The sequence below is a fragment of the Pristiophorus japonicus genome, chromosome 24 (genome assembly GCF_044704955.1).
Source record: "Pristiophorus japonicus isolate sPriJap1 chromosome 24, sPriJap1.hap1, whole genome shotgun sequence".
In the NCBI taxonomy this organism is placed as follows: domain Eukaryota; kingdom Metazoa; phylum Chordata; class Chondrichthyes; family Pristiophoridae; genus Pristiophorus; species Pristiophorus japonicus.
The window spans coordinates 5,605,461-5,723,700 of record NC_092000.1 but is presented as its reverse complement, the minus strand read 5'-3'; the positions used below and the strand labels follow the sequence as shown (position 1 = coordinate 5,723,700).

The following is a 118,240-nucleotide window of genomic DNA, read 5'->3' as shown; positions in this document are numbered from 1 at the left end:
CATCACCCCCTGTGCTCTCTGCCCCGTGTCCTAACTCACACCGTGTCCCGCTCACCCATCACCCCCTGTGCTCTCTGCCCCGTGTCCTAACTCACACCGTGTCCCGCTCACCCATCACCCTCTGTACTCTCTGCCCCGTGTCCTAACTCACACCGAGCCCGCTCACCCATCACCCACTGTGCTCGCTGCCCCGTGTCCTAACTCGCACCAAGACCCGCTCACCCATCACCCACTGTGCTCGCTGCCCCGTGTCCTAACTCGCACCGTGTCCCGCTCACCCATCACCCCCTGTGCTCACTGCCACGTGTCCTAATTCGCACCGAGTCCCACTCACCCATTACCCTCTGTGCTCACTGCCCCGTGTCCTAACTCGCACCGAGTCCCGCTCACCCATCACCCCCTGTGCTCACTGCCCCGTGTCCTAACTCACACCGAGTCCCGCTCACCCATCAGCCCCTGTGCTCTCTGCCCCGTGTCCTAACTCGCACCGAGTCCCATTCACCCATCACCCCCTGTACTCACTGCCCCGTGTCCTAACTCATACCAAGTCCCACTCACCCATTACCCCCTGTGCTCACTGCCCCAGGTCCTAACTCACACCGTGTCCCGCTCACCCATCACCCTCTGTGCTCACTGCGCCGTGTCCTAACTCGCACCGAGCCCGCTCACCTGCTGTGCTCACTGCCCCGTGTCCGAACTCGCACCGAGTCCCGCTCACCTGCTGTGCTCACTGCCCCGTGTTCTAACTCACACCAAGTCCCACTCACCCATTACCCCCTGTGCTCACTGCCCCATGTCGAAACTCGCACCGAGTCCCGCTCACCCATCACCCTCTGTGCTCTCTGCCCCGTGTCCTAACTCGCACCAAGTCCCGCTCACCCATCACCCCATGTGTTCACTGCACCCGTGTCCTAACTCGCACCAAGTCCCGCTCACCCATCACCCACTGTGCTCGCTGCCCCGTGTCCTAACTCACACCGTGTCCCGCTCACCCATCACCCCCTGTGCTCGCTGCCCCGTGTCCTAACGCACACCATGTCCCGCTCACCCATCACCCGCTGTGCTCACTGCCCCGTGTCCTAACTCGCACCGAGTCCCACTCACCCATTACCCCCTGTGCTCACTGCCCCGTGTCCTAACTCGCACCGTGTCCCGCTCACCCATCACCCCCTGTGCTCACTGCTCCGTGTCCTAACTCACACCAAGTCCCACTCACCCATCACCCCCTGTGCTCACTGCCCCGTGTCCTAACTCGCACCGAGCCCGCTCACCCATCACCCGCTGTGCTCACTGCCACGTGTCCTAACACGCACCAAGTCGCGCTCACCCATCACCCCCTGTGCTCGCTGCCCCGTGTCCTAACTCGCACCGTGTCCCGCTCACCCATCACTCTCTGTGCTCACTGCCCCGTGTCCTAAATCGCACCGAGTCCCGCTCACCTGCTGTGCTCACTGCCCCGTGTCCTAACTCACACCAAGTCCCACTCAGCCATTACCCCCTGTGCTCACTGCCCCGTGTCCTAACTCGCAACGAGTCCCGCTCACCCATCAACCCCTGTGCTCTCTGCCCCGTGTCCTAACTCGCACCGAGTCCCACTCACCCATTACCCCCTGTGCTCACTGCCCCGTGTCCTAACTCGCACCGAGTCCCACTCACCCATCAAACCCTGTGCTCTCTGCCCCGTGTCCTAACTCACACCGTGTCCCGCTCACCCATCACCCTCTGTGCTCACTGCCCCGTGTCCTAACTCGCACCGAGCCCGCTCACCTGCTGTGCTCACTGCCCCGTGTTCTAACTCACACCAAGTCCCACTCACCCATTACCCCCTGTGCTCACTGCCCCGTGTCGAAACTCGCACCGAGTCCCGCTCACCCATCACCCCATGTACCCCGTGTCCTAACTCGCACCGAGTCCCGCTCACCCATCACCCTCTGTGCTCTCTGCCCCGTGTCCTAACTCGCACCAAGTCCCGCTCACCCATCACCCCATGTGTTCACTGCACCCGTGTCCTAACTCGCACCAAGTCCCGCTCACCCATCACCCACTGTGCTCACTGCCCCGTGTCCTAACTCGCACCAAGTCCCGTTCACCCATCACCCCCTGTGCTCATTGCCCCGTGTCCTAACTCGCACCGAGTCCCGCTCACCCATCACCCACTGTGCTCGCTGCCCCGTGTCCTAACTCGCACCGAGCCCGCTCACCTGCTGTGCTCACTGCCCCGTGTTCTAACTCACACCAAGTCCCACTCACCCATTACCCCCTGTGCTCACTGCCCCGTGTCGAAACTCGCACCGAGTCCCGCTCACCCATCACCCCATGTACCCCGTGTCCTAACTCGCACCGAGTCCCGCTCACCCATCACCCTCTGTGCTCTCTGCCCCGTGTCCTAACTCGCACCAAGTCCCGCTCACCCATCACCCCATGTGTTCACTGCACCCGTGTCCTAACTCGCACCAAGTCCCGCTCACCCATCACCCACTGTGCTCACTGCCCCGTGTCCTAACTCGCACCAAGTCCCGCTCACCCATCACCCCCTGTGCTCATTGCCCCGTGTCCTAACTCGCACCGAGTCCCGCTCACCCATCACCCACTGTGCTCGCTGCCCCGTGTCCTAACTCACACCGTGTCCCGCTCACCCATCACCCCCTGTGCTCGCTGCCCCGTGTCCTAACTCGCACCGTGTCCCGTTCACCCATCACTCTCTGTGCTCACTGCCCCGTGTCCTAAATCGCACCGAGTCCCGCTCACCTGCTGTGCTCACTGCCCCGTGTCCTAACTCACACCAAGTCCCACTCAGCCATTACCCCCTGTGCTCACTGCCCCGTGTCCTAACTCGCACCGAGTCCCACTCACCCATTACCCCCTGTGCTCACTGCCCCGTGTCCTAACTCGCAACGAGTCCCGCTCACCCATCAACCCCTGTGCTCTCTGCCCCGTGTCCTAACTCGCACCGAGTCCCACTCACCCATTACCCCCTGTGCTCACTGCCCCGTGTCCTAACTCGCACCGAGTCCCACTCACCCATCAACCCCTGTGCTCTCTGCCCCGTGTCCTAACTCACACCGTGTCCCGCTCACCCATCACCTCCTGTGCTCACTGCCACGTGTCCTAATTCGCACCGAGTCCCACTCACCCATTACCCTCTGTGCTCACTGCCCCGTGTCCTAACTCGCACCGAGTCCCGCTCACCCATCACCCCCTGTGCTCACTGCCCCGTGTCCTAACTCACACCGAGTCCCGCTCACCCATCACCCCCTGTGCTCTCTGCCCCGTGTCCTAACTCGCACCGAGTCCCACTCACCCATCACCCCCTGTACTCACTGCCCCGTGTCCTAACTCACACCAAGTCCCACTCACCCATTACCCCCTGTGCTCACTGCCCCAGGTCCTAACTCACACCGTGTCCCGCTCACCCATCACCCTCTGTGCTCACTGCGCCGTGTCCTAACTCGCACCGAGTCCCGCTCACCTGCTGTGCTCACTGCCCCGTGTCCTAACTCACACCAAGTCCCACTCACCCATTACCCCCTGTGCTCACTGCCCCGTGTCCGAACTCGCACCGAGTCCCGCTCACCCATTACCCCCTTTGCTCACTGCCCCGTGTCCGAACTCGCACCAAGTCCCACTCACCCATTACCCCCTGTGCTCACTGCCCCGTGTACTAACTCGCATCGTGTCCCGCTCACCCATCACCCCCTGTGCTCACTGCCCCCGTGCCCTAACTCACACCGTGTCCCGCTCACCCATCACAATCTGTGCTCACTGCCCCGTGTCCTAACTCGCACCGCGTCCCGCTCACCTGCTGTGCTCACTGCCCCGTGTCCTAACTCACACCAAGTCCCACTCACCCAATACCCCCTGTGCTCACTGCCTCGTGTCCTAACTCGCACCGAGTCCCACTCACCCATTACCCCCTGTGCCCCGTGTCCTAACTCGCACCGCGTCCCGCTCACCTGCTGTGCTCACTGCCCCGTGTCCTAACTCACACCAAGTCCCACTCACCCATTACCCCCTGTGCTCACTGCCCCGTGTCCTAACTCACACCCAGTCCCGCTCACCCATCACCCCCTGTGCTCACTGCCCCGTGTCCTAACTCGCACCGAGCCCGCTCACCCATCACCCGCTGTGCTCACTGCCACGTGTCCTAACACGCACCAAGTCGCGCTCACCCATCACCCCTGTGCTCGCTGCCCCGTGTCCTAACTCGCACCGTGTCCCGCTCACCCATCACTCTCTGTGCTCACTACCCCGTGTCCTAAATCGCACCGAGTCCCGCTCACCTGCTGTGCTCACTGCCCCGTGTCCTAACTCACACCAAGTCCCACTCAGCCATTACCCCCTGTGCTCACTGCCCCGTGTCCTAACTCGCACCGAGTCCCACTCACCCATTACCCCCTGTGCTCACTGCCCCGTGTCCTAACTCGCACCGTGTCCCGCTCACCTATCACCCCCTGTGCTCACTGCTCCGTGTCCTAACTCGCACCGTGTCCCACTCACCCATCACCCCCTGTGCTCACTGCCCCGTGTCCTAACTCGCACCGAGCCCGCTCACCCATCACCCGCTGTGCTCACTGCCACGTGTCCTAACACGCACCAAGTCGCGCTCACCCATCACCCCCTGTGCTCGCTGCCCCGTGTCCTAACTCGCACCGTGTCCCGCTCACCCATCACTCTCTGTGCTCACTGCCCCGTGTCCTAAATCGCACCGAGTCCCGCTCACCTGCTGTGCTCACTGCCCCGTGTCCTAACTCACACCAAGTCCCACTCAGCCATTACCCCCTGTGCTCACTGCCCCGTGTCCTAACTCGCAACGAGTCCCGCTCACCCATCAACCCCTGTGCTCTCTGCCCCGTGTCCTAACTCGCACCAAGTCCCACTCACCCATTACCCCCTGTGCTCACTGCCCCGTGTCCTAACTCGCACCGAGTCCCACTCACCCATCACCCTCTGTGCTCACTGCCCCGTGTCCTAACTCGCACCGAGCCCGCTCACCTGCTGTGCTCACTGCCCCGTGTTCTAACTCACACCAAGTCCCGCTCACCCATCACCCACTGTGCTCGCTGCCCCGTGTCCTAACTCACACCGTGTCCCGCTCACCCATCACCCCCTGTGCTCGCTGCCCCGTGTCCTAACTCGCACCGTGTCCCGTTCACCCATCACTCTCTGTGCTCACTGCCCCGTGTCCTAAATCGCACCGCGTCCCGCTCACCTGCTGTGCTCACTGCCCCGTGTCCTAACTCACACCAAGTCCCACTCAGCCATTACCCCCTGTGCTCACTGCCCCGTGTCCTAACTCGCACCGAGTCCCACTCACCCATTACCCTCTGTGCTCACTGCCCCGTGTCCTAACTCGCACCGAGTCCCGCTCACCCATCACCCCCTGTGCTCACTGCCCCGTGTCCTAACTCACACCGAGTCCCGCTCACCCATCACCCCCTGTGCTCTCTGCCCCGTGTCCTAACTCGCACCGAGTCCCACTCACCCATCACCCCCTGTACTCACTGCCCCGTGTCCTAACTCACACCAAGTCCCACTCACCCATTACCCCCTGTGCTCACTGCCCCAGGTCCTAACTCACACCGTGTCCCGCTCACCCATCACCCTCTGTGCTCACTGCGCCGTGTCCTAACTCGCACCGAGTCCCGCTCACCTGCTGTGCTCACTGCCCCGTGTCCTAACTCACACCAAGTCCCACTCACCCATTACCCCCTGTGCTCACTGCCCCGTGTCCGAACTCGCACCGAGTCCCGCTCACCCATTACCCCCTTTGCTCACTGCCCCGTGTCCGAACTCGCACCAAGTCCCACTCACCCATTACCCCCTGTGCTCACTGCCCCATGTACTAACTCGCATCGTGTCCCGCTCACCCATCACCCCCTGTGCTCACTGCCCCCGTGCCCTAACTCACACCGTGTCCCGCTCACCCATCACAATCTGTGCTCACTGCCCCGTGTCCTAACTCGCACCGCGTCCCGCTCACCTGCTGTGCTCACTGCCCCGTGTCCTAACTCACACCAAGTCCCACTCACCCAATACCCCCTGTGCTCACTGCCTCGTGTCCTAACTCGCACCGAGTCCCACTCACCCATTACCCCCTGTGCCCCGTGTCCTAACTCGCACCGCGTCCCGCTCACCTGCTGTGCTCACTGCCCCGTGTCCTAACTCACACCAAGTCCCACTCACCCATTACCCCCTGTGCTCACTGCCCCGTGTCCTAACTCACACCCAGTCCCGCTCACCCATCACCCCCTGTGCTCACTGCCCCGTGTCCTAACTCGCACCGAGCCCGCTCACCCATCACCCGCTGTGCTCACTGCCACGTGTCCTAACACGCACCAAGTCGCGCTCACCCATCACCCCCTGTGCTCGCTGCCCCGTGTCCTAACTCGCACCGTGTCCCGCTCACCCATCACTCTCTGTGCTCACTACCCCGTGTCCTAAATCGCACCGAGTCCCGCTCACCTGCTGTGCTCACTGCCCCGTGTCCTAACTCACACCAAGTCCCACTCAGCCATTACCCCCTGTGCTCACTGCCCCGTGTCCTAACTCGCACCGAGTCCCACTCACCCATTACCCCCTGTGCTCACTGCCCCGTGTCCTAACTCGCACCGAGTCCCACTCACCCATCACCCCCTGTGCTCACTGCCCCGTGTCCTAACTCACACCAAGTCCCACTCACCCATTACCCCCTGTGCTCACTGCCCCGTGTCCGAACTCGCACCGAGTCCCGCTCACCCATCACCCCCTGTGCCCCGTGTCCTAACTCGCACTGAGTCCCACTCACCCATTACCCCCTGTGCTCACTGCCCCAGGTCCTAACTCGCACCGTGTCCCACTCACCCATCACCCCCTGTGCTCACTGCCCCCGTGTCGTAACTCACACCGTGTCCCGCTCACCCATCACCCCCTGTGCTCAATGCCCCGTGTCCTAACTCGCACCAAGTCCCGCTCACCCATCACCCCCTGTGCTTGCTGCCCCGTGTCCTAACTCGCACCGTGTCCCGCTCACCCATCACCCCCTGTGCTCAATGCCCCGTGTCCTAACTCGCACCGAGTCCCACTCACCCATTACCCCCTGTGCTCGCTGCCCCGTGTCCTAACTCGCACCGAGTCCCACTCACCCATTACCCCCTGTGCTCACTGCCCCGTGTCCTAACTCGCACCAAGTCCCGCTCACCCATCACCCCCTGTGCTCGCTGCCCCGTGTCCTAACTCGCACCGTGTCCTGCTCACCCATTACCCCCTGTGCTCACTGCCCCAGGTCCTAACTCGCACCGTGTCCTGCTCACCCATCACCCTCTGTGCTCACTGCCCCCGTGTCGTAACTCACACCGTGTCCCGCTCACCCATCACCTTCTGTGCTCACTGCCCCGTGTCCTAACTCGCACCGAGTCCCGCTCACCTGCTGTGCTCACTGCTCCGTGTCCTAACTCACACAAGTCCCACTCAGCCATTACCCCCTGTGCTCACTGCCCCGTGTCCTAACTCGCACCGAGTCCCACTCACCCATTACCCCCTGTGCTCACTGCCCAGTGTCCTAACTCACACCAAGTCCCACTCACCCATTACCCCCTGTGCTCACTGCCCCGTGTCCTAACTCGCACCGAGTCCCACTCACCCATTACCCCCTGTGCTCACTGCCCCGTGTCCTAACTCGCACCGAGTCCCGCTCACCCATCACCCCCTGTGCTCTCTGCCCCGTGTCCTAACTCGCACCGAGTCCCACTCACCCATCAACCCCTGTGCTCTCTGCCCCGTGTCCTAACTCACACCGTGTCCCGCTCACCCATCACCCTCTGTGCTCACTGCCCCCGTGTCCTAACTCACACCGTGTCCCGCTCACCCATCACCCTCTGTGCTCACTGCCCCGTGTCCTAACTCGTACCGAGTCCCGCTCACACATCACCCGCTTTGCTCTCTGCCCCGTGTCCAAACTCACACCGTGTCCCGCTCACCCATCACCCGCTGTGTTCACTGCACCGTGTCCTAACTCGCACCGAGTCCCACTCACCCATTACCCCCTGTGCTCACTTCCCCGTGTCCTAACTCGCACCGAGTCCTGCTCACCCATCACCCGCTTTGCTCTCTGCCCCGTGTCCAAACTCACACCGTGTCCCGCTCACCCATCACCCGCTGTGTTCACTGCACCGTGTCCTAACTCGCACCGAGTCCCACTCACCCATTACCCCCTGTGCTCACTTCCCCGTGTCCTAACTCGCACCGAGTCCTGCTCACCCATCACCCGCTTTGCTCTCTGCCCCGTGTCCAAACTCACACCGTGTCCCGCTCACCCATCACCCCCTGTGCTCTCTGCCCCGTGTCCTAACTCACACCGTGTCCCGCTCACCCATCACCCCCTGTGCTCTCTGCCCCGTGTCCTAACTCACACCGTGTCCCGCTCACCCATCACCCTCTGTACTCTCTGCCCCGTGTCCTAACTCACACCGAGCCCGCTCACCCATCACCCACTGTGCTCGCTGCCCCGTGTCCTAACTCGCACCAAGACCCGCTCACCCATCACCCACTGTGCTCGCTGCCCCGTGTCCTAACTCACACCGTGTCCCGCTCACCCATCACCCCCTGTGCTCACTGCCACGTGTCCTAATTCGCACCGAGTCCCACTCACCCATTACCCTCTGTGCTCACTGCCCCGTGTCCTAACTCGCACCGAGTCCCGCTCACCCATCACCCCCTGTGCTCACTGCCCCGTGTCCTAACTCACACCGAGTCCCGCTCACCCATCAGCCCCTGTGCTCTCTGCCCCGTGTCCTAACTCGCACCGAGTCCCATTCACCCATCACCCCCTGTACTCACTGCCCCGTGTCCTAACTCATACCAAGTCCCACTCACCCATTACCCCCTGTGCTCACTGCCCCAGGTCCTAACTCACACCGTGTCCCGCTCACCCATCACCCTCTGTGCTCACTGCGCCGTGTCCTAACTCGCACCGAGCCCGCTCACCTGCTGTGCTCACTGCCCCGTGTCCGAACTCGCACCGAGTCCCGCTCACCTGCTGTGCTCACTGCCCCGTGTCCTAACGCACACCATGTCCCGCTCACCCATCACCCGCTGTGCTCACTGCCCCGTGTCCTAACTCGCACCGAGTCCCACTCACCCATTACCCCCTGTGCTCACTGCCCCGTGTCCTAACTCGCACCGTGTCCCGCTCACCCATCACCCCCTGTGCTCACTGCTCCGTGTCCTAACTCACACCAAGTCCCACTCACCCATCACCCCCTGTGCTCACTGCCCCGTGTCCTAACTCGCACCGAGCCCGCTCACCCATCACCCGCTGTGCTCACTGCCACGTGTCCTAACACGCACCAAGTCGCGCTCACCCATCACCCCCTGTGCTCGCTGCCCCGTGTCCTAACTCGCACCGTGTCCCGCTCACCCATCACTCTCTGTGCTCACTGCCCCGTGTCCTAAATCGCACCGAGTCCCGCTCACCTGCTGTGCTCACTGCCCCGTGTCCTAACTCACACCAAGTCCCACTCAGCCATTACCCCCTGTGCTCACTGCCCCGTGTCCTAACTCGCAACGAGTCCCGCTCACCCATCAACCCCTGTGCTCTCTGCCCCGTGTCCTAACTCGCACCGAGTCCCACTCACCCATTACCCCCTGTGCTCACTGCCCCGTGTCCTAACTCGCACCGAGTCCCACTCACCCATCAAACCCTGTGCTCTCTGCCCCGTGTCCTAACTCACACCGTGTCCCGCTCACCCATCACCCTCTGTGCTCACTGCCCCGTGTGCTAACTCGCACCGAGCCCGCTCACCTGCTGTGCTCACTGCCCCGTGTTCTAACTCACACCAAGTCCCACTCACCCATTACCCCCTGTGCTCACTGCCCCGTGTCGAAACTCGCACCGAGTCCCGCTCACCCATCACCCCATGTACCCCGTGTCCTAACTCGCACCGAGTCCCGCTCACCCATCACCCTCTGTGCTCTCTGCCCCGTGTCCTAACTCGCACCAAGTCCCGCTCACCCATCACCCCATGTGTTCACTGCACCCGTGTCCTAACTCGCACCAAGTCCCGCTCACCCATCACCCACTGTGCTCACTGCCCCGTGTCCTAACTCGCACCAAGTCCCGTTCACCCATCACCCCCTGTGCTCATTGCCCCGTGTCCTAACTCGCACCGAGTCCCGCTCACCCATCACCCACTGTGCTCGCTGCCCCGTGTCCTAACTCGCACCGAGCCCGCTCACCTGCTGTGCTCACTGCCCCGTGTTCTAACTCACACCAAGTCCCACTCACCCATTACCCCCTGTGCTCACTGCCCCGTGTCGAAACTCGCACCGAGTCCCGCTCACCCATCACCCCATGTACCCCGTGTCCTAACTCGCACCGAGTCCCGCTCACCCATCACCCTCTGTGCTCTCTGCCCCGTGTCCTAACTCGCACCAAGTCCCGCTCACCCATCACCCCATGTGTTCACTGCACCCGTGTCCTAACTCGCACCAAGTCCCGCTCACCCATCACCCACTGTGCTCACTGCCCCGTGTCCTAACTCGCACCAAGTCCCGCTCACCCATCACCCCCTGTGCTCATTGCCCCGTGTCCTAACTCGCACCGAGTCCCGCTCACCCATCACCCACTGTGCTCGCTGCCCCGTGTCCTAACTCACACCGTGTCCCGCTCACCCATCACCCCCTGTGCTCGCTGCCCCGTGTCCTAACTCGCACCGTGTCCCGTTCACCCATCACTCTCTGTGCTCACTGCCCCGTGTCCTAAATCGCACCGAGTCCCGCTCACCTGCTGTGCTCACTGCCCCGTGTCCTAACTCACACCAAGTCCCACTCAGCCATTACCCCCTGTGCTCACTGCCCCGTGTCCTAACTCGCACCGAGTCCCACTCACCCATTACCCCCTGTGCTCACTGCCCCGTGTCCTAACTCGCAACGAGTCCCGCTCACCCATCAACCCCTGTGCTCTCTGCCCCGTGTCCTAACTCGCACCGAGTCCCACTCACCCATTACCCCCTGTGCTCACTGCCCCGTGTCCTAACTCGCACCGAGTCCCACTCACCCATCAACCCCTGTGCTCTCTGCCCCGTGTCCTAACTCACACCGTGTCCCGCTCACCCATCACCTCCTGTGCTCACTGCCACGTGTCCTAATTCGCACCGAGTCCCACTCACCCATTACCCTCTGTGCTCACTGCCCCGTGTCCTAACTCGCACCGAGTCCCGCTCACCCATCACCCCCTGTGCTCACTGCCCCGTGTCCTAACTCACACCGAGTCCCGCTCACCCATCACCCCCTGTGCTCTCTGCCCCGTGTCCTAACTCGCACCGAGTCCCACTCACCCATCACCCCCTGTACTCACTGCCCCGTGTCCTAACTCACACCAAGTCCCACTCACCCATTACCCCCTGTGCTCACTGCCCCAGGTCCTAACTCACACCGTGTCCCGCTCACCCATCACCCTCTGTGCTCACTGCGCCGTGTCCTAACTCGCACCGAGTCCCGCTCACCTGCTGTGCTCACTGCCCCGTGTCCTAACTCACACCAAGTCCCACTCACCCATTACCCCCTGTGCTCACTGCCCCGTGTCCGAACTCGCACCGAGTCCCGCTCACCCATTACCCCCTTTGCTCACTGCCCCGTGTCCGAACTCGCAACAAGTCCCACTCACCCATTACCCCCTGTGCTCACTGCCCCGTGTACTAACTCGCATCGTGTCCCGCTCACCCATCACCCCCTGTGCTCACTGCCCCCGTGCCCTAACTCACACCGTGTCCCGCTCACCCATCACAATCTGTGCTCACTGCCCCGTGTCCTAACTCGCACCGCGTCCCGCTCACCTGCTGTGCTCACTGCCCCGTGTCCTAACTCACACCAAGTCCCACTCACCCAATACCCCCTGTGCTCACTGCCTCGTGTCCTAACTCGCACCGAGTCCCACTCACCCATTACCCCCTGTGCCCCGTGTCCTAACTCGCACCGCGTCCCGCTCACCTGCTGTGCTCACTGCCCCGTGTCCTAACTCACACCAAGTCCCACTCACCCATTACCCCCTGTGCTCACTGCCCCGTGTCCTAACTCACACCCAGTCCCGCTCACCCATCACCCCCTGTGCTCACTGCCCCGTGTCCTAACTCGCACCGAGCCCGCTCACCCATCACCCGCTGTGCTCACTGCCACGTGTCCTAACACGCACCAAGTCGCGCTCACCCATCACCCCTGTGCTCGCTGCCCCGTGTCCTAACTCGCACCGTGTCCCGCTCACCCATCACTCTCTGTGCTCACTACCCCGTGTCCTAAATCGCACCGAGTCCCGCTCACCTGCTGTGCTCACTGCCCCGTGTCCTAACTCGCACCGTGTCCCGTTCACCCATCACTCTCTGTGCTCACTGCCCCGTGTCCTAAATCGCACCGAGTCCCGCTCACCTGCTGTGCTCACTGCCCCGTGTCCTAACTCGCACCGAGTCCCACTCACCCATTACCCCCTGTGCTCACTGCCCCGTGTCCTAACTCGCACCGTGTCCCGCTCACCTATCACCCCCTGTGCTCACTGCTCCGTGTCCTAACTCGCACCGTGTCCCACTCACCCATCACCCCCTGTGCTCACTGCCCCGTGTCCTAACTCGCACCGAGCCCGCTCACCCATCACCCGCTGTGCTCACTGCCACGTGTCCTAACACGCACCAAGTCGCGCTCACCCATCACCCCCTGTGCTCGCTGCCCCGTGTCCTAACTCGCACCGTGTCCCGTTCACCCATCACTCTCTGTGCTCACTGCCCCGTGTCCTAAATCGCACCGAGTCCCGCTCACCTGCTGTGCTCACTGCCCCGTGTCCTAACTCACACCAAGTCCCACTCAGCCATTACCCTCTGTGCTCACTGCCCCGTGTCCTAACTCGCACCGAGTCCCGCTCACCCATCACCCCCTGTGCTCACTGCCCCGTGTCCTAACTCACACCGAGTCCCGCTCACCCATCACCCCCTGTGCTCTCTGCCCCGTGTCCTAACTCGCACCGAGTCCCACTCACCCATCACCCCCTGTACTCACTGCCCCGTGTCCTAACTCACACCAAGTCCCACTCACCCATTACCCCCTGTGCTCACTGCCCCAGGTCCTAACTCACACCGTGTCCCGCTCACCCATCACCCTCTGTGCTCACTGCGCCGTGTCCTAACTCGCACCGAGTCCCGCTCACCTGCTGTGCTCACTGCCCCGTGTCCTAACTCACACCAAGTCCCACTCACCCATTACCCCCTGTGCTCACTGCCCCGTGTCCGAACTCGCACCGAGTCCCGCTCACCCATTACCCCCTTTGCTCACTGCCCCGTGTCCGAACTCGCACCAAGTCCCACTCACCCATTACCCCCTGTGCTCACTGCCCCATGTACTAACTCGCATCGTGTCCCGCTCACCCATCACCCCCTGTGCTCACTGCCCCCGTGCCCTAACTCACACCGTGTCCCGCTCACCCATCACAATCTGTGCTCACTGCCCCGTGTCCTAACTCGCACCGCGTCCCGCTCACCTGCTGTGCTCACTGCCCCGTGTCCTAACTCACACCAAGTCCCACTCACCCAATACCCCCTGTGCTCACTGCCTCGTGTCCTAACTCGCACCGAGTCCCACTCACCCATTACCCCCTGTGCCCCGTGTCCTAACTCGCACCGCGTCCCGCTCACCTGCTGTGCTCACTGCCCCGTGTCCTAACTCACACCAAGTCCCACTCACCCATTACCCCCTGTGCTCACTGCCCCGTGTCCTAACTCACACCCAGTCCCGCTCACCCATCACCCCCTGTGCTCACTGCCCCGTGTCCTAACTCGCACCGAGCCCGCTCACCCATCACCCGCTGTGCTCACTGCCACGTGTCCTAACACGCACCAAGTCGCGCTCACCCATCACCCCCTGTGCTCGCTGCCCCGTGTCCTAACTCGCACCGTGTCCCGCTCACCCATCACTCTCTGTGCTCACTACCCCGTGTCCTAAATCGCACCGAGTCCCGCTCACCTGCTGTGCTCACTGCCCCGTGTCCTAACTCACACCAAGTCCCACTCAGCCATTACCCCCTGTGCTCACTGCCCCGTGTCCTAACTCGCACCGAGTCCCACTCACCCATTACCCCCTGTGCTCACTGCCCCGTGTCCTAACTCGCACCGAGTCCCACTCACCCATCACCCCCTGTGCTCACTGCCCCGTGTCCTAACTCACACCAAGTCCCACTCACCCATTACCCCCTGTGCTCACTGCCCCGTGTCCGAACTCGCACCGAGTCCCGCTCACCCATCACCCCCTGTGCCCCGTGTCCTAACTCGCACTGAGTCCCACTCACCCATTACCCCCTGTGCTCACTGCCCCAGGTCCTAACTCGCACCGTGTCCCACTCACCCATCACCCCCTGTGCTCACTGCCCCCGTGTCGTAACTCACACCGTGTCCCGCTCACCCATCACCCCCTGTGCTCAATGCCCCGTGTCCTAACTCGCACCAAGTCCCGCTCACCCATCACCCCCTGTGCTTGCTGCCCCGTGTCCTAACTCGCACCGTGTCCCGCTCACCCATCACCCCCTGTGCTCAATGCCCCGTGTCCTAACTCGCACCGAGTCCCACTCACCCATTACCCCCTGTGCTCGCTGCCCCGTGTCCTAACTCGCACCGAGTCCCACTCACCCATTACCCCCTGTGCTCACTGCCCCGTGTCCTAACTCGCACCAAGTCCCGCTCACCCATCACCCCCTGTGCTCGCTGCCCCGTGTCCTAACTCGCACCGTGTCCTGCTCACCCATTACCCCCTGTGCTCACTGCCCCAGGTCCTAACTCGCACCGTGTCCTGCTCACCCATCACCCTCTGTGCTCACTGCCCCCGTGTCGTAACTCACACCGTGTCCCGCTCACCCATCACCTTCTGTGCTCACTGCCCCGTGTCCTAACTCGCACCGAGTCCCGCTCACCTGCTGTGCTCACTGCTCCGTGTCCTAACTCACACCAAGTCCCACTCAGCCATTACCCCCTGTGCTCACTGCCCCGTGTCCTAACTCGCACCGAGTCCCACTCACCCATTACCCCCTGTGCTCACTGCCCAGTGTCCTAACTCACACCAAGTCCCACTCACCCATTACCCCCTGTGCTCACTGCCCCGTGTCCTAACTCGCACCGAGTCCCACTCACCCATTACCCCCTGTGCTCACTGCCCCGTGTCCTAACTCGCACCGAGTCCCGCTCACCCATCACCCCCTGTGCTCTCTGCCCCGTGTCCTAACTCGCACCGAGTCCCACTCACCCATCAACCCCTGTGCTCTCTGCCCCGTGTCCTAACTCACACCGTGTCCCGCTCACCCATCACCCTCTGTGCTCACTGCCCCCGTGTCCTAACTCACACCGTGTCCCGCTCACCCATCACCCTCTGTGCTCACTGCCCCGTGTCCTAACTCGTACCGAGTCCCGCTCACCCATCACCCGCTTTGCTCTCTGCCCCGTGTCCAAACTCACACCGTGTCCCGCTCACCCATCACCCGCTGTGTTCACTGCACCGTGTCCTAACTCGCACCGAGTCCCACTCACCCATTACCCCCTGTGCTCACTTCCCCGTGTCCTAACTCGCACCGAGTCCTGCTCACCCATCACCCGCTTTGCTCTCTGCCCCGTGTCCAAACTCACACCGTGTCCCGCTCACCCATCACCCGCTGTGTTCACTGCACCGTGTCCTAACTCGCACCGAGTCCCACTCACCCATTACCCCCTGTGCTCACTTCCCCGTGTCCTAACTCGCACCGAGTCCTGCTCACCCATCACCCGCTTTGCTCTCTGCCCCGTGTCCAAACTCACACCGTGTCCCGCTCACCCATCACCCCCTGTGCTCTCTGCCCCGTGTCCTAACTCACACCGTGTCCCGCTCACCCATCACCCCCTGTGCTCTCTGCCCCGTGTCCTAACTCACACCGTGTCCCGCTCACCCATCACCCTCTGTACTCTCTGCCCCGTGTCCTAACTCACACCGAGCCCGCTCACCCATCACCCACTGTGCTCGCTGCCCCGTGTCCTAACTCGCACCAAGACCCGCTCACCCATCACCCACTGTGCTCGCTGCCCCGTGTCCTAACTCGCATCGTGTCCCGCTCACCCATCACCCCCTGTGCTCACTGCCACGTGTCCTAATTCGCACCGAGTCCCACTCACCCATTACCCTCTGTGCTCACTGCCCCGTGTCCTAACTCGCACCGAGTCCCGCTCACCCATCACCCTCTGTGCTCACTGCCCCGTGTCCTAACTCACACCGAGTCCCGCTCACCCATCAGCCCCTGTGCTCTCTGCCCCGTGTCCTAACTCGCACCGAGTCCCATTCACCCATCACCCCCTGTACTCACTGCCCCGTGTCCTAACTCATACCAAGTCCCACTCACCCATTACCCCCTGTGCTCACTGCCCCAGGTCCTAACTCACACCGTGTCCCGCTCACCCATCACCCTCTGTGCTCACTGCGCCGTGTCCTAACTCGCACCGAGCCCGCTCACCTGCTGTGCTCACTGCCCCGTGTCCGAACTCGCACCGAGTCCCGCTCACCTGCTGTGCTCACTGCCCCGTGTCCTAACGCACACCATGTCCCGCTCACCCATCACCCGCTGTGCTCACTGCCCCGTGTCCTAACTCGCACCGAGTCCCACTCACCCATTACCCCCTGTGCTCACTGCCCCGTGTCCTAACTCGCACCGTGTCCCGCTCACCCATCACCCCCTGTGCTCACTGCTCCGTGTCCTAACTCACACCAAGTCCCACTCACCCATCACCCCCTGTGCTCACTGCCCCGTGTCCTAACTCGCACCGAGCCCGCTCACCCATCACCCGCTGTGCTCACTGCCACGTGTCCTAACACGCACCAAGTCGCGCTCACCCATCACCCCCTGTGCTCGCTGCCCCGTGTCCTAACTCGCACCGTGTCCCGCTCACCCATCACTCTCTGTGCTCACTGCCCCGTGTCCTAAATCGCACCGAGTCCCGCTCACCTGCTGTGCTCACTGCCCCGTGTCCTAACTCACACCAAGTCCCACTCAGCCATTACCCCCTGTGCTCACTGCCCCGTGTCCTAACTCGCAACGAGTCCCGCTCACCCATCAACCCCTGTGCTCTCTGCCCCGTGTCCTAACTCGCACCGAGTCCCACTCACCCATTACCCCCTGTGCTCACTGCCCCGTGTCCTAACTCGCACCGAGTCCCACTCACCCATCAAACCCTGTGCTCTCTGCCCCGTGTCCTAACTCACACCGTGTCCCGCTCACCCATCACCCTCTGTGCTCACTGCCCCGTGTCCTAACTCGCACCGAGCCCGCTCACCTGCTGTGCTCACTGCCCCGTGTTCTAACTCACACCAAGTCCCACTCACCCATTACCCCCTGTGCTCACTGCCCCGTGTCGAAACTCGCACCGAGTCCCGCTCACCCATCACCCCATGTACCCCGTGTCCTAACTCGCACCGAGTCCCGCTCACCCATCACCCTCTGTGCTCTCTGCCCCGTGTCCTAACTCGCACCAAGTCCCGCTCACCCATCACCCCATGTGTTCACTGCACCCGTGTCCTAACTCGCACCAAGTCCCGCTCACCCATCACCCACTGTGCTCACTGCCCCGTGTCCTAACTCGCACCAAGTCCCGTTCACCCATCACCCCCTGTGCTCATTGCCCCGTGTCCTAACTCGCACCGAGTCCCGCTCACCCATCACCCACTGTGCTCGCTGCCCCGTGTCCTAACTCGCACCGAGCCCGCTCACCTGCTGTGCTCACTGCCCCGTGTTCTAACTCACACCAAGTCCCACTCACCCATTATCCCTGTGCTCACTGCCCCGTGTCGAAACTCGCACCGAGTCCCGCTCACCCATCACCCCATGTATCCCGTGTCCTAACTCGCACCGAGTCCCGCTCACCCATCACCCTCTGTGCTCTCTGCCCCGTGTCCTAACTCGCACCAAGTCCCGCTCACCCATCACCCCATGTGTTCACTGCACCCGTGTCCTAACTCGCACCAAGTCCCGCTCACCCATCACCCACTGTGCTCACTGCCCCGTGTCCTAACTCGCACCAAGTCCCGCTCACCCATCACCCCCTGTGCTCATTGCCCCGTGTCCTAACTCGCACCGAGTCCCGCTCACCCATCACCCACTGTGCTCGCTGCCCCGTGTCCTAACTCACACCGTGTCCCGCTCACCCATCACCCCCTGTGCTCGCTGCCCCGTGTCCTAACTCGCACCGTGTCCCGTTCACCCATCACTCTCTGTGCTCACTGCCCCGTGTCCTAACTCGCAACGAGTCCCGCTCACCTGCTGTGCTCACTGCCCCGTGTCCTAACTCACACCAAGTCCCACTCAGCCATTACCCCCTGTGCTCACTGCCCCGTGTCCTAACTCGCACCGAGTCCCACTCACCCATTACCCCCTGTGCTCACTGCCCCGTGTCCTAACTCGCAACGAGTCCCGCTCACCCATCAACCCCTGTGCTCTCTGCCCCGTGTCCTAACTCGCACCGAGTCCCACTCACCCATTACCCCCTGTGCTCACTGCCCCGTGTCCTAACTCGCACCGAGTCCCACTCACCCATCAACCCCTGTGCTCTCTGCCCCGTGTCCTAACTCACACCGTGTCCCGCTCACCCATCACCTCCTGTGCTCACTGCCACGTGTCCTAATTCGCACCGAGTCCCACTCACCCATTACCCTCTGTGCTCACTGCCCCGTGTCCTAACTCGCACCGAGTCCCGCTCACCCATCACCCCCTGTGCTCACTGCCCCGTGTCCTAACTCACACCGAGTCCCGCTCACCCATCACCCCCTGTGCTCTCTGCCCCGTGTCCTAACTCGCACCGAGTCCCACTCACCCATCACCCCCTGTACTCACTGCCCCGTGTCCTAACTCACACCAAGTCCCACTCACCCATTACCCCCTGTGCTCACTGCCCCAGGTCCTAACTCACACCGTGTCCCGCTCACCCATCACCCTCTGTGCTCACTGCGCCGTGTCCTAACTCGCACCGAGTCCCGCTCACCTGCTGTGCTCACTGCCCCGTGTCCTAACTCACACCAAGTCCCACTCACCCATTACCCCCTGTGCTCACTGCCCCGTGTCCGAACTCGCACCGAGTCCCGCTCACCCATTACCCCCTTTGCTCACTGCCCCGTGTCCGAACTCGCAACAAGTCCCACTCACCCATTACCCCCTGTGCTCACTGCCCCGTGTACTAACTCGCATCGTGTCCCGCTCACCCATCACCCCCTGTGCTCACTGCCCCCGTGCCCTAACTCACACCGTGTCCCGCTCACCCATCACAATCTGTGCTCACTGCCCCGTGTCCTAACTCGCACCGCGTCCCGCTCACCTGCTGTGCTCACTGCCCCGTGTCCTAACTCACACCAAGTCCCACTCACCCAATACCCCCTGTGCTCACTGCCTCGTGTCCTAACTCGCACCGAGTCCCACTCACCCATTACCCCCTGTGCCCCGTGTCCTAACTCGCACCGCGTCCCGCTCACCTGCTGTGCTCACTGCCCCGTGTCCTAACTCACACCAAGTCCCACTCACCCATTACCCCCTGTGCTCACTGCCACGTGTCCTAACACGCACCAAGTCGCGCTCACCCATCACCCCCTGTGCTCGCTGCCCCGTGTCCTAACTCGCACCGTGTCCCGCTCACCCATCACTCTCTGTGCTCACTACCCCGTGTCCTAAATCGCACCGAGTCCCGCTCACCTGCTGTGCTCACTGCCTCGTGTCCTAACTTACACCAAGTCCCACTCAGCCATTACCCCCTGTGCTCACTGCCCCGTGTCCTAACTCGCACCGAGTCCCACTCACCCATTACCCCCTGTGCTCACTGCCCCGTGTCCTAACTCGCACCGTGTCCCGCTCACCTATCACCCCCTGTGCTCACTGCTCCGTGTCCTAACTCGCACCGTGTCCCACTCACCCATCACCCCCTGTGCTCACTGCCCCGTGTCCTAACTCGCACCGAGCCCGCTCACCCATCACCCGCTGTGCTCACTGCCACGTGTCCTAACACGCACCAAGTCGCGCTCACCCATCACCCCCTGTGCTCGCTGCCCCGTGTCCTAACTCGCACCGTGTCCCGCTCACCCATCACTCTCTGTGCTCACTGCCCCGTGTCCTAAATCGCACCGAGTCCCGCTCACCTGCTGTGCTCACTGCCCCGTGTCCTAACTCACACCAAGTCCCACTCAGCCATTACCCCCTGTGCTCACTGCCCCGTGTCCTAACTCGCAACGAGTCCCGCTCACCCATCAACCCCTGTGCTCTCTGCCCCGTGTCCTAACTCGCACCGAGTCCCACTCACCCATTACCCCCTGTGCTCACTGCCCCGTGTCCTAACTCGCACCGAGTCCCACTCACCCATCACCCTCTGTGCTCACTGCCCCGTGTCCTAACTCGCACCGAGCCCGCTCACCTGCTGTGCTCACTGCCCCGTGTTCTAACTCACACCAAGTCCCGCTCACCCATCACCCACTGTGCTCGCTGCCCCGTGTCCTAACTCACACCGTGTCCCGCTCACCCATCACCCCCTGTGCTCGCTGCCCCGTGTCCTAACTCGCACCGTGTCCCGTTCACCCATCACTCTCTGTGCTCACTGCCCCGTGTCCTAAATCGCACCGAGTCCCGCTCACCTGCTGTGCTCACTGCCCCGTGTCCTAACTCACACCAAGTCCCACTCAGCCATTACCCCCTGTGCTCACTGCCCCGTGTCCTAACTCGCACCGAGTCCCACTCACCCATTACCCTCTGTGCTCACTGCCCCGTGTCCTAACTCGCACCGAGTCCCGCTCACCCATCACCCCCTGTGCTCACTGCCCCGTGTCCTAACTCACACCGAGTCCCGCTCACCCATCACCCCCTGTGCTCTCTGCCCCGTGTCCTAACTCGCACCGAGTCCCACTCACCCATCACCCCCTGTACTCACTGCCCCGTGTCCTAACTCACACCAAGTCCCACTCACCCATTACCCCCTGTGCTCACTGCCCCAGGTCCTAACTCACACCGTGTCCCGCTCACCCATCACCCTCTGTGCTCACTGCGCCGTGTCCTAACTCGCACCGAGTCCCGCTCACCTGCTGTGCTCACTGCCCCGTGTCCTAACTCACACCAAGTCCCACTCACCCATTACCCCCTGTGCTCACTGCCCCATGTCCGAACTCGCACCGAGTCCCGCTCACCCATTACCCCCTTTGCTCACTGCCCCGTGTCCGAACTCGCACCAAGTCCCACTCACCCATTACCCCCTGTGCTCACTGCCCCATGTACTAACTCGCATCGTGTCCCGCTCACCCATCACCCCCTGTGCTCACTGCCCCCGTGCCCTAACTCACACCGTGTCCCGCTCACCCATCACAATCTGTGCTCACTGCCCCGTGTCCTAACTCGCACCGCGTCCCGCTCACCTGCTGTGCTCACTGCCCCGTGTCCTAACTCACACCAAGTCCCACTCACCCAATACCCCCTGTGCTCACTGCCTCGTGTCCTAACTCGCACCGAGTCCCACTCACCCATTACCCCCTGTGCTCCGTGTCCTAACTCGCACCGCGTCCCGCTCACCTGCTGTGCTCACTGCCCCGTGTCCTAACTCACACCAAGTCCCACTCACCCATTACCCCCTGTGCTCACTGCCCCGTGTCCTAACTCACACCCAGTCCCGCTCACCCATCACCCCCTGTGCTCACTGCCCCGTGTCCTAACTCGCACCGAGCCCGCTCACCCATCACCCGCTGTGCTCACTGCCACGTGTCCTAACACGCACCAAGTCGCGCTCACCCATCACCCCCTGTGCTCGCTGCCCCGTGTCCTAACTCGCACCGTGTCCCGCTCACCCATCACTCTCTGTGCTCACTACCCCGTGTCCTAAATCGCACCGAGTCCCGCTCACCTGCTGTGCTCACTGCCCCGTGTCCTAACTCACACCAAGTCCCACTCAGCCATTACCCCCTGTGCTCACTGCCCCGTGTCCTAACTCGCACCGAGTCCCACTCACCCATTACCCCCTGTGCTCACTGCCCCGTGTCCTAACTCGCACCGTGTCCCGCTCACCTATCACCCCCTGTGCTCACTGCTCCGTGTCCTAACTCGCACCGTGTCCCACTCACCCATCACCCCCTGTGCTCACTGCCCCGTGTCCTAACTCGCACCGAGCCCGCTCACCCATCACCCGCTGTGCTCACTGCCACGTGTCCTAACACGCACCAAGTCGCGCTCACCCATCACCCCCTGTGCTCGCTGCCCCGTGTCCTAACTCGCACCGTGTCCCGCTCACCCATCACTCTCTGTGCTCACTGCCCCGTGTCCTAAATCGCACCGAGTCCCGCTCACCTGCTGTGCTCACTGCCCCGTGTCCTAACTCACACCAAGTCCCACTCACCCATTACCCCCTGTGCTCACTGCCCCGTGTCCTAACTCGCAACGAGTCCCGCTCACCCATCAACCCCTGTGCTCTCTGCCCCGTGTCCTAACTCGCACCGAGTCCCACTCACCCATTACCCCCTGTGCTCACTGCCCCGTGTCCTAACTCGCACCGAGTCCCACTCACCCATCACCCTCTGTGCTCACTGCCCCGTGTCCTAACTCGCACCGAGCCCGCTCACCTGCTGTGCTCACTGCCCCGTGTTCTAACTCACACCAAGTCCCGCTCACCCATCACCCACTGTGCTCGCTGCCCCGTGTCCTAACTCACACCGTGTCCCGCTCACCCATCACCCCCTGTGCTCGCTGCCCCGTGTCCTAACTCGCACCGTGTCCCGTTCACCCATCACTCTCTGTGCTCACTGCCCCGTGTCCTAAATCGCACCGAGTCCCGCTCACCTGCTGTGCTCACTGCCCCGTGTCCTAACTCACACCAAGTCCCACTCAGCCATTACCCCCTGTGCTCACTGCCCCGTGTCCTAACTCGCACCGAGTCCCACTCACCCATTACCCCCTGTGCTCACTGCCCCGTGTCCTAACTCGCAACGAGTCCCGCTCACCCATCAACCCCTGTGCTCTCTGCCCCGTGTGCTAACTCGCACCGAGTCCCACTCACCCATTACCCCCTGTGCTCACTGCCCCGTGTCCTAACTCGCACCGAGTCCCACTCACCCATCAACCCCTGTGCTCTCTGCCCCGTGTCCTAACTCACACCGTGTCCCGCTCACCCATCACCCTCTGTGCTCTCTGCCCCGTGTCCTAACTCGCACCGAGCCCGCTCACCTGCTGTGCTCACTGCCCCGTGTCCTAACTCGCACCGAGTCCCGCTCACCTGCTGTGCTCACTGCCCCGTGTTCTAACTCACACCAAGTCCCACTCACCCATTACCCCCTGTGCTCACTGCCCCGTGTCGAAACTCGCACCGAGTCCCGCTCACCCATCACCCCATGTACCCCGTGTCCTAACTCGCACCGAGTCCCGCTCACCCATCACCCCATGTGTTCACTGCACCCGTGTCCTAACTCGCACCAAGTCCCGCTCACCCATCACCCACTGTGCTCACTGCCCCGTGTCCTAACTCGCACCAAGTCCCGCTCACCCATCACCCCATGTGTTCACTGCACCCGTGTCCTAACTCGCACCAAGTCCCGCTCACCCATCACCCACTGTGCTCACTGCCCCGTGTCCTAACTCGCACCAAGTCCCGCTCACCCATCACCCGCTGTGCTCATTGCCCCGTGTCCTAACTCGCACCGAGTCCCGCTCACCCATCACCCACTGTGCTCGCTGCCCCGTGTCCTAACTCACACCGTGTCCCGCTCACCCATCACCACCTGTGCTCGCTGCCCCGTGTCCTAACGCACACCGTGTCCCGCTCACCCATCACCCGCTGTGCTCACTGCCCCGTGTTCTAACTCGCACCGAGTCCCACTCACCCATTACCCCCTGTGCTCACTGCCCCGTGTCCTAACTCGCACCGTGTCCCGCTCACCCATCACCCCCTGTGCTCACTGCTCCGTGTCCTAACTCGCACCGAGTCCCGCTCACCCGCTGTGCTCACTGCCCCGTGTCCTAACTCACAGCAAGTCCCACTCACCCATTACCCCCTGTGCTCACTGCCCCGTGTCCTAGCTCGCACGGAGTCCCGCTCACCCATCACCCGCTGTGCCCCGTGACCTAACTCGCACCGAGTCCTGCTCACCCATCACCCGCTGTGTTCACTGCCCCGTGTCCTAACTCGCACCGAGTCCCGCTCACCTGCTGTGCTCACTGCCCCGTGTCCTAACTCACACCAAGTCCCACTCACCCATTAGCCCCTGTGCTCACTGCCCCGTGTCCGAATTCGCACCGAGTCCCGCTCACCCATCACCCCCTGTGCCCCGTGTCCTAACTCGCACCGAGTCCCACTCACCCATTACCCCCTGTGCTCACTGCCCCAGGTCCTAACTCGCACCAAGTCCCGCTCACCCATCACCCCCTGTGCTCGCTGCCCCGTGTCCTAACTCGCACCAAGTCCCGCTCACCCATCACCCCCTGTGCTCGCTGCCCCGTGTCCTAACTCGCACAGTGTCCCGCTCACCCATCACCCTCTGTGCTCTCTGCCCCGTGTCCTAACTCGCACCGAGTCCCGCTCACCTGCTGTGCTCACTGCCCCTGTGTCCTAACTCACACCAAGTCCCACTCACCCATTACCCCCTGTGCTCACTGCCCCGTGTCCTAACTCGCACCGAGTCCCGCTCACCCATCACCCCCTGTGCTCTCTGCCCCGTGTCCTAACTCGCACCGAGTGCCACTCACCCATCAACCCCTGTGCTCTCTGCCCCGTGTCCTAACTCACACCGTGTCCCGCTCACCCATCACCCTCTGTGCTCACTGCCCCCGTGTCCTAACTCGCACCGAGTCCCACTCACCCATTACCCCCTGTGCTCACTGCCCCGTGTCCTAACTCGCACCGAGTCCCGCTCACCCATCACCCCATGTACCCCGTGTCCTAACTCGCACCGAGTCCCGCTCACCCATCACCCCCTGTGCTCGCTGCCCCGTGTCCTAACTCACACCGTGTCCCGCTCACCCATCACCCCCTGTGCTCACTGCCCCGTGTCCTAACTCGCACCGAGTCCCACTCACCCATTACCCCCTGTGCTCACTGCCCCGTGTCCTAACTCGCACCATGTCCCGCTCACCCATCACCCCCTGTGCTCACTGCTCTGTGTCCTAACTCGCACCGAGTCCCGCTCACCCATCACCCCCTGTGCTCTCTGCCCCGTGTCCTAACTCACAGCAAGTCCCACTCACCCATTACCCCCTGTGCTCACTGCCCCGTGTCCTAACTCGCACGGAGTCCCGCTCACCCATCACCCGCTGTGCCCCGTGACCTAACTCGCACCGAGTCCCGCTCACCCATCACCCGCTGTGCTCACTGCCCCGTGTCCTAACTCGCACCGAGTCCCGCTCACCTGCTGTGCTCACTGCCCCGTGTCCTAACTCACACCAAGTCCCACTCACCCATTACATAGAAACATAGAAACATAGAAAATAGGTGCAGGTGTAGGCCATTCGGCCCTTCTAGCCTGCACCGCCATTCAATGAGTTCATGGCTGAACATGCAACTTCAGTACCCCATTCCTGCTTTCTCACCATACCCCTTGATTCCCCTAGTAGTAAGGACTTCATCTAACTCCTTTTTGAATATATTTAGTGAATTGGCATCAACAACTTTCTGTGGTAGAGAATTCCACAGGTTCACCACTCTCTGGGTGAAGAAATTCCTCCTCATCTCGGTCCTAAATGGCTTCCCCCTTATCCTTAGACTGTGTCCCCTGGTTCTGGACTTCCCCAACATTGGGAACATTCTTCCTGCATCTAACCTGTCTAACCCCGTCAGAATTTTAAACGTTTCTATGAGGTCCCCTCTCATTCTTCTGAACTCCAGTGAATACAAGCCCAGTTGATCCAGTCTTTCTTGATAGGTCAGTCCCGCCATCCCGGGAATCAGTCTGGTGAACCTTCGCTGCACTCCCTCAATAGCAAGAATATCCTTCCTCAGGTTAGGAGACCAAAACTGTACACAATACTCCAGGTGTGGCCTCACCAAGGCCCTGTACAATTGTAGCAACACCTCCCTGCCCTTGTACTCAAATCCCCTCGCTATGAAGGCCAACATGCCATTTGCTTTCTTAACCGCCTGCTGTACCTGCATGCCAACCTTCAATGACTGATGTACCATGACACCCAGGTCTCGTTACACCTCCCCTTTTCCTAATCTGTCACCATTCAGATAATAGTCTGTCTCTCTGTTTTTACCACCAAAGTGGATAACCTCACATTTATCCACATTATACTTCATCTGCCATGCATTTGCCCACTCACCTAACCTATCCAAGTCGCTCTGCAGCCTCATAGAATCCTCCTTGCAGCTCACACTGCCACCCAACTTAGTGTCATCCGCAAATTTGGAGATTCTACATTTAATCCCCTCGTCTAAATCATTAATGTACAGTGTAAACAGCTGGGGCCCCAGCACAGAACCTTGCGGTACCCCACTAGTCACTGCCTGTGCTCACTGTGCTCACTGCCCCGTGTCCGAATTCGCACCGAGTCCCGCTCACCAATCACCCCCTGTGCCCCGTGTCCTAACTCGCACCGAGTCCCACTCACCCATTACCCCCTGTGCTCACTGCCCCAGGTCCTAACTCGCACCAAGTCCCGCTCACCCATCACCCCCTGTGCTCGCTGCCCCGTGTCCTAACTCGCACCAAGTCCCGCTCACCCATCACCCCCTGTGCTCGCTGCCCCGTGTCCTAACTCGCACCAAGTCCCGCTCACCCATCACCCCCTGTGCTCGCTGCCCCGTGTCCTAACTCGCACAGTGTCCCGCTCACCCATCACCCTCTGTGCTCTCTGCCCCGTGTCCTAACTCGCACCAAGTCCCGCTCACCCATCACCCCCTGTGCTCGCTGCCCCGTGTCCTAACTCACACCGTGTCCCGCTCACCCATCACCCCCTGTGCTCACTGCCCCGTGTCCTAACTCGCACCGAGTCCCACTCACCCATTACCCCCTGTGCTCACTGCCCCGTGTCCTAACTCGCACCGTGTCCCGCTCACCCATCACCCCCTGTGCTCACTGCTCCGTGTCCTAACTCGCACCGAGTCCCGCTCACCCATCACCCCCTGTGCTCTCTGCCCCATGTCCTAACTCACAGCAAGTCCCACTCACCCATTACCCCCTGTGCTCACTGCCCCGTGTCCTAACTCGCACGGAGTCCCGCTCACCTATCACCCGCTGTAACCCGTGACCTAACTCGCACCGAGTCCCGCTCACCCATCACCCGCTGTGCTCACTGCCCCGTGTCCTAACTCGCACCGAGTCCCGCTCACCTGCAGTGCTCACTGCCCCGTGTCCTAACTCACACCAAGTCCCACTCACCCATTACATAGAAACATAGAAACATAGAAAATAGGTGCAGGTGTAGGCCATTCGGCCCTTCTAGCCTGCACCGCCATTCAATGAGTTCGTGGCTGAACATGCAACTTCAGTACCCCATTCCTGCTTTCTCACCATACCCCTTGATCCCCCTAGTAGTAAGGACTTCATCTAACTCCTTTTTGAATATATTTAGTGAATTGGCCTCAACAACTTTCTGTGGTAGAGAATTCCACAGGTTCACCACTCTCTGGGTGAAGAAATTCCTCCTCATCTCGGTCCTAAATGGCTTCCCCCTTATCCTTAGACTGTGTCCCCTGGTTCTGGACTTCCCCAACATTGGGAACATTCTTCCTGCATCTAACCTGTCTAACCCCGTCAGAATTTTAAACGTTTCTATGAGGTCCCCTCTCATTCTTCTGAACTCCAGTGAATACAAGCCCAGTTGATCCAGTCTTTCTTGATAGGTCAGTCCCGCCATCCCGGGAATCAGTCTGGTGAACCTTCGCTGCACTCCCTCAATAGCAAGAATATCCTTCCTCAGGTTAGGAGACCAAAACTGTACACAATACTCCAGGTGTGGCCTCACCAAGGCCCTGTACAATTGTAGCAACACCTCCCTGCCCTTGTACTCAAATCCCCTCGCTATGAAGGCCAACATGCCATTTGCTTTCTTAACCGCCTGCTGTACCTGCATGCCAACCTTCAATGACTGATGTACCATGACACCCAGGTCTCTTTGCACCTGCCCTTTTCCTAATCTGTCACCATTCAGATAATAGTCTGTCTCTCTGTTTTTACCACCAAAGTGGATAACCTCACATTTATCCACATTATACTTCATCTGCCATGCATTTGCCCACTCACCTAACCTATCCAAGTCGCTCTGCAGCCTCATAGAATCCTCCTTGCAGCTCACACTGCCACCCAACTTAGTGTCATCCGCAAATTTGGAGATACTACATTTAATCCCCTCGTCTAAATCATTAATGTACAGTGTAAACAGCTGGGGCCCCAGCACAGAACCTTGCGGTACCCCACTAGTCACTGCCTGTACTCACTGTGCTCACTGCCCCGTGTCCGAATTCGCACCGAGTCCCGCTCACCCATCACCCCCTGTGCCCCGTGTCCTAACTCGCACCGAGTCCCACTCACCCATTACCCCCTGTGCTCACTGCCCCAGGTCCTAACTCGCACCAAGTCCCGCTCACCCATCACCCCCTGTGCTCGCTGCCCCGTGTCCTAACTCGCACCAAGTCCCGCTCACCCATCACCCCCTGTGCTCGCTGCCCCGTGTCCTAACTCGCACCGTGTCCCATTCACCCATTACCCCCTGTGCTCACTGCCCGGGTCCTAACTCGCACCGTGTCCCGCTCACCCATCACCCCCTGTGCTCAATGCCCCATGTCCTAACTCGCACCGTGTCCCATTCACCCATTACCCCCTGTGCTCACTGCCCGGGTCCTAACTCGCACCGTGTCCCGCTCACCCATCACCCCCTGTGCTCACTGCCCCGTGTCCTAACTCGCACTGAGTCCCGCTCACCCGCTGTGCTCACTGCCCCGTGTCCTAACTCACACCAAGTCCCACTCACCCATTACCCCCTGTGCTCACTGCCCCCTGTCGTAACTCACACCAAGTCCCACTCACCCATTACCCCCTGTGCTCACTGCCCCGTGTCCTAACTCGCACCGAGTCCTGCTCACCCATCAACCCCTGTGCCCCGTATCATAACTCGCACCGAGTCCCGATCACCCATCACCCCCTGTGCTCGCTGCCCCGTGTCCTAACTCGCACCGAGTCCCGCTCACCCATCACCCCCTGTTCTCTCTGCCCCGTGTCCTAACTCACACCGTGTCCCGCTCACCCATCACCCTCTGTGCTCACTGCCCCGTGTCCTAACTCACACCAAGTCCTACTCACCCATTACCCCCTGTGCTCACTGCCCCGTGTCCTAACTCGCACCAAGTCCCGCTCACCCATCACCCCCTGTTCTCGCTGCCCCGTGTCCTAACTCACACCGAGTCCCACTCACCCATCATCCCCTGTGCTCACTGCCCCGTGTCCTAACTCGCACCGAGTCCCACTCACCCATTACCCCCTGTGCTCACTGCCCCGTGTCCTAACTCGCACCGAGTCCCGCTCACCCGCTGTGCTCACTGCCCGTGTCCTAACTCACACCAAGTCCCACTCACCCATTACCCCCTGTGCTCACTGCCCCTTGTCCTAACTCGCACCGAATCCCACTCACCCATTACCCCCTGTGCTCACTGCCCCGTGTCCTAACTCGCACCGTGTCCCACTCACCCATCACCCTCTGTGCTCACTGCCCCGTGTCCTAACTCACACCAAGTCCCACTCACCCTTTACCCCCTGTGCTCACTGCCCCGTGTCCTAACTCGCACCAAGTCCCGCTCACCCATCACCCCCTGTGCCCCGTGTTCTAACTCGCATGAGTCCCGCTCACCCATCACCCTCTGTGCTCGCTGACTACATTGGTACCCGGTTAAGCAATGCCTCAATTTCAAAATTTTCATCCTTGTTTACAAATCCCTCCATGGCCCTCGCCCCTCCCTATCTCTGTAATCTCCTCCAGCCCCACAACCTCCTCGAGATGTCTGCGCTCCTCTAATTCTGCCCTCCTGAGCATCCCTGATTATAATCGCTCCACCATCGATGGCCGTGCCTTCAGCTGCCTGGGCCCCAAGCTCTGGAACTCCATCCCTAAACCTCTCTACCTCTCTTTCCTCCTTCAAGACGCTCCTTAAAACCTACCTCTCTGACCAATTTTGATCACCTGACCTAATTTCTACTTTTGCGGCTCGGTGTCAAATTCTTATCTCATAACACTCCTGTGAAGCGCCTTGGGATGTTTCACTACGTTAAAGGTGCTATATAAATACAAGTTGTTCTTGTTGTTGTACAGTTTCATCGACCTATTGAGGAGCTCACTCTTGGGGCACAGTTGATGCTACAAATAGATGGCTTTGAAGCGCACTGGAATGTCCTGAGGTCGTGTAAGGCGCTATAGAAATGCAAGTCCTTTATTTGTTTATATTCTAAGCACTACTTTTATCGTCTACCGGGGTGAGTGGGAATAACCACATCAACTGCACTGAGATTAAAAATATAAGTCGTTCAAACTTCAAGAGGTGGTAGAGTTTTGCATCTCCTTATGCTGATGATTCCTACATATCATCAATATCTATGTATGATTTGTTGATATTAAACCTAAATATTTTTCGGTAATTGGCAAAAGAACCAGAGGGGGCGATGAGGAGAATGTTTTTACGCAGCGAGTTGTTGTGATCGGGAACGCGCTGCCTGAAAGGGCGGTGGGAGCAGATTCAATAGTAACTTTCAAACCGGGAATTGGATAAATACTTGAAAAGGAAAAATGTGCGGGGCTGTGGGGAAAGAGCGGGGGGGGGGGAGTGGGACTGATTGGATCGCTCCGTCACAGAGCCGGCACAGGAACGATGGGCCGAATGGCCTTGCTCTGTGCCGTAGCATTCTATGACTTAAACAATATTTAAGTATAATCCCATTCGGTAAATACATGGGAATTTCAAATTTAAACATCGTAAACCCATATTAAATAAATCATTGAGCCAAATCATAGTGAATTAACAGGGCAAGCTGCACATTAAGATGATGGAGTTTATTAGTGGCCATGTAGCCATGACTGTGTCCAAGTAGTTTCTTTTTATTCATTCACGGGATGTGTGCATCACTGCCAAGGCCGGCATTTATTGCCCATCCCTAATTGCCCCTTGAGAAGGTGGTGGTGAGCCGCCTTCTTGAACCGCTGCAGTCCGTGTGGTGAAGGTGCTCCCACAGTGCTGTTAGGGAGGGAGTTCCAGGATTGTGACCCAGCGACGATGAAGGAACGGCCGATATATTTCCCAGTCAGGGTGGTGTGTGTGACTGGGAGGGGAACGTGGAGGCGGTGGAGTTCCCATGCGCCTGCTGCCCTTGTCCTTCTCGGGGGTAGAGGTCGTGGGTTTGGGAGGTGCTGCCGAAGAAGCCTTGGCGAGTTGCTGCAGTGCGTCTTGTAGATGGTCCTTGTTTGAGGGGCTGTCCTTCATCATTGATCGTCTCTCTATGGGTTAGTCTTCAGTGGTTGAAACCCAGCTGTGCTCAGAGAGGTTTTGTTGGCTTGTTCAACCTCCTGATGTGGGAGATGCAAATGAAAGGGTTAGAATTAAACCTGCCTGTATTTCACCCCCCAACGACAGACCTCAGCGCAAACTCACAAAAGCACCCACTGCTGCACCAGGATGGCATTGCCACACCATTTGTTGGCCCACGGCCTCTCTGGATGCCAATTGGCGCGGAGGAAGCAGCAACTACGACGAGAAATACTACCAGCGCTGCCTCCGCAAGATCCTGCAAATCCCCCGGGAGGACAGACGCACCAACGTTAGCGTCCTCGACCAGGCCAACATCCCCAGCATCGAAGCACTGACCACACTCGACCAGCTCCGCTGGGTGGGCCACATTGTTGGCATGCCCAAATTCATTTCATATTGGACCCTTATAGCCAATAGACAGAGGAGAATCCTGAGCCCGGGCTGGATCGGAGGACAGAGATACAATCCCAGTCCTCTTCAGTCCCTGTATCCTTATCTTCACATCAAGGTATATCAGTGAAGACTCGCCTGTGGCATTCATTCCAAAGAATGTCTATTGCCAAACTTTTGGAGACTCAATCTCCTGTTTGGCTCGGAGATGTGGATCATGTTCAGCCATGAACTCATTGAATGGCGGTGCAGGCTCAAGGGGCCGAATGGCCTACTCCAGCACCTATTTTCTATGTTTCTATGTCTATGTACAGCAGACACCTCAAATCGCTGGAGAAATACTACCAGCACTGCCTCCGCAAGATCCTGCAAATCCCCTAGGAGGACAGGTGCACCAACGTTAGCGTCCTCGACCAGGCCAACATCCCCAGCATTGAAGCACTGACCACACTCGATCAGCTCCGCTGGGCGGGCCACATTGTTGGCATGACCGACACGAGACTCCCAAAGCAAGCACTCTACTCGGAACTCCTACACGGCAAGCGAGCCCCAGGTGGGCAGAGGAAGCGTTACAGGGACACCCTCAAAGCCTCCCTGATAAAGTGCAACATCCCCACCAACACCTGGGAGTCCCTGGCCAAAGACCAGTCTGCCCTAAGTGGAGGAAGTGCATCCGGGAGGGCGCTGAGCACCTCGAGTCTCATCGCCAAGAGCATGCAGAAACCAAGCGCAGGCAGCGGAAGGAGCGTGCGGCAAACCAGTCCCACCCTCCCTTTCCCTCAACCACTGTCTGTCCCACCTGTGACAGGGACTGTGGCTCTCGTATTGGACTGTACAGTCATCTGAGCACTCACTTTTACAGTGGAAGCAAGTCTTCCTCGATTTCGAGGGACTGACTGGAGACTCAATCCAGTTGCTGTCACAGTGAATTGTTTTGGGATTCACTTCTGGACTGAGGAGTGAGATGGTGGAAAGGAAAGAAGCTCAACATCGAGGGGTGGTCTATAAATAAGTTTGATTTGTCACGCCACTGAGTACAGGATGCAAGCACTTGCACCGATCTCACTCATTTCCTGACGTTGATACGGTTAAAACCCAATCCAGTGGTGGAAAGAGGGCTAATCAATGAAGGATTGGGGTAGAGGTGGTTAAAAGTGCAAAGAAAGAGTGTCATAGGCTGAGCGACAAGATAGAAACATAGAAACATAGAAACATAGAAAATAGGTGCAGGAGTAGGCCATTCGGCCCTTCTAGCCTGCACCGCCATTCAATGAGTTCATGGCTGAACATGAAACTTCAGTACCCCCTTCCTGCTTTCTCGCCATAACCCTTGATCCCCCGAGTAGTAAGGACTTCATCTAACTCCCTTTTGAATATATTTAGTGAATTGGCCTCAACTACTTTCTGTGGTAGAGAATTCCACAGGTTCACCACTCTCTGGGTGAAGAAGTTTCTCCTCATCTCGGTCCTAAATGGCTTACCCCTTATCCTCAGACTGTGACCCCTGGTTCTGGACTTCCCCAACATTGGGAACATTCTTCCTGCATCTAACATGTCTAAACCCGTCAGAATTTAAAACGTTTCCATGAGGTCCCCTCTCATTCTTCTGAACTCCAGTGAATACAAGCCCAGTTGATCCAGTCTTTCTTGATAGGTCAGTCCCACCATCCTGGGAATCAGTCTGGTGAATCTTCGCTGCACTCCCTCAATAGCAAGAATGTCCTTCCTCAGGTTAGGAGACCAAAACTGTACACAATACTCCAGGTGTGGCCTCACCAAGGCCCTGTACAACTGTAGCAACACCTCCCTGCCCCTGTACTCAAATCCCCTCGCTATGAAGGCCAACATGCCATTTTCTTTCTTAACCGCCTGCTGTACCTGCATGCCAACCTTCAATGACTGATGTACCATGACACCCAGGTCTCGTTGCACCTTTCCTTTTCCTAATCTGTCACCATTCAGATAATAGTCTGTCTCTCTGTTTTTACCACCAAAGTGGATAACCTCACATTTACACACATTATACTTCATCTGCCATGCATTTTCCCACTCACCTAACCTATCCAAGTCACTCTGCAGCCTAATAGCATCCTCCTCGCAGCTCACACTGCCACCCAACTTAGTGTCATCCGCAAATTTGGAGATACTGCATTTAATCCCCTCGTCTAAATCATTAATGTACAATGTAAACAACATTTGGGGAGATTCTGAGGTGTCCTGGGATCATATGAAAAGGAAGAGGAACAGGAGTAAGCCTGTGTCACATTCCCTAATGTGCAAGTTTAATAAAACGAAGGTTCACCAGACTGATTCCTGGGATGGGGGGATTGTCCTATGAGGAGAGATTGAGTAGACTAGGCCTGTATTCTCTAGAGGTGATCTCATTGAAACATACAAATTCTTACAGGGCTTGACAGGGTAGATGCAGGGAGGATGTTTCCCCCCGGGCTGGTGAGTCTAGAACCAGGGGTCACAGTCTCAGAATAAGGGGTCAGCCATTTAGGACTGAGATGAGGAGAAATTTCTTCACTCAGAGGGTGGTGAATCTTTGGAATTCTCTGCCTCAGAGGGCTGTGGAGGCTCAGTCTTTGAGTATATTCAGGACAGCGATTGATGGATTTTTGGATATTAAGGGAATCAAGGATCATGGGGATAGTGCAGGAAAGTGGAGTTGAGGTTGAAGATCAGCCATGATCTCAGTGAATGGCGGAGCAGGCTCGAGGGGCCAAATGGCCGACTCCTAATTCTTATGTTCTTAAATGGGTTAATGAGATCACTGAAGAGGTACAGAGAGAAATTGGACACTTGTGGGTTAAGTCAGGAAGCATAAAAAAAAGCGCTGGCCGGGATTTATATCCCAAGATACCAGAGGCCCAAGCAATGTTAATGGCTTGTCCTCCAACCCTTCATAAAACGATCTTTTGGAACAGAGGAGGCTGAGGGGAGAGTGATTGAGGTGTATAAAATTATGAGGGGCCTCGATAGAGTGGATAGGAATGTCCTGTTTCTCTTGGCAGATGGGTCAACAACCAGGGGGCATAGATTTAAAGTAATTGGGGGGAGGATTAGAGGGGATTTGAGGGGAAATGACTTCACCCAGAGGGTGGTGGGGGTCTGGAACTCACTGCCTGAAAGGTTGGTAGAGGCAGAAACCCTCACCACATTTAAAAAATACTCGGATGTGCACTTGAAGTGCCGTAACCTGCAGGGTTACGGACCCAGAGCTAGCAAGTAGGATTAGGCTGGATAGCTCTTGGTCGGCCGGTGCAGATACGATGGGTCGAAATGGCCTCCTTCCGTGCTGTAAATGTCTATGATTCTATGACAAATCCCGGAGATTACCCAATGGAAGCACTGTTACCTTAAAGGCCTCCCAGTTCTTGATTTCGGTGAAGAGCCTTTCCCCTGGACAGGCGGTAGATCGGTGTTGTCGATGCCCGTGGATCTTGTAATCACTGACTAATCTCTGGCCAGTCACAGCACAATTCATGAGGTTTTCTCTCACGAGCTCCAGCGCAGTCTGGTCCGGGAGCTCTGAGGTGTAGTTGCCGATAAAACTCACGCCATACCCTTTGGAGTTTTGCGCCTTGGTGTGGGACCCTTGCCACAACCATCCACGGCCTTCGTACAGGTACCCATCGGAGCCAGCCACAAAGCTACAAAGACCATTCCGCAAATTAGCACAGCAAGTAATGACTTCATGAGTCACAACATGTTACATAAGAACATAAAAACAGAAGAAATAGGAGTAGGAGTCGGCCATTCGGCCCCTCGAGCCTGCTCCGCCATGCAATGAGATTACGGCTGATCTTCGACCTCAACTCCACTTTCCCGCCCGATCCCCATATCCCTCGATTCCCTTTATATTCAAAAACCTATCGATCTCTGTCTTGAATATACTCAACGACTGAGCCTCCACAGCCCTCTGGGGCAGAGAATTCCAAAGATTCACCACCCTCTGAGTGAAGAAGTTTCTCCTCATCTCAGTCCTAAATGGCTGACCCCTTATCCTGAGACTGTGACCCCTGGTTCTAGACTCCCCAGCCACATTGGCCTTATAAGAAGCCTTACTGCGATTATATCGGGCTCTGGTAAAACCACACCTGGAGTACTGAGCACAGCTCTGGTCTCCTTACCTAAGGAAGGATATACTTGCCATAGAGGGAGTACAACGAAGGTTCACCAGACTGATTCATAGAAACATAGAAACATAGAAAATAGGTGCAGGAGTAGGCCATTCGGCCCTTCGAGCCTGCACCGCCATTCAATGAGTTCATGGCTGAACATGCAACTTCAGCACCCCATTCCTGCTTTCTTGCCATACCCCTTGATCCCCCTAGTAGTAAGGACTATATCTAACTCCTTTTTGAATATATTTAGTGAATTGGCCTCAACAACTTTCTGTGGCAGAGAATTCCACAGGTTCACCACTCTCTGAATGAAGAAGTTTCTCCTCATCTAAGTCCTAAATGGCTTACCCCTTATCCTTAGACTGTGACCCCTGGTTCTGGACTTCCCCAACATTGGGAACATTCTTCCTGCATCTAACCTGTCTAAATCCGGCAGAATTTTAAATGTTTCTATGAGATCCCCTCTCATTCTTCTGAACTCCAGTGAATACAAGCCCAGTTGATCCAGTCTTTCTTGATATGTCAGTCCCGCCATCCCGGAAATCAGTCTGGTGAATCTTCGCTGCACTCCCTCAATAGCAAGAATGTCCTTCCTCAAGTTAGGAGACCAAAACTGCACACAATACTCCAGGTGTGGCCTCACCAAGGCCCTGTACAACTGTAGTAACACCTCCCTGCTCCTGTACTTAAATCCCCTCGCTATGAAGGCCAACATGCCATTTGGGATTTCCTGGGATGGGGGGGGATTGTCCCATGAAGAGAGATTGAGTAGACTAGGCCTGTATTCTCTAGAGTTTAGAAGAATGAAAGGTGATCTCATTGAAGCATGCAAAATTCTCACAGGGCTTGACAGGGTAGCTGCAGAGAGGATGTTTCCCCGGGCTGGGGAGTCTAGAACCAGGGGTCACAGTCTCAGGATAAGGGATGAAAAGATTCATAACCCTCTGAGTGAAGAAATTCCTCCTCATCTCTGTCTTCAATGGCTACACCGTATCTTGAGACTGTGACCCCTGAGATGTGGACACTCCAGCCCGGGGAGTCAACCTCTCAGCATCTACCCTGTCAATCCCCCTCAGAATCTTATATGTTTCAATGAGATCACCTCTCATTCTTCTAAACTCCAGAGGGTATGCTGATGGGGTGAGATGAAGAGGGTAGGGAGGAGGCTGTTATGGAGTATAAACACCGGCACGGAGCAATGGGCCGAATGGCCTCCTTCCATGCTGTAAATCTCCATGATTTCTATTACTATTTCCTGCATTTGTTACCCTCACTCCCCACCTCAGATCAGCCATAGAAACATAGAAACATAGAAAATAGGTGCAGGAGTAGGCCATTCGGCCCTTCGAGCCTGCACCGCCATTCAATATGATCATGGCTGATCATTCCCTCAGTACCCCATTCCTGCTTTCTCTCCATACCCCTTGATCCCTTTAGCCGTAAGGGCCACATCTAACTCTCTTTTGAATATATCTAACGAACTGGCCTCAACAACTTTCTTTGGTAGAGAATTCCACAGGTTCACAATTCTCTGGGTGAAGAAGTTTCTCCTCATCTCGGTCCTAAATGGCTTACTCCTTATCCTTAGACTGTGACCCCTGGTTCTGGACTTCCCCAACATCGGGAACATTCTTCCTGCATCTAACCTGTCCAGTCCCGTCAGAATTTTATATGTTTCTATGAGATCTCCTCTCATTCTTCTAAATTCCAGTGAATACAGGCCTAGTCGATCCAGTCTTTCTTCAAATGTCAGTCCTGCCATCCCGGGAATCAGTCTGGTGAACCTTCGCTGCACTCCCTCAATAGCAAGAACATCCTTCCTCAGATTAGGAGACCAAAACTGAACACAATATTCCAGGTGAGGCCTCATCAAGGCCCTGTACAACTGCAGCAAGACCTCCCTGCTCCTATACTCTTATTGAATGGCGGAGCAGGCTCGAGGGGCCAAATGGCCTATTGCTTATGTTGTTGTGTTCTCCTTAGAAACGCTGGATACCGGAAGCATCGCTTTACTTTTAATGGGATTTACATTTTGAAAGGTACGCGTGCCAAAGTGTTTTTTTTGCCCGTATTTTTTTTCCGCGTTTTTTTTTCCAAGTGGTTTTTCTCCCCGTATTTTTTTCCCCAAATTTATTTTCCCGCGTTTGTTTTTTTAATGCATTTTTTCCCCGTGTTTTTTTTTTCCCACATTTTTATTTTGAGGTTTTTTTTTCCCCCGTGGTTTATTTCCGCTTTTATTTCCCCCTCCCACCCAGATGTGGGAGGAGGCTGGCGTGGAGCATAAACACCGGCGTGGAACGGTTCCCCGTGCTGTACGCTCGGTGTCATTCCTCAGGACGTGACACGAAGCAGGGTCCTTACTTGTACGCGATGTCGTTCCACCGCCGCACGTCCTGGTGGAAGCGTTGCATGCTCCTCATGTCCGCCGCGCAGTCCCGGAAGTTGTTGCAGGGTCGGCTTGGCTCGTAGGTGTGGTGGATGTAGACAAAGCGGAGGGGCAGTGCCAGGCGGACGGGCGTCCCTCTGTAGGGCTTGGCACCCCACATACATCGAGGGATGATAGCAGGGCACTCTGCAACACATAAATACACCCTCACACCGCGTGGCAAAGCAAGAACACTACACGGACCGACCGTGCTCCCTGTTAAGCCACGCCTTGATTTCAAAATTCTCATCCTTGTTTTCAAATCCCTCCATGGCCCTCGCCCCCTCCCTATCTCTGTAACCTCCTCCGGCCCCACAACCCCCCCGAGATCTCTGCGCTCCTCCAATTCTGCCCTCCTGAGCATCCCTGATTATAATCGCTCCACCATCGGTGGCCGTGCCTTCTGTTGCCTGGGCCCCAAGCTCTGGAACTCCCTCCCTAAACCTCTCCGCCTCTCTACCTCTCTCTCCTCCTTTAAGACCTACCTCTTTGACGCAGCTTTTGGTCACCTGCGCTAATTTCAACTTATACGGTTGGTGTACAAAGAAAGAACTTGCATTTCTATAGCGCCTTTCACAACCTCAGGATGTCTCAAAACGCTTTACAGCCAATTAAATACTTTGTGAAGTGGAGTCACTGTGGGAAACGCAGCAGCCAATTTGCACACAGCAAACAACAATGCGACAATGGCCCAGATCATCTGTTTTAGTGATGTTGGTTGAGGGATAAATATCAACCAAGGAACTGGGGAGAACTCCCCTGCTCTAATATTGCCTGAAATGAGCTTCACATATCCACAGCATAACGAAGACCGCCTATTTCCACCTTCGTAACATAGGCTGTCTCCGCCCCTGCCTCAGCTCATCCGCTGCTGAAGCCCTCATCCATGCCTTTGTTGCCTCTAGACTTGTGTATTCCACACACTCCTGGCTGGCCACCTACGTAAACCACAGGGGATCCAAAACTCGGCGGCCCATGTCCTAACTCGCACTGAGTCCCGCTCACCTATCACCCCCTGTGCTCGCTGCCCCGTGTCCGAACTCGCACCGAGTCCCGCTCACCCATCACCCCCTGTGCTCGCTGCCCCGTGTCCTAACTCGCACCGAGTCCCGCTCACCCATCACCCCCTGTGCTTGCTGCCCCGTGTCCTAACTCGCACCAAGTCCCGCTCACCCATCACCCCCTGTGCTCACTGCCCCGTGTCCGAACTCGCACCGAATCCCACTCACCCATCACCCCCTGTGCTCACTGCCCCATGTCCCAACTCGCACTAAGTCCCGCTCACCCATCACCCCCTGTGTTCGCTGCCCCATGTCCTAACTCGCACCAAGTCCCGCTCACCCATCACCCCCTGTGCTCGCTGCCCCGTGTCCTAACTCGCACCAAGTCCCGCTCACCCATCACCCCCTGTGCTCGCTGCCCTGTGTCCTAACTCGCACCAAGTCTCGCTCACTCATCACCCCCTGTGCTCGCTGCCCTGTGTCCTAACTCGCACCAAGTCTCGCTCACCCATAACCCCCTGTGCTCGCTGCCCCGTGTCCTAACTCACACCGAGTCCCGCTCACCCATCACCCCCTGTGCTCGCTGCCCCGTGTCCTAACTCGCACCGTGTCCCACTCACCCATCACCCCCTGTGCTCGCTGCCCTGTGTCCTAACTCGCACCAAGTCTCGCTCACTCATCACCCCCTGTGCTCGCTGCCCTGTGTCCTAACTCGCACCAAGTCTCGCTCACCCATAACCCCCTGTGCTCGCTGCCCTGTGTCCTAACTCGCACCAAGTCTCGCTCACCCATCACCCCCTGTGCTCGCTGCCCTGTGTCCTAACTCGCACCAAGTCCTGCTCACCCATCACCCCCTGTGCTCGCTGACCTGCATTGGCTCCCCGTTAAGCAATGCCTCGATTTCAAAATTCTCCTCCTTGTTTTCAAATCCCTCCATGGCCCTCGCACCCTCCCTATCTCTGTATTCTCCTCCAGCCCCACAACCCCCCCCCCCCCCCCGAGATGTCTGCGCTCCTCTAATTCTACCCTCCTGAGCATCCCTGATTATAATCGCTCCACCATCGGTGGCCGTGCCTTCAGCTGCCTGGGCCCCAAGCTCTGGAACTCCCTCCCTAAACCTCTCCGCCTCTCTCTCCTCCTTCAAGACGCCCCTTAAAACCTACCTCTTTGACCAAGCTTTTGCTCACCTGTGCTAATTTCTACTTGTGCGGCTCGGTGTCAAATTTCTTTTGCATAATACTCCTGTGAAACACCTTGGGATGTTTCGCTATGTTAAAGGCGCTAAATAAATACAAGTTGTTGTTGTTGTTGTTGTGTAGTTGCAGGCTTTGGTCACTTGGTGGCACTTTGGAGCCAGTTTCTAAGCTTTGTCAATTCCTCTGCAATTTCACACATGAATAAAACTTGTATTGTGTAACTGATCGTGGTCAATGCTCCAGCAAATGGGAGCATTTTGAATAAATTCTTAATTTCAAAATTCTCACCATTATTTTCAGATCCCTCTGTGTCAAATGTATCTGTTTTGACTCGTAACCCTGCTGTGAAGCGCCTCAGGATGTTTTACTATGTTGAAGGCGCTATGTGAATGAACATTACTGCAGTTGATGTTGGCAAGCGATATTTCAGCTTGTTTTTCCTTGAACAGAATGGACCAGGTACAGTAGACACCTCAAGTCGCTGGAGAAATACCACCAGCGCTGTCTCCGCAAGATCCTACAAATCCCCTGGGAGGACAGACGCACCAACATTAGCGTCCTCGACCAGGCCAAGATCCCCAGCATCGAAACACTGACCACACTCGATCAGCTCCGCTGGGCAGGGCCACATTGTACGCATGCCCCCAGACACGAGACTCCCCAAAGCAAGCGCTCTACTCGGAACTCCCGCACGGCAAGCGAGCCCCAGGTGGGCAGAGGAAACGTTACAGGGGACACCCTCAAAGCCCTCCCTGATAAAGTGCAACATCCCCCACCGACACCTGGGAGTCCCTGGGCCCAAAGACCAGTCCGCCCTAAGTGGAGGAAGTGCATCCGGGAGGGCGCTGAGCACCTCGAGTCTCGTCACCGAGAGCGTGCAGAAACCAAGCGCAGGCAGCGGAAGGAGCGTGCGGCAAACCAGTCCCACCCTCCCCTTTCCCTCAACGACTATCTGCCCCACCTGTGACAGGGACTGTGGCTCTCGTATTGGACTGTTCAGTCACCTGAGAACTCACTTTAAGAGTGGAAGCAAGTCTTCCTCGATTCCGAGGGACTACCCGTGATGATGATGATGTACTGAAGATATAACAAGGTTGAAGATGCTATATAAATGAACGTTGTTGTTGCTGTCTCGATATTTCAGCTTGGTTTTTTTTATTGTTGAAGGGGGCGTGCCAGTCATTTCAATGAGTTGACTTACCGAGATAGCGGTGGTGAAACTGTTTAACCCCTTGCTGGGATATCTTTCTGAAGGCGTTGTAGTTGAGATGTTGGAGCGCTGAATTATTCATGATGTGGCTGTACAGGTAGAGCGCGCTTAGAACCTGATCGGTAAACTCGCCGCGGTCAACCTTCGCTGCAAAGTTCCTGCGGCGCGCACTGGCCTTTAGCCCGGCTTGGCCCCCGCGAGCTTCGCCGTAGTAATCTCTCAACACCGCGCTGAGCTTAGGCAGAGGCGCCCGCAGTCCCGCGAAGAAGTCGCCCAGGATGAAGCCGTCCATGCCCCCGTTGATCACAGCGTCCGTGGCCAGGGACGGCAGGCCCGCGCCGGTGAACACCCGAGGGGAGGTCACGCTGTCCCAGCAACCCCCGGGGCCCAGCGGCGCTCGGCTCCTGTTCAAGTGATGGGCCGCGAAGGCCCGCCCCAGGTCCCCGGCTAAGGTCAGGGGGTAAAGGTTATCCAGCGGGGCCAGGAGGTCCCCCGCGGCGTCCGACCAGCGGCCGGCCGCCTTCCTCCTCAGCGCCGCTTCGATTCCCGCCAGCAGGCGGCTGACGGCAACCGTGGTTCCATCGGGCATGAGCACCACCCCGCGCTCGACCGAGGGGCCCACTTCGTGGTTCATCACCTCGTCCATGAAGGAGCGCTGGGCCTCGGACAGGAGTTGCGGCCAGGCAGGAGGGGCAGGGGTTTCCCCGGGGAGTCGGTGAGGGTACTGCCGGTCAGGTGTCTGTGGGCCTCGGAGGATAGCCGTGATGTTAAGAACAGAGTATGCAGGAGCACGACCTTCCAACTCCTCGATTATGCTCAAGACATTGTTCAGGTGATAGTCTGGCATTGCTGGAAAGAAGATCAAACAAATAAAGACTGTCAGAAAGACACAGAAGTTACTCAACTTGGACTTCCAGAAGGCGTTTGACAAGGTGCCACATAAGAGGTTACTGCACAACATAAAAGTTCACGGGGTTGGGGGTAATATATTAGCATGGATAGAGGATTGGCTAACTAACAGAGAACAGAGAGCCGGGATAAATGGTTCATTCTCTGGTTGGCAACCAGTAACTAGTGGGGTGCCGCAGGGATCGGTGCTGGGACCCCAACTATTTACAATCTATATTAACGACTTGGAAGAAGGGACTGAGTGTAACGTAGCCAAGTTTGCTGACGATACAAAGATGGGAGGAAAAGCAATGTGTGAGGAGGACACAAAAAATCTGCAAAAGGACATAGACTGGCTAAGTGAGCGGGCAAAAATTTGGCAGATGGAGTATAATGTTGGAAAGTGTGAGGTCATGCACTTTGGCAGAAAAAAATCAAAGAGCAAGTTATTATTTAAATGGAGAAAGATTGCAAAGTGCCGCAGTACAGCGGGACCTGGGGGTACTTGTGCATGAAACACAAAAGGTTAGTATGCAGGTACAGTAAGTGATCAGGAAGGCCAATGGTATCTTGGCCTTTATTGCAAAGGCATGAATATAAAAGCAGGGAAGTCTTGCTACAGTTATACGGGGTATTGGTGAGGCCACACTTGGAATACTGCGTGCAGTTTTGGTTTCCATATTTACGAAAGGATAAACTTGCTTTGGAGGCTGTTCAGAGAAGGTTCACTCGGTTGAATCCAAGATGAGGGAGTTGACTTTTGAGGAAAGGTTGAGTAGGTTGGGCCTCTACTCATTGGAATTCAGAAGAATGAGAGATGATCTTATCGAAACGTGTGGTGGATGTAGAGAGGATGTTTCCACTGATGGGGGAGACTAGAACCAGAGGGCATGATCTTAGAATAAGGGGCCGCCCATTTAAAACTGAGATGAGGAGAAATTTCTTTGTGGGTTGGAAATCTGTGGAAATCACTGCATCAGAGAGCTGTGGAAGCCGGGACATTGAATAAATTTAAGACAGAAATAGACAGTTTCTTAAATGATAAGGGAATAAAGGCGTTATGGGAGCGGGCGGGGAAGTGGAGTTGAGTCCATGATCAGATCAGCCATGATCTTATTAAATGGCGGAGCAGGCTCGAGGGGCCGTATGGCCTACTCCTGCTCCTATTTCTTATGTTCTTAATGTGTTGTCACTGGTACAAGCATGACAGGATAGCCTCTTCTCAGTGATACAGTTAATCGGAGGTGTCCTGGCACGCTGACTCTGCATATTGCTGACAATTGTCTGTTTAAACTCAAGCATCAGCCCCCTTTTAAGGGACACAATCAATAAAGACTGACACTTAACAAAAGAGTTTAAAGGAAACTTAACAAATTAAAGACTTGCATTTATATAGCGCCTTTCACGATCACTGGATGTCTCAAAGCGTTTTACAGGCAATTAATTACTTTTGGAGTGTAGTCACTGTTGTAATGTGGGAAACGCAGCAGCCAATTTGCGCACAGCAAGCTCCCACACACAGCAATGTGATAATGACCAGATAATCTGTGTTTGTTATGTTGATTGAGGGATAAATATTTGGCCCAGGACACCGGGGATAACTTCCCTGCTCTTCTTCGAAATAGTGCCATGGGATCTTTTACATCCACCTGAGAGAGCAGACGGGGCCTCGGTTTAAGGTCTCATCCGAAAGACAGCACCTCCGACAGTGCGGCGCTCCCTCAGTACCGCCCCTCCAACAGTGCGGCACTCCCTCAGTACTGCTCCTGCGACAGTGCAGCACTCCCTCAGCACTGCCCCTCCGACAGTACGGCACTCCCTCAGCACTGCCCCTCCAACAGTGCGGCACTCCCTCAGCACTGCCCCTCCGAAAGTGCGGTGCTCCCTCAGCACAGCCCCTCCGAAAGTGCGGTGCTCCCTCAGCACAGCCCCTCCGACAGTGCGGCGCTCCCTCAGCACTGCCCCTCCGACAGTGCGGCATTCCCTCAGTACTGCCCCTCCGACAGTGCAGCGCTCCCTCAGCACTGCCCCTCCCACAGTGCGGCGCTCCCTCAGTACTGCCCCTCCGACAGTGCGGCACTCCCTCAGTACTGCGCCTCCGACAGTGCGGCGCTCCCTCAGCACTGCCCCTCCGACAGTGCGGCGCTCCCTCAGTACTGCCCCTCCGACAGTGCAGCACTCCCTCAGTACTGGATTATGTGCTCAAATTTACATCCACCTGAGAGAGCAGACGGGGCCTCGGTTTAAGGTCTCATCCGAAAGACAGCACCTCCGACAGTGCGGCGCTCCCTCAGTACCGCCCCTCCGACAGTGCGGCGCTCCCTCAGTACTGCGCCTCCGACAGTGCGGCGCTACCTCAGTACTGCCCCTCCGACAGTGCGGCGCTCCCTCAGTACTGCCCCTCCGACAGTGCGGCGCTCCCTCAGTACTGCCCCTCCGACAGTGCGGCACTCCCTCAGTACTGCGCCTCCGACAGTGCGGCGCTCCCTCAGCACTGCCCCTCCGACAGTGCGGCGCTCCCTCAGTACTGCCCCTCCGACAGTGCGGCACTCCCTCAGTACTGGATTATGTGCTCAAATTTACATCCACCTGAGAGAGCAGACGGGGCCTCGGTTTAAGGTCTCATCCGAAAGACAGCACCTCTGACAGTGCGGCGCTCCCTCAGTACCGCCCCTCCAACAGTGCGGCGCTCCCTCAGTACTGCGCCTCCGACAGTGCGGCGCTCCCTCAGTACTGCCCCTCCGACAGTGCGGCGCTCCCTCAGTACTGCCCCTCCGACAGTGCGGCGCTCCCTCAGTACTGCCTCTCCGACAGTGCGGCGCTCCCTCAGTACTGCCCCTCCGACAGTGCGGCGCTCCCTCAGTACTGCCCCTCCGACAGTGCGGCGCTCCCTCAGTACTGCGCCTCCGACAGTGCGGCGCTCCCTCAGCACTGCCCCTCCGACAGTGCGGCACTCCCTCAGTACTGCCCTTCCGACAGTGCGGCACTCCCTCAGTACTGGATTATGTGCTTAAATCCCCGGAGTGGGACTTGAACCCACAACCTTCTGACTCAGATGCGAGAGTGCTGCCCACTGAGCCACGGCTGACACCCCATTAAAATTAAATTTCAATACCCAGGGGTGATGATTCAGGGCCAAGCTGTGCCAAATCTCCACACTCGCTAATATGATTAACTCCCTCCGCTAAACTCTCCATGCCACAAGAACCCGTCAGATCCACACAATATAACCCTCTGCAAATAATGGACTAAATCTAGCCGCACAAATGCAAACGGAACATACAATAAAGAAGAACGTAAGTTGATCTGTGTCTCGAGTGTGAAGCTCCCCCTCTGGGTTCAGGTGGCCTTGAGAAACTGCAAGGTCTTCACTCCCACAGGTACTGATACTCAGAGTCTTCTGACATGCTGGTTTCGTGGCATGTACTGCCGCTTGAGAAGTGGTCCTTCCTCACCTCTGATCTCCAAACACTTCCTCCCTGTTGCAATCTTGCTAGAATTGGCATCTTGTTTTACTGATACCACTGTAGTCCTTCCACTGTCCACTGTCCTTCCTGAGTTCCTAATGTAGCTCCCTCCTCTATCTCTCTTCACCATATTGAAATCAAGACTCATTTCACCCCTTCTCTTACTCTAATGTATTCTTTCCCAGGACCTCAAATCTATCCCAGGTGTCAGCCTCTTAACTCTGAGTCAGAAGTTTGTGGGTTCCAGTCCCACTCCAGGGACTTGAGCACAAAAATCCAGGCTGATATTCCCAGTGCGTACTGAGGGAGCGCCGCACTGTCGGAGGGGCAGTACTGAGGGAGCGCCGCACTGTCGGAGGGGCAGTACTGAGGGAGTGCCGCACTGTCGGAGGGGCAGTACTGAGGGAGCGCCGCACTGTCGGAGGGGCAGTACTGAGGGAGCGCCGCACTGTCGGAGGGGCAGTACTGAGGGAGTGCCGCACTGTCAGAGGGGCAGTACTGAGGGAGTGCTGCACTGTCAGAGGGGCAGTACTGAGGGAGTGCCGCACTGTCAGAGGGGCAGTACTGAGGGAGTGCCGCACTGTCTGAGGGGCAGTACTGAGGGAGTGCTGCACTGTCAGAGGGGCAGTACTGAGGGAGCCCCGCACTGTTGGAGGGGCAGTACTGAGGGAGCGCCGCACTGTCAGAGGGGCAGTACTGAGGGAGCGCCGCACTGTCGGAGGGGCAGTACTGAGGGAGCGCCGCACTGTCGGAGGGGCAGTACTGAGGGAGTGCCGCACTGTCGGAGGGGCAGTACTGAGGGAGCGCCGCACTGTCAGAGGGGCAGTACTGAGGGAGCGCCGCACTGTCGGAGGGGCAGTACTGAGGGAGCCCCGCACTGTCGGAGGGGCAGTACTGAGGGAGCCCCGCACTGTCGGAGGGGCAGTACTGAGGGAGCCCCGCACTGTCGGAGGGGCAGTACTGAGGGAGCGCCGCACTGTCGGAGGGGCAGTACCGAGGGAGCGCCGCACTGTCAAAGGAGCAGTACCGAGGGAGCGCCGCACTGTCGGAGGGGCAGTACTGAGAGAGTGCCTCACTGTTCGAGGTGCTGTCTTTCGGATGAGATGTTAAACTGAGGCCCCGTCTGCTCTCTCAGGTGGACGTAAAGGATCCTATGGCATTATTTCGAAGAAGAGCAGGGGAGTTATCCCCGGTGTCCTGGGGCCAATATTTATCCCTCAATCAACATCACAAAAACAGATTATCTGGTCATTATCACATTGCTGTATGTGGGAGCTTGCTGTGCGTAAATTGGCTGCCACATTTCCTACATTACAACAGTGCTTCATTGGTTGTAAAGAGCGCAGGGATGTTATGAGATTGTTAAAGGCGCTATATAAATGCAAGTCTTCCTTTAATAAATGACTAGTCCATCTGCATTTGATGGTCTTGGTGGTGGAATGCAAAGACATTGGGAGAACTTCTGCTCTGCTTTTCTTCAAAAAAGTGCAGTGGGATCTTTTATATCCACCCGAAAAGCCGTTGTTTTAATGGCTCAATTCTTCTCCGAATATGTACATAATGCACAGAATAATTTATTCAAGAGTACGTTCCAAGGCAGTTGGTCCTCACAGGGTAAAGAACATAAGAATTAGGAGCAGGAATAGGCCATACGGCCCCTCGAGCCTGCTCCGCCATTCAATAAGATCACCGACCTCAACTCCACTTTCCCGCCCGATCCCCATATCTCTCGATTCCGCTAGACTCCAAAAACCTATCGATCTCAGCCTTGAGTATATTCAGAGACTGAGCCTCCACAGCCCTCTGGGGTAGAGAATTCCAAAGATTCACCACCCTCTGAGTGAAGAACTTCCACCTCAGCTCAGTCCTAAATGGCCGACCCCTTATCCTGAGACTGTGACCCCTGGTTCTAGACTCCCCAGCCCGGGGGGGAAACATCCTCCCTGCATCTACCCTGTCAATCCCCCTCAGAATCTTGAATGTTTCAATGAGATCACCTCTCATTCTTCTAAACTCCAGAGAGTATCGGCCCATTCTGCACAATCTCTCACATAAGACAACCGTCTTATCCTAGGAATCAATCTAATGAACCTTTGTTGCATTGTCTCCAAAGCAATTATATCCTTCCTTAGATAAGGAGACCCAAACTGTGCTCAGTACTCCAGGTGTGGTCTCACCAGGGCCCTGTACAGTTGTAGCAAGACTTCCTTACTCTGATACTCTAACCCCCCAGCAATAAAGGACAACGTGCCATTTGCCTTCCCTATTGCTTGCTGTACCCGCACGCTAACTGTGTCACTTGCACGAGGACATCCAGATCTCTCTGAACACCAACATTTAAAAGTTGCTTGCGATAATGTCAGCCTGCTCGGGCTGCAGCCTCGTGTGTGACCGATATTGACTCAGGCCCTCAGTGGGTCACTGTCACTGGATGTACTGCCGATCTAATGCGCGGCTTGTATCGAGACTCGTTTGAAAAGCAATCGTGTGACGCCAGAAGGACTTTGTGCTCACCTCCAGCAGACCCGCAGAGTGGGTAGAAAACCCAGAGGAGGAGAAAGTAGCGGAAAGTTCCACCTTCACTAAACATCTTAAGAGTACAATGAAACGAGCAGAAAACTCCGCTCCCCTTATCGTTCGGTTTGATCTGAAAACTGATGTAACTTTGCCTTGAACTTTACGCTCTCTAACCAACAAGTCATTGATTGATCAGATTGTAGTGCAATGTTAGCCGCCCCTGATTGGTAAACTCTGCCTGAAATGTCCAACCCTTTTGACAAAAGTTTTAAGCGTAGTTGAATTTTTTTTTTTTTGGCCCCATTTGCAAAGATCCAATGTCCACTCGGGCACTATCACGACTCATCATACACGACCACGTACACCCTGCCGACAGAGAAGACGGGCATCCCTTGGCATTGGTTCTTGTAGACCTCCGCGATCACCAATCAAAATGCAGGATTTTTGCTGCAGTTGAGTCAGCGAATCGGAACCAGCCAATCACGTGCCTCTGCAATAACCCCTCTTTCGCACAGCTCAAGTTGTTAATAACCACTTGACTGACACAAATGGTCAACGTTTTGTTCTTTGTTTTTAAATCCTTCCACTGTCTCGCCCCCCCGCCCCCCCCCAACTCTCCTATCTCATAACCTCCTCCAGCCTTACAACCCCCCGAGATCTCTGCGCTCCTCCAATTTTGACCTCCTACATATCCCCCAATTTCCATCGCTCCACCAGCGGCGGCTGTGCCTTCAGCTGCCTGGGCCCCAAGCTCTGGAATTCCCTCCCTAAACCTCTCCACCTCTCTCTGCTCCTTTAAGACGCTCCTTAAAACCTACGTCTTTGTCCAAGCTTTTGGTCACCAGTCCTAATATGTCCTTATGTGGCTCGGTGTCAAATTTTGTCCGCTAACGCTCCCGTGAAGCACCTTGGGACGTTTTGCTACGTTAAAGGTGCTATATAAATACAAGCAAGCGCTCTACTCGGAACTCCTTCACAGCAAACGAGCCAAAGGTGGGCAGAGGAAACGTTACAGGGACACCCTCAAAGCCTCCCTGATAAAATGCAACATCCCCACCGACACCTGGGAGTCCCTGGACAAAGGCCATCCTAAGTGGAGGAAGTGCATCCGGGAGGGCGCTGAGCACCTCGAGTCTATCGCCGAGAGCGTGCAGAAACCAAGCACAGGCAGCGGAAGGAGCGTGCGGCAAACCAGTCCCACCCTCCCCTTCCCTCAACGACTATCTGTCCCACCTGTGACAGGGACTGTGGTTCTCGTATTGGACTGTTCAGCCACCTAAGGATTCATTTTAAGAGTGGAAGCAAGTCTTCCTCGATTCCTCGAGGGACTGCCTCTGCTGATGATAAATGCAAGCTATTGTGACATGTGGGTGGTGATTGGGAACATTGCAGAACCACGCTGTGGCCACCGGGTGGCTCTGCAGGACAAGTCCAAGTTTCTCAAACTCCGCAAAGTTTTCAGTAACTTTCAGTTGTAACTTCTCCTCAGCTCAGCCCTAAATGGCCGACCCCTTATTCTGAGACTGTGACCCCTGGTTCTAGACTCCCCAGCCCGGGGGAAACGTTCTCTCAGCATCTACCCTGTCAAGTCAAACAAAATGTAGGTAAAGTCACAAAGCAGTGACAGCCATGATGGTGAGCACCAGGCAGTCACAACCTGGCAATAGAGCGAGAGGAATTCTCCAGGCAACACATGCACACTTCCAGCAAGCACGGCTGGATAGGGTTTATTCCTCAACGGGGGGGCGGGGGACTGACAGATTAACCAAGCTGTCCTGTCCGATATTATTAACCGAGCACAGACCAACACACTGGTTCGGCCTCAGCAACAATAAATTGTATTTATATAGTGCCTTTAACATTGTGAAACGTCGCTAGATACTTCACAGGAGTATTATGAGACAAAAAATGTTGCCACCAAGCCAGGAGATTTTAGGGCAGATGACCAAAAAGCTCGGTCAAAGAGGTAGGTTTTAAGGAGTGTCTTGAAGGAGGAGAGAGAGGAGGAGAGGTTTAGGGAGGGAGTTCCAGAGCTTGGGGCCCAGGCAACAGAAGGCACGGCCACCGATGGTGAAGCGATTATAATCAGGGATGCTCAAGAGGGCAGAATTAGAGGAGCGCAGACATCTCGGGGCTGGGGTGAGGTTGTGGGGCTAGAGAGATTACAGAGATAGTGGAAGGATTTGAAAAAATGTTTTTTTATCAGTTTCCTTCTTGTGTTGCTGGGTTAATAATATCAGACAGGACAGCTGTCAGCTCCCCATCCCCCAGTTGAGGAATAAACCCTCTCCAGCCGTGCTTGCTGGAAGTGTGCATGTCTTGCCTGGAGAATTCCCCTCGCTCTATTGCCAGTGCGGGCAGGCACAGCAGGAGGGGCGAAGGAGCGGCGAGGGAAGTGACCGGGGCCCAGAAGAGGCGAGGGCCATGGGGCAGCACGGGCCCAGCCCACACTGCGATAAGTGTGCGCACTAGGTCCGTGCAGCAGAGCTGGTCTCCAGTGAGTCTTGGTTAACCCTTGCCACTGGACCAAGACCTAGCTCTGTCAAGCCCGTGTGGTGGCTGGTGTGCAACGGCCACCCCACGTTAAAAAAATCCACCCACAGGCATCTTCCGCCCTTCAGGATGTAGTTCGGGATCCGGAATATTAGGTCCTTCACTGAAACGCCTGTGAACTCATCCCTTTTTGGCGTGGAAGCAAGTCATCCTCGATACGAGGGACCGCCTATGATGATGATTGCCAGGTTGTGACTTCCTGGTGCTCACCACCATGGCTGTCACGGCTTTGTGACTTGCCCTACATTTTGTTTGACTTGACAGGGTAGATGCTGCAATGATGCTCAAGTTATTGCATTGGCGGGCGCCTTCCTGAAAACCAAAATGTGGGGTGTGGTGGGGGGGGGGGGGGTAGAGGGGTGCAGATGTGCTGGCACTGGCTCACCATTTCTGCAGCAACGAGAATGGGGAGAGAGATAGAGAGGTGCTGTTGGTGGGGCAGCCTTTGGGACAACCTGTGTGCCTGCAGGTAAGGTGGAGGGCCCGCGGCGCCTGCTGGGAGTTGTAGTTCTGCCTGCAGTGACAGCGGGAGCTGCGCGCGCAGCGGCAGGCACTTGGGGTGGGCGCGCGGGGTGGCTGCCGGGAGTAGTAGTTCCCCGGGGGGGGGGTGGAACTGAGTGGCGGCGGCAGCCGGGGAAACTACAACACCCACAATGCAAAGCGCGGGCGAGGACGGGGGACGCAGGCGCAGTGGAGCGTTGGCAGCCCTTGGAAACGGAGCGGTCGGTAAGGTGCTCGCCGCGGACTGTCATATTCCTCATATTCGTCTTATTGTTGTGTTCGTGCCCCATATATCGGACCGAACCCGGAGGGGCAGTGCTGAGGGAGTGCTGCACTGTCGGAGGGGCAGTGCTGAGGGAGTGCCGCACTGTCGGAGGGGCAGTGCTGAGGGAGCGCCGCACTGTCGGAGGGGCAGTGCTGAGGGAGTGCTGCACTGTCGGAGGGGCAGTGCTGAGGGAGCGCCGCACTGTCGGAGGGGCAGTACTGAGGGAGCGCTGCACTGTCGGAGGCAGAAAGAAAGACTTGCATTTATATAGCGCCTTTCACGACCACCGGACGTCCCAAGCCGCTTTACAGCCAATGAAGTACTTTTGGAGTGTAGGCACTGTTGTAATGTGGGAAACGCGGCGGCCCAATTTGTGCACAGCAAGCTCCCACACACAGCAACGTGATAATGACCAGATAATCTGTCTGTGTGATGTTGATTGAGGGATAAATATTGGCCTCAGGACACCGGGGATAACTCCCCTGCTCTTCTTCGAAATATTGGTCTTGGGATCTTTTACATCCACCTGAGAGAGCAGTTGGGCCTCGGTTTAAAATCTCATCCGAAAGATGGACCCTCCGACAGTGCGGCACTCCCTCAGCACTGCCCCTCCGACAGTGCGGCGCTCCCTCAGCGCTGCCCCTCCGACAGAGCGGCGCTCCCTCAGCGCTGCCCCTCCGACAGTGCGGCGCTCCCTCAGTACTGCCCCTCCGACAGTGCGGCGCTCCCTCAGCACTGCCCCTCCGACAGTGCGGCGCTCCCTCAGCGCTGCCCCTCCGACAGTGCGGCGCTCCCTCAGCGCTGCCCCTCCGACAGTGCGGCGCTCCCTCAGCGCTGCCCCTCCGACAGTGCGGCGCTCCCTCAGTACTGCACTGGAGTGTCAGCCTCGATTTTTTTTTGTGCTGGACTTCCTGGGTGGCCCTTAAAGATCCCAGGGCTGCTGTTTCAAAGAAGGGATGATCGCCTGTGTCCTGATCAATATTTATCCCGCAACCAAACAGATGATCTGGTCATTATTGCTGTGAGCGGGAGCTTGCTGTGCGCAAATTGGCCGCCGCCTTTCCCACATTACAACAGTGACTACAGTTCGAAAGTACTTCATTGGCTGTAAAGCGCAATGGGACGTCCGGTGGATGTGAAAGGCGCTATATAAATGCAAGTCTTTAATTCGTTAAGTTTTTTTTTTCCGTGGCCGGTGCCTTAGGGTTTCAATAAGTTATTTTGTTAACTAAGACAATGTAAAGCCATCTTGGAGCCCACTCTCCTGCTCGCTAGTCCTTCAATCCGTACCCTTGGGAGTAGGCATGGGCTTTTGTTTCAGCTTTGGTACCTGTTTTGGATTCTCTGAAAGCTAACAGCTGCACGTGTTTACATGGCTTTTGATTTCCGTCTCATCGCCTTTTGATGTCACTTCTCTCTTACATTGTTGCTAATCTTAGTGTCTGAGGGAGCTGTGATTAATTGACGCTGTTTCTATTCACAACCAGCGCGAGCTGTTTTGCTGAGCTCTGAGTTCTATATTGCTGCTGCACAAGACTGTCGGGCTCTGCTTCCCGCAACGCTGAAATACTGCACCCATCTCTGGGGACAGTTTGTCCTTCCCCAGACAACGTACGGAGGAAGCCTGTCATCAAAGTGTAGTAACACTCGCCTCTCATCTTCACTCACTCACTCTCTCCCCACATCTCATCATTTCTCGTTTTCATCCATGCCATTCCTCTTCAGACTTTTCTTCTCAGCCCTCCTATTCTGCGAATGTATAATCCTCTGCCCACTTTATCCTTCCTGCATTATGTCCCAAAGCAAGATTCATTGCACAGTATTCTGCTTTAACTCATTCTTCACCACGACCGGCAAGGTTTTAGAAAAGCTAGATTTAAGTGCTGCTACTTTGTTTCCTCAGCTTCTCTCCTGCACACCCGACTAACCGGTGTGTCGCCAGAACTCTGCATCCTCATCTGGGTTCTCCATAAAGTCTTTCGCTTCAGCCAGGACTGATTATCGTCCAATAAGAAACAAAGACTTGCATTTCTATAGCGCCTTTCACGACCACCGGACGTCCCAAAGCGCTTTACAGCCACTGGAGAACTTTTTGGAGTGTAGTCACTGTTGTAATGTAGGAAATGGGGCAGACAATTTGTGCACAGCAAGCGTCCACAAACAGCAATGTGATAAATAACCAGATAATCTGTTTTTGTGATGTTGACTGAGGGATAAATATTGGCCAGGACACCGGGATAACTCCTGAGCTGTTCTTTGAAATAATGCCATGGGATTTTTGATGTCCACCTGAGAACTGACGGGATCTCGGTTTAACGTCTCATCCAAAAGACGGCACCTTTGACAGTGCGGCGCTCCCTCAGTACTGCCCCTCCGACAGTGCGGCGCTCCCTCAGTACTGCCCCTCCGACAGTGCGGCGCTCCCTCAGTACTGCCCCTCCGACAGTGCGGCGCTCCCTCAGTACTGCCCCTCCGACAGTGAGGCGCTCCCTCAGCGCTGCCCCTCCGACAGTGCGGCGCTCCCTCAGCGCTGCCCCTCCGACAGTGCGGCACTCCCTCAGCGCTGCCCCTCCGACAGTGCGGCGCTCCCTCAGCGCTGCCCCTCCGACAGTGCGGCGCTCCCTCAGCGCTGCCCCTCCGACAGTGCGGCGCTCCCTCAGCACTGCCCCTCCGACAGTGCGGCGCTCCCTCAGCACTGCACTGGGAGTGAAAGCCTGGATTGTGCTGAAAGTCTCTGGAGTGGGACTTAAACCCGCAACCATCTGACTCGGAGTCGAGTATGCTGCCCCCTGAGCCTGGAGTTGCATTGTTATAAGTTTCGATCCTGTTTTATCTTTTCAATTGGAGAACAAAGTTGTGTGGGGGTCTGGTGAGATTGGGAGGGGTGTTGACTGCCCTTGCTGCTGTCGTTGAGAAATACCTTTGTCGCCTTTCTGTTTCTAAACATGTGCGATGTGGCAGCGATCGTGTTGTAACTGTGTTGTAACATTGTGAAAATGACAACGGTGGTTACTTTTACTGGGAGCGCTTGCGCCAGATTCCTGGAACTGAAAAGGTCCCCTCCCCCAGCACTAACAGTGCTCACCTTGACCAGCTCAAAAGAACTCTGCGCAGTGGAGATTATGTTCATCGTAATCTCATCCCCCTGGTTAAGCTCTCTTGAGCTTTGCCCTAGTGTGTCACTCTGAAGCCTTTGATGTGTTGCTTTTGTCATCCATTCCTCCTGTGTATTGTTCAGCCTATAACGTTTCACTTATTTATTCACGGGATGTGGGCATCATCGGCAAGGCCAGTATTTATTGCCCATCCCCCTAATCGCCCTCGAAGGTGGTCGTGAGCCACTGTTCTATGTGGTGGTTTTGGTACAAGCGAGCGGCTTGATGTGCTAGTTCAGAGGGCAGTTAAGAGTCAACAACAATAATTGTATTTATGTAGCACCTTTGACGTCGTAAAACGTCGCAAGACGCTTCACAACGAGTGTTATAAGACACTGAGCCAGACAAGAAATTAGAGCAGGCGACCAAAAGCTTGGTCAAAGAGGTAGGTTTTAAGGAGCGTCTTGAAGGAGGAGAGATTTAGGGAGCAATTTCCAGAGCTTGAGTTCCAGAATCAACCACATTGCTGTGGGTCTGGAGTCACATATCGGCCAGACCGGGTAAGGGCGGCAGATTTCCTTCCCTGAAGGACATGAGTGAACCAGATAGGTTTTTACAACAATCCGGTAGTTTCATGCTCACCATTACTGATGCGAGCTTATTATTCCAGATTTATTTAATAAGCAGAATTTAAATTCCCCAGCTGCCGTGGTGGGATTTGAACTCGGGTCTGCGGATCATTGGTCCAGGCCTCTGGGTTACTGCGACTGTGCCTCTGAGATGAGTTTCATTAGCACACTGAGCAGTCCATCAGCACAGAGCTTGGTAAGGATTGTCGTGATACCTCCACCCCACCCGAAATCATGTGATTCACCAGACTGATTCCCGGGATGGCAGGACCGACATATGAAGAAAGACTGGATCGACTAGACTTGCATTCATTTAGAAGAATGAGAGGGGATCTCATAGAAGCATAGAAAATTCTGACGGGATTGGACAGGTTGGATGCAGGAAGAATGTTCCCGATGTTGGGGAAGTCCAGAACCAGGGGTCACAGTCTAAGGATAAGGGGTAAGCCATTTAGGACCGAGATGAGGAGAAACTTCTTCACTCAGAGAATTCCACAGGTTCACAATTCTCGACCACAGAAAGTTGTTGAGGCCAGTTCGTTAGATATATACAAAGGGGAGTTAGATGTGGCCCTTACGGCTAAAGGGATCAGGGGGTATGGAGAGAAAGCAGGAATGGGGTACTAAGGTGAATGATCAGCCATGATCATATTGAATGGTGGTGCAGGCTCGAAGGGCCGAATGGCCTACTCCTGCACCTATTTTCTATGTTTCTGTCTCCTGGACTAGTTTCGATCGCCAAATTCGCCTGGGTCTTTTTTATCATGGTGTTTTTGGCCTCTCCCAGGAGATCGCATGGTTTCAGGTGGGGTGGAGAGTGTATGTATCGTGATACACAAGATAACACAGTTGTATGGGACAGTCTTTACCTGTCTGGCATTGTTCTGTGCTCGCCGACCTACTCTGGCTCCCAGTTAAGCAACGCCTCGATTTCAAAATTCTCATCCTTATTTTCAGATCCTTCCATGGCCCTCGCCCCCCTATCTCTGTAATCTCCTCCAGCCCCACAATTCCCCGCGATGTCTGCGCTCCTCCTGAGCATCCCTGATTCTAATCGCTCAACCATCAATGGCCGTGTCTTCAGCTGCCTCGGCCCCAAGAGCATAAGAGCATAGAACAGGCCATCTAGCCCCTCAAGCCTGCTCCGCCATTCAATAAGATCATGGCTCATCTGGCCGTGGACTCAGCTCCACTTACCCGCCCGCTCCCCGTAACCCTTACTTCTCTTATTGGTTAAAAATCTATCTATCTGTGACTTGAATACATTCAATGAGCTAGCCTCAACTGCTTCCTTGGGCAGAGAATTCCACAGATTCACAATCCTCTGGGAGAAGAAATTCCTTCTCAACTCTGATTTAAATTGGCTCCCCCGTATTTTGAGGCTGTGCCCCCTAGTTCTAGTCACCCCGACCAGTGGAAACAACCTCTCTGCCTCTATCTTGTCTATCCCTTTCATTATTTTAAATGTTTCTATAAGATCACCCCTCATCCTTCTGAACTCCAACGAGTAAAGACCCAGTCTACTCAATCAATCATCATAAGGTAACCCCCTCATCTCCGGAATCAGCCTAGTGAATCGTCTCTGTACCCCCTCCAAAGCTAGTATATCCTTCCTTAAGTAAGGTGACCAAAACTGCAGGCAGTACTCCAGGTGCGGTCTCACCAATACCCTATACAGTTGCAGCAGGACCTCCCTGCTTTTGTACTCCATCTCTCTCGCAATGAAGGCCAACATTCCATTCGCCTTCCTGATTACCTGCTGCACCTGCAAACTAACTTTTTGGGATTCATGCACAAGGACCCCCAGGTCCCTCTGCACCGCAGCATGTTGTAATTTCTCTCCATTCAAATAATATTCCCTTTTACTGTTTTTTTTCCCAAGGTGGATGACCTCACACTTTCCGACATTGTATTCCATCTGCCAAACCTTAGCCCATTTGCTCAACCTATCTAAATCTCTTTGCAGTCTTTCTGTGTCCGCTACACAACCCGCTTTCCCACTAATCTTTGTGTCATCTGCAAATTTTGTTACACTACACTCTGTACCCTCTTCCAGGTCATCTATGTATATTGTAAACAGTTATGGTCCCAGCACCGATCCCTGTGGCACACCACTAACCACCGATTTCCAACCCGAAAAGGACCCATTTATCCCGACTCTCTGCTTTCTGTTAGCCAGCCAATTCTCGATCCATGCTAATACATTTCCTCTGACTCCGCGTACCTTTATCTTCTGCAGTAACCTTTTATGTGGCACCTTATCGAATGCCTTTTGGAAATCTAAATACACCACATCCATCGGTACACCTCTATCCACCAAGCTCGTTTTATCCTCAAAGAATTCCAGTAAATTAGTTAAACATGATTTCCCCTTCATGAATCCATGCTGAGTCTGCTTGATTGCACTATTCCTATCCAGATGTCCCGCTATTTCTTCCTTAATGATAGCTTCAAGCATTTGGCCCACTACAGATGTTAAACTAACCGGCCTATAGTTACCTGCCTTTTATCTGCCCCCTTTTTTAAACAGAGGTGTTACATTAGCTGCTTTCCAATCCGCTGGTACCTCCCCAGAGTCCAGAGAATTTTGGTCGATTATAACGAATGCATCTGCTATAACTTCCGCCATCTCTTTTAATACCCTGGGATGCATTTCATCAGGACCAGGGGACTTGTCTACCTTGAGTCCCATTAGCCTGTCCAGCACTACCCGCCTAGTGATAGTGATTGTCTCAAGGTCCTCCCTTCCCACATTCCTGTGACCAGCAATTTTTGGCATGGTTTTTGTGTCTTCCACTGTGAAGATCGAAGCAAAATAATTGTTTAAGGTCTCAGCCATTTCCACATTTCCCATTATTAAATCCCCCTTCTCATCTTCTAAGGGACCAACATTTACTTTAGTCACTCTTTTCCGTTTTATATATCTAAAAGCTTTTACTATCCGTTTTTATGTTTTGCACAAGTTTACCTTCGTAATCTATCTTTCCTTTCTTTATTGCTTTCTTAGTCATTCTTTGCTGTCGTTTAAAATTTTCCCAATCTTCTATTTTCCCACTAACCTTGGCCTCCTTATACGCATTGGTTTTTAATTTGATACTCTCCTTTATTTCCTTGGTTATCCCTTCTCTTACCGCCCTTTTTCACTGGAATATATTTTTGTTGAGCACTATGAAAGAGCTCCTTAAAAGTCCTCCACTGTTCCTCAATTGTGCCACCGTTTAGTCTGTGTTTCCAGTCTACTTTAGCCAACTCTGCCCTCATCCCTCTGTAGTCCCCTTTGTTTAAGCATAGTACGCTCGTTTGAGACACTACTTCCTCACCCTCAATCTGTATTACAAATTCAACCATACTGTGATCACTCATTCCGAGAGGATCTTTTACTAGGAGATCGTTTATTATTCCTGTCTCATTACACAGGACCAGATGTAAGATAGCTTGCTCCCTTGTAGGTTCTGTAACATACTGTTCTAAGAAACAATCCCGTATGCATTCTATGAATTCCTCCTCCAAGCTACCTCATGCGATTTGATTTGACCAATCGATATGTAGGTTAAAATCCCCCATGATTACTGCCGTTCCTTTTTCACATGCCTCCATTATTCCCTTGATTATTGCCCGCCCCACCGTGAAGTTATTATTTGGGGGCCTATAAACTATGCCCACCAGTGACTTTTTCCCCTTACTATCTCTAATTTCCACCCACAATGATTCAACATTTTGTTCATTAGAGCCAATATCGTCTCTCACAACTGCCCTGATATCATCCTTTATTAACAGAGCTACTCCACCTCCTTTCCCTTCTTGTCTATCTTTCCAAATCGTCAGATACCCCTGTATGTTTAATTCCCAGTCTTGGCCACCCCGCAACCACGTTTCTGTAATGGCCACCAAATCATACCCATTTGATCTGGAACTCCCTGCATAAACCTCTCTACCTCTCTTTCCTCCTTCAATACGCTCCTTAAAACCTACCTCTCTGACCCAGCTTTTGGTCACCTGCCCTAATTTCTACTTGTGCGGCTCGGTGTCAAATTTCTATGGCACAGTGCTGCTGTGAAGCACCTTGGGACGTTTCACCACGTGAAAGGCGCTATATAAATACAAGTTGTTGTAGTATCATCCTGCAGAAAGCAGCTCATTTATAAAAGGAGAAAGTGTAGCGACAGGATCCTTTTGGATTAGTTTCTGCCTTCTGCTTTAAGTACATCCCTGTGAATGTAGGGTTGGGGGGTGGGGGGGGTGCTAGCGGAGAACTTTGTCTCTGCTTTGCTGAAAGGGCCTGCAGTGAGTTCAGCACTTGTTTGGAAATGGAACAGCGCCCCACTGGAACGCTGCCTGTGATCTGTTCCGCAGAGCCACAATGAAGTGTCTTTGTGCAGGGACGAATCCGATCCAGGCAGCAAAGTTGCTGCGTGCAGATGGGGAGGTGAGATTGCCTTGCTCTCTCGCTCTTGCTCTCTCTCCGAGCTTGCCCCCGTAGCTTCAGCCAGCCAGCAGCCCCCGTCAAAAGTAACCACTTGCCGGACAAACCGCTTCAGTCCGCAGTTTGGGCACTGCAAGGGGGGTGAAGGAATTCCTCGTGCACCGACACAGAATTGACATTTCTGGTGAGTCGCTAGTGTCTCTTGAGTCAGCTCGCAAACTTCAAGGCGCCGTTTCCAGAACGGTGAGCCGAATGTGTGGGGCATGTTTAAGGTGTGCTGACTGTTTATTGTCTCAATGTAAACGTGCAATGATGACAGCAGAAATAGAGCTGCTGTCATTACGCTGAGCGCTGAGCCAATTCCCCGAGACCTTGTCCTGCCATTCTCCGGTTTAAGACGAAAGGGGAGGATTGGCCTCCCATTTCAGTCTGCGCACTGCAAGAAAAAAATATCTTTACATCTTGACAGAAGACTCCCCAGAGCTGTAACAATGGGGCATTTTATTCCTCGAGTGATTTATTTTTGTGTGCGAGCGTCGCTTGTTTTCAGAATGGTGCGCTTACACAGACAGCCTCAGTTGTCAGGTCTGCCGGGGTGCTTTTGATTGGTGCTGCTTAGATCAGGAGACTGAACGGTGCCAACAGACTCGGCTGAGTGGGTGGGAACTCAGCGTTAGCACGCTTCTGAGCATATGGCAGGAGTGGGGAATGAATCGTGACACTGGGAGTCAGAGGCATCTTGAGCCGCTGAAGGGTACCAGGGATGCAGGACTTCCATTTACGTGGAGAGACTAGAGAAATTGGGGTTTGTGCCCCTTATTTCCTACATCACCATAGGCAGTCCCTCGGAATCGAGGAAGACTTGCCTCCACTCCCAAAGTGAGTTCTTTGATGGCTGAACAGTCCGATACGAGAGCCACAGACCCTGTCACAGGTGGGACAGACATTCATTAAAGGAAGGGGACGGTGGGACTGGTTTGCCGCGCCCTCCTTCCGCTGCCTGCGCTTGGCCTCTTTGCGTTGAAACTCGAGGCGCTCAACGCCCTCCCGGATGCACTTTCTCCGGCGGTCTTCGGCCAGGGTCTCCCAGGTGTCAGTGGTGATGTCGCACTTTACCAGGGAGGCTTTGAGGGTGTCCTAATAACATTTCCACTGTCCTCCTTTTGGCTCGTTTATGATGAAGGAGCTCCGTCCGCATAAGGCATTTCTCGTGTTGCCCCTTATTGCCTACATCGTCATAGGCAGTCCTTCGGAATCGAGGAAGACTTGCTTCCACTCTAAAAGTGAGTTCTCAGGTGACTGAACAGTCCAATACGGAAATTACAGTCCCTGTCACAGGTGGGACAGATAGTCGTTGAGGGAAAGGGTGGGTGGGACAGGTTTGCCGCACGCTCCTTCCGCTGCCTGCGCTTGGTTTCTGCATGCTCTCGGCGATGAGACTCGAGGTGCTCAGCGCCCTCCTGGATGCACTTCCTCCACTTAGGGCAGACTGGTCTTTGGGCCAGGGACTCCCAGGTGTCGGTGGGAACAACCGTGACTATACTTCAAAAGTGCTTCACTGGCTGTAAAGTGCTTTGAGACGTCCGGTGGTCGTGAAAGGCGCTATATCAATCCAAGTTGTTCTTTCTTAGAGCGGAGAAGGTTAAGGGGAGATTTAATAGAAGGGTTTTGATTAGAGTAAATAGGGAGAAAGTTTCCACTGCCGGGGGCGTCGGTAACCAGAGGACACAGATTTAAGATAATTAGCAAAAGAACGAGAGGGGGAGATGAGGAGAATGTTTTTACGCAGCGAGTTGTTGTGATCGGGAACGCGCTGCCTGAGAGGGCGGTGGGAGCAGATTTAATAGTAACTTTCAAAGGGAATTGGATAAATACTTGAAGGGGAAACATTTTTGCAGAGCTGTGGGGAAAGAGCAGGGGGGAGTGGGACTAATCGGATCGCTCTTTCAGAAAGTTGACACAGGCACGATGGGCCGAATAGCCTCCTATGTGACGGGTACAATAATTTCCACATTCTAGTCATTTAATTCTTTTTAAAAGTTAGATCGAGTTCTGAATGCTGAGATCAAGCAGAGAGCGATGCTGTTATAGGTTCCTATGATGGAGTTTGTTCTTTTAAACATTTTGAACGTTCGATGTGAATACTTGGGTTGTGAAATTCTCGCCTGTATAGTTGCAGGATAAGACATCAGTGTTGTCACTCGGTTTGCAGTGAAGCATGTTGAGCTGTGTAACATCAGGGTAAAACATTGCCCCCGGTGTTACTGGTACTGGCAGGAACGGTTTGACGGAGATGAGCTAAGAGCGTCATCAAACCAAGACTGCATTGAAGGCCGATAAATCCCCAGGGCCTGATGGACTGCATCCCAGAGTACTTAAGGAGGTGGCCTTGGAAATAGCGGATGCATTGACAATCGTTTTCCAACATTCCATTGACTCTGGATCAGTTCCTATGGAGTGGAGGGTAGCCAATGTAACCCCACTTCTTAAAAAAGGAGGGAGAGAGAAAACAGGGAATTATAGACCGGTCAGCCTGACATCAGTAGTGGGTAAAATGATGGAATCAATTATTAAGGATGTCATAGCAGCGCATTTGGAAAGAGGTGACATGATAGGTCCAAGTCAGCATGGATTTGTGAAAGGGAAATCATGCTTGACAAATCTTCTGGAATTTTTTGAGGATGTTTCCAGTAGAGTGGACAAGAGAGAACCAGTTGATGTGGTGTATTTGGACTTTCAGAAGGCTTTCGACAAGGTCCCACACAAGAGATTAATGTGCAAAGTTAAAGCACATGGGATTGGGGGTAGTGTGCTGACGTGGATTGAGAACTGGTTGTCAGACAGGAAGCAAAGAGTAGGAGTAAATGGGTACTTTTCAGAATGGCAGACAGTGACTAGTGGGGTACCGCAGGGTTCTGTACTGGGACCCCAGCTGTTTACATTGTACATTTAATGATTTAGACGAGGGGATTAAATGTAGTATCTCCAAATTTGCGGATGACACTAAGTTGGGTGGCAGTGTAAGCTGCGAGGAGGATGCTATGAGGCTCCACAGTGACTTGGATAGGTTAGGTGAGTGGGCAAATGCATGGCAGATGAAGTATAATGTGGATAAATGTGAGGTTATCCACTTTGGTGGTTAAAAACAGAGAGACAGACTATTATCTGAATGGTGACAGATTAGGAAAAGGGGAGGTGCAACGAGACCTGGGTGTCATGGTACATCAGTCATTGAAGGTTGGCATGCAGGTACAGCAGGCGGTTAAGAAAGCAAATGTTGGCCTTCATAGCGGGAAGATTTGAGTTCAGGGGCAGGGAGGTGTTACTACAGTTGTACAGGGCCTTGGTGAGGCCACACCTGGAGTATTGTGTACAGTTTTGGTCTCCTAACCTGAGGAAGGACATTCTTGCTATTGAGGGAGTGCAGCGAAGGTTCAATAGACTGATTCCCGGGATGGCGGGACTGACCTATCAAGAAAGACTGGATCAACTGGGCTTGTATTCACTGGAGTTCAGAAGAATGAGAGGGGATCTCATAGAAACGTTTAAAATTCTGATGGGTTTGGACAGGTTAGATGCAGGAAGTATGTTCCCAATGTTGGGGAAGTCCAGAACCAGGGGTCACAGTCTAAGGATAAGGGGTAAGCCATTTAGGACCGAGATAAGGAGAAACTTCTTCACCCAGAGAGTGGTGAACCTGTGGAATTCTCTACCACAGAAAGTTGTTGAGGCCAATTCACTAAATATATTCAAAAAGGAGTTAGATGTAGTCCTTACTACTAGGGGGACCAAGGGGTATGGTGAGAAAGCAGGAATGGGGTACTGAAGTTGCATGTTCAGCCATGAACTCATTGAATGGCGGTGCAGGCTCGAAGGGCCGAATGGCCTACTCCTGCACCTATTTTCTATGTTTCTATGTTTCTATGCATTACAGCAAATTGGTGAAATGGGTCATTTGCCTCCAGCTTGCTATCAATAAGTTAATATAAACGGGTTTCTTGATGATCTGTAACAGTGCTGTTCCTTCTCGTCTCGCATCTCTACAGGTTAACAAGCCCACGCAAACCAAACACTAGGGTTTATTTCTAGAGGGAGGTTATGCTAAACCTGTGTCGAACCTGGGTTAGACCACACTTGGAGTACTGCGTACAGTTCTGATCGCCATATTATAAAAAGGATATCGAGGCGCTGGAGAGGGTGCAGAGAAGATTTACAAGGATGATATCAGAAATGCGAGGGTATACCTATTAGGAAAGGATGAACAGGCTGGGTCCCTTTTCACTTGAAAAGAGAAGGCTGAGGGGGTGACCTAATATTTAAAATGATGAAAGATTTTGATAGAGTGGATACAGAGAGAGTGTTTCCACTTGTGCGGAAGAGCATAACTAGAGGCCATCAATATAAGATAGTCACCCAGAAATCCAATAGGGAATTCAGGAGAAACTTCTTTACCCAGAGAGGGGTGAGAATGTGGAACTCGCTGCCACAGGGAGGGGTTGAAGTGGTCATTATCACATTTCTGTTTGTGGGAGCTTGCTTGTGCTCAAAATTGGCTGTCGGGTTTCCCACATTACAACAGTGACTGCGCTTCAGAAGTACGTCATTAGCTGTAAAGCGCTTTGAGATGTCCAGTGGTTGTGAAAGGCGCTATATAAATGCAAGTCTTTAATCTTCAGTCGGGGAATCGGGATCGGCAGTTTGTGCTATTAAACTCTATCCTTTCTAAAGATCACATGCAGTTTTCACTACCACCCCTGAGTAAGGAGAGGTGGGTAACCTCAGGTAAAGGTTTAGAGAAGAGCATCTGAAATTCCTCTCCCTCCTCTCAAACCCTCATCATCATAGGCGGTCCCTCGGACGAGGATGACTTGCTTCCACATGAGTTCACAGATGTTTCAATGAAGGACCCGATGTTCCAGTCCTGAACTCCAGTTGAAGGGTGGAAGATGCCTGTGTATGGATTTTTTTAACGTGGGGTGGCCATTGTACACCAGCCACCACACGGGCTTGACAGAGCTAGGTCTTGGTCCAGTGGCAAGGGTTAACCAGGACGACTGGAGACCAGCTCTGTGCGCACACATATCGCAGTGTGGGCTGGCCCGTGCTGCCCCTGGGCCCTCTGCTCTTCTGGGCTCCGAACCTTCATTTGTCGCACCTCCGCCACTCCTCCGCATCTCACCGCATCTCGCCACTCATCCCTCTCGACCTTCCCACTCCTCTGTACCTGGGCCCTGCCGGTGTTCCTCCTCGTGCCAAAACGGCGACCAGGGTTTTGATGACGTCACCGAATCGCCCATCTCAAAATCATTGCACACTTGGAGCAGCCCGCGCTGGAGGTTGAAGTGGTATGCCGCTCCAGCTCTCTTACTTCCCAACTTTTACTTCCTCTCCATCACAGCAGAGCTGAAGCCATGTAATAATCTGCATTACTCAATGCTTGTCGGAAAGAAAGACTTGCGTTTCTGCAACACCTTTCACAACCTCAAGATGTTCCAGAGCGCTTTAGGCAACGGAGTATGGTCACTGTTGTAATGTAGGAAACGCGGCAGTCAATGTGCGCGCAAGCAAGCTCCCACACAGCAATGTGATAATGACCAGATCGCCTGTTTTAGTGACGTTGGTCGAGGGATAAATATTGGCCCCCGGGATACCTTTGCTTTTCAGTGCCGATGTCCATCTGACGGGGCCTCGGCTGACCGTCTCATCCGAAAGGCAGCACCTCCGACAGCGCAGCACTCCCTCAGCACTGGGAGTGTCAGCCTAGATTATTTGCTCAGGTCTCCTGGAGTGGGACTTGAACCCACAACCTTCTGACTCCGAGGCCAGAGTGCTACCCGCTGAGCCCCCCGCTGACACCTTTTAGGGTAAGGACAATATTAGTGTATTCAACTAGTATTTGGACTGGAGCAATAATGTTTCACACCGTGCGAAACCACTGTAGCCAAAGCATAATTCTACAACTACTGCTGCCCATCAGTTAAAGGTGTTAATTAATACTTTATTGCAAAATATCTTTCCTCTGCCAAAATCAATGTTGTGCTTAGCTAGGTTCTGATAAGGAAAGCGATTACACCGTGCAGTCGGGTTTGTGCATTGTCGAGCATTCAGCTTCACACCGTGGCCTTGATTTTTATTGGAGGAGGATGCACTCGGGATATGTGCGGGTGGGGGGTATGGGGAGGGAGGGACCCTCCACAGAGGTCTCAGCGTGAGGCAGGGGGCCATTTTAACTCCCGGGCCTCGTTTAAATAACATAAGAACATTAGAGATGGGAGCAGGAGTAGGCCATACGGCCCCTCGAGCCTGCTCCGCCATTCAATAAGATCATGGCTGATCCGATCAGGGACTCGGCTCCACTTCCCCGCCTGCTCCCCATAACCCCTTATCCCCTTATCGTTTAAGAAACTGTCTAGTTCTGTCTTAAATTTATTCAATGTCCCAGCTTCCACAGCTCTCTGAGGCAGCGAATTCCACAAATTTACAACCCTCCGAGAAGAAATTTCTCCTCATCCATAAATGGGCGGCCCCTCATTCTAAGATCGTGCTCTCTGTTTCCACTGATGGGGGAGACTAGAACTATCCTCTCTGCACCCACCTTGTCAAGCCCCCTCATAATCTTGCACGTTTCAATAAGATCACCTCTCAAAAGAAAGACTTGCATTTATATAGCGGCCATCAGACATCTCAAAGCGCTTTACAGCCAATGAAGTACTTTTGGAGTACAGTCACTGTTGTAATGTGGGAAACGCGGCAGCCAATTTGTGCACAGCAAGCTCCCACAAATAGCAATGTGATAATGATCAGATAATCTGTTTTAGTGATGTTGATTGAGGGATAAATATTGGCCCCAGAACACCGGGGAGAACTCCCCTGCTCTTCTTCAAAATAGTGCCATGAGATCTTTTACGTCCACCTGAGAGAGCAGTCGGGGCCTCGGTTTAACTTCTTATCCGGAAGACAGTCCCTCCGACAGTGCGGGGCTCCCTCAGTACGGCCCCTCCGACAGTGCGCCGCTCCCTCAGTACTGCCCCTCCGACACTCCCTCAGCACTGCCCCTCCGACAGTGCGGTGCTCCCTCAGTACTGCCCCTCCGACAGTGCGGTGCTCCCTCAGTACTGCCCCTCCGACAGTGCGCCGCTCCCTCAGTACTGCCCCTCCGACACTCCCTCAGTACTGCCCCTCCGACAGTGCGGTGCTCCCTCAGTACTGCCCCTCCGACAGTGCGGCGCTCTCTCAGTACTGCCCCTCCGACAGTGCGGCGGCTCCCTCAGTACTGCCCCTCCGACAGTGCGGCACTCCCTCAGTACTGCCTCTCCCACAGTCATCATCATCATAGGCAGCCCCTCAAAATCGAGGAAGACTTGCTTCCACTCAGTGAGTTCTCAAGTGGCTGAACAGTCCAATACGAGAATTACAGTCCCTGTCACAGGTGGGACAGACAGTGGTTGAGGGAAGGGGAGGGTGGGACTGGTTTGCCGCATGCTCCTTCCGCTGCCTGCGCTTGATTGCTGCGTGCTCTCGGCGACGAGACTCGAGGTGCTCAGCGCCCTCTCTTCCTTCACTTAGGGCGGGTCTTTGGCCAGGGACTCCCTCAGCACTGCCCCTCTGACAGTGCGGCGCTGCCTCAGCACTGCACTGGGAGTGCCAGCCTAGATTTTTTTTCTGCTCAAGACCCTGGAGCGGGACTTGAACCCACAACCTCCTGACTCCTGAGGCGAGTGTGCTACTCACGGAGCCGCGGGGTGATGCTACGAAATAAGATAAGGGCGGTGTGCCTCCTGAAACCGGCAGGCCTGACTTCGGGGCTGTGAAATGAACGGCTTGCGGCTTACTCTCGATGTCGGGCAGCTGATGCCAGCGTCGAGAGGGAGAGGCCCAAGGATCCTTGTCGGACCGTGATTGGGGCTGTCTGTGTCGACACCGGGTCTGCCCTCCCCGTTAAGACTCGCGTCCCGGACTCCCAGTGCTGATTACGTCACGGGAACCGGGACTTTTTGAATTTGCAGTCGGCCCACGGCCCACTTGAAAATCGCTGACGGTCCCACAGAGAGTTCAGTGAGTCGACTCGACCTAGTCTTAACCGATTACTCAATCTTGGCAGGCGAGTGGGAGGGGCGTGTGAGCAGTGACGGGGCGGGGGTGGTGTTAAAACCGAGGCCTAAGTACAGGATGCACCATGTGCCACTTGCAGCTTCTCTCCCAGCAGTGTGCACTGTTGATTCCCGAATCTGTCTGTTGCAGGTCACTTTATGCAAGATGGCCACTCCGACCCTGTCGGCCTGTTTCCAGATGTATTGAGTCTTGCTTCTTTCCAACGATAAAACCTAACGTGTGACTCGAGCGGGTAACCCGAATATTAACCTGGTTAGCTCGCAGCTGCCCCGATAAACCAAGCGGCGGTTAACATTTAACAGTATCGAAAGCCGAATTGTTGCGGTTTGTGACACCGTCTCTGTTGTGCAGTCCCATTGTTAAATCACATCAAACTGTGTGTGTGTGTGTGATTGTGTTTTTTAAACAGGCGCTCTCCGGACAGGATGCACAATGTGGCCAGTTGTAGTGTATCCCTGGGATCTCTGGGATTAATGCAACTCTTCGGGATTTCCTGGCCTTGGAGTATTGCTGCCAGCTTTGGTGTCTATCTGGGAAGCGGAGGATGGAGGTTTATCCGAATAGTGTTAAAAACTGCGCCGAGGGATATTTTGTAAGTTACACCTGTGTGATTTCATTGCGGGGTGTGTGTGCCGTTCTGTGTTCTGATTGGCAGTAGTGTGTATCATCCTATTTCTCTTGGCACGACGCTTGAAGTTGTGCGTCCTTTCACAGAACTGATTTTCACATCTACTTCTGACACCGAGTGTCAGCCGTGGCTCAGTGGGCAGCACCTTCGCCTCTGAGTCATAAGGTTGTTGGCTTAAGTGCCACTCCAGGGACTCGAGCACATAAATCTAGGCTGACACTCTAGTGCAGTGCTGAGGGAGCTCTGCACTGTCGGAGGGGCAGTGCTGAGGGAGCGCCGCACTGTCGGAGGGGCAGTGCTGAGGGAGCGCCGCACTGTCGGAGGGGCAGTGCTGAGGGAGCGCCGCACTGTCGGAGGGGCAGTGCTGAGGGAGCGCCGCTCTGTCGGAGGGGCAGTGCTGAGGGAGCGCCGCACTGTCGGAGGGGCAGTGCTGAGGGAGCGCCGCACTGTCGGAGGGGCAGTGCTGAGGGAGCGCCGCACTGTCGGAGGGGCAGTGCTGAGGGAACGCCGCACTGTCGGAGGGGCAGTACTGAGGGAGCGCCGCAATGTCAGAGGTGCCGTCTTTCGGATGAGACGTTAAACCAAGGCCCCGTCTGCGCTCTCAGGTGGATGTAAAAGATCCTATTTCGAAGAAGAGCAGGGGAGTTATCTCCGGTGTCCTGGGGCCAATATTTATCCCTCAATCAACATAACAAAGCAAGTCGGCTGCCGCGTTTCCCACATTGCAACAGTGACCACACTCCAAAAGCACTTCATTAGCTGTAAAGCGCTTTGAGACGTCTGGTGGTCGTGAAAGGCGCTATATAAATGCAAGTCTTTATTCCCTCGTTAGTAGACCTCCCCTCTCCCAGCTCCTAATGTAATCAAAAAGAAAATCACACAACAGAAACTGAGGCCCTTCAGCAACTCGTGCCTGTTGTACGGGATCTCTGAAAGAGCTATCAACTTAGTCCCACGCTCCCCTGCTCTTCCCGCCCCCCTGCCCCCCCCCCCCCCCCAAAGCTCTTCAAATCGTTCCCTGTCCTTTTCCTAATCTTGCTGTGACATGTTTACTTGTTGTCGTGGATGGTCTGATGAGGGTTCCTAGATCAAATGTTCGGCACTTTTGCACGTTGGGCTTGTTGCTTCCCAAACTAAGGATGCTAAATTAAATCCACTATTGGAGAGAAGATCCTTTCATTGTCTTGTTTTTGACTGGATTGAAACCCAGTGAAAGGACCGTGTCCCAAACCGATACAGTACTCCGTACTAAATATTTAGAACACAAATTTGAGCCCCTCGCTCCTTCGCTGTAGAAATTATTTACTTAATTCCACTGGCGAGTTATCTCAATTTGGTAGGTTTTTTTTAACCAACTTAGAACGGTAACCCCACCTCGTCTTAATTATCCATAAACTTGAGGTCATCCAAAACTCTGCTGCCCGTGTCCTATCTCGCACCGTGTCCCGCTCACCCATCACCCCCTGTGCTCGCTGCCCCGTGTCCTATCTCGCACCGTGTCCCGCTCACCCATCACCCCCTGTGCTCACTACCCCGTGTCCTAACTCGCACCGAGTCCCGCTCACCCATCACCCCCTGTGCTCACTACCCCATGTCCTAACCCGCACCAGGTCCCGCTCACCCATCACCCCCTGTGCTCACTGCCCCGTGTCCTAACTCGCACCGAGTCCCGCTCACCCATCACCCCCTGTGCTCGCTGCCCCATGTCCTAACCCGCACCAAGTCCCGCTCACCCATTACCCCCTGTGCTCACTGCCCCGTGTCCTAACTCGCACCGAGTCCCGCTCATCCATCACCCCCTGTGCTCGCTGCCCCATGTCCTAACCCGCACCAAGTCCCGCTCACCCATCACCCCCTGTGCTCGCTGTCCCGTGTCCTAACTCGCACCCAGTCCCGCTCACCCATCACCCCTGTGCTCGCTGACCTACACTGCCCATCTGGCTAAGCACCGCCTCGATTTTTTTTTTTTTTAATTCTTGTTCCTGTTTTCAAACCCCTCCATGGCCCTCGCTCCCCTCCCTGTCTCTGAAATGCCGAGCGAGCCACTCGAGGATAATTAGGGATGGGCAATAAATGCCGGCCTTGCCAGCGACACTCACATCCCGTGAAAGAACAACAAAAAAACTTTATTGAAGTTCGTGTTGCCCAAATGGTTGGATTGGCTGTACGGTTGACAGGATTGTGATATATTGCAGTGAATCAGCATTAATTACAGGCTGTTTCACAATCCTTAGGTTTTGTAACCTTCCCAACATCTCTGCCCTCCTCCAGCTCTGACCTTCTGCACATTCCCCACATCCTTCATCCCACCATTGGCAGCTGTGCCTTCAGCCCTGTAGATCTTAAAAGAAGAAAGGCTTGCATTTATATAGCACCTTTCACGACCACCAGACGTCTCAAAGCGCTTAACAGCCAATGAATTACTTTTGGAGTGTAGTCACTATCGTAATGTGGGAAACGCAGCAGCCAATTTGCGCACAGCAAGCTCCCACACACAGCAATGTGATGACCATATAATCTGTTGTTGATTGAGGGTTAAATAATGGCCAGGATACTGGGGAGAACTCCACTGCTCCTCTTCGAAATAGTGCCATGGGATCTTTTACATCCACCTGAGAGCAGGCGGGGCCTCAGTTTAACATCTCATCTGAAAGACAGACCCTCCGACAGTGCGGTGCTCCCTCAGTACCGCCCCTCCGACAGTGCGGCGCTCCCTCAGTACCGCCCCTCCAACAGTGCGGCACTCCTTCAGTACCGCCCCTCCAACACTGCGGCGCTCCCTCAGTACTGTCCCTCCGATGGTGCGGCGCTCCCTCAGTACTGTCCCTCCGACAGTGCGGCGCTCCCTCAGCACTGCCCCTCCGATGGTGCGGCGCTCCCTCAGCACTGCACTGGGAGTGTCAGCCTAGATTTATGTTCTCAAGTCCCTGGAGTGGGACTTGAACCCACAACCTTCTGACTCAGAGACGAGAGTGCTGCCTACTGAGCCACAGCTGACATTTTAAGCTTTGGAATTCTCTGCCTAAACTTCTCCTCTCTCTCCTCCTTTAAGACGCTCCTTAAAACCAACCTCTTTTGACCCCATCTAATATCTAAATTTTTTTTGGCTTGGTGTGACTCATTTGACTAATCATAAGCTAAACTGACCGAATTCTGCTGACATTACTGCTTTTAAACCTGCCCAAATCAAATGTAGGTTGGGCCTAGACCCGCTCCTCCTGTGCCTCTTGTACCATATTGCTGTGCCTATATTTATATGATCACGTGGTCACATTACGCTGGCTCTGAATCAGACTCTTGTCAGTGCGGCCCAAAGCCAGTGTGCACTCATATTTATATTTTAGAATTATTTTTTCCCTTCTTGACAGTTTAAAAAAATTGACTGAAGTCACATAATTTAGGAGCAATCTTCGAGTCTGTACCTTCTTGCACTGACAGAATATCAGCCTACTGCAGCTGCAGAAAGCTACCTAATTTATTCATCCCTGGGATGCAGGCGTCGCTTGCAAGGTCAGCATTTATTGCCCATCCCTAATTGCCCCTCAAAGGTGGTGGTGAGCCGCCGCCTTGAACCGCTGCAGTCCGTGTGGTGAAGATGCTCCCATGGGCTGGCTTTGTCGTCGCGGTTTGGTACAACTGAGTGTCTCGCTGGGCCATTTCAGAGGGGCAGTTAAGGGTCAACCACATTGCTGTGGGTCTGGAGTCACATATAGGCCAGACCGGGTAAGGGCAGCAGATTTCCTTCCCTAAACGGACATCAGTGAACCAGTTGGGTTTTTACGACAATCCGGTAGTCTCATGGTCACCATTACTGATACTTGCTTTTTATTCCTGATTTATTTAATTAACTGAATTTTAATTCCCCAGCTGCCTTGGTAGGAATTGAACTCGTGTCTCTGCATTATTAGTCCGGGGCCTCTGGATTACTAGTCCAGTAACACAACCACTATGCCACTGCACCCAACAATGAATGCAAGTCAGCCTCTAATGGCCCGGTGCGACAGTCCCTCTGAAGCAGCAGTTTCTTGACTGATTCCTTTGCAATTGAGAGTAAAGGAAGAACTTGCATTTATATAGCACCTAATCGCACCACAGGATGCCCCAAAGTGCTTCGTGTCCAATCAGTTGGCGTGTAGTAAATGTGAGCAGACTGCGACAACCAACAGGGTCCCACAAGCAGCAAGTGGGATGAACAGCCAGTTCATCTGGTTTTCTTGGTGCTGGTTGAAGGAGGAATGGTGGCTAGGGGTGACCTAATGGAGGTCTTTTAACAAAGATGAAAGGTTTTGATAGAGTAGACAGAGTGTGTTTCTTTACAGTGCTTCATTGGCTGTAAAGCGCTTTGAGATGTCCGGTGGTCGTGTAAGGCGCTATAGAAATGCAAGTCTTTCTGTGGGCAGGAACAAAACTAGAGGCCATCAATATAAGATAGTCACTGTGAAATCCAATCGGGAACTCAGGAGAAACTTCTTTACATAGAAACATAGAAAATAGGTGCAGGAGTAGGCCATTCGGCCCTTCGAGCCTGCACCACCATTCAATATGATCATGGCTGATCATTCCCTCAGTACCCCATTCCTGCTTTCTCTCTATACCCCTTGATCCCTTTAGCCGTAAGGGCCACATCTAACTCCCTTTACCCAGAGAGGGGTGAGAATGTGGAACTCGCTGCCACAGGGAGTGGTTGAGGCGAATGCTATATAGATGCATTTAAGGACAAGCGTATGGGGGAGAAGGGAATCGAGGGTTATGCTGATAGAGTTAGATGAGGAAAGACGGGAGGAGGCTCGAGTGGAGCATAAACGCCGGCACGGACTGGTTGGACCGAATGACCTGTTTCTGTGCCGTATATCCCGTGAGAACTCGCAGATCTTCGGATAGCACCCTTGGATCTTGCATGTCCACCTGAACGTGGAGATGGAGCCTTGGTTTAAACGTCTCCTCTGAACGAGGCCGCCTTCGACAGTGCAGCACTGCACGAGTACTGCGTCGAAGGGACTCGCTGAGCTCGGCAGTGCCTCAATTGCTTAAAGTGTCAAGACTCATTATTCACTGCTCCCCAAAATCATCACGCAAAGGGTAGTGAAAAACTGGAACTCTCTCCCCTGAAAAAGCAGTGGAGGGTGAGGGGAGGGGGGGCAGTGTGCTCAACTGACCATTTTAAAACTGAGATTGATAGGTTTTTGTTAGGCAAGGGTATTGAGGGATACGGAACCAAGGCGGGTAAACGGAGTTCAGCTACAGCTCAGCCATGATCTCATTGAATGGTGTAACAGGCTCGAGGGGCTGAATGGCCTCCTCCTCTTCCTGTGTTGTACCCCTGTGATTTACACAGCACTAAAATCAGGACATTTTGCGCTCTTTGTGTGGTGAGGATTATTATTGCATCAAATTAAAATGAAGAAAGATTTTAAGTGGTGGGATCAGGCAGCCGGTCTTAATAATATCAACACGGGGGCTGCTGCACAGATGTTGCTGTCTCACATTTAAACAATCCTCCGGTTAAAGTCGTCACTCTGCCCTTTCCTGCACTGCACTTTACCATCCACACAGCTTCAAACTTTTTGGAAGGTCCTTTAACCATTCATAGCCTGCGCCAAGTCCTGCTCACCCATCGCCCCTGTGCTCTGAACTAAAGAAAGAAAGACTTGCATTTATATAGCGTCTTTCACGACCGCCGGATGTCTCAAAAGTGCATTACAGCCAATTAAGTACTTTTAGAATGTAGTCACTGTTGAAACGCAGCAGCCAATTTGCGCACAGCAAGCTCCCACAAACAGCAATGTGATAATGACCAGATAAACTCTTCTAGTGATGTTGATTGAGGGTTAACAATATTGGCCGGGACATTGGGGATAACTCCTCTGCTCTTCTTCGAAATAGTGCCGTGGGATCTTTTACGTCCCCCTGAGGGAGAAGACAGGGCCTCGGTTTAACGTCTCATCCAAAAGACTGCCCCTCCGACAGTGCGGCGCTCCCTCGGCACTGCCCCTCCGACAGTGCGGCGCTCCCTCGGCACTGCCCCTCCGACAGTGCGGCGCTCCCTCGGCACTGCCCCTCCGACAGTGCGGCGCTCCCTCGGCACTGCCCCTCCGACAGTGCGGCGCTCCCTCGGCACTGCCCCTCCGACAGTGCGGCGCTCCCTCGGCACTGCCCCTCCGACAGTGCGGCGCTCCCTCGGCACTGCCCCTCCGACAGTGCGGCGCTCCCTCGGCACTGCCCCTCCGACAGTGCGGTGCTCCCTCGGCACTGCCCCTAGATTTTTGTGCTGAAATCCCTGGAGTGGGACTTAAACCCACGACCTTCTGAGCCACTGACCTACTGGTGGCTCCTAGTCCACCAGTGTCTCAAATTCTCAGCCTCATGTTCAAATCGCTCCGAGGCCTCGCCCCTCCCTATCTCTGTAGCCTCCACCAGCCCTACAACCCTTCAAGAAATCTGCGTTTCTCCGACATTGGCCTTTTGCCCGACCCTTGGCGGCCAGTCCTTCAGCTGTCTAAGCCTTAAGCTCTGGAATTCCCTCCCTAAACCGCTCTGTGTCCCCACTTTTGAGACCCACCTTCAAAGGTACCTCTTTGACCAAGTTTTCAGTCACCTCTCCTAATATCTCCTTTTCTGGCTCGGTTTCATTTTGTGTCTGATATCACTCCTGCGAAGCGTCTTCATAGAATCATAGAAATTTACAGCACGGAAGGAGGCCATTCCGGCGCATCGTGTCTGTGCCGGCCGACAAAAAGCTATCCAGCCTAATCCCACATTCCCGCTCTGGGTCCGTAGCCCTGTAGGTTACGGCACTTCAGGCGCACATCCAAGTACTTGTTAAATGTGGTGAGGGTTTCTGCCTCTACCACCCTTTCAGGCAGTGAGTTCCAGACCCCCACCACCCTCTGGGTGAAGAAATTTCCCCTCAAATCCCCTCTAAACCTCCTACCAATTACTTTAAATCAATGGTCCCTGGTTATTGACCCCTCTGCTAAGAGGAGTAGGACCTTCGTACCCACTCTATCTAGGGTTCTTTAGCACCTTTTTACATCGGATACACGGCACAGAAACAGGCCATTCGGCCCAACCAGTCCGTGCCGGCGTTTATGCTCCACTCGAGCCTCCTCCCGTCTATCCTCATCTAAATCTATCCGCATAACCCTCTATTCCCTTCTCCCTCATATGCTTGTCCAACCTCCCCTTAAATGCCTCGATACTGTGGCAGCAAGTTCCTACACTAAAGCTGCTATATAAATGGAAGTTATTGCTGAAGCGTGTTCTGACTGGGACGGCACAAGTCTTTTTTAAAAATGTATTCACGGTATGTGGACGTCACTGGTAAGGCCACTATTTACTGCCGGTCCCTAATTGCCCTCAAGAAGGTGGTGGTGAGCCACCTAATACAACGGAGTGTCTCGCTGGGCCATTTCAGAGGACAGTTAAGAGTCAACCACATTGCTGTGAGTCTGGAGTCACACATAGGCCCAGACCGGGTAAGGGCGGCAGATTTCCTTCCCTAAAGGGACATTAGTAAACCAGTTGGGTCTTTATGATAATCCGGTAGTTTCATGGTCACCAATAGCTTTTTTTTTTTAAATTCCGGATTTATATAATTAACTGAATTTAAATTCCCCAGCTGCCATGGTGGGATTTGAACCCATGTCTCTGGATCATTAGTCCAGGTCTCTGGGTTACTGGTCCAGTGATATAACCACGGTAGGTGGTGTGCAACGACCACCCCACGTTAAAAGAATTCACGCGCGGGTATCTTCCACCCTCTCGAATGAAGCTCGGGAACCTGGCAAGTCAGGCACCTTAGAACTCGTATCAGTCTGGAAGCAAGTCATGCTCGACTCTGGGAGACTGGCTAAGCAGGAGAAGATAGAAAATGGGAGCAGGAGTAGGCCATTCGGCCCTTCGAGCCTGCACCGCCATTCAGTAGGATCATGGCGTACCCCTGTTTGTGCTAGACTGAGGTTAGATAGGTCGGTCTTTGGAACAGTTTGTTCACCGTACGTTCAGCAGCCAGGTCTTGTAGGAAAACTGAGATTTAAAAGTCTAATCTGCTCAAAGGCAGCTTGCCAGAAGCTCATGGGCAGGAAACAACTTTTTTAAATTAATAAGCTTTGTGACCTTTTCCGACCAAAGGCTACGCGAGTTCATGTCAGCTGGAGTTCTTCGGCTGTGCATCCTCTCCTGACGGCTCGGGGAAAAGAGAGCCATTATTGTTGGGCGGAAAGCTGTGGGTCCAAGTGCAGCACTGAGCAAAGTTTCCTGGCCCGTCTCCAAGCAACCTTGTGCCAGCAGCGCCCAAATATAATAGCATTGCTTATAACATTGTTTCAGATTATTGAGAGGCTGCCTTAGCATTGCCTTGCAGTGTGCATGGAAGCAGCTTTAACACGTGCAGATCAGCTAGGGTCTAAATGGCAGAGCAGGCCTCGAGGGGCTGAATGGCCTCCGCCAGCTCCACATGGTCCTAATGGTCTGAGACTAGGAATTGAACCAAGGATCTTTCATCATGTCTCTGGCTCAGTACAGGCCTCAGCAGAGCGAGGATGCGGGGGAAAAGGGACTAGCGTGCTAGTTGGGATCAAACCCCAGTGTCAGCCGTGGCTCAGTGGGCAGCACTCTCTCCTCCGAGTCAGAAGGTTGTGGGTTCAAGTCCCACTCCAGCATAAATATCTAGGCTGGCACTCCCAGTACAGTACAGTGCTGAGGGAGCGCCGCACTGTCGGAGAGGCAGTGTTGAGGAAGCGCCGCGCTGTCGGAGGGCAGTACTGAGAGCCTGCCGCGCTGTCGGAGGGCAGTACTGAGAGCCTGCCGCACTGTCGGAGAGGCAGTGTTGAGGGAGCGCCGCCCTGTCGGAGGGGCAGTACTGAGAGCGTGCTGCACTGTTGGAGGTGCCGTCTTTTGAATGAGACGTTAAACCGAGATCCCCTCTGCCCCCTCAGGTGGACGTAAAAGATCCCATGGCACTATTCCGAAGAAGAGCAGGGGGGTTATTCTTCTAGCCAATATTTATCCCTCAACCAGCATCACTAAAACAGATTATATCCAGTCATTATCACATTGCTGTGTGTGGGAGCTTGCTGTGTGCAAATTGGTTGCCACGTTTCCCACATTACAACAGTGACTGCACTCCAAAAGTACTTCATTTGCTGTAAAGCACTTTGGGACGTCCGGTGGTCATGAAAAGGCGCTATATAAATCCAAGTCTGTCTTTTTAGTGACCTTTTTAAAAAGTGACAGTGAAAGATTGGCATCAGAAGCCAGGGTTATCTTTCAGGGAATTCTCAACAGTTTAAAACTACGGATCATGTTTCTGACATGGTACTTTGTGATTTCACGAGTTGCGAAGAGAATGAAATCGGAACGAGATGAAATGGGCCTGTGATTATTTTTTTTCTCTCTTTTCCCTGGCAGCGGGCTGATATTGCTGCTGCGAGTCAAGCTAGCCGTGAGGAGGCACCAGCAGGAGGACAGCACCGTGCCGAAGATCTTTCAGGAGACGGTGAGGCGGCACCCGGATAAAGTGGCCCTGGTGTACGAGGGCATGGACGAGAAGTGGACCTTCAGGGAACTGGACGAGTATTCCAACGCGGTGGGCAACTTCCTGCACGAGCGGGGCTATCGGCCGGGCGATGTGGTGGCGCTGTACATGGAGAGCAGGCCCGAGTTCGTGGGCCTGTGGCTCGGCATGGCCAAGATCGGGGTGGAGGGCGCGCTGCTCAACTTCAATCTGCGCCTGGACGCGCTGACCCACTGCCTATCCGTGTCCGGGGCCAAAGCCATCATCTTTGGAGCAGAGATGAACGACGGTAAGTCAACCTCTGCACGCAGTTTAAAAAGAAAGAGCTTGTTTTTCCCCTGAGCCTCCCACATAACTCAGGACAGCACACTGTGCTTTCCAGACAATTCATGGCGTTTATTTTCCTACGGGGTGCAGTCAGCTAATTTGTGCATAGTGAGATAAATGACCAGTTAATCTGTTTTAACATCAGCAGCAGCATTTATTTCGCTCCTTTTAACATAAACAACAACTTTTATTTAGATAGTGCCTTACCGTAGTTTGGCTTGGGTCAAGGTAGGTTTTAAGGAGCGTCTTGAAGGAGGAAAGAGAGGTAGAGAGGTTTAGGCAGGGAGTTCCAGAGCTTGGGGCCCAGGCAACAAGGCACAGCCATCGATGGTTAAGCGATTATAATCAGGGATGCTCAAGAGGGCAGAATTAGAGGAGCGCAGAGATCTCCCTTCCAAATGGTGCCTGAGGGGGCAGACAGGGACTTGGTTTAACGTCTCACCCGAGAGACGGCACCTCTGACAGTGCAGCACTCCCTCAGCACTGCGATGGGGTGTCGGCCTAGATTTTGTGCTCAAGTCGCTGGACTGCACCGCCAAATATTTCCGTCTCTGTGCCGACGATCCCATCCATCAGGAGCCTGCCGCACAGATCCGATTGGTCCCGAGCATGGATTGGGGTTCTGTTTTGTTAGAAATACGACCACCGTGTGTACTCTTGACACATGACTAGAAAATTGTTAATGTGCAAGGATTGTTCGTTCAGCCCAGGATCTATCTGAATGCTGAAAAGGGCGGTGGAAGCAGATTCAGTCGTAACTTTTTTCCAAAGGGAATTGGAATATATGCTTGCAAAGGAAAAAACTGCAGGGCTATGGAGAGTGGGACTAATCGGATCGCTCTTTCAAAGAACCGGCATGGGCACGATGGGCCGAATGGCCTCTTGTGCGGGATCATTTGCCGAACGCTGGCACAAATCTGTGAAGTTGGACCTTCATGCATGGGTTTTTAAAAAAAAAATAACATGACAACTGTTGCGTATGAGTAAAGACGTCTTACTGCAATTATGTCGGGCTCTGGTGAGACTGCACCGAGAGTATTGTGTACAGTTTTGGTCTCCTTACCTAAGGAAGGATATGCTATTTCTGTATGCGCGGTATCTTTAGTCTCCCACACCCATTCGGTCGCAGAATGTCACGGCCATATTTAAAGCATGTTTTTTTTCGAAGGTAAAGCGTGTTAGACCCAACATGCCTGCTGCCGCACTGTGTAGAAGAGCTGACTCTCGCTCGTGGAGCTGCACCTGACTGATTTGTGCCTGTGCTTGTGTTCCAGCCCTGTTGGAAGTGAATGGATTCCTGGGGAAAAACATTCGGAGGTTCTGCAGTGGGAGCTGGGATCCGAGTAAAGTCGCTGTTGGCACCGAACACCTCGACCCCCTGCTCAACGCGGCATCCAAATTTGCCCCCTCCCCTCCTCCGGCAATAGGATTCATGGGTGAGTGTTTCAATGCAGCATTATCACTCGAATGTAAACGTCAGTGTTCTTTACAGGAACAAAATTCTGCGAATACTGGAAATACAAATCACAAATGCTGGAAAGACAGCGTCTGTGGAGAGAGAAACTGTTAACATGTCAGGTCAATGGCCGAGGGTGCAGCTTATTACAAGAGGATTTGAGTATAAGAGTAAAGATGTCTTACTGCAATTATATCGGGCCCTGGTGAGACCACACCTGGAGTACTGAGCACAGTTTTGGTCTCCTTACCTAAAGAAGGATATACTTGCCATAGAGGGAGTGCAACGAAGGTTCACCAGACTGATTCCTGGGATGGGGGGATTGCCCGATGAGGAGAGATTGATCAGACTAGGCCGATATTCTCTAGAGTTTAGAAGAATGAGAGGTGATCTCATTGAAACATACAACATTCTTACAGGTAGATGCAGGGAGGATGTTTCCCCCGGGCTGGGGAGTCTAGAACCAGGGGTCACAATCTCAGAATAAGGGGTCAGCCATTTAGGACTGAGATGAGGAGAAACTTCTTCACTCAGAGGGTGGTGAATTCTTTACCCCAGAGATCTGTGGAGGCTCAGTCTTTGAGTGTATTCAAGAAGAGATCGATAGATTTTTGGATATTAAGGGAATCAAGGGATATGGGGAGAGTGCAGGAAAGTGGAGTTGAGGTCGAAGATCAGCCGTGATCTCATTGAATGGCGGAGCAGGCTCGAGGGGCCGAATGGCTGACTCCTGCTCCTAATTCTTTTATGTTCTTATTATACTCTGAAGCCAGTTTTCCCGCTTATGTGATGCACCCTTTGCTCTCAGTAGTACTGGCTACAGGTGGAGCTGCCTTTAGTTGTTGCAATGTGCTGTGTGATGTTGGCGGTAGAAAACAGATTCCTTCAAACCAGCTCCCTGGTATGCAACTGCCCTCGGGGACTGACGTTCCTTATACCATAACCTTCCTGTAAACAAAAGCTAGCCTAGTTCAGCAAAGAACAGGCCGGCAATGTACAACAACTTTCATTTATACAGCGTCTTTAATGTCCCAAGGCAATTCAAAGGAGTGTTATGAAACAAAACGTGGCACCGAGCCACATAAGGAGATGACCAAAAAGACGTAGGTTTTAAGGAGCATCTTAAAGGAGAATAGAAAAGGTGGAGAGGTTTAGAGAGGGAATTCCAGAGCTTGGGGTCCAGGCAGCTGAAGGCACGGCTGCCAATGGTGGAGTGATTAAAATCAGCGATGCTCAAGAAGCCAGAATTAGAGGAGCGCAGAGATCTCGGGACGGGGTGGGGCTCGAGGAGATTACAGAGATGGGGAGGGGGCGAGGAGGCCACAGAGGGATTGGAAAACAAGGATGAGAATTTTGAAATCGAGGCGTTGCTTAACCGGGAGCCACTGTCGGTCAGCGAGCACAGGGGGTGATGGGTGAGCGGGACTTGGTGCGAGTTAGGACACGGGGCAGCGAGCACAGGGGGTGATGGGTGAGCGGGACTTGGTGCGAGTTAGGACACGGGGCAGCGAGCACAGGGGGTGATGGGTGAGCGGGACTTGGTGCGAGTTAGGACACGGGGCAGCGAGCACAGGGGGTGATGGGTGAGTGGGACTTGGTGCGAGTTAGGACACGGGGCACAGTGTTTGTAAAGTTTCTTGGGGTGTAATGTTTTAACTGTAAGGCCTAATGTGGTTAGTTTACCTGTAACTGGTGAAAATTGTAATCCAGCGATGCTTCAGTAATTCTTAATTTATTATTGGCTAACTGGCACAATGGTCAGTAAGTTCTTTGGATACATTACACCTACAGTGTGCAAGTCTCTCCTTGTGAGACACTGCACCAGTATACACTGTACCAGTATTCACTGTATTAATGTCACTCTGATGCAATTCAACAGATTCATATGTTAATTGGCCAGTTAACAAGACACTGTTTCATTTATTGCAAAGCTACAGCACTGATCTGTTTCAGAACAGGAACTGAATAGTATTATCCTGTAGATTTGAATAATGGCGCCTCCTCTGTGAATGTGTCTCGAGTGACTGTGAATCTGAAAAACAGCATTGTTTGTGTGTGTGTGTGTGTGTGTGAGAGAGAGAAAGGGATTATCTACCGGTGTTGTGTACCTGGCTGGATCTGTACATCACCTACTTGTACATGAGTGAGCATCTGGATGGTGATTCATTGAAGCACTGACCACTCTCGATCAGCTCCGCTGGGCGGGCCACATAGTTCGCATGCCAGACACGAGACTCCCAAAGCAAGCGCTCTACTCGGAACTCCTTCACGACAAAAGAGCCAAAGGTGGGCAAAGGAAACGTTACAAGGGACCACCCTCAAAGCCTCCCTGATAAAGTGCAACATCCCCACCGACACCCTGGCCAAAGACCGCCCTAAGTGGAGGAAGTACATCCGGGAGGGCGCTGAGCACCTTGAGTCTCGTCGCCGAGGGCGTGCAGAAACCAAGCGCAGGCAGCGGAAAGAGCGTGCGGCAAACCAGTCCCACCCTCCCTTTCCCTCAACGACTGTGACAGGGACTGTGGCTGTCGTATTGGACTGTACAGCCACCTAAAGACTCATGCTAAGAGTGGAAGCAAGTCTTCCTCGATTCCGAGGGACTGCCTACGATGATGATATCTTGCACACAAGTGTGCGTTTTCACGATCTGCCCAGCGGCAACAATGACCGTGCATTTATATAGCGCCTTTAATGGAGTATAACGTCCCAAGGCACTTCGCAGGAGAATTCCCAAACAGAATTTGACACAGAGCCTCATCAGGAGATATTGGGACAGGTGACCGACAGCTTAGTCGGACGGTTTTAAGGAGCTTCTTCAAGGCGGTGTAGAAATTTAGGGAGGGAATAAGAACATAAGAAATAGGAGCAGGGAGTAGGCCATACGGCCCCTCGAGCCTGCTCCGTCATTTAATAAGATCATGGCTGATCTGATCATGGACTCGGGTCCACTTCCCCGCCCGCTCCCCATAACCCTTTATTCCCTTATTGTTTAAGAAACTGTCTATCTCTGTCTTAAATTTATCCAATGTCCCGGCTTCCACAGCTCTCTGAGGCAGTGAATTCCACAGATTTACAACCCTCTGAGAGAAGAAATTCCTCCTCATCTCAGTTTTAAATGGGCGGCCCCTTATTCTAAGATCATGCCCTCTAGTTCCAGTCTCCCCCATCAGTGGAAACATCCTCTCTGCATCCACCCCGTCAAATTTCAGAGATTAGGGCACAGACAGCAGGAGGCTCGGCTAACAATGGTGCGGTGATGAAAATCCGGGGTGCGCCAAGAGACCGGAATTGGGAGAAACGCCGAGATTTAGTCCCACACCCCAGCATATTCCCCCTAACCCTGAAAATCCGTCCTCGTGCTCTTCAAGTTAATGACGATTGAATGTTCCTAACGCATCTGATTTCAGATCTTGGGAGGTAAGAGTTCACGTCCCAGCATAATGCGTCGTGGAATTAAATTCCGTATATCTGGCCATTTGTGGGTCCGCGATCCCCATTTCCCCGCACGATCCACCGATGTCCCCCGCCAGACGCGCTGCCTCCTGCGCGACCTGCCTCCCCCAATGGACGGCTTATTCAGGTTTCTGCGCATGCGCGGGACCGACAATGTAAAGCCAGTGAGCGTCCTGCACGGGATCTTGCAGATGACTGCATGGCTCGGCGGGATCATTGCTCCCCGCTAGGAAATGTGACCTGCGCGCTCAGCAGCCCCCCCCCCCCCGCGCCCCGCCTGCCATCTCACATCAAACAGAGAGAGGACAGCAGAGCACGGGTAATACACTGATCTATCAAAGGTCTTGCATGCAGCATGCACCTCCTACAAGTATTACATTCCTTCCTGCCGTGCTTTCCCCATCACATTTGCTCGCTAACATCCCCATTTATGTCAGCCGTGCCTCATTGGCTAGAACTCTCACCTCTGAGTCAGAAGGTTGTGGGTTCAAGTCCCACTCCAGAGACTTGAGCACAAAAGTCTAGGCTGATACTCCCAGTGCAGCGCTGAGGGAGCGCCGCACTGTCGGAGGGGCAGTACTGAGGGAGCGCCGCACTGTCGGAGGGGCAGTACTGAGGGAGCGCCGCACTGTCGGCGGGGCAGTGCCGAGGGAGCGCCGCACTGTCGGAGGGGCAGTGCCGAGGGAGCGCCGCACTGTCGGAGGGGCAGCGCTGAGGGAGCGCCGCACTGTCGGAGAGGCAGTACTGAGAGAGCGCCGCACTGTCGGAGAGGCAGTACTGAGGGAGCGCCGCACTGTCGGAGGGGCAGTACTGAGGGAGCACCGCACTGTCGGAGAGGCAGTACTGAGGGAGCGCCGCACTGTCGGAGGGGCAGTACTGAGGGAGTGCTGCACTGTCGGAGAGCGTCGCACTGTCGGAGGGGCAGCGCTGAGGGAGGGCAGCGCTGAGGGAGCGCCGCACTGTCGGAGGGGCAGCGCTGAGGGAGCGCCGCACTGTCGGAGGGGCAGCGCTGAGGGAGCGCCGCACTGTCGGAGGGGCAGCGCTCGGGAGCGCTGCACTGTCGGAGGGGCAGCGCTGAGGGAGCGCCGCACTGTCGGAGGTGCCATCTTTCGGATGAGACATTAAACCGAGGCCCCGTCTGCTCTCTCAGGTGAACGTAAAAGATCCCACGGCACTATTTCGAAGAAGAGCAGGGGAGTTATCCCCGGTGTCCTGGGGCCAATATTTATCCCTCAATCAACATAACTAAATCAGATTATCTGGTCATTATCACATTGCTGTGTGTGGGAGCTTGCTGTGTGCAAATTGGTTGCCGTGTTTCCCACATTACAACAGTTACTACACTTCAAAATGTACTTCATTGGCTGTAAAGTGCTTCGAGACTTCCAGTGGTTGTGAAGGGCGCTATATAAGTGCAAATCTTTCTTTCTTTAAAACAACATGTCATCTAGTTCATTGTGAACAATGCCACGGAAGAAGGTGGAGTCTGACACACTGCGGGCATTGTGCGTTGGTTATGGTGCAAAACGATCTTTAAAAACAAACGAGCGAGTAAGTCACACATTTTATCCTGTGTTTTTCTAACCTAAAGCCTGACATGTATAAACAAATGAACTGACCTCTGATTCACTCAGGGATTTACAAGCATTACCTAGATTCCCATACTTGAGCAGTGACCTTAAACCAACATGCCAGGTTAGAAACTAAACATCACAACAGGACTTCAGAGCCTAGACTGCCTACGGGAGAGCCACTAGAGAAAGCCAATGAAGTACATTTGGAGTGTAGTCACTGTTGTAATGTGAGAAACGAACAGCCAATTTGCACACAGCAAGCTTCCACACACAGCAATGTGATAATGACCGGATAATCTGTTTTTTGTGTTGTTAATTGAGGGATAAATAACTCCCCTGCTTTCTTCAAAATGCCATGGGATCTTTTACGTCCACCTGAGAGAGCAGACAGGGCCTCGGTTTAACGTCTCATCCGAAAAACGGCACCTCTGACAGTACGGCGCTCCCTCAGCACTGCCCCTCCGACAGTGCAGCGCTCCCTCAGCACTGCCCCTCCGACAGTGCGGCGCTCCCTCAGCACTGCCCCTCCGACAGTGCGGCGCTCCCTCAGCACTGCCCCGCCGACAGTGCGGCGCTCCCTCAGCACTGCCCCTCCGACAGTGCAGCGCTCCCTCAGCACTGCCCCTCCGACAGTGCGGCGCTCCCTCAGTACTGCCCCTCCGACAGTGCGGCGCTCCCTCAGCACTGCCCCTCCGACAGTGCGGCACTCCCTCAGCACTGCACTGGGAACGTCAGCCTGGATTTTGTGTTCAAGTCCCTGGAGCCACTACCCTCTGACTCAGAAAGGAGTGTGCTGCCCACTGAGCCACAGCTGACACACAGAGGGTGGGGTGGGGCGTGTGTGTGTATTTTCCTTTTATTTAAGTTTCTGAATTTACACACAGGACTGCTCGGAGAGATCAGGAAATTGGCCAGTGCTTGTTATTTGTTCTGCACTCGGACTGTTTGCTCAGCAGAACATGCTTATCAAGCCTTATCGCACTCTGTATCACCTCCAAAAACAGCAACCCACATGGGCAAAGGTGCACAGGCACCCTCTCAGAATGCAACCTTTCATCTACTGCTGGGGCATTGTAACCTTTGCCCCACTCAAGGAGAGATGGTAAACTGAGTCACTGCATCATCGCTGAGGCACAAAATAGATTCCTGAACTAAACCTTCCCCCTCCACTCTAGCCTGAAGCTCCAGAGACTCTTGCCTGCATCTATCCACTTGTGCACAGATATTCTCACCCTTTGCTCAACAAGAATCATCCATGTTTATTACTTTGTAAGAGCCCTTTGTGCCAGACTTATTGGAATGCCCCTTAAATAAGACATTCTTTGGTGCTGAAAATACTTGCATTTATATAGCGCCTTTCACGACCATCGGACGTCTCAAAACACTTTACAGCCAATGAAGTACCTTTTGGAGTGCAATCACTGTTGTAATGTGGGAAACGCGGCAGCCAATTGACGCACAGCAAGCTCCCACAAACGGCAATGTGATAATGACCAGATCATCTGTTTTACTGAGGGATAAATATTGGCCAGGACACCAGGGATAACTCCCCTGCTCTTCTTTGAAATAGTGCCATGGGATCTTTTATGTCCACCTGAGAGAGCAGACAGCCTCGGTTTAACGTCTCAATCGAAAGACTGCCCCTCCGACAGTGCGGCGCTCCCTCGGCACTGCCCCTCCGACAGTGCGGCGCTCCCTCGGCACTGCCCCTCCGACAGTGCGGCACTCCCTCGGCACTGTACCAGAGTGTCAGCCTAGATTTATATGCGCAAGTCCCTGGATTGGGACTTGAACCCACAACCTTCTGACTCCGAGGTGAGAGTGCTGCCCATTCAGCCCATCATTTTTGTGCTGGCTCTTTGAAAGAGCTATCCAATTAGTCCCATTCCCCCTGCTATATCCTCATAGCCTGCAAGTTTTTCCTTTTCAAGCTTTTATCCAATTCCCTTTTGAAAGTTAACTATTGAATGTGCTTCCACTGCCCTTTCAGGCAGCGCATTCAAGCAGTTACATAAGAAATAGGAGGAGGAGTTGGCCATTCAGCCCCTCGAGCCTGCACTGCCATTCAATAAGATCATGGCTGATTTGATCTTGGCCTCAGCTCCACTTCCCCACCCGATCCCTAGAACCCTTTATTCCCTTACTCCGCTGGCCACTCTCGGGGACCTAGCAACGTGAAACCTCTGACACAGTTGGAGCGGCAAATTAGGCTCTCTTTCAACATAAAACAGGTGGCGGTGGCAGGAATTTCAAGCTTCCCGCTGCTAATGGGACATTGTCGCTGTACAAGCTTCAATAGTACATCCACTCCACAACAGCAGTTAGCTGATTAGCAAACCGAAAGCAAAGCAAGTGAAAGCTGGGCATTTATCCCCTGTCCCGTCCCAGGGTGTTCTTCCAGTGTCCTGGCCAGCCAAACCCCATCAAAAAATAGATTCACCAATCGTTCAGATTCCTGAAGTTCGTGGGATCTTGTTATGTGCAAATTAGCTACCGCATTTGCACACACAACAGTGACCACACTTGGAAGTAGTTAATTGTATCATCATAGGCAGTCCCTCGAGTCGAGGATGACTTGCTTCCACGCCAAAAAGTTCACAGGTGTTTCAGTGAAGGACCTAATATTCCGGATCCCGAAGGGTGGAAGATGCCTGTGGGTGGATTTTTTTAACGTGGGGTGGCCGTTGCACACCAGCCACCACACGGGCTTGACAGAGCTAGGTCTTGGTCCGGTGGCAAGGATTAACCAGGACGACTGGAGACCAGCTCTGCTGCACGGACCCAGTGCGCTCACATATCGCACAGTGTGGGCTGGGCCCGTGCTGCCCCTGGGCCCCTGGAGGCCAAGATCAGATCAGCCATGATCTTATTCAATGGCGGAGCAGGCTCGAGAGGCCAAATGGATGACTCCTGCTCCTATTTCTTATGTTCAAAATTAAAGCACATGGTATAGGGGGTAATATACTGAAGTGGATAGAGAACTGGTGGCAGACTGGAAGCAGAGAGTAGGAATAAACGGGTCCTTTTCAGAATGGCAGGCAGTGACTAGTGGGGTACCGCAAGGTTCAGTCCTGGGACCCCAGCTATTTACAATATACATTCATAATTTAGACGAAGGAATTGAGTGTAATATCTCCAAGTTTGCAGATGACACTAAGCTGGGTGGCAGTGTGAGCTGTAAAGAGGATGCAGTGTGACTTGGACAGGTTAGGTGAGTGGGCAAATGCATGGCAGATGCAGTATAATGTGGATAAATGTGAGGTTATCTGAATGTATATTATCTGAATGGCAGCAGATTAGGAAAAGGGGAGGTGCAACGAGACCTGGGTGTCATGGTACATCAGTCATTGAAGGTTGGCATGCAGGTACAGCAGGCGGTGAAGAAGGCAAATGGCATGTTGGCCTTCATAGCGAGGGGATTTGAGTATAGGAGTAGGGAGGTCTTTTTGCAGCTGTACAGGGCCTTGATGAGGCCACACCTGGAGTATTGTGTTCAGTTTTGGTCTCCTAATCTGAGGAAGGATGTTCTTGCTATTGAGGGAGTGCAGCGAAGGTTCACCAGACTGATTCCTGGGATGGCTGGACTGACATATGAGGAAAGATTGGATTGACTAGGCCTGTATTCACTGGAATTTAGAAGAATGAGAGGGGATCTCATAGAAACATAAAATTCTGACGGGACTGGACAGGTTAGATGCAGGAAGAAGTGGGCGGGGGTTGGGAGGGGGAGACTGAGCCACTGGCTGACACTGACACTAAGCGAGGTAAGGAGGGCAGTGAACATGAATGAACTAGAAGAGAATTATAGCGCGAGCCAGTGTCTTCAGGAATATAGGGTGGGGTGGGGGGGTGGCGAGGCGAGAATTGTTAGAGGGAAACAATCATCAAAGTGAGCCTGAGCTAATAAGCCAAACTCTAAACATGGCAGACTTTACTTTGGAGCTTGGGAAATTTCCTGGGGTCATTTATCACACACCAGATGACTAAAATAGCTGCTCTTCTGAAATTAGTCCGTTAACAATTGGATTTTTGCAAACAGGCTGATTTTTTTTTGTTCCCCCTCTCTGACTCTTCACATGACTCTGACTAGCAAATAGTGCAATCCTCACGTAAAGCAATCCGGTGAGACTCCCACAGAACTGAAACACAGGGGAGGGAGTGAGGGAGGGAGAGGGAACGCGGGAGGGAGGGAGGGAGAGGGAGAGCGGGAGGGAGAGGGAGCGCGAGAGGGAGAGAGGGAGGGAGGGAGAGGGAGCGCGGGAGGGAAAGGGAGCACGAGAGGGAGCGCGAGAGGGAGGGAGGGAGAGGGAGCACGAGAGGGAGGGAGGGAGAGGGAGCACGAGAGGGAGGGAGGGAGAGGGAGGGAGCGCGAGAGGGAGCGCGAGAGGGAGGGAGGGAGAGGGAGCGCGAGAGGGAGGGAGAGAGAGGGAGCGCGAGAGGGAGGGAGGGAGAGGGAGCACGAGAGGGAGGGAGGGAGAGGGAGTGAGTGCGAGAGGAAGGGAGGGAGAGAGGGAGGGAGGGGGGGAGGGAGCGCGAGAGGGAGGGGGGGGAGGGAGCGCGAGAGGGAGGGGGGGAGGGAGCGCGAGAGGGAGGGGGGGAGGGAGCACGAGAGGGGGAGGGGAGGGAGTGCGAGAGGGAGGGGGGGAGGGAGCGCGAGAGGGAGGGGGGGAGGGAAGGGGGAGGGAGCGCGAGAGGGAGGGGAGGGGGGGAGGGAGCGCGAGAGGGAGGGAGGGAGAGGGAGGGAGAGGGAATGAGGGAGGGAGGGGGGGAGGGAGCGCGAGAGGGAGGGGGGGGAGGGAGCGCGAGAGGGAGGGGGGGAGGGAGCGCGAGAGGGAGGGGGGAGGGAGCGCGAGAGGGAGGGGGGGAGGGAGGGGGGAGGGAGCGCGAGAGGGAGAGGGAGGGGGGGGAGTGAGTGCGAGAGGAAGGGAGGGAGGGAGGGGGGGGAGGGAGCGCGAGAGGGAGGGGGGGAGGGAGCGCGAGAGGGAGGGGGGGGAGGGAGCGCGAGAGGGAGGGGGGGAGGGAGCGCGAGAGGGGGAGGGGAGGGAGTGCGAGAGGGAGGGGGGAGGGAGCGCGAGAGGGAGGGGGGGAGGGAGGGGGGAGGGAGCGCGAGATGGAGAGGGGGGGGGGGAGGGAGCGCGAGAGGGAGGGAGAGGGAACGCGGGAGGGAGGGAGGGAGAGGGAACGCGGGAGGGAGGGAGGGAGAGGGAACGCGGGAGGGAGGGAGGGAGAGGGAGCGCGGGAGGGAGGGAGGGAGAGGGAGCGCGAGAGGGAGAGAGGGAGAGAGGGAGCGTGAGAGGGAGGGAGGGAGAGGGAGCGCGAGAGGGAGGGAGGGAGGGAGAGGGAGCGCGAGAGGGAGGGAGGGAGAGGGAGCGCGAGAGGGAGGGAGGGAGAGGGAGCGCGAGAGGGAGGGAGGGAGAGGGAGCGCGAGAGGGAGGGAGGGAGAGGGAGCGCGAGAGGGAGGGAGGGAGAGGGAGCGCGAGAGGGAGGGAGGGAGAGGGAGGGAGGGAGAGGGAGCACGAGAGGGAGGGAGGGAGAGGGAGTGAGTGCAAGAGGAGGGGGAGGGAGGGGGGGAGGGAGCGCGAGAGGGAGGGGGGGGAGGGAGCGCGAGAGGGGTGGGGGAGGGAGCGCGAGAGGGGGTGGGGGAGGGAGCGCGAGAGAGGGGGGGAGGGAGCGCGAGAGGGAGGGGGGGAGGGAGCGCGAGAGGGAGGGGGGAGGGGGAGGGAGGGGGGAGGGAGCGCGAGAGGGAGGGAGGGAGCGCGAGAGGGAGGGGGGAGGGAGCGCGAGAGGGAGGGAGGGAGCGAGCGCAAGAGGGAACGCGAGAGGGAGGGAACGCGAGAGGGACGAGAGCGTAAGCCCCAGAAGGTAACCAACATTCTGCCACTCCCAGCCTGTGAAGCAGGAGTGAGTTCGTTCCTCCCCCACACCCCAGCGAGCAAGGAGCAGAAGTAGAAGGGTGAAAATTCCATCCCCAACCCTCCCAAGGTGTCCAACAGCAGCTCTCGCAACACACACCGGAGTGGGGGGAGTTCCTAACGGCCCCATCAGCGGAGGGGCTTGTCTGTTCCTCGCGTCTCTCTGGCGCACTGCAGTCCAATCACGGCTCCTCGGCACTGTGACAGCACATTCCCCCCCCGCCCCCCCCTCCACCACAGCGAGTGAGAATGGCGTGTGAAGCAGATCGGCCAGTGCAGTGCTGTGTGACCGAGAGTGACCTCATGCTCCATTGATTCCTGTTGTGCACAGTGCCATCTGCTTGGTTATTGCAGCCGTGCACGTTTGTGCGCCTGAAGGTTTCACTGCTGCTGTTGTCCCTTGTCCTTGTGCCTGTGAGTGTCAGGGACTGGGTATTTTTTTTCCTTCCCTTGTAAATAAGACTGACTAAATATGATCGAGAATCGCTGAATCCGAGAAGCAACAACCATGTGGCTGTTTAACTTATGTACATTTCTGTTACTAAATCTGCAAAAGTTGAAGAGATTAAAAATTCACGTGCAGCATTGTGTACAATAAAATAAGAATTAGGAGCAGGAGTCGGCCATTCGGCCCCTCGAGCCTGCTCCGCCATTCAATGTGATCACGGCTGATCTTCGACCTCAACTCCACTTTCCCGCCCGATCCCCATATCCCTCGATTCCCCAAAAGTCCAAAATTCTATCGATCTCAGCCTTGAATATACTCAAAAGACTGAGCCTCCACAGCCCTCTGGGGCAGAGAATTCCAAAGATTCACCACCCTCTGAGTGACGAAATTCCTCCTCATCTCAGTCCTAAATGGCCGACCCCTTATCCTGAGACTTTGACCCCTCATTCGAGACTCTTCAGCCAGGGGAATCATCCTCGGAGCATCCCTTTAAGAATTTCAATCTTCTAAACTCTAGAGAATACAGGCCTAGTCTACTCAATCTCTCCTCATAGGACAATCCCCCCCCATCCCAGAAATCAGTTTGGTGAACCTTCGTTGCACTTCCCTCTCTGGCAATTCTTAAATAGACGCAAATATGCTTCCTTGGGTAATGAGACCAAAACTGTACAGAGTGTTATATGTATAATAATATGAAGCCAATCGGTGTATTATCGATAATGAAAACTTGTAGCTCCTGGTCGATTTGTGCCGTTTCTTTTACTGGTTCTTGAGTTTTGAAGGACTGATTCCACCTTTGGCTGATCTTTTGAGTGATTTGCTTTGGTTTTGAATGGGCCATCGCAGGTTAAGCTGCGGCATTGCTGTATGTAACAGTAAGAGCTGGGGGTCTGCGGGCAAAGGGCCTATCGGCCCTGTTTTGGAATTTATTTCGACAGCCGACGGGTGTTATAATTGTCGTATCATTCGAATTATGGGGAGAGGAGAACAACAACAGCTTGTATTAATATAGCGCCTTTAATGTAGTGAAACGTCCCAAAGCGCTTCACAGGAGTATTATGAAATAAAAATTTGACACCGAGCCGCATAAATAGAAATTAGCGCAGGTGACCAAAAGCTGGTAGGTTTTAAGGAGCAGCTTGAAGGAGAAAAGAGAGGCGGAGAGTTTTAGGGAGGGAGTTCCAGAGCTTGGGGCCCAGGCAACAGAAGGCACGGCCAGCAATGGTTGAGCGATTTATAATCGGGGATGCTCAGGAGGGCAGGGAGAAGCTGGAAATCTTAAACAGACACACATACGCCGAAGCTGATTTCTCTCTCTCTTTGTTGTTGTAGATCGCCTGTTTTACATCTATACGTCTGGTACCACAGGAATGCCTAAAGCTGCCATTGTCGTGCACAGCAGGTACGTAGAAACATATAAAATTCTGACGGGACTGGACAGGTTAGATGCAGGAAGAATGTTCCCGATGTTGGGGAAGTCCAGAACCAGGGGTCACAGTCTAAGGATAAGGGGTAAGCCATTTAGGACCGAGATGAGGAGAAACTTCTTCACTCAGAGAATTGTGAACCTGTGGAATTCTCTACCGCAGAGAGTTGTTGAGGCCAGTTCGTTAGATATATTCAAAAAGGAGTTAGATGTGGCCCTTACGGCTAAAGGGATCAAGGGGTATGGAGAGAAAGCAGGAATGGGGTACTGAAGTTGCATGGTCAGCCATGATCATATTGAATGGCGGTGCAGGCTCGAAGGGCCGAATGGCCGCCTACTGCACCTATTTTCTATGTTTCTATGCACCAGAACTGCGTGGCAGAGCAGAGGGGCACTGACTTCTCAAAGGTTCTGTCCTGGCAACGTTAGCAAAAGGACCGGAGGGGGAGACGAGGAGAATTCTTTTTTACGCAGCGAATTATGATCTGGAACGCGCTGCCTGAAAGGGTGGTCGAAAATACTTGAAAGGGAAAAATGTGCTGGGTTATGGGGAAAGAGCAGGGGGGAGTGGGACCGATCGGATCGCTCTGTCACACAGCTGGCACAGGCATGGTGGGCCAAATGACCTCCTCCTGTGCTGTAAGGTTCTATAATTAGCAGCAATTATAAACACGTTAATCACCAAGACAGTGTGCAGATTTATAGTACATGGCAATGTGAAGGGACATAAGAACAGGAGGAAGCTATTCCACCATTCAGTCAGACCACGGCTGATCTGTGACCTAACTCCATATACCTGACTTTGCCCCATATACCTTAATACCTTTAGTTAACAAAAATCTATCCATCTCTGATTTAAAATTAACAACTGACCCAGCACCAATTGCCGTTTGCAGAAGAGAGTTAGAAACCTCTACCACCCTTTGTGTGTAGAAGTGTTTTCTAATTTCACTCCTGAAAGGTCTGGCTCTAATGTTTAGACTGTGCCCCCTGGTCCTAGACTCCCCAACCAGCGGGAATAGTTGCTCTCTATCTACCCTATCAGCTCCCCTTAATATCCTGAAATCTTCTATCCGATCGCCCCTTAACCTTCTAAATTCAGGGGAATGCAGCCCTAGTTTGTGTAGGTGGGAGACGTACACTGGGGTTAAACTCTGTAGCCTGTGTCAGCGCTCACAGTGTGATGTCTTTGAATGTACCTGCTCGAGGTGATGGGAACAGGATGCTATTGTGCTAATTGTTTCTGCGTCTATAAATTGGAGAGAGAGAGAGCTGCTGGGGATGGTACATTTTCCTTTAAGCTAACCGTATAGCCCACATTCTAAACTCCCTGTGAGCGATGTCAACAGTTTACTTCAGTGCTTTACTATGACCAAGAACCAGCCTAATTCTGATTCCAAAGTCACTGCTCTTGATCCAGTAGTTGCAAGATGCCATTAACTTTTCCTCTCCTGCGCACCCTCCAATACCCCTCCTTCTCAATTTCCCCCTGCCGCTGGGGTGATGGGTGAGCGGGACCTGGTGCAAGTTAGGACATGGGCAGCCTGGTTTTGGATCACCTCTAGTTTCCGTAGCACATGGGACATGGTGACTGGCCTGCTCCGTGCAATATACAACTCTGCCTTTCCCGTCTCCACCCCACTCACGACTTACCCAGTGTCCTTGGTTGCAGGTACTATAGGATGGCTGCGTTTGCTTATTACGGATTCCGAATGAGGGCCGATGACATTATTTATGACTGCTTGCCACTGTATCATTCAGCAGGTAACACTGTAGTCACATTAACCTTCCCAGTTTTCTCCATTGTAGTATTTTTGTTTGGAAGTTGTGGAATGAGCTGGCAGAGTGGGCTAATGCAAGTGCACCGTGTCCTTCATTACCATCCTCAATCCCCACACCAGGTTCCGAGCTTGACTAGCCCAACAGATGGAATCACCAATTGAAGGTTCGATACTGGGATACACAAGGACACTCACCTTAAGGACCGAAGAGCTCAGTCCTTTTTTTTTATCGATCATTCCCACCTATCCAGCTTGCAGTAAACCTGCTCCACATCTTGGTTTAATGTCTCTACCGAAAGCCGATACCTCCGACAGTGCGGCGCTCCCTCAGTACTGCCCCTCCGACAGTGCGGCGCTCCCTCAGTACTGCCCCTCCGACAGTGCGCCGCACCCTCCACACTGCCCCTCCGACAGTGCGCCGCTCCCACAGCACTGCCCCTCCGACAGTGCGGCACTCCCTCGGCACTGCCCCTCCGACAGTGCGCCGCTCCCTCGGCACTGCCCCTCCGACAGTGCGCCGCTCCCACAGCACTGCCCCTCCGACAGTGCGGCACTCCCTCAGGACTGCCCCTCCGACAGTGCGCCGCTCCCTCGGTATGTCCCTCCGACAGTGCGCCGCTCCGTCGGCACTGCCCCTCCGACAGAGCGGCGCTCCCTCGGCACTGCCCCTCCGACAGTGCGGCGCTCCCTCGGCACTGCCCCTCCGACAGTGCGGCGCTCCCTCGGCACTGCCCCTCCGACAGAGCGGCGCTCCCTCGGCACTGCCCCTCCGACAGCGCGGCGCTCCCTCGGCACTGCCCCTCCGACAGCGCGGCGCTCCCTCGGCACTGCCCCTCCGACAGTGCGGCGCTCCCTCGGCACTGCCCCTCCGACAGTGCGGCGCTCCCTCGGCACTGCCCCTCCGACAGTGCGGCGCTCCCTCGGCACTGCCCCTCCGACAGTGCGGCGCTCCCTCGGCACTGCCCCTCCGACAGTGCGGCGCTCCCTCGGCACTGCCCCTCCGACAGTGCGGCGCTCCCTCGGCACTGCCCCTCCGACAGTGCGGCGCTCCCTCGGCACTGCCCCTCCGACAGTGCGGCGCTTCCTCGGCACTGCCCCTCCGACAGTGCGGCGCTCCCTCGGCACTGCCCCTCCGACAGTGCGGCGCTCCCTCGGCACTGCCCCTCCGACAGTGGGGCACTGCCCCTCCGACAGTGCGGCGCTTCCTCAGTGAGGCGGGAGTGCGACCTACTGAACCACGGCTGATGCTTTGTGCTATTAAGTGGCTTGTGAGAGAGTAGAGTGTGAAGTTTCTCGAATAGTCGGACAGGCCAGGAGAATCACAGTGGACCCTTTGTGTCCGGTACTTTGATGCCATTTCCTGTCTCTTTCAGAATTGCAGCTTCTCATTTTGCCTCTACACTGCCTTTCATGTCATTCAGTCGGGCGGGCTTTGAAATATTTTTCAAATGCATTCACCAAGTACACACCTGTGCATTGTTTATTAAGTTGAGCTGTTGTGTTTCTGTAGCACAGGGCTTTGTGCCCAACTGCCTTGGATTCTCCACAAGTGTTGCTCCCTCTTTTGTTGCCGGAATGCCAAACGGTACCACACGTGAGAGAGATCCCTTCACAAAACGTAGACTGGTGCTACACTGCAACCATGAATCTTCCTTCAGTCTGTGAACTCTTTGCTTACCTGTTTAAGCCACCGTGGGTGTACATAAGAACAAATGAGTTAGGAGTAGGCCATACACTTTCTCGTCCGCACCCCATATTTTCCTTTATTCATTCACGGGATGTGGGCATCGCTGGCAAGGCCGGCATTTATTGCCCATCCCTAATTGCCCTGGAGTGTCTCGCTGGGCCATTTCAGAGGGGCAGTTAAGAGCCAACCACATTGCTGTGGGTCTGGAGTCACATATCGGCCAGACCGGGTAAAGGCAGCAGATTTCCTTCCCTTCCTTTTAAGGACATTAGTGAACCAAATGGATTTTTACGACAATCCGGTAGTTTCATGGTCACCATTACTGATACTAGCTTTTTATTCCCGATTTATTTAATTAACTGAATTTAAATTCCCCAGCTGCCGTGGTGGGGTTTGAACTCCGGATCATTAATCCCGTAACATTACCACTATGCTGCCCTTCCCTCAGAATATCCCTCGATTCCCCTAGCGTCCAAAAATCTATCGACCTCAGCTTTGCAAACACTGAACGATTCAGCATCCACAGCCCTCTGGGGCAGAGAATTCCAAAGATTCACCACCCTCTGAGTGAAGAAATTTCTCCTCATCTCAGTCCTAAATGGCCGAGCCCTTATCCTGAGACTGTGACCCCTTAGTTTGAGATTCTCCAGCCCGGGGGAAACAACCTCTCGCTATCTGCCCCCTCAATCCTCCATTACATTTCGCCCGCTGTGGAATGTGGCAGATACCACTTTTTAAATTCTGGTGTAGGTATAAAAATAAAATCATGGATTCTGCGAACTGAAATAAAAGCAGAATGTGGTGTAAACCCTCGGCAGGTCTGTCTCTGACTGCACAGTGTTAGGAGACTAATGTTTGATCAGCATTTGAGCTCCTGTGTAACCCTCTCGGATGTCAATTTTTAATTAAAATTATGTCATGAGGAAGAGAGTTTATTGAAGGAACCCTGTGTTAACATCATTTACTCACAATTATCATCGGGGGGAGTGCACAGCAAATCGGGGGACTTGTGAGTGAGCAACAATAACTTACATTTATATAGAGCCTTTAACGTAAAACGTCCCAAGGTGCTTCACAGGAGCGATTATCAAACAGAATTTGACGCCAAGGCACATAAACGAAAGACTTGCATTTATGTAGCGCCTTTTACGACCACCGGACGCCTCAAAAGCGCTTTACAGCCAATAAAATGCTTTTGAAGTGGAGTCACTGTTGTAATAAAGAGCTATTGGCACAGGTGACCAAAAGCTTGGTGGAGAGGTTCAGGGAGGGAGTTCTAGTGCTTGGGACCCAGGCTGCTGAAGGCACGGCCGCCAATGGTGGAGCGATGGAAATCGGGGATGCTCAAGAGGCCAGAATTGGAGGAGCGCAGGGATCTGGGAGGGTTACAGAGATGGGGGAGGGCTTTGATTGAAGGGGATATGGACCAGCCCCAAAACATTGGCAGCAGGAGAGAAGAGTGCAATGGCTTCCTCATTGGGCTTTGTTACCAAACAAACGTGTTGCGCCCTTGTGGCTGCTGACCGCCCTCCGCCCGTAGTCTGAACCGCTTCTTATCTGTTGCCGGCTTGTTGTCGGTAGTGCGAGAGGCCTGTTCTTAAACCATGCGCCTGTCTGTTGTGCCGCCAGGCAATATAGTTGGTGTGGGACAGTGTCTGATGCACGGCCTGACTGTCGTGATCAAGAAGAAGTTCTCTGCCAGCCGATTCTGGGACGACTGCGTGAAGTACAACTGCACGGTGAGTGTTTACCAGCCTGGCTCTGCCGCGGGTGCTGGGGGCTCCCAATCCGTGGCACCGCCCTGCATAACGCTCGCATCTCCGCCTCGCCCCCTTTGGACTAACTTCCAGCCCGCTCGCTCACGGATTTCCCACAGCAAAGGAGGAAAGTCTTGCATTTATATAGCGCCTTTAATGACCATCGGACGGCTCAAAGTGCCAGTTGTTGAAGTGTAGTCACTGTTGTAATGCAGGACTGCAGGGAGCCAGACCTTTAAATAAGGACATAAGAATTAGGAGCAGGAGTCGGCCATTCGGCCCCTCGAGCCTGCTCCGCCATTCAATAAGATCATGGTTGATCTTCTCCCATCTCCCACCCGATCCCCAGATCCTTTGATTCCCCTAAACGTCCAAAAATCTTATCGATCTCCGTCTTGGATATACTCAACAACTGAGCAACCACAGCCCTCTGGGACAGAGAGTTCCAAAGATTCACCACCCTCTGAGTGAAGAACTTCCTCCTCATCTCAGTCTTAAATGGCCGACCCCTGATCCTGAGGCTGTGTGACCCCTGGTTCTAGACTCCCCAGCCCGGGGGAAACAACCTCCCTGCATCTACCCTGTCCATCCCCCTCAGAATCTTGTATGTTTCAATGAGATCACCTCTCACTCTTCCAAACTCCAGAGAATATAGGCCCAATCTACTCAATCTCTCCTCGGAGGACAATCCCTCTCATCCCAGGGATCAATCGAGTGAACCATTGTTGCACCGCCTCCAAGGCAAGTATATCCTTCCTTAGATAAGGAGACCAGAACTGTGCGCAGTACTCCAGGTGCAGTCTCACAAAGCCCTGTACAATTGTAGTAAGACTTCCTTACTCTTGTACTCCAAACCCACTAGCAATAAAGGCCAACGTGCCATTTGCCTTCCTACTTGCATTCAGTTAGATCATGGCTAATCTTTATCTTAACTTCCTTTTCCCTCCTTGGTTCCATAACCCTTAACACACTTACCTAACGTGAATTTTATAACCTCAGTTTTGACATTTTCAACTGACTCCCGGTCTGAACAACTTTTTGGGGGAGAGAGAGTTCCAGATTCCCACTGCCCCTTTGTGTGAAGAAGTGCTTCCTGACATCACCCCTGAAAGGCCTGGCTCTAATTTTAAGGTTATGTCCCCTTGTTCTGGACTCCCCCCGCCCCTAGAGCAAATAGTTTTTCTTTATCTACCCCATCAAATACTTTACTCATCTTAAACACTGTGATTAGATCACCGCTCAGTCATCCATACTCGAGGGAACACAAGCCTAGTCTATGCGACCTGTCCCTATCATTTAACCCCTTTAGCCCCGGTATCATTCTGCTGAATCTGCGTTGCTGCCCCTCCGAGGCCATTATATCCTTCCAGAGGCACGGTCCCCAGAACTGATATTCTAAATGGGGTCTAACCAGAGCTTTATACAACTGCAGCAAAACCTCCACCCCCTTTGTATTGCAGCCCCCCTTGAGACAGAATCACAGAAACGGTCACAGCCCGGGAGGAGGCCATTCGGCCCGTCCAGCCCGTGCCGGCTCTCTGCAAGAGCACTTCAGCCAGTCCCACTCCCCCCGCCCTTTCCCCGTAACCCTGCACATTCTTTGTCCTTCAGGCACTTATCCAACTCCCTTTTGAAAGCCACGATTGAGTCTGTCTCCACCACCCTCTCAGGCAGCGCATTCCAGATCCTAACCACTCGCTGCGGGAAAATGTTTTCCCTCGTGTCGCCTTTGGTTCTTCTGCCAATCGCCTTAAATCTGTGTCCTCTGGTTCCCGACCCTTCCGCCCAATGGGAACAGTTTCTCTCTCTCTACTCTGTCCAGACCCCTCATGATTTTGAACACCTCCATCAAATCTCCTCTCAACCTTCTCTGCTCCAAGGAGAACAACCCCGGCTTCTCCGGTCTATCCCCGTAACCGAAGTCCCTCATCCCTGGAACCATTCTCGTCAATCTTCTCCGCGCCCCCCCGCCCCCTCTCTGAGGCCTTCCGATATAAAGGCCAAGCTGCTGTTAGCTTCTCTCTCTCTCTCTCTCTTGTCTGAATGTAACGTGGGACGATTGTTTCCCCAGATTGTGCAGTACATCGGGGAGATCTGCCGCTACCTCCTCAACCAGCCGGTGCGCCAGGCCGAGACCCAGCACCGCGTCCGCATGGCAGTCGGCAACGGCCTGAGACCCTCGGTCTGGGAGGCCTTCACCGGCCGCTTCCACATCAAGCAGATGGGCGAGTTCTACGGGGCCACCGAGTGCAACTGTGCCATCGCCAACCTCGACGGCAAGGTAGGTACCGAGCCGCCTGACCCCGGCCTCGCTCGGGGGGGAGCTTTCCCCCCTCCACCCCCCCCCCCCCCCCCGGGCCATTCGGTGGGGCTTCGCGCGCGTCCTCGCCTAGGAGGGGCAGATTACCGGCTAGAGGAAACGGGAGCCTTGTTTCACCTTTTTTTAGACCGCCCCGCATGGGGAGGAAAGAGGTCGGGTGCGTTCCATTTCATAGCCGTGACCTCGCCGCAACCTAATAAACGTTAACTTATCCCCTCCCCCCGCCCCCACCCCACGTTCCCGCTGAGCTGAGCGGCCCCACACACAGCGGTCTAAAGGTTCCGCGTCGGCCGCTCGCCAGCGTGTAGGTGGAAGAAACCGCACAGGCGCGGAAATTCGAATGGGCCGCGCGGCCAGTTAAAGGGGCCACGCGCGAAAATTAGAGGGGACATTGGACCCCCCCCCCCCAACCACTCAACCAACCCCCTCCCCCCAAAATTGGCTGCGTATAGTGAGGTCACTATTCCCTGGCCAGAATGGAGATGATTGGGTAACTCCCCCTGGGGATCGCACTGCTGCCAGTGACCAGGATTGATTTTTTACGCCCATCATTTGTATTGTGTAACCACCCTTCACTCTCTGCATCATGCTGTACTCGGGGGAAATGCCGTTTGTTGTAGTTTCAGCGATGAGTTTGGAGACTGTGCCGCAGTTCTAGTGTAAATAGACTCTGTTTATCGTTTGATGAATAAATGTGAGCTCCACTCCTTCACGGCAAACGAGCCAAAGGTGGGCAGAGGAAACGTGACCGGGACACCCTCAAAGCCTCCCTGATAAAGTGCAACATCCCCCACCGACACCTGGGAGTCCCCGGCCAAAGACCAGTCCGCCCTCAGTGGAGGAAGTGCATCCGGGAGGGCGCTGAGCACCTCGAGTCTCGTCGCCGAGAGCGTGCAGAAACCAAGCGCAGGCAGCGGAAGGAGCGTGCGGCAAACCAGTCCCACCCTCCCCTTCCCTCATCCACTGTCTGTCCCACCTGTGACAAGGGACTGTGACTCTCGTATTGGACTGTTCAGCCACCTCAGGACTCATTTTTACTGTGGAAGGACAAGTCTTCCTTTATTCCGAGGGACTGCCTATGATGATGAGACTCTGCTGTAGTTTCGGTCTTGGGTTCGGAGACTCTATATATATTAAAAGCACAGGTCGTGCCCTTCCCCCCACCCCCCAAAACTTACTGGCTGACACAGTGGTGTCAATATTCACTCTCTTTTTTAAAAAAAAATTAAAATTGGGGGATAATTACTCTTTTGAGGGTAATTTAGAAATTAAGGAAGTGAATTAGCTGCAGGCAGCCTCTGCTCTATTGGCAGTGACGTGACGTTGGTATTGCTGTATATTTTGCCGTGTTACTTGTCCTGTTTGTCAGTTCAGTGCTTAACCCAAATGCCACCTCGACCTCTGCCCCCCCTGCAGGTCGGGGCCTGTGGGTTCAACAGCCGGATTTTCCCCCACGTCTACCCGATCCGCCTGTTGAAGGTCAACGAGGACACCCTCGAGCTTATCCGAGGTCCCAACGGTCTCTGCATCAGCTGCAAACCAGGTAATCGTCGAGTGCGTCTCGGAGGGACTCTGTGTGTGTGCGTGTGTGTGTGCGTGTGTGTGTGTGTGTGTGTGTGTGTGTGTGTGTGTGTGCGTGTGTGTGTGTGCGTGTGTGTGTGTGCGTGTGTGTGTGTGCGTGTGTGTGTGTGCGTGTGTGTGTGTGCGTGTGTGTGTGTGCGTGTGTGTGTGTGTGTGTGTGCGTGTGCGTGTGTGCGTGTGTGTGTGTGCGTGTGTGTGTGTGCGTGTGTGTGTGTGCGTGTGTGTGTGTGTGTGCGTGTGTGTGTGTGTGTGTGTGTGTGTGTGTGCGCGCGTGTGTGCGCGCGTGTGTGTGTGTGCGCGCGCGTGTGTGCGCGCGTGTGTGTGCGCGCGCGTGTGTGTGCGCGCGTGTGTGTGCGCGCGTGTGTGTGCGCGTGTGTGTGCGCGCGTGCGTGTGTGTGTGTGCGTGTGTGTGTGCCGACGTTGCCCCGTAAACTGCACAGCCCGCTCAAATCTTTGTGCATGCGCGGGTAGCTACAGCGGGGAAGCCGTTGAGCGGGACCTTGCGGCTGACTGCGCGGCTGAGCAGCTTCGCGGGAGCGGTGGTTGCTGCTGTTTCCGGGTATGGAAGTGTATACGGTTGTCTGCCGTCGGTGCCCCTCACCCGACGCGCTCTCCAGTCAGCCATGGGTCCAGCCGGGTGCAATGCAACCCACTCCTCGGGCCATTTTCCACTTTCGACACCAAACCATCCTGTTAGTTTCTTCCGGGGACAGTATGACCTTGCATCACCAACTCTGTCCTGCAGAGTCCATTAGGGACTCGGTTAATGCTGCCCAACCTGATAGAATCATAGAAATTTACAGCACGGAAGGAGGCCATTCGGCCCATCGTGTCCGCGCCGGCCGACAAAGAGCTACCCAGCCGAATCCCACTTTCCAGCTCTGGGTCCGTAGCCCTGCAGGTTACAGCACTTCAGGCGCACATCCAGGTACTGTTTAAATGTGGTGAGGGTTTCTGCCTCTACCACCCTTTCAGGCCGTGAGTTCCACCCCAGACCCCCACCACCCTCTGGGGTGAAGAGATCTCCCCTCATATCTCCTCTAAACCTTCTACTAATTACTTTAAATCTATGCCCCCCTGATTATTGACCCCTCTGCGATATGTGGGCGCACTGGGTCCGTGCAGCGGAGCTGGTCTCCAGTCGTCCTGGTTAACCCTTGCCACTGGACCGAGACCTAGCTCTGTCAAGCCCCGTGTGGTGGCTGGTGTGCAACGGTCACCCCACGTTAAAAAAATCCACGCACAGGCATCTTCCACCCTTCAGCATGTAGTTCGGGATCTGGAATATTAGGTCCTTCACTGAAACACCTGTGAACTCATCCTTTTTTTGGCGTGGAAGCAAGTCATCCTCGTTTGGAGGGACCGCCTATAATGAAGGTAAACAGGTCCGTCCTATCCACTCTATCCAGGCTCCTCATAATTTTATACACCTCAATAAGGCCTCCCCCCCTCAGCCTCCTCTGTTCCAAACCTCATTTCACTGACAGCGTGAGAACATTTGATCATCCACCTGGGCTGCAATCGAACCAGGGACCTAACGACGAGAAGGCAAGTGCTAAGCACCGTTGAACCTGTTCCACCCTCGAGTGTGAGCTTGTCCCCATCTACTGGAGCAAAGCAGAATTGCACCTAGCGTGCATTACCACTGAAGGCAGTTCAAGGTGGTGCAGTGCAACTTAACTCCCACATCTCGTGCCTGACCGTGCACCGTAAAGGCTGGCATTTCTTCTGCATTCCTCCTGTCCTTCCTTGTAGGGGAACGGTAGCGTAGTGGTTATGTTACGGGACCAGTAACCCAGAGACCGGGACTAATGATCCACAGATTCGAGTTCAAATCCCACCACGGCAGCTGGGGAATTTAAATTCAGTTAATTAAATAAAAAGCTAGTATCAGTAATGGTGACCATGAAACTGCCGGATTATGGTTTTATAAAAAAAAAAACATCCGGTTCATTAGAGCATAAGAATTAGGAGCAGGAGTCGGCCATTCGGCCCCTCGAGCCTGCTCCGCCATTCAATGAGATCACGGCTGATCTTACACCTCAACTCCACTTTCCCGCCCGATCCCCATATCCCTTGATTCACTTAATATCCAAAAATCTAGCGATCTCGGTCTTGAATATACTCCCAAGACTGAGCCTCCACAGCCCTCTGGGGCTGAGAACTCCAGAGATTCACCACCCTCTGAGTGAAGAAGTTTCTCCTCATCTCAGCCCTAAATGGCCAGCCCCTTATCCTGAGACTATGACCCCCTGGTTCTAGACTCCCCAGCTCGGGGGAAACATCTACCCTGTAAAAAAAATTTTGTATTAAGAATTTTCACCGAAATAGGTTATGAGGGAACCTGGTGTCACAGTCTCTTTGTGTAAAGGCAGAAATACATTAGATGTCAGGCGGAGAATAGTAGACCTCCGGATGAGACATTAAACCGAGGCCCCGTCTTCTCTCAGGTAGATGTAAATTATCCCACGGCACTGCTTGATGAAGAGCAGGGGAGTTATCCCCGGTGTCCTGGGGCCAATATTTAACTCTCAATCAACAGAACATAAAAACAGATGATCTGGTCATTATCATATTGCTGTATGTGGGAGCTTGCTGTGCGCAAATTGGTTACTGCCTTTTCTACACCGCAACCGTGACTAGAGTTCCAAACGTAGCTCATTGGCTGTGATGCGCTGAGGTTGTGAAAGGTGCAATATAAATGCAAGTCTTTATTTGCCGGCTGTGTACGTGGATGGGCTGCCGCAGTGAGGGCTCACGCAACAGGTCTCTCTCACTTCGGCCCATGGTTCTAGGCTGCGCAAATTCTGCCGTTGATTTCACCGATTTCCACCCTTGCCTCTTTCTCTGAAACAGGTGAGCCCGGCCAGTTGGTCGGCCGCATAAACCAGCAGGACCCCCTTCGGCGGTTCGATGGTTACGCCAACGAAACTGCCACGACCAAGAAGATTGCGTACAATGTGTTTAAGAAAGGAGACAGCGCCTATCTGTCAGGTATACCGACTGTTGTAAAGGTACAGGGGGCGGCACAAAGCATTTATACATGTTCCCCACCTCGGTGTTCAGCCAAGGCCCTCATCTCTGACTCAAAGTTGTGGGTTCAAGTCCCACTCCAGGGACTTGAGCACAATATCTAGGCTGTCACTCCCAGTGCAGTGCTGAGGGAGTGCCGCACTGTCGGAGGGGCAGTACTGAGGGAGCGCCGCGCTGTCAGAGGGGCAGTACTGAGGGAGCGCTGCACTGTGGGAGGGCCAGTACTGAGGGAGCGCCGCACTGTCGGAGGGGCAGTGCTGAGGGAGTGCTGCACTGTCAGAGGGGCAGTACTGAGGGAGCGCCGCGCTGTCGGAGGGGCAGTGCTGAGGGAGCGCCGCACTGTCGGAGGGGCAGTGCTGAGGGAGTGCTGCACTGTCGGAGGGCCAGTACTGAGGGAGCGCCGCGCTGTCGGAGGGGCAGTACTGAGGGAGCGCTGCACTGTGGGAGGGGCAGTGCTGAGGGAGCGCCGCGCTGTCGGAGGGGCAGTACTGAGGGAGCGCCGCACTGTGGGAGAGGCAGTACTGAGGGAGCGCTGCACTGTGGGAGGGGCAGTGCTGAGGGAGCGCCGCGCTGTCAGAGGTGCCGTCTTTCAGATTAAACCGAGGCCCCTTTCTCTCTCTCAGGTGGACGCAAAAGATCCCTTGGCACTATTTCGAAGAAGAGCAGGGGAGTTATCCTCGGTGTCCTGGGGCCAATATTTATCCCTCAATCAACATAACAAAAACAGATTATCTGGTCATTATCACATTGCTGTGTGTGGGAGCTTGCTGTGCGCAAATTAGCTGCTGTGTTTCCCACATTACAACAGTGACTACACTCCAAAAGTACTTCATTGGCTGCAAAGCGCTTTGAGACGTCTGGTAGTCATGAAAGGCGTTATATAAATTGTAAGTCTTTAACAAACACCACCAAAATGAGAATAACCGGTCATTTATTTTGTTGCTGTTTGTGGGAGCTTGCTGTGTGTAAATTGCCTGCTGCATTTCCCTACAACACAACAGTGACTGTACTCTAAGTAATGCTTGCCTGTGAAGTATTTGGGATTTCTTGTATCAATGCAAGTTCCTTCGATCGTTCTGTCTGCCCCGTGACATGCGGGAACCTGAGCTGTTCGAGTTGAATTGTATTTTAGCTTCTCCCTGTTTAATTCCGGTGCCTCTTTTGGCCTCGCTCGGCCGGCCCACAGGTGACGTTCTGGTTATGGACGACCTCGGCTACATGTACTTCAAGGATCGAAGTGGAGACACCTTTCGGTGGCGAGGGGAGAACGTTTCGACCACGGAGGTGGAGGGGAACCTGAGTAAACTCCTGAATCTGACCGATGTGGCAGTGTATGGGGTGGAGGTGCCAGGTAGGCAGCGAGAGCTCTCTCTTCCCCCTACCCCCCACCCCCCCCGGGCTACAACGCTCGCCTCTTCTCCGGTGTTGCCTTTCCCATAAAGCAGGGGTGCCCAACCTACATCCCGGGATGGCGGGACTGACCTATGAGGAGAGACTGGATCGACTGGGCCTGTATTCACTGGAGTTTAGAAGGATGAGAGGGGATCTCATAGAAACTTACAAGATTCTGACGGGATGGGACGGGACAGGTTAGATGCGGGAAGAACGTTCCCGATGTTGGGGGAAGTACAGAACCAGGGCTCACGGTCTAAGGATAAGGGGTAAGCCATTTAGGACCGAGATGAGGAGAAACTTCTTCACTCAGAGAATTGTGAACCTGTGGAATTCTCTACCACAGAAAGTTGTTGAGGCCAGTTCATTGGATATATTCAAGAGGGAGTTAGATGTGGCCCTTACAGCTAAAGGGATCAAGGGGTATGGAGAGAAAGCAGGAAAGGGGTACTGAGGTGAATGATCAGCCATGATCATATTGAATGGTGGTGCAGGCTCGAAGGGCCGAATGGCCTACTCCTGCACCTATTTTCTATGTTACAGGGCGCAACCTCAGACTAACCAGCCCTGGGAGCTAGGCAACACCGTATTTGTTTGTTTGATTCCTTCTCGAGATAATTTGACCCTGAAATGAGCTTTCTGTGTGAAGAAATTTCTCCTCTGTCTTAAATGGCCAACCCTTTCAACCTACTCAGTTGAAGTGTCGATGTACAGAGGGACCTGGGTGTCCTTGTACACCAGTCATTGACAGCAAACACGCAGGTGCAGCAAGCAGTGAGGAAGGCAAATGGTATGTTGGCCTTCATTGCAAGAGGGTTTGAGTACAGGAGCAAGGATGTCTTACTGCAGTTATACAGGGCCTTGGTGAGACCGCACCTGGAGTACTGTGTGCAGTTTTGGTCTCCTTACCTAAGGAAGGATATACTTGCCATAGAGGGAGTGCAGCGAAGGTTCACCAGACTGATTCCTGGGATGTCAGGACTGTCGTATGAGGAGAGATTGGGTCGACTCGGCCTGTATTCACTAGAGTTTAGAAGAATGAGAGGGGATCTCATTGAAAGGTATAAAATTCTGACGGGGTTGGACAGTCTGGATGCGGGGAGGATGTTTCCCCCGGGCTGAGAAGTCTAGAACAAGGGGTCACAGTCTCAGGATACGGGGCAGGAAATTTAGGAGCGAGATGAGGAGAAATGTTTTCACTCGGAGGGTGGTGAACCTGTGGAATTCTCTACCACAGAAGGCTGTGGAGGCCGAGACACTGAATATATTTAAGAGGGTGAGAGATAGATTTCTAGACACAAAAGGCATCAAGGAGTATGGGGAAAAAGCGGGAATATGGTGTTGAGATAGAGGATCAGTCATGATATTGAATGGTGGTGCAGACTCGAGGGGCCGAATGGCCTACTACGTAGCTCCTATTGTCTATGAAGCTCGCTATTGCCTGCAGTATTGCGTTAGTGTACAGCTAACTAGCTGAGCCTCTCGGGGAGAGAGAGAAACAGATTTAATGTTTCAGGGCGATGACCTTTTGTCAGAACTGGAAGGTGTTGCCGATGAACATCTTGTGAATTAGTCCCTGGGCCTGTACTTGCTTTAAAAACCGTTAACCTTCCAGTTCTGACGACAGGTCACCGACCTGAAACATTAACGACTTGTTTCTCCCTCCACAGATGTAGTTCCAGCATTTTCCCGTTTTTGAATTCAGATTTCCAGCATCCGCAGTGTGTTTCTGGCTTTTTGTTCCGCCGACGCTGATTGTTCCGTTCTCTTGCTAGGCGTGGAAGGGAAGGCTGGGATGGCTGCCATCGCCGACCCCGAGAACAAAATTAACCCTGACCTCTTCTACCAGAACCTGCTGAAGGTGTTGCCCCCGTACGCCAGGCCAGTGTTCCTCCGGATCCTCCCCGTCGTCGACACCACAAGTACGTAGCTAGCTGCCTGTCGGATACCCCTCCAGCGGAGGCAGTTCTGTGGGGTTTGGAGTATTAGGTGGCCATTTTCATTTCTGCCTTGACCCTAAGTGCATGCATCGTGTATTGCCCGCTAGGGAGAGCAATACACCTCACCACCCTGAATGGGCCTCTTGTGACATAGCACGACGGATAGAGGAATAAGGGGTTACGGGGAGCGGGCAGGGAAGTGGACCCGAGTCCATGATCGGATCAGGCATGATCGTATTAAATGGCGGAGCAGGCTCGAGGGGCCGTATGGCCGACTCCTGCTCTTGTTTCGAGCCAGAGCAGCGCTTCCCAGGAGGGAAGAGACATGCTTAAAGGCAAGTCGCTTTCCTCTCTGTTTCAAGAGCAGATGAGGCAGAGGCCTGGGAGTGGGCCCTGTTTTCTGCCCTGGCAATTGTAAGGACCTTGACCGAGGTTTAATGTCCTCTGGTGACACGCTGGTTAATTAGGAACAGGAGGAGTCCATACAGCCCCTTAAGCCTGTTCATTCAATGAGCTTGTATCTTAAGATGGGTATCTTAAACTCCATTTACCCACCTTGGGTCCGTAACCCTTAATACCCTTGCCCGAAACAAAAAGCTTATCAATCTCAGTTTTGGAAATTTTCCAGTGACCCCCGGCCTCAGCAACTTTTTTGGGGAGAGAGTTCTAGATTCCCACTGCCGCTTTGTGTGAAGAAGTGCTCCCGACATCACCCCTGAACGGCCTGGCTCTAAATTTAAGGTTAATCCCCCTTGGACTCCCCCTGCCCGAGGGAATGGTTTCTCTCTCTCCACCCTATCAACTCCTTGAATCATCTTAAACACATGTTTTAGTAAGGGAGAAACAGAGTTAACGTTTCAGGTCGTTGGCCTTACAGCAGACCTGGTGATGAAAATAGCAGTTCTAATGAAAGACCAACAACCTGAAATCTTAACCCTGTTTCTCTCCCTCTCCAATGATGTTACCTGGCCTGAGGATTACACGGCACAGAAACAGGCCATTCGGCCCAACCAGTCCGTGCCGGCGTTTATGCTCCGCTCGAGCCTCCTCCCGTCTTTCCTCATCTAACTCTATCAGCATAACCCTCTATTCCCTTCTCCCTCATGCGCTTGTCCAGCCTCCCCTTAAATACATCGATACTATTCGCCTCAACCCCTCCCTGTGGCAGCGAGTTCCACATTCTCGCCCCTCTCTGGGTAAAGAAGTTTCTCCTGAATTCCCTATTTGGTTTCTTGGTGACTATCTTATGCCAATATAAGAAATGGGAACACGAGCAGGCCATGTGGTCTTTCGAGCCTGCTCTTTCCATTCATCGAGATCGTGGCTGATCTGATCTTGGACTCAGCTCCACTTCCCCGCCCGCTCCCCATAACCCTTCACTCCCTTATCTGTCTATCTCCGTCTTAAATATATTCAATGACCCAGCCTCCACAGCTCTCTGGGGCAGAGAATTCCACAGATTCACAACCCTCTGAGAAGAAATTCCTCCTCATTTCCGTTTTAAATGGGCGACCCCTTATTCTGAGACCATGCCCCCTAGTTCTCCTCATCGCAGTCCTAAATGGCCGACCCCTTATTCTGTGATAGTGGACTCGTGTTTTAGACTCCCCAGCCAGGGGAAATGTTTTCCCAGCCTCTAGTTATGCTCTATCCACTCTATCAAACCCTTTCATCATTTTAATGACCTCGATTAGGTCACCCCTCAGCCTTTTTTCAAGAGAAATGAGACCCAGCCTGTTCACCCTTCCCTGATGGGTAATACCTTGCATTTTCTGTTTTTATTTCAAATTTTGGCTTTAGTGGCAATTCTACGATTGTTTAGATTTTTCTTAATAATACCAACTCCCCGATGACCTTCACTCTGGAACTGACTGCGTCCAACAGGATGCGAATCATAGAATCATAGAAATTTACAGCACGGAAGGAGGCCATTCGGCCCATCGTGTCCGTGCCGGCCGACCAAGAGCTACCCAGCCTAATCCCCTTTCCAGCTCTCGGTCCGTAGCCCTGCAGGTTACGGCACTTCAGGTGCACATCCAAGTACTTTTTAAATGTGGTGAGGGTTTCTGCCTCTACCACCCTTTCAGGCAGTGAGTTCCAGACCCCCACCACCCTCTGGGTGAAGACATTTCCCCTCAAATCCCTTCCAAACCTCCCCCTCAATTACTTTAAATCTATGCCCCCTGGTTGTTGACCCCTCTGCTAAGGGAAATAGGTCCTTCCTATCCACTCTATCCAGGCCCCTCATAATTTTATACACCTCTATAAGGTCTCCCCTCAGCCTCCTCTGTTCCAAAGAAAACAACCCCAGCCTATCCAATCTTTCCTCATCGCTAAAATTCTCCACTCCCGGCAACATCCTCGTAAACCTTCTCTGTACCCTCTCCAGTGCCTCCACATCCTTCCTGTAATGTGGTGACCAGAACTGCACGCAGTACTCTAGCTGTGGCCTAACCAGTGTTTTATACAGTTCAAGCATAACCCCCCACTCCTGCTCTTGCCTTTATTAGCCGAGGCATAGAATACAAACATTCCATATGACTTCTTAACCACCTTATCTACCTGGCCTGCACTCCAAGGTCCCTTCCTCTATACTTCTCAATGTCCTACCATTTAATGTGTGTGCCCTTGGCTTGTTAGCCCTCCCCAAATGCATTACCTCTCACTTCTCTGGATTGAATTCCATTTGCCATTGCTCTGCCCACCTGACCAGTTCAGTGATAGCTTCCTGCAGTCCGCAGCTTTCTTCTTCATTGTCAACCACACGGCCGATTTTGGTATCATCTGCAAACTTCTTAATCATGCCCCCTTACATTCAAGTTTGAATTTTGATCAGAGACCCCCTTTGTATTGTTCCAGGTACGTTCAAAATCCAGAAGACCAGGTTACGCAAAGAGGGTTTTGACCCGCATCAGACCAGCGACAGACTGTACTTTCTTGAGTCAAAGCTGGGAAAGTATATCCCTCTGGACAAGATGGTTTACGACAATATCCTGGCTGGAAATTACCATCTATAGTTTAGAAATCGAATTCTGGGAAGCTAACTCATTTATATAAAAAAAATTAAAATCACAGGATAAAATGAGAAACAAAAAACCTGTGCCCAGAGGAGAAAGGGAAAATCCTGTGGAACTAAACACTATTTGCCCCGCTGTTTGCAGCGGGCACGGACCTATTGCTGTGCCGTCTGTCCTGTATGTCGAGCTCCGGGTTTCTCAAAGTAACTATTGGGCCGGCTCGGAAGTCGTGCTCTTGGTGGCCCAGTCTTCCCACAGCCCGATCTAAAATTGGGATCATTAGCACCACGCTACCTATTAATGCCCGTGGAGTTGGAACGGACGGGTCCGATTCGGAAACGGGAACCCCCACCCCCCCATCTCGAGCTAACCAACTTTATTCGAGTCGCTCTCTTTCCTGCTCCAGAGCAATGCTAGGCGGCCGGCACTGACTCGTGAATGAAACACTAAGTCACTAACTGTTTCAAGAGTCGCACTGGTTTCAATCGGCCGCCCCCCCCCCCCTCTCTCTCTCCCCCACCTCCCCCCGCAACCTCCACCCCCCCCCCCAGCCGTCCCCTTGTTAAATCCGCACTCTCTCTCTGTCTTCAGCTATTTCCTGCGTTAATTTGTGCCCGCGTTACCGTGGCTGCGTGTTCCCTTCCTCCTGCCACCGCCACCCCTGAACTTGGCTCTCTGCCTCCCTGTGGCCGAAAGAGGGAGAACGGTGGTCTTTGCACAAGTTAAGGGCAGTGGAGATGGGAGGGTAACAGAGGGAGAATGAAATGTTGTGGCCTTGAGTGCCTGAGGGACCGCGTTGTGTAACGACACACGTGTTTCATTCACCTGTATTACCCATGTGTGCTGTTTTGCGATCGCACGGCACAGCGTTCTGTTCCAGATCACATCGGCAGCTCGGGGAGTGGATTCAGAATGCAGTGGGGTACAGCAGAAGGCGACACCTCTCTTCCTCTACAAGCCGTTGGGCTGTGTAAGTGCTCGGTGTCGCAAACTGTACATTTCAAGCACTTTGCTCGACGTGCCGGGAATGGCAAACGGTTCAAAGGAAATCTTTTTTGAACTAGTCTAGCCAGCGTTCTTGCCAGCTAGCCCCGTGTGTTCCTCCACCTATAGCCACACCACAGATACACTGCCAACGTTCCCTCTGAGCTGTACGGCCATGCAGCTGCCTGCCCAGCCTGGGGCCAACTTTTCCAACGTAGCATTTTGCGCCCGCAGGAAACGTTGAATGGGCCACGCAGCCCGTTAAAGGGACCCCGCAGGAAAATATTCGGGGGGAGCATTGTCCCGTGCATCCTCGAATCGGCGCTTCAGAGGGCATGTGCTGAAGCAGAATGCTCCCTTTTCCCCGCTTTCTGACATTAATAGAAACTCCAGAAATATGCAAAAGCCTCGCTGAATGCTAAGTTTAAAGTAACAATGCAAGTGGTGAAGTCAGGGTGTCCTCGTTCATCACACACAAGCAGCGCACTGCACTCTTCTCGCCGGGGGTATGTGGGAGAGGGGTGTGCGTGTGTCGTGCACACACACGCGCACACACACACACACACACACACCACACCCTACCCACGTTCAGGGCCCCGCTCCCAAGCCAGGCCCCCCGCTCAGGGGGTCACTCCTGGATCTTGCTGTGCTGCGCTGTGCGCTTCGGATTCCGATTTGTGCCAAGCTGGACGTTCGCTGACTGGGAGGTTGGAGGGGGTGTGGGGTGGGAGGGGGGGTGTGGGGAGAGGGGGGGTGTGGGGAGAGGGAAGGGAGAGAGGGGGGGTGGGGGGGGGGGGAGTGTGTGGGAGAGAGAGGGGGGGGGTGTGGGAGAGAGAGAGAGAGAGAGGGGGGGTTGTGGGAGAGAGAGAGAGAGAGAGAGGGGGGGTTGTGGGAGAGAGAGAGAGAGGGGGGGTTGTGGGAGAGAGAGAGAGAGGGGGGGTTGTGGGAGAGAGAGAGAGAGGGGGTGTGTGGGGAGAGGGAAGGGAGAGAGGGGGGGTGGGGGGGGGGGGAGTGTGTGGGAGAGAGAGGGGGGGGGTGTGGGAGAGAGAGGGGGGGGGTGTGGGAGAGAGGGGGGATGTGTGGGAGAGAGAGAGGGGGGGTTGTGGGAGAGAGAGAGGGGGGGTGTGGGAGAGAGAGAGAGGGGGGGTGTGGGAGAGAGAGAGGGGGGGTGTGGGAGAGAGAGAGGGGGGGGTGTGGGAGAGAGAGAGAGGGGGGGTGTGGGAGAGAGAGAGGGGGGGGTGTGGGAGAGAGAGAGGGGGGGTGTGGGAGAGAGAGAGGGGGGGTGTGGGAGAGAGAGAGAGATGGGGGGGCTGTGGGAGAGAAATGGGGGGGCTGTGGGAGAGAAATGGGGGGGCTGTGGGAGAGAGAGGGGGGGGCTGTGGGAGAGAGAGGGGGGGGCTGTGGGAGAGAGAGAGGGGGGTGTGGGAGAGAGAGGGGGGGTGTGGGAGAGAGAGAGGGGGGGTGTGGGAGAGAGAGAGGGGGGGTGTGGGAGAGAGAGAGTGGGGGGTGTGGGAGAGAGGGGGGGTGTGGGAGAGAGAGAGAGGGGGGGGTGTGGGAGAGAGAGAGAGAGGGGGGGTGTGGGAGAGAGAGAGAGAGGGGGGGTGTGGGAGAGAGAGAGAGAGAGGGGGGGTGTGGGAGAGAGAGAGGGGGGGTGTGGGGGAGAGAGAGAGGGGGGGTGTGGGGGAGAGAGAGAGGGGGGGTGTGGGAGAGAGAGAGAGAGAGGGGGGGGTGTGGGAGAGAGGGGGGGTGTGGGAGAGAGAGGGGGGGGTGTGGGAGAGAGAGAGAGGGGGGCTGTGGGAGAGAAATGGGGGGGCTGTGGGAGAGAGAGAGGGGGGTGTGGGGGAGAGAGAGGGGGGGTGTGTGGGGGAGGAGGGGGGGGTGAGCGCGTGGGGGAGAGGGGGCTGGGAGGAACTACCGGTTAGGGTTCACTTTCCCTGGCTCGAAAGATGCTGGTCTGTCTCACTCCCCCAATAGAATAAATTTGCTTTGCTGGACAATGTAAGAGGAGCAGACAGCACTGATCCCCAGCTCCGACACCCCAGAGATGCTGTAAATAAAGACCCAGAGATACCTGCAACAGCACCGGCCGAGGCCACAAGTTTTAGGCAAGAGAGCAAGTCGTATCCAGTGCCACCACTGTAGTAAATATTGGTGATTACCTCAGCTAAGTTATAACCGATCAGAGAAGGCTTATAAAACACTCGTGTGTCCCTGTATTATTTTTCCCCCTCTCTCTTGAAGCCACCGACTCACTTCCACAATCGCCCCCCCACCTCCTAAACTCCTCGCCCAAAATACCCGCTCGACCTGAGTGCAGGCACTGGGTGCTGCCAATCAGTGCCAAGCCTAATCCTGTTGTCGCCAGATTTTGCCCGCTTCCCGGCAGGAGTGACCGGGTACTGACCAGGAGCGGATCACCCTGCCTGACTTTCTTCACCCCCCCCCCCCCCAACCCCACTGCGGCCCCTGCTCTGCGGCGATGTGGCCCCCTGTTCCACCCGTGCTGCTGTCCGAATTGAGATCCCCGTACAAACCTGGGGCCAGCTAGTCTGAATAGCCCGGTTACATCAGCACTGTGAGCATGCTATCCCGAGCAATGGTCAACACTCTAAACATCCGGACACTTGTATGAAACCTGCTATTTTTTTTTGGGGGGGGGTGGGGGGCAATAATATCTTTTCCATTTTAAAATGTCTGCCTCTTTCACCCACTGCCCAAACACCGGGGCCAGTAAAGTGACTTGCTTCCACGGCCTGTGCAAAAAGCCACTCTTGAACCAGAGGAGCTCGGAAGAGGATGAGAGTTTGTGGGAACAAGGTCAGAGTGGTCCATGGTAGGAAAGGGTTTGAATGTTAACATTCAGGAAACTCTATAAGGGTTTCGTTTAGAAGGTATAGACGTGTAAATAATTTGTCTCAACACTGTGGCCTGGTCTTTCTGTCGCCTCCCCTCCAAAAGGGCCAAATCTGAGAAGAGGCAAGTGTTTTTGAAGGGCTGTACATGGGGTCCGATCAGAGAGAGAGAGAGAGAGAGGGCGGGGGGGGGGGGAACGGGGAGGGTAGAATTAGCAGGCAGCTTTGCATCTGCTTTGGTAGTCCCTGAATGCTTGCTGCACTGTCCAACCTCCAGCCCATCGCCCACGTGTAAATGATCCCTCTTGTTTTCTTCTCCCTGGCCAGAAATACAGGCAGGGTCAGCGGAACATCTCTGGGAGGGGGTGGGGTGGGAGGGAGCGAGCGAGCAAAAGTCCTATCTCACCGGGGGCGGCGGGCGTGCCAGATCCACACATCAGAACCAGGGTGACGGGGCTGATCTGTACCCCATCCTCACTAATACTTCACGGGATAGAAGTAGCGGCGTTAGTGCAAAAATATTTTTACAAGCATACCTTTGAGTCCACTCAGCAAGCAGAACGCGTGAATTATGCTTGCGTCGGGGTCTAAAACTACAACAGGATTGAAGGGAACCAAATTTGAATTGTTAGAAATTTTCTTGTAACTCCAACCAAATGCCAGTAGTTTATGAAGCTAATGTGATACTAGTCAAAATGCAGGTGAGACACTAGTTGTGATTTCCGAAAACTAACCCCCTTGTAAAGAAACGTCTTTTCTTAATCTGCAGAATGCGATCTTCCTCGTCCGAGGAATATTAAAAACCCCTCGGAACTGTCGTTCATATTTTCTACTCTCTGCTGTGTGAAAACTGTTGCAAGTGTCTGGCTGATTTGGTCAGAGCTGAAGGGCACTTCGGTTTCACGATGGGTTTGGATTTTACCGTTGGCAGAAGCACAAATGCCATTTTTAAGCAGGGAGAATGTGTTTAGTTTCCTCGACTGAATAAGCACAGGGTGTTCCGAATGGAGGAATAATAGACGAGTTGAGAACCCCTGGTGTTCAAGAGCAATAAGAGTGAAGCGTAATGCAAAAGGGATGATTATATCGATGAGGATTGGCTTGGCTCTCCTTGGAAGGATTGATTTACCCCCTCATCAGGTTTTAACCAGCTTAGTTACTCTTAATTAGACCTGCGGACACACTGCAGTACTGCTTTCCAGAGTGTTGTATTCTGTATTTTGTCTTTATTGGTGGAAGTGCGATTAAACATTGTGTGCCTTAAATATTCTGCGTCTGCATGTGTGTGTGTGTGGGAGAGGGTTATTCTGTCTGGCTATAGAATGGTACCCAAATTGTTGAAACATTTGGAGAACATAAGAAATAGGAGCAGGAGTAGGCCATACGGCCCCTCGAGCCTGCTCCGCCATTCAATACGATCATGGCTGATCCGATCATGGACTCAGCTCCACTTCCTATAACCCCTTATTCCCTTAACGGTTAAGAAATTGTCTTATCTCTGTCTTAAATTTATTCAATATCTCACCTCCCACAGCTCTCTGAGGCAGCGAATTCCACAGATTTACAACCCTCTGAGAAGAAATTTCTCCTCATCTCAGTTTTAAATGGGCAGCCCCTTATTCTAAGATCATGCCCCCTAGTTCTAGTCTCCCTCATCAGTGGAAACAGCCTCTCTGCATCCACTTTGTCAAGCCCCCTCATAATCTTATACGTTTTGATAAGATCACCAATCATTCTTCTGAATTCCAATGAGTAGAGGCCCAACCTCCTCAATCTTTCCTCATAAATCAACCCTCTCATCTCCGGAATCAACCTAGTGAACCTTCTCTGAACTGCCTCCAAAGCAAGTATATCCTTTCGTAAATACGGAAACCAAAACTGCACGCAGTATTCCAGGTGTGGCCTCACCAATACCCTGTATAACTGTAGCAAGACTTCCCTGCTTTTATACTCCATCCCCTTTGCAATAAAGGCCAAGATTCCATTGGCCTTCCTGATCACTTGCTGTACCTGCATACTATCCTTTTGTGTTTCATGCACAAGTACCCCCAGGTCCCGCTGTACTGCAGCACTTTGCAATCTTTCTCCATTTAAATAATAACTTGCTCTTTGATTTTTTTCTGCCAAAGTGCATGACCTCACACTTTCCCACATTATACTCCATCTGCCAAGAAGATGGCAGCGAACAGACCAAAGGATAGATTTCACCAGACACTTGTTCCAGTGTCACATTTTGGGCTTTTTGCACTAGACATTAATCTCTGTTCAGCAACAATCCTCACACTTGCTAGTGGAGCTTATGTCCCTTACAATCTGAAGTGCCCCTTAAATCAGCCCACTATTTAGGTAAAAGATAGTGACACACTGTGATTGCAACAGAGGACCCTGACTGTTCTCCAGCCACTGAAATGTATGACCTACTCCCACGTGATTCTCTTTTTTGAAAAGCAGACTCATTATCATAGGCAGTCCCTCGGAATCAAGGAAGACTTGCTTCCACTCAAAGTGAGTTCTAAGGTGACTGAACAGTCCAATACGGGAATTACAGTCTCTGTCACAGGTGGGACAGACAGTGGTTGAAGGAAAGGGTGGGTGGAGAGCCTGGTTTGCCGCACGCTCTTTCTGCATGCTCTTGGCGACGAGACTCGAGGTGCTCAGCGCCCTCCCGGTTGCACTTTCTCCACTTAGGGCGGTCTGGTCTTTGGCCAGGGACTCCCAGGTGCCGGTGGGGATGTTGCACTTTATCAGGGAGGCTTTGAGGATGTCCTTGAAATGTTTCCTCTACCTGGGGCTCACTTGCCGTGCAGGGGCTCCGAGTAGAGCGCTTGCTTTGGGAGTCTTGTGTCGGGCATGTGGACAATGTGGCCCGCCCAATGGAGCTCGTCGAGTG

General features: G+C 54.2%; 2 protein-coding genes across 7 annotated transcripts; one reads left to right on the top strand and one right to left on the bottom strand.

Annotated features, from left to right (window-relative positions):
- Positions 1-31,401: 31,401 nt before the first annotated feature.
- LOC139238015 (N-acetylmuramoyl-L-alanine amidase-like) lies at positions 31,402-42,665 on the bottom strand. The gene is made up of 4 exons (XM_070867412.1): positions 41,810-42,665; positions 38,348-38,558; positions 35,218-35,512; positions 31,402-31,504 (listed from the first exon to the last, which is right to left on the bottom strand). The coding sequence occupies exons 1-4, from the start codon at positions 42,663-42,665 to the stop codon at positions 31,436-31,438; spliced, it is 1,431 nt and encodes a 476-aa protein (XP_070723513.1). The 3' UTR covers positions 31,402-31,435.
- Positions 42,666-51,919: 9,254 nt separating this feature from the next.
- Positions 51,920-113,207, top strand: slc27a1a (solute carrier family 27 member 1a). 6 transcript variants are annotated; one of them, XM_070867190.1, is made up of 13 exons: positions 51,920-51,969; positions 68,678-68,860; positions 78,305-78,699; positions 80,012-80,173; positions 92,913-92,982; positions 94,679-94,770; positions 98,104-98,213; positions 100,303-100,512; positions 101,968-102,094; positions 104,989-105,126; positions 106,352-106,516; positions 108,333-108,479; positions 111,357-113,207. In XM_070867190.1, exons 2-13 carry the CDS (start codon positions 68,694-68,696, stop codon positions 111,512-111,514), a joined length of 1,941 nt encoding a protein of 646 aa, XP_070723291.1. In that variant the 5' UTR covers positions 51,920-51,969; positions 68,678-68,693; the 3' UTR covers positions 111,515-113,207. The 6 variants fall into 6 exon arrangements, with proteins under 6 accessions (XP_070723291.1, XP_070723292.1, XP_070723294.1 ...); XM_070867191.1 differs by lacking the exon at positions 51,920-51,969 and adding an exon at positions 65,760-66,020; XM_070867193.1 differs by lacking the exon at positions 51,920-51,969 and adding an exon at positions 67,793-67,870.
- The last annotated feature ends 5,033 nt before the right edge of the window (positions 113,208-118,240 follow it).

Bases quoted from the DNA above. Each gene is read 5' to 3' on its own strand.
- LOC139238015 (XM_070867412.1), bottom strand. From the start codon at position 42,665: ATGCCAGACTATCACCTGAACAATGTCTTGAGCATAATCGAGGAGTTG. The intron at 38,559-41,809 runs GTAAGTCAACTC...TATGTGTTGCAG, and splicing joins GTTTCACCACCGCTATCTCG to AGTGCCCTGCTATCATCCCT. The intron at 35,513-38,347 runs GTAAGGACCCTG...TGGTCTTTGTAG, and splicing joins TGGAACGACATCGCGTACAA to CTTTGTGGCTGGCTCCGATG.
- slc27a1a (XM_070867189.1), top strand. From the start codon at position 68,413: ATGGCCACTCCGACCCTGTCGGCCTGTTTCCAGAT. The intron at 68,861-78,304 runs GTAAGTTACACC...TTTCCCTGGCAG, and splicing joins ACTGCGCCGAGGGATATTTT to CGGGCTGATATTGCTGCTGC. The intron at 100,513-101,967 runs GTAGGTACCGAG...CCCCCCCTGCAG, and splicing joins TCGCCAACCTCGACGGCAAG to GTCGGGGCCTGTGGGTTCAA.